Raw genomic sequence first — 124,606 nt, forward strand, 5'->3', positions numbered from 1 at the left:
GTAGTACAGTGGAATCTCGTTATAACAAAGTAATTGGTACCATGGAAATTACCTTGTTATATCAGGGTTTTAAAAAATATATATATAAGGAGTTTGGACCAGCAAAATTACCTTGTTATAACAGATACCTAGTTATATTGGATCTCTTTATAATAAGGTTCCACTGTGCACATACCTTGAATGTATTTTACCATGAAACAAACTTCAAAATGAATGGCTGCGGACGATCAGGATAACATTCTTTCAACACCTTGTCTTTGGAGTGAGAGGAAATACCTGTCAACATCGTTGGATGACCACAGAACTTGCAGAAGCCATCACACTATGGAGCAGCATGCCAACAAGAAGATGGAATACTTAGGCTCAACTTGGAAGACTTTATTATTTTAAGATGTAGGAATATCAGTCAATGGGAGGAGGTGTTTTAATAAGCCACACCCAAGTCACATTGCCAAACCATCTCCAAACTAATCAGAAATTCACAAAATCTTGGTCATTTGCGGCAATGTTATCTTTTGTTCAGTTTGAAGTCTGGATTGTCCGTGTGACTGGGGTATAAAATGAGGATTTTGTTTAATGATTTTTAGCATGGACGTTGGTGAATTAATTTTGATAAATACAATGTTTAGTTACCTTTTTTTTAGGTGAAGGATTTTTGCTCACTTTAAAAGCGTTCTTGCCCACCGCCCCCCCCCCCCCCCCTCTCTCTCTCTCTCTCTCTCTCTCTTTCTCCCTTTCTCCCTTTTTCCTCCCTCTCTCTCTCTTTCTCTCCCTCCCTCTCTCTTTCTCTCCCTCCCACCTTCCCTCTCTCTCTCTCTCTCTCCCTCTCTCTCTCTTTCTCTCTTTTTCTTTCTCTTTCTCTCTTTTTCTCTCTTTTTCTCTCTCTTTCTCTCTTTTTCTCTCTCTTTCTCCTTTCTCCATTATTTTTGTTTTTCTTTCTTTATTTGCCAATGACTTGCTAGCAGCAGTTGTTGATGTTTGGTTTTTGTCAATCCTTGCATTTCTATTGTTTCCCTTATTTAATTTCTCTCATTTTGTTTATGCAATTTCATATCTACCTTTCCTTACCGTCTGTCATTTTCTTCCCTACTTTTATTTCAGTAATATTTTGTTTTCATTATCGCTTATCAATTTGTGTGCCTTTTAAAACTGTGTATGGCTGTAGTTAGTTATGTAATGTAGCAAGTGACTTCGACAATATTGTGGGGTTTTCTTCTTTCCATTTTCTATGTGCAGTAGGAGAAAATAGAGCAAAACCATCAAATCAATGATATGGTCCTTGGTTTCGTATTGTGTACGTGTTGATTATGTTTATGTTGCCATCATTATGATATGGTTTTCATATAATGTGTGAAGGTTCCTTATTTACAAAAAGTGACCCTTTCCCTTTTTTAAAGAAGAATTTAAGAAGCACAGTTTTAGAGCTTGCCATGGATACACTGTACCATGCACTTGAAATTGTGAAAGTTGTGGTGGGTAGCGTTATGGGGGGAATACAAATGAAATGGATCCAGACAGTGATTTCCTATCCCATCAAGATTTTTTCAAATACTTCACTAAAACAAAATGTGTTGCATGTACACCTTCCAAAATTAATTGATTTTTTTTTCTTTTTACTTCTTTCTTTCTTTTTTTCATTCCCCCCCCCCCCCCCCCCCATGAGATCGGTTGGTTGGCTGATGGATTGAAAGTTGGTTGACTGCAACCCTAGATTGATCGATTGGTTGGTTGACCTGGTAGATTGGTTGAATGTGTTGATGACATGACAGGGTGAAAGAACGTTGTTCTGAATGATTGATTGGTTATTTGCTCGATTACTGTGATAGACTTTATGGGAGATTGAATTGTTCTGAGCAATTTTGTATTAAGAGATTATCTGAAGTGAGTATGAGTTTAGTAAACGGTAGATCAATGAACATAAATACTGTGGAACTGAAATGACCATTTATGATTGGAATTAAATTCATTGAAATTGATGAATCTCTGCTCCTTTCTTGCCTACACTTTTTTTTTTGTCACTCGGAGCCTTTTTTCTGGCACACTCCCTCTCTTTTTCTAAAATACTTTATCTTTATATATCTCTGTTTGAGATCCTTATTTTTGTATTGCTCCTTTACCTCTTGTTTTATTCATATTTTCAGAAATGTCTTCTTCTTCTTCTTTAACTTCTTCCTATCCTTTCCTCTCCTTCTTCTTCTTCTTCTTCTTCTCCTCCTTCTCCTCCCCCTCCTCCTCCTCCTCCTCCTCTTCCTTCTTCTTCTTCTTCTTCTTCTTCTTCTTCTTCTTCTTCTTTTTCTTCTTCTTCTTCTTCTTCTCCTCCTTCTCCTCCCCCTCCTCCTCCTCCTCCTCCTCCTCTTCCTTCTTCTTCTTCTTCTTCTTCTTCTTCTCTACCCACCTCTTCTTCACAGAAGCCCCTAAAACCACTTCATTTTTCCATCTTATCTCTCCATTATGTATCAAAGTCAGTCCTTAAATACCGGTAATTCTCTTTTTTTTGTACCTATGTTTGTTTCTGTTAAAATATCACGACCTTCTAATTTCCATCTTTATTCTTCTTCTTTCTCCTTGTCGAAGATTTGTTCGGAATTGTGCCCTCTCCCGACAAAAATTCATAATCCAACCTTATTGAACTCTTGCAAAGAAATCGGCGGCAGTCGATATAGTTGTTTACGCCCTCTTGTGTTCCTCGTTGCTGAAAAGATCCTGAACCCTTGTACATTTTCTCGCCTAGTTTGAGTTCGTTGGCCTATCCCCATTTGAAGACGCATAGTAGTGGGCAGTCATGTGGAATTTGATACCATTCTGGTATTTACCCAATAACAGGTGTCGTCAGTCACAAAGAGTGGACTTCACTTTTACGACAGACAGGTCTGTAGTTAATTAGTATACTGTGCCCTAAATTACCACTTTATGGAAATCTCAATCAAATTTCCCTCACCCCGGAGGTATAAAGGCAAGTTGGATTATTTTCTGGTGGGACCACGGGTTCGCTGCTTCAGAGACTTTTGCACACATGTACACATTAAATGGTAATCAAACCAAATCTAGTGTCAGCGAATCATGATTACACATAGACACTAACTATACTATGTGGCTTTAGGGGATTATTTTTAATTTACTACTGTTGATTTATGGGCCTACTTCTCAGTGGTTTCTTTATCCAATCCACCAAATGCTTTCTGTATTTCCCCGGTCTTTTGGGGTTTTTTTAAATTAAAATTCAATACTTTTCGTTTTTTCTTTATCCCCCCCCCCCTAATGAGTTGGAAGGTAAGATCATTTTTTTTTAAAGACTTTTAGTTGGATTCAAGTAAAGGATATAAATCAAACATTTGCCCAATACAGGAAAGTAGTGGTAGTGAAAAGTAGCGGAGGCGGAGCTAACCCATACTAATTCGAACACAGATCAATGGGGAATAAATATTGCATTTGACCAACTTTTCGTTAGGATTTAGAAGATGAAGTTTTTATTAGTAGTGGAAAAGTGGATCAGGGTCATGTAAGTGCATGCGATTTATTTCAGTTGAAAGCGATTGCACCGACTCTTCAATTTAGAAATAAGATTCTGTATCACCTTAAGCGAGAGAGCATAGCGGTCGAGCAAAAAGGGTGCTCTTTGTAATATTGAAACTTTGAATTGTGGAGTACTTCCAAAGATGTATTGTCATGGTCGAAGAAAACCCTGTTGTTTTGCACGGTATTGTTCATGTAGACCACATTGGGGAAGGACTGGAGACTTTCATATGCCATTTTCGTTAAAGTAAATAATACAGTGCTAAGATACCATGCATTAATTGGCGAATAATATTTGAACATTAACACTTTGCATTTTAGAAACTATCAATACAAAGTATACATCATTACACCGCACAATCACTATGCAATTAGCCCCCCCCCCCCCTCCAATAATTTCCCCTCTTACCTCCGGCTGGGTGCGTAGAGGTAATAATTCGTGTTCAGAACCATAATATAAGAGCGTAGCGACCGAGGGAACAAAAAAAATTGGAAGGTTAGAGCCAGGGGCGGCTGAGCGACTTCCAAGGGGGGGGGGGCACCAACGAAAAAGCGCACTTTCTGGAGGTAAAAAGGGCACCTTCAAAGAGAAATCTCAAAGCGAAAATATACAATTTTGTTTCGACATTGGTTTATACCCCTACATTGATTTCTATATTTGTTTCTCTTTATACATCATACAAAATATTGCTTGAACATCATACATTGCAAACTGGTGTGATGGTCTGAATATTCATTTGCGGGCGGAAAAAAAAAATTAAATCTTATTAAGAGGAAAAACCCAATCCTAAAGCACATTCTCATAACGGAAGACTGAAAAGACCTTTGATAAGTAACATTATTATATTATCATCTATAAATGCGAGCGAGCGTAGCGAGCGAACTTTGGGTAAAACTGCTCTAATCCCTTTTAATTAGGGGCAAGTTTAATGATGAGAGGAAAAGGGGACCCTTATCAATAGGGATCAGACACTTATTAGATGAAAACGGGGCACTCCTTACACTTGAAAAGAGGCACTCACCAGGGATGAAAAAAGGGCACTTATGAGAATGGAAAATGGGCATTTGTCGACGGGAAAGGGGCAACCATAAGATTTTGATAGGTCCATGTATAACAGGTAAAAGGGGGCATTTATGAAAAGGTCCCTTATTAGAAAGGAAAAGAGGCACGTATCCGTATTACATATCAATTCCTTCGCGCTCCTTTTGGGAGATCAACCGACCCGCGCGCATTTTATATTACATGACATATGGTAAAATTCTCGACATCTTTTTACACTTTTCTTTACCATTAAAAATCGAAATTGAGTATAATATCCTCAATCGAGATATGAGAAGAAGGAAACATTTCCTTTACATTCCATGTAAAACCATGCCCTTACTTGAAAAAAACCCTCCGTCATTTTGACGTTGAACTTTACAATCCATTTAAAAAAAATTACTCTCTCATACACAATGTCAATGGATCGGTCGCACTGTGCTCGATTGCTTTTCAATAAACCAATCTTTAACTTTGCAGCAACGCGTTTTGCGTCAAATTTGTAAATCCTCAATCCAAGACAATGACATATGATACGTAAGCTTTTCATACATATAAATCTCATTTTGATTGATTCATTTTTAGCCCCGTCAATTTTCATGTCAAATCATGCTTCATGTCCCATTTTAGAAGCCCGACCCAAGGTTTTGTGCCAGCTAGCCGTGATGTGTACGTAATATGCTATGCATTAACTGAACATGCATAAGTACAGTACAGTAGTACATGAACACACGCGCGTAGCGCTAGCGCAGCGCGTACGAGCGCACTGCACTCCATTTCATTGGGTCAGTACCATTATGAAAATAGGGGAACAATGAGTGGGATGGGTTTAGTGCCGTCACAATAAACTTGCGCATTACACGCGTACGTATAATTAGAGCAATTTATGCACCCCCAAGAAATAATGAATACAGCCCGACCTCTCTACACACAGAACTGCACAGATACCGCACAGTCCGGTCAAGGCGGTACGCGTAGCGTTAAACTGCCAAATTTACAGAAATTGTGAGGAGCGCTTTTGCTATGAAAGGAATTGATATGAAAGGGAAAATATCAGAGATGAAAAGGGGCACTTATCGCTTCTGGAAAGGGGCACTGACCAGATATGAGAAGGAGCACTTATGAGAAGGGAAATAATTTTTTCTTCTTCATGGCGGCACTTATCATGTGAAAATAAAATGTTCACTTATCCGAGTAAACTGAAAAGGGGTAGTTATGCAAAAAGCATACATAAAGCATACATATAAAAAAAACTCAAGGGGGTTGTTTAACCCCAAACTCCTCCTCCCCCCCCCCCCTGCGTACGCGCCTGCTCCCACCACACACCCCAGATACACCATTATAGAAGCCATTTTGAACTGTCACAATATCATTGGAGGTTAACAAAAAAAAATATCCCTTTTTATAACAAAAGAAATGTTTAACCAGGGATATGTGAGTTTAAACTCACATATCCCTGGTTTAACTAATGCACAGCAACACTACTTTCTTTTGACAAAGTTTGGTGCATATAGGCTAGATGGTAAAATCGGCAGAGCTTTGGGGTCTCATTTCAGGGCTTTGAATGGGGGGATAAACCCGATTGTTAAGTATGTTATAATGAGTCAAATCTTATGGGCTTGATTAGCGATTATTTCGAGACAGGGTCATTGCATAATTTATAATTATTTTGGTATTAATATTGAAAATAAGTAACAATGATAAATTACATCACTTTTTGTGTTTTAAGATCGGAAATGTTAAATTCAATTCAATTCAAATTAGGTTTTATTCAATTTCGTCAAAAAGTCCAAAGACTAAAATTGCGAGTTAACATCAAACATACAATCATATTTTTAAAAAAGCAAATTGAAAAAATATATCAAAATAAGTCTTTCTAACAGAGGAATAAAAGCCGCAAAATCAGTATAAAAATGCAAATTTGCAATCACAAAAAGTACTGCAGCAGCTCAATACAGTGACGCTATCATCATGTTGAATTATTGAATGGTTGAACAAAATAAATACTGAACCTGGCAGCCCGTAGGCTGAATTACATTTAGTTACAAGAAAGAAAAAAAAACTTCACTTAGCCTACACATCAATTTTGTAACGATTATTAATCATACAATGTGAAAACATTCAAAATTAAAACAATACGGCAATTAAAGTAATTAAGTATTACACGTCACAACAAAAGGAAACAATGAGAAATGGTTGAACATGAGTTTAAAAGCGATGACAGATAGGACGAAACGCAGCTATTTCATAATCAACTCTAATGCCTGAACTGGCAATTTAGAAAGATAACAAATATTATTTCTGTATTTTGAAATGGATGAATCATTAAAGGTAAAGACCAGTTATGGTCATGCGATTGCATTGTGAAAGAAACGTTGTGGAATCGATCAGAAAAGGTTGATCATCTAGCATCTAGCATCTGCAAGGTTCTGGAATCATCAAAATGATAAGAAATTTGGCCCATTTTTCGTAAAGTTACAAGCACTATACACAGAAAGATGTATATGGGACTACCCTATATCTCTCACAGACCATGAGAGAAACAAATTTACCAAATATATGAATTAGTAGGCGGTTTCCCGGCAAATTTTTTTATCATCATGTATTAGTCAAAACATATTCTTTCACATGATTGGTAATGAGAGCTTCCATTTCATTTTTTTGAAATTGGGGCTTTTCCAATACTGGTCTTTACCTTTAATGATGAAATATGTAAATCCAAGACGTGTTTGGTAGCAAAAGTATAATTTTCAGCTACAATAATTATAATAGCCTAATTTTTTAAAAAGATATCAGCGGCTCTTTATTCATATTTTGTTGGTTATGTAATTTTCCTCTTCATGTTCTTCTCATCCTCTCTTCATTTCTCTCCCTTCTCTTTTCTCTCCCCACTCTTTCTCTCTATCTCTCTCTCACTCTCTCTTTCTGCCTCTGTCTCTCTTCTTTTTTGTCTTTTCTGTCATGTTCTCTCTTTATCTTTCTTCTCCATTTCAACTAATCTCTCTTTTCTCTCTCCCCCTTCTCTCTCTCTCTCTCTCTCTCTGGCTGTCTGTCTGTCTCTCTCTCTCTCACAAAGGCACGTACTCTCTCTATCCTTCTTACTCTCTCTCTCTCCCTCTCCTTCTTACTCTCTCTTTCTTTCTCTCTCTTTCTCTCTCTCTCTCTCATTCTCTCACCCCTCTCTCCCTCTCAGTCTATCAGGGAAAAAATTAATATTTATTTTTCGGGGGCTACTTTTCAAGCTTGACTTCATAAAAATAACACTCTAAAATTTGTTTTGCATTGAACTCTATGCAAATTTACTGGGGCTCTTTTCTGATTTTCGGGGGCTGTTTTAGGCATTTCGGGGGCAAATTCGCCCTGAGCCCCCGTGTATTTTTTTCACTGCAGTCTATAGCGTGTGTCATATTCTTTAACCTATCGCAATTCGTGAATATACCAATATTATATATTTCCATTGAATTGCAATGAATGTGCATCATGATTTACATCGCCAGAAGTCATTTTTTCCCCCTTACATTTATTTTTAACATCACCGTTATTACATCGACGGTCATGATTTACAAGCATGTGTTCTGTACGGGTGGTCTTGAACTTAAAGAAAACATCGAGTCAAGAGGAATTGTAAACAATCTGATAAATAAATCGTTTGTTTGCGTTCGTTCCGTATAGCTTGTGAGTGAGAGTCAATGTACATAATTATAGCTTATAGTTATAGGCCTATATACCGTCAACTCTGTCATGTTCAGGGGCGCAATTATTACACCAGAGGACTGATTCCTCTTGGTTATTCAGATAAATTCAGAAAAATTCATATCATGCTGCAAAGTTTATCAATTGAAGTTTATGAATTGAACATTGAAGTGACTAAATCCAAAGCATGTGATGAATGGGCGCGACGGGTGGGGGGGGGGGGGGGAGCCTGGGCAGCGGGTATAAGAGAAAAGCTGCTGGGAGACAGCTCAGAAAGTTGACTGAAGACGAGGACCAACCGACAAAATGAACGATGAAAGAAGATCAATAAAGAAAAGATAAGACGATTTCAAGGACAGTTACTGTCCATCACCGCTCACCACGACAATAGCTCCAATACAAAGGAGGTGACGGGCGAACGGAAAGGGTCTTGCAATTAGTACCACGGTACTTTAAATCGGGTAGGAGGGGCTAAAGGGCTTATGCCGAATAATGATGAGCAAAACAGATAGCCGGAGGATTGACCGTTAGCTGACCGGCTTTAGTTGTTCCCTTTCTTTCGTCAAGCTATGGCGATCAAAATTGAATAGCGGATCGAGGATGTACTCAGTCGATCGCCATTGTTAGGTGCCTCTGTCCAAGCTGTAGTTATGTACACATCATCATCATCATTGATGTCCTATGAAAGAAAAGAAAAATAAAGAACAGACAAGAAAAGAAAAAGACGACTCGAAAAATCCGCCAATGCAGCTCCCTTCTAAGCGCGCGCATAGAGTCGCATGTCCCTTTTTCTCGTTGAGTGCGAGCCATTTATTACAAATAAATTGGTAATAAAAACACTATAAAATACGGGCGTAAAGTCTGGGGATAATTGATGATAAACTAGATACCGATGCGGGGGAAAAACTGACAGTATTAATCACACGAAAGCTAAGAAAAATAACTGTCAATATATCTGCACGTGCGTCGTTCAGCAGGCTATTTGAGTTGCCCATGTAAAAGAGTGCTCATGAGGTCACTAAAAGCTTTTTTTTCCGTCAATCAATTTGAATCAATTTCATCTGGGGGTTTGGAAAGAGAGAATAGTTATCTGTCAATCATACATTCGTATACTCGGAAACACGCACAGCAAAGAGGGCATAAAAAAGGTGTTATTGGCAAATGTTGAAATTTTTATGGTTTCACAAAGAGATTTAATCGGCGTATTAATTGGCTAGCGATAACAGAGGAACCGGGTGTACACCACCAATTGCATTTCGAGGGCGGAGTTTACCTTTCGCACGCTCGGGTCGGCCAGCGGACTCCAGTGGCAGCGAGAGATTGCCCTCCTTCTTCACGGCACACCGCAAAACGGTAGCTTATGCCATGAGCGATACTGTGTATGCTGCATGAACGCACATTATCAAAATTTCAATTGAGCATTCATACATGTGTATTATAACAGTGCGGAGACTTATGTGATCATTCCGTAGCAGACGTCGTTTGATATATAGAAACTTGACTTTCCTTTTTCGGATATCTAACAATGTGAGGCTTCTTCTGATTGACTGATTATCAAGAGGACCAGTTGAAATGATTGTCTGGATAACTTTACTGTTGCTTCCCTTGGCTATATCGCAAGGTAAGTTGTATTTTTAACGAGAAGTGGAGAGAAGTTGGAAAGTTTGTTGTGAGCGAGAGGGAGAGGGATGTCGTGGTACTTTTGTAGCGGGCTGGTCTGGGCGCTCAGCGCTCAATGAACCGCTGTGGCGGGAAAGTATTTTGACATTGATTGAACATGTTTCTCTTTCTTGCGTTAAATCTAGGCGATCCATTGCCTTCTACCTTTTCTACCAACCATTGTTACTGCTCCGGTTGCACTTTTCTTTATCAAACACAATTGTCTTCTTACAGATAGCTGTTGCTTGATTGACTTGCTTAATTTTGAAACAGACACCGATCTAATTCTGTATGATGTTCATACTACTACTACTACTATACTAGCTAGTATTCTTCCTTAACAGAATGAAATAATACTGCATAAATATTATATGTGTTTTTGCAAGTGATTTCATGCTAGATGTCATTGTCATAAGATTATCTTTTATTGAGATTCTAGAATACATGTATGCAGATATAGATCTATAACTATACATTCACCTCTGTTTTAGCATTTGCATCAGAATTGTAAATTGAAATGTTAGTCAGTGTTAGTACTTTTTTAGTAGCCTGTGTTTCAAAGGACTAGAAACGACATCAAAACTATGTTGATCTAGTAATCCTGAACTGAAAGAACATTTTTATCTCAATTTCAAACCCCATTCCTCAAACTTATTTTTAAACCTGACAAATGAAGCAAATCACACTCAAGTTCAACCAGTTCTTCAAAAAAAATGTCGGAGCTATATAATCTGGAAAAGGGGAGGCATGGATATCTTCACCGGGCCAGTGCTCGCTGCTTAGTAGTCCGCCCATTCTGTAAAACGAGCTCTTTATGTTTGGTATCATGGAATCCAGCTGTGACAAAATGGCCCGCAGTCTTTAGGGTGAATTGGAAAGAAATTACAGAACTGGTAGGGGGTCCTGACAAGTCTGTCTGCCAGGTCGACTCAACTTTCAAAATAAATGCTTTGCTCAGAAAAAAAAAATAACAGGGAAAATGATGATAACATGGGGAGCTGTGAACTTGTAGGGTGTGAAAGTTTGTTTTAGCGCATTCTCGGTGTTATCCTTGAAACAGAGACATGAGATTGAGAAGGAAGAGAGAGAGAAAGAGAAGTAGAGAGACGAGGACTAGAATGTTGGTGAGATATCACAGAGCAAAGAATACAGAGGAGGGATGTTGTCAACTACATGCTTACTCTAAGAAGAAAACAGAGCATGAATGCTTCTATTGTGTAGGTTAAATCTTTTTTAAATATGGTGATATATATATTTTGTTGCTTGGGTACTTTACTTATGATGAACAGTACTTTGAAGTATCAGTATTCTCATTTGTTTGTTTTTGATGATGAAGTTGAATGAAATACAGTTTGGTTACAAGTAGCAATGACTGAAACTATAACATGTGTGCATCTCATGCATAAGTACTGAATGATTTTAATCACATGTTACATGCATTTTTTGCCAATGATGTGAATGAATTTTAGAGAATTAATGACAGAAAAAAAAAAGATTTGTAAAAGCAAATCCAATGCTAGGAGGAATTTATTCCACAATAACACTTCAATTGAATTAATCATTTTAATCTATATATTCCGAAAATATATTTTTCTCTGGGATAATCTAGTTTGTAATGTATATTTAGAATCAAGGATATACATGTATATATCTTTCTTCTGTACAATGGTTGGAGAGCAGGGAAGAAAATGATAAAGGAATATCAATTAACGAAATGATATGGACAAGAATAAAATGCAAGAAAATGTACTAAATTGCAGGTCTTTGATATTTTACGTACAAGAAGAAGATATGTACAGTTTGAACAAATCTCTTTGTGAAGCATTTTGCAGCTGAAAGAAAAGAGGAGCTGTAGACCTGATAAAATTTGAATTCAGTAGCCCCATGTAAATACAAATATATCCAATTCTCATTCAAACTGAGACAAAATATCTGATTATGTTTTATGACAATTCAAATTTAAACATATGGAGTTGGAAAATTAAAGAAACATACAAAGTATGAAGAACAAAATAATTGCATAATTAATTCTTTGGGTTTGCAGAAACAGATTTATGATGATGAACAATGCTTTCAAGTGGTGTAATTCTTTAAACAGTAAGTGTACAGTTAGTTCATCCTAGACTCTAGCTGAGGGCTCTCACTTATTTTTAATTCAGTTGAACGCCAATTTCTTGGGCTACCAAGTTCCAGTGGTCATTTCAACTGAACTACACATAATTCATATGCAAGGTTTGAAATAATCAAAATCAAATACAGAGAAAACTTTTGTGTTGCAATTTGAAATTTGGGCAACAAAGGCTGGACTTTTAGTCTTTTAGATTGCCATAATGACTTTAGGTGGTCAATGGCAACCCAGGCAACTGGTAAATTCAACCCTTGGTTCATGTAGAAAGAATATACCACAGGCTTTATCATATACTGCATGCATACACATGTACCCCACGACTCGACACCATGCTCGTGGCGGGCATTGCACTAGCAGCTAGAGCTTGAGCTGTTACCTGGCCGAAGTTTGCACAGGCGAAAGTGCACAGGGTTGCCGAGGGAAGCCAGGCTACACAAGCTTACCGTAGCTCCAGGCTGGGGGCTGCTGCAGCCATCCAAAGCTAACAATGGCGCTGAAGTGAAGGCAGTTGGTTCTACTCATGAATGTTTATCCTAAAGATTAGTGCTCCAGCACATGAGGTTAATGCATGCATAATTAGATTGATTAACACTGGCGTCCAGTTTGACAATACACTACTCACTTAGCTTCGGTCATACCTAACTTTCCCTCTACAAAAGGTAGCCCTTGTTGTTATATTTGATGTTTGTGTTTAGATCAAATCTGCAGTGTACAATGACTGAATTGCTAATTGATGCGGTGCTACTAGCCTGTAATACTGTATGTACCTTGATCAGAATAGATATAATACACTGTAATGTGGAGGGAGTGACATTAAGGATTCTAAATTTTATGAAATGAACATTGTTTAATGTTCTGTTGCCTCTATGCAAAAAAATAGAATAACAAAAACTTGAACATGATTCATGTACAAGATTGTAGCTCAAAAATATACTGCAAAAAAAAAAAAAGTTAATAAGTTTGTGTAAACAGTTAAATACCTTTGCTATCTTATTGTATAGTGTCTCATCTTTAGCATATGATTTTGTTGCAAACCATTTCTTTGAATAATTGTTCAAATGTACACAATTCATTCAAATACGCTTGTATTTTCATTAACGGCCGTACAATTTAAAAGCAACAAAAACATGCTGTACTGAATTGATGATGTACAGGGAAATGAAAAGACAACACCACCAGCTTCTCCCAGTTATGAATATTTATTGGATTTCCATAGGGCCATTCTCCGGGTTTAATGAGGCCCGGTCCGTGCGGTTGGTTGGTGGAACCACAGACTACAGAGGTTACTGTAAAGCGTTTGACCAAAAGTTTGATAGCTTTGAGTTTGAACTTCATTATGAGATGGAAACAACTCAAACAAGAGAATTGTATCAAGGTCCTCTGTAACCTCTACAGTCTAGGCTCTACTCTCAGAATGGGCTTCATAACGGAGAGATATGGAAGGGGGTAAGGGGTGAGGGAAAGGGAGAGGAGAGAGGGGGAGGGGAGGGAGAAGAGGGGAAAGAGGGAGAAGAGAGAGAGGGAGAGGGGAGTGGAGAATGGGAAGGGAGAGGAGAGAGGGGGAGGGAGGAGGGAGAGAAGGGGGAGAGGGGAAGGGAGAATGGGCTTTATAACGGAGAGATATGGAAGGGGGTAAGAGGAGAGGGAAAGGGAGAGGAGAGGGGGGGGGGGAGGGGGGAGGGGGGGGGAGGGGAAAGAGGGAGGAGGGGAAAGAGGGAGAGGGGAAGGAGAGAAGGAATGGATAGAGAAGAGGAATGGAGAAAGGAGAAGGGGAAGGTAGAGTGACAGGGTTGAGGGAGAGGGGAAGGGAAAGGGGAAAAGGAGACAGAAGGGGGAGGGGAAGGGGATAGATGAAGAGAGGCAAGAGAGAGGGGCGAGGGAGAGGGAGGGAATGGGATTGGGGAGGGGTATAGGGGTCAATAGAGGGTCCTTGAACTTGGATCTTATTGTAAGAATGGAAGCTGGACCTCTAATCGTCCTTGGCACAAAACATATCATGGGAGGGGAGGATTGGGTGCTGTGGAAAATTGGAGGGGGGGGGGGGGTAGTAGTAAGTCAATGAACTTGAACTTCATGAGGAAGCTGGTAGCCTTGTCAGCCCTTAGCTCAAAGTAGGTAAATCATTAGGGGAATAGGGGAGGGGATGTATATACAGGGTATTAGCTGAGGTCAATGAACTTGGACCTGCTGCAAAAGGAAGTGGGTAATTATTTTCTTTTTAGACTCTGTCATCTCTTACCTCAAAAATGATAAATTGATATATTGGGGAGGGGGGGGGGGGGAGAATAGAGTAATGGGTTATTAAACCTGGACTTTGGTGCAAAAAAGGAAGTGGGTAGTTATGTCCTTATTGTTCTCTTGTCAGCTACATGAATATGAGCGTGCACAATATAAATGATTGCATTATGTGTTGACATTTTGATTTACATGTACCTGTATATAGGCTTATTTATTTCATATTCTTGATTTGAGTGGGGATGGTGCTGATGTACATGCAAATGATGCTACATCTAAGTACATGTATGCATCAGGAGAAATGTGTGAATGAATGTTTTGGGTTAAAAATTCAAAAGACTTATTTTTTTCAAGTCAGGCTGAGTTAAGTTTACCAGGTATTGAGATTTGACTAAACTACATTTCTGAAAGTGCATTTAATCTTTATATGCAAGTAATATTTGCCTTTATTTGGAGCTTAATTATTGCAGGTCTATAAATATGTATGTAGTTTCCATATTCTGGCTTGTCAAACAGTCCTGCCTAACATTATTCCTACATGACCTACTATACCATGAGTTGTAATATTAATTTCCACATCAATCTCAAATGTGAAGATTACCTCACTGTAAATGTGTCAGAATGATACTACAACAACATCTCACACGTTTTACAATGATTCGGAAACTAGCCCCATTCAATTCACTTGTGAAGTTTCCATGTTTGATTGACAGGTCATTGTGATATAGGCCTAGATTTTTCATGATGTCATGAAACATACACAATTAATAATTTCCTTCTCCAAATCAAGGTTTATTGTTTCAAATTGTACATTTGTCAAGAGAGTTGACTGCACATACTACACGTTTCTTCTACACGTAGATGACTGTCATTCTTTGCCCCATCAGTCCATCTCTACTCACTACCCATTTTTTTTGTTTAGTAAACACAACAACTTTGTAATACCATTATATTGTAATCATTCATCTTACTATCTTACATTATAATCCAGTTCCAAACATCCAATAGACACAATCACTAAACTCTGAATGGTTTTTGAAGGAATTCCTTTTTTATAAACTATAATCATTTTTAATTTTCTACATTTTTTTGTTTTTTTTTTTTTTTTTGGGGGGGGGGGTTGAAAGGGAATTTCTATCAATCATTCCTAGTTTCTGTAGCTACATGTTGCTCATAACACGACACAACCACAAAGAGCTATTGACGGGAGCTTTGAATCAAACTTGAGAAAAACAGGTTGGGGCTTGGCAAATGGGATGTCGTCTCTATAACAGGTCTATTTTTTTCATCCCCGGTAACAATCCACTAGTTGACAAAGTAAATAATCAGAGTTCAGTCCAACTTGCACAGGTGTGATAGGACGCCAAATATGGACCGAGTATGATATTGATATTAAAATATGGCCCAAACTTCCTGTCTTCACAGCTTGAGCGCTAGTGTGCCAGCGCTTCTATTTCCCCCGCTCCATTACTCCCTTTCAAGTCAAGAACCTTGAAGGACAATAGACACCGGGAGAGCTATCTTGGAAAATACAGCATTTGAAACGGAGCCCAGAAAAACAGAAACATGTGTAATTTGTCATATATACCACTCCCACTCACTATGTAGTCTGTATGGTATACTTGCTTCGTACATTCACAGAACAATGAATCTTGTCTTTTGGTCAAAAAAATTGCCAATATCAATGAATAAACTTGACCCTTTATGATACATTTTAGAGACAATACTCATAAATTGCATTAAAATAGAGACAGGAAATCAATGTTTGTGTAGGCCTATATCACAATGACCTGTCAAAATCAACAGGAAATCAACCATCATCAATTATGGGAGAGTTAGAGGATGTAATCAGTGATTACTGGAGAGATAAGGAACATTATGAAATGGTTATATTTTTGTTGATGACAATTATGTATGGTTGTCGTCTCAACTGTACTCAGAAACAGAGAGTTCATTTTGCATCACCAAATAGGTGATCTTGACAAATGTTCCAGGCTTTATCTCATTAAAAAAAAAAAGGATTATGGTTAGGATTATGATTGTATTGTATGTTATGTTTATGTTTAGGGTTAGGTATAGTGTTAGATCGAGAGTTGAAGTTAACATTTGGCTAGTGTTAGAAATCAGTTAGCCATGTCGCAGTCATTGCAAGAGCATGTCGTAGGACCTGCAAGTGAGATGAATAAATCAGCAAAATAAATCAGCAATTGATAGTAGGCTTTCTGTGAATCAGGAGTTCTTGTTTGCCATGAGGCGAGAGCTACTCTCGCACTCACTTGGTAAACGGAGACAATGTTTGAGCAACTGGTGCTTGGGAGACTGGGTTAACGTGACAAGATGCTGTTTCCAAGGTGATCTCTGTGGATGAGGGGGAAGATGGGATGATCTTAGGGGGTCCGATGTGGAGTAGGGGAATTGAAGTTGGGAGGGGGGGGGGGGGAGGGGGAGGGGATGAGAGAAATGGAGGAAAGGGTATGGAGTAGGAAAATGGGAGGGGTGAGGGGAGAAAGGGTTTACGTGACAAGATGCTGTTTCCAAGGGGATCTCTGTGGATGAGAGGAAGATGGGATGATCTTAGGGGGTCCGATGTGGAGTAGGGGGTTGAAGGGAGGGGGGCGACGAGAGAAATGGAGGGAAAGGGTATGGAGTAGGAAAGTAGGGTAATGGGGGGAGGAGGGGGGGGGGGGGTAGATGAAGGGAAACGAAGTAAAAGGATTCCTTCTGTCATGGTGTATGGTAGGGGATGGTTAGGATGCAGATACTGGGCTAACCTACGGTAATGTGTAGGGTAATTAGTGTAGGGCTGTAACACCTTAATTATTCTACGTTTGATTTAATAAAAAAAAAAAGCTTTTAAACATTATGAATGTTTTCAATTCCATCGAGATACTCATGTCAGTTATATTCACCCTCTTTGTCACTAATTTTATCTTGTAGGAAAGTAGTCAAATTGTATCGTATTATACCAGCAATAATTAAATTAACATTTACACTTAATTCGAATCAAGCATGAACTGGTTTATGTCTTTATTGTGTAATTGATTAAATGAAATGCCGGCACACAATAAATTTTATTCTTGTTTTAAAAAAAGAGCAGTGAAATTGCATTGTGTACCAGCAATAATCAATGAAAGACATTTAAATAATCAATCCATGCATGAACTGCGTTTTATGTTTTAATTTTGAAGATAAATTCCTGGCACGCAAGTGATGCAATGCCCAAACACTTAAAGTTTATAATGTAATTGTTCATATATTTGCTGGTAATTATCAGATTGTAAAACAAGACAAGTTCTTAGTTAAACATGCAAGTTGTTTGTACTGCAAGTTCTAAGGCTTGAAGATGTCGATAGAATTGCATGACATAACAGCACATGGTAAATGCAAGAAGATTTGTTATTCTTCAAAATGTCCAACCATCATATTAATAATGATAATAATAATAATAATGCTAGTTACATTATATTGCACACCATCTCAGGAGATGTTAAAGGGGCCTACAAATTACTGTTATTACCTTGGCTTTAGCCCAGCTGCTCTCAAAGCATTCAAGGAATAAATCCTTACCCAACGCCCACTTATTACACCTGGGTGGAGAGTGGCAAATGTATTCATTCATTCTTTAGAATGTTCCCATGTTTCTTTAAGGGACAAAAGAAATTGAAAGAAATACACATTCATTATCAAACTGTTCCATTCAGAAAATGTAGAGATGGTAGCACCTCTCTTCCTCACCCAGCTCCCACACTCACACACCTCCCACACAGCCCACACCCAACACCTCCCACACCCACACCCACCCCAAAACACACACACACCCTAACATGTAGGCAAGCAGGCACAAATGTCTTGTTAATACCTAACCAAATGGACTTCCTGCCTGCATATTACTGGTACATTGTATCTGACTTTAAAAAAATGTCATATTACATGTATATTAGCATGTACACTTATGAATATGAATACCAATGCCATGCTCATTGACTAACATGTCTACTCAGCAAGCAAACATTGGAATGGATGGTACTGTCAACCATATGCAGTATTAACTAAATACATGTACAATGTCATATCACATTAGCATGTGCACTTATGAATATGAATACCAATGTCGTGCTCATTGTGTAACGTGTCTACTCGGCAAGCAAATATTAGCATGGTCGGTACTGTCAACCATTGTACCTACATATGCAGTATTAACTAAATACATGTACAATGTCATATCACATTAGCATGTGCACTTATGAATATGAATACCAGTGCCTTGCTCATTCACTAACACGTCTACTCAGCTATAGCAAACATCGGAATGGCCGGTACCGTTATCTGGTCGAGGCGAACGTAGCTGGCATTCCGTTGGGGGTATTAAGAGATAGTGTGACATTTGTTCTGTATGAACTTGAGTCCCATCTCAGTCTGACGTGCTGCTGATAACATGGGACTATTAGATTACCCCCTTTGTGAGAATCAGACAGACATACAGACAGACAGACAAGACAGATGGACGGACACATTTCACTGCTCTGGTTACATCTTCAAGTAAATGCCAAGTGTAAATCAATTGCAAAACGGTACGGTAACAACATTCAGATATCAGTAACTACAGTTTATTTACAACTAAATTATTCATACCCATTGTAAATTTGACGTTCTCTGTGTAATTCGTATCCCAAGAATAAAAAGATGGACTGGTTGAATTAGGCCTTTTTGTGAAATTAAGAAACGTAAATGGGGAAGAAAAAAAAATCAATTATTCACATAGGCCTACTTAGAGAATGGGAAAACTTGGTAAGGGTATGAATAATTTAGATGTTAACAGTATTACTATAGAATAGGTCTACCTATATTTTAAAAACGCTCAGCAAATCAGTGTTGCTCTCTGATGTATGCTAATGAGAATTCAGCACTGATTTTAAAAAGCAATACCTTCCTACTACAATTTGGAAGATGCCCCTAACACAAGCAATCTATTGCTAATACAAACATTATCACTTCATTAAAGTGACAAAGAGGATTTGAGTTAATGGCAAGCTGTTTTAAACTCTTTGAATGTGCAGTAAGAATGAATTGTAATTACGTTCAAAGAGTGCAGTTTACTGTCTTGATTGACTTAGCTGTAACCTCTTATTTTGTAAGACATACAGTTAAAAACTACATTATTTATACCTGTTACCAAGTTTTGTAATGTTTTAATTAGTGATAAATTGATTTGTACCTACTTATGTTTTTGAGAATGTCACATATATTGAAGCTTACATCTGTTATTCAAGTATTTGATAAAGGGCCTAATTCAACGTGACCACCTTTCATTCTTGAAAAAAGCAACATGAAAAACATAAAAACATCAATTTTACAGGGGTGTGAATAATTAAGTTGTTAGCTGTAGGTATTGACATTAAACTTGATATATCTGCCACTTAAGATTCAAAGCACTGTATATTATCATCTGTCATTGTTTAGAGCATGAAATGTGGCTCTCAGCATGGAAGATCTTTCGGGTATTGTCATCAAACTTACTAACATCTTCATCTTAGATTCCAAGCATTGGATATCAACTTTTCAGAGCCAGAACAGCGTTAATTCAATGTGAAACTAAAATGAGTTAACACCCTTCTCGCTCTCGGCACACATCCCAAGCAGGAGCTCTGGAAGGTGCCTATTGAAACTTGGCAAGTGTCGGCATTGATTTGGGAGTTTTTAATCAACAGACACCTTCTCCCCACCCCCCATCATGCCGTCTTCTCGACACGCTCCGATTGCCCACGTCCCACCCGATCAATTTCATATCCTAATAGCTGTCCAACCTCATATCTGGCCGCCGTAGCCGCCACGGTTGCCGACGTTGCCGCTGCAGCGCGAGATTCCTTGGAGAGGGAATGATGCACCCTAAAGTGCAGTTGAATCAATAGCTTCAAGTTCAAGGCCTCTTGCCGTGCGCAATCTATCGTGAGCTAAAGGGGGTGTCTTGGGAGGAGTCAGGGGTAATCATTCCCCCCTTCTTATTTATTTCATCAGGTATAGGGATGGGGAGTGGTATATGTTGATATCATCAAGAGAACATCAACTTTATCAATAGAATAAATATCACTAAGAATGAGAAGAGTGAACAAAAAAATTTAATGACAAAGGGACTAGAACATCGATTTTTTTATTGGGCATTTCTGTGCGGTGAGTTCCCATCAGAGATGGATACCATCGCTGTACAAGAAGCCATTATCATCATCATCACCATTACACCATCATCATCATTACCATGATCATCATCATATCATTCTCCATTGACATACCCTCCTTCCCCGTCGCTTGTTGATTGATGTGGCATGTAGTATGTACATGTAGGAATGATGTATGGACGCATACTCATATTTCAATTATCTGTTTGTGAGGGGGGAGGGGTAGAGGGCTTGGTGAGGGGTGGGGCTGGGAAAGGAGTTGGGCTAGAAGAGGAGTAGAGGACTGAGAAGGGTAGAGGTTGGGGGGGGGGTAGGACTACATATTGATCATATGTTTATCTTCATGCTCTTGCAGGATGGTACAGCATTCATATTATTTTTTACATATGTGCATTGCTAGACAGACTGAGAAAGAGAGAGAGAGAGAGAGAGAGAGAGAGATAGAACGAAAAAGATGTGTATTTTTTATACGATATATTGAACTTACACTAATAAAAAATAAATAAGTATTACATGTACATAAAGTTATGAAAATGAACCTCCATCATGCTATATGAATTATTATATTTACTTATTTTGTTATATCTTTAATTATTTTGTTATATCCTTATCATTAAATTGATCATTTTCTCCATTTTCCTGTTGTTCTTCTAACCAGATCCTCAGTGCTGTCATCGGGTTAGGAGTCATCCGTCATGCCAGCAGACATGTGATCAGGTGAGAATCATGAAATGATGATGAAGACGATGATGATGATGATAATGATGAAGACGATGATGAAGATGATGATGATGATGATGATGATACATGATGATGATGAAAATGAAGACAATGATGATGATGACGATGATGATGAAAATGAAGACAATGATGATGATGATGATGATGATGAAAATGAAGACAATGATGATGATGACGATGATGATGATGTTGATGTTGATGATGATGATAATAAAGATGATAATGATGTTGATGGTGATGATGCAGAATAATGATGATGAAGATGATTATGATGACAATGATGATGATGTATTGATGATGATGATGTATCGATGACGATGATGGCCATGAATTATGAATACCAAGTAGCAATAGTGACATTATTTTGTAAAGCCTATAAAGGGCCTGTTTCTGTGTTTTATATCTGTCTAATATGTTAAGTGAAACTACTGCCAACAATATTTACATATATATATATATATTAATGCAAACTTATTTCTCAGCGAACCAAATTCCACATTCCTGATCTGCTTGCTTGGTTCACTCCATTCTTTCAAACTTTTTCCGCCAGTGTTTCAGTCACTCAGCCAGACAAAACAGCAAATGAAACTTGCATGTCTGACATGCTGATAGCCCCATAAAAGCAATAGTTTTATGGACACTCAAAAGGCAGTTCATGACCGATGGGGACATTATGGACAAGTTTTATGGTCGAAAATGAATCAACTGAGGTAGTTTGGCAATAGTTTATAGACCATAAGTCAAGTGTGCAAAGTTGTGCAAGCTGTACTACCGGTATACCTTTTGCTCCAGGGCTTACAGAGTAGTACATGTACTTCTGTCTGTGCTAGACATTGAAATAAAAGATAGATACATAAAATGCTCTATTTATAGGCATGTATGTTGGTGAAGAGGTACTGATTATTGCAACTTATTTTGAATTGTTTAATCATCATCATCATCAATAGTGATCTGTCAGTTTATGACAGGTTTAGTAACCCAATCAAAATTTTATATCAAGTGTCTCTCCAAGTTCCTCGGTCTTGAGCCATCCGTTTCAACGTTTCATACCCTGTTGCTCCACATTCTGTGATTACATCATCTAAAAAGCCTTTGTGAGGTCTTCCCCTCTTCTTTTTTCAATCAATTTGTTTAATCAATTTGTATGAATTATGAAATATAAAACACCTAAAGGCTTGATGGGTTGGGATGTTTCTTCTGCTCCTGCTTCAAAAGTTTAAGGTTGATGTATGGTTGATATGAGTTGGCTTATGCTCTGTAGCTTGAGCTCATTCTTTGAGTGAGTGGGAATTGCTTGAGTTGAGCTTCTATAGAGATAAGAAACTTCTAACTCACTCATTATTTCTCAAGAAGAGCTGATGAGTCTAATATTTCAAGCTTTAGCTTATTTGGGCTAATAGTAATGCACCTACCAAAGTCTGTATTCCTGAAGTTGCCTTTTCGGCCCAATCTGATGTACGGACATGACTGATATCGAGCTCAACATCACATGACAACTAACATTCTTGAATGATCCCTCCGAGAGACGAACTCTGCCATGGGACCCTGGGATTGGGGTTTGGATGGGAGAGAATAGGCACGCCAGGTTTTTTTTTCTTCTTTTTGTCCGTGAGTGAAATCTTCGTTGAATGCCTCCATCTGACAATTGCTTATTGATTGGACACAGAGCAGAGAATGTGCTAGTCATAAATCATGATCAAGTGGTGCGTCCCAAGTCTGCCTGGGTGCATGTGAACTTTGTGGCGTAGGTAGGTTGGAACTTGGAAGCTAGAGAAATGAATGGACTTTTGTTTGGTTCTAGTAGAACAACAAAACAGGAATTCCTTCATCGTGGCGTGAGGATTATGGTACGAAAGGAGTGTAAATATTCTTAGATGTTGAGAGCAGTTTGCTCTGGATAGCTGCAAAAGACCTCTGGTAAATAACAAACAAACAAACAAACAAACATACAATATGTACATTGAAAATGATACTGGCTTTGAGAAAGTCCTACTTTCAAAATAGCAATTTGATTTTTACACTTAAAAATAACAAGTCTTCCAATGTATTCATCTCTTTGTAGAATATAGAGTAGGTCTTTAAAAAAAAGAAGCTTATGAATAGGGTTTTGCACCTCTTAGTGGGAGAACATTAGGGACTTTTAGATTTGCACAACGACAACGTGGATTGCTACGATCGACGTCCTTTTAATGCACTGCCTTGAATGGACGTCACACGTATCAGTCCACGCAAATCTAAAAGTCCCTAATAATGGGCCTTGCCCTTCACTATCAGAAAACGTGAAGAAATAAATAAATCTGTTCAAAGTACAGTGCGTACATTCCAGCATCAATGATTTATGTAAGAGACATCATAGGATTGTTTGAACATGAATGTATCCTAGATGATAAATAATGTCCAGTTCGGCTTAAAGGTAAATTTTTATAGTCCATGTAAACACAAATTTACAAGGCATCTGCAAAGAACACAATCACCAAGTTTGTGTACATGTCTCATAATTTCTATACCAAATATTTGACATTATCTAGCGTGAATGAACAACCAACCTCGGCAGAGTCAACGCACAATAACCGCACAGGCAGAATGTGCTGTTGTGAGGTTCGGAAAGTGCATGTGACCTTAATCGTTGGGAGGCTTTCGAACTTCCTTCTGTATTTATGCCGCAACGCGATGAATTCTTTACCCATGCATCCATAGTGATGAGCAAGTCATTCATGATGGAACATTCCTTTTTTCTGAAGTGCGAAGAAAAGAAAGGAAAGGAAAGACATAATTTGTCGGGTTGGAATCCCATTAATCATCCGTAAATGTATTAATTTATCAAAGCTCACTGCTGTGAATAATCGATCATCAGATTCCTTGCACTGGTTTGTTTGTTTAAGAATCGTTGATTAAATTTCTTGTATGAGATTTTATTTCCCCTTCTCTTTTCCTATCTTTCTTCTCTCATGCTCTGTCCACTATCCATCTCACTATACCACTTGGTTAAGATGTGAGTGAGATAGATAGAAGATATAGATTGTCTTCTTTTTAAATTTTTTTTTTTACTCCATACCAACTATAAATCAGGTGCATAATTTGAATGTAAAAGAGATTTTTTCACCAACATTCTTTTTAATTAATGATGCTTGTTTAAAGTGATACTCTCTCTTTCTGACCAAAGTTTCTTTACAAGTTTTGTATACATTTCAACAAGTTCGAACAAAGTTTTTTCATTGTACAACAATTTTTTTTATACAATGTTTCTTTACGAGTTTTGTATAAATTTCAACAAGTCTGAACACAGTCCTTTCATTGTATGATGATTCTTTACCAGACGTTTCTTTATGAGTTTTGCATAAAATAGATTTGCCAATAGGCCAACTGGTACCTCCATCCTACTACCAGTAGGAGCAGGTTCTACCAATGAGCTAGCACTCTAAATTAGCTCCATCAAGAAGATGTGAAGGTGAGAGCGGGCGGTGGGTTGTCATGACGATCAAGCTGTGATGTCTGCTAAGATGACAAAGACCATTTGCATCATGTTCTGATGGATGCAGGGCCTAGACTGGGAGCCATTTAATGCGAATTCATGTTCTCCGAGAGCACGGGTGTCAAGAAAAAATGATGCACGTCTTCATCCGTTCATTGTACGATCTATCTGCTCTTAACAAGCCTTTGTGCAACCTCCATGTACTCTTAGATGCACAGAGGCTTCTCTTGCTTAGATTAATATACATGACATTACATTTTACAAACTTGTGAAACAAACTGTTTTGTTTGCATCATCTGTATATAATTTCTACAACTCTCTGCCAAAGTAATTACTTTTATGAAATTGACAGTGAATTGGAAATGGATGAATCTCATTCATCAATGATGGCCAGAGAGAGAGAGAGAGAGAGAGAGGGGGAGGAGGGAGAGGAGGAAAGAGAGAGAGGGAGGGAGGGAGAGAGGAAGAGGGATAGGGAGAGAGGAGAAAGAGAGAAAGAGAGAAAGAGAGAGGGGGGGAGCGAGGAGGGAGGATGAGGATGTGGGTATTAATCAACATACTGTATCTTCTCTTTGGAACGAGAAGGGCAATAACTCCTATATAACACAGGGTTAACGCCTTTCTTGGAGGGCATTAAGAGAACTTGTCAGGTATGATATCATACTGGCATTATTTAGAAAGTGTTTGTATTACAATCCTCAGGAACTCCTCACAACAACCAACTCATAAAATGAATTTTCAAACTCTGAATGCAAAGTCCCTCCATGACAGGAACCATCACTTTGCCTGACATGTTTCAGGCTTTTACCCCATAACAAAAAATAAAAAAATTGAGCAAAAAATGAGGGGAAAACGCTCAAAACCTTTGCTTCTTCTTTACAGAGGCAAGAATTTGAAGAATGCTTTTTGCTCCAAACGACGGTCGGTTGTTGGTACCCTGCGATGGGGCAAAGACGGGGTCATTGCTCCGACCGGTAAAGTACACAAAACGGAGGCATTCAATGCTCAACCGGGTCAAGTTTAAATTTGAGGCGGGGGATTTCAAAGGAGGGCCTGACAAATCATCGCTGCAAGGGGGCAGAGGGGTCCTGCCGTAATTGGAAGCGGCGTATGTTAACGGGATGTTTGTGGGGTCCATTCGTAATGTTCCAAGCCTTTTCTGCGCTGGTTGATGATGGTTATGTATTGGAAGAAGTTGACATGTTTGTCTTTGAGGGTTTTGATCTTTAGTATGTCATCATAACTTGTGAGATTCTCATCCAAGATGTTAACAGGATGTTTGTGGTTTCCAATCATATGTTCCAAGCCTTTTCTGGGCTGGTAGTGTGTCGGAAGAAGTTGACATGTTTGTCTTTGAGGGGTTTGATTTTTAGTATGTCATCATAACTTGTTAGATTCTCATCCATAATGTTAATGGGATGTTTGTGGGGTCTATTCGTATGTTCCAAGTTTTTTTTTTCTGGGCTGGTTATGCATGTGTTGGAAGAAGTTGACATGTTTGTCTTTGAGGGTTTTGATGTTTAGTATGTCATCATAACTTGTGAGATTCTCATCCAAGATCAAGAGCTGTAGAGTTGGAAGTTAATTCCTATGAATAATTGGAGACTGGAAAATTAAGTCACCTGAACTGCAGTTGTTCTTGACTCTACCTGTTGATTGTTATTGATAAGAAATATGAAGCTTTAATATTGTGTTTCACAAATTAGGTTTGATCATTCATTATAAGAGATAAATCCCAACATTTAGTATAAAGTTTTTCTATTACAAGAACCTGTAATATATACAAGAACCCTGTTTCCTTAACTTGTTCTTCTTAACAAACTTACAAGTTACAATGATCGATAAAGGCTGCTGAAATAATTGGGTGTGATTGGCTGTATAATTGTCATTCAATTTTGGCTTCCATTATTGATAAAAAGTTTAACAAACAAATGTCGGGACATATTGCAAAAACGCTCAGAGAAACATACAATTTTATATTTTACCAAGGTCAAATTGTTTTGTTGCTGAAAATATGTCAGTCACATTTTTGTATTTCCTTCAAACTATTTGGGTTCCTCATTTTGTTGCCAAAGTATACCCTTTTCCTGATTATGTTATTTCTTGATATGAACAAAAATTGTTGTCATGAATAATACTTTTACTTTTTAGTTTGATCAAGTTCTTTATCGAGGTAGTTCTTCGGTTGGAATGTAGCTGGAAAAGCAAACTCTTGGGAAACTATAGAATTATCGAAACCAGACCAAACCATTTTAGATTCTCCAGGCTTAGAATGGCTGAGAAATTTGCCACAGTAGTGATTTCTTGGGACATTTATAACAACCAAAACAGTCCGTACTCGATTCACCGTAATGAAAGACCAGTTGCCGCTAATTTAACAACCATTACGGCTAAGTTTGTCTAGTTTCCCAGGAGGGGGCGAGCGCGCAAGCTCCACTGGCCGTGGACCATGGGGAGCAGTTAGCAGCAGTCATGTCAAAACTTGGTACTATGAGAGCATGGTGAGAGCAAGGCTAAAGGAAAGGGAATACCGTGTCTCAGGACTTTCTAATATCCAATTTCCAAAGGCAGTTCGAGTTATGAATTAATTTTCCGCTATTGTTGATACCAGAGAGAGAGAGAGAGAGAGAGAGAGACCGAGAGAGACTGAAATGAAAGGAGAGAAAGAATCAAAGCACAAGCGGTTTTTCAAAAAAGGTCTAAAAATGTTGCACTATCCATGAACTTAAACACAGTGAGTGGATTGTTTATTCTACTTTTCACGATATAAAGCAAGAGCGAAGGGGAGAAGAAATCAAAAGGAACGGGGGAGAGGAAAATAGCCAAGAACCTAGAAGAAAAGGACCGGTTTGTGGCGTTTGGGGGCACAAAAGCGGAGAGAAAATAGAAACTTGGTGCGTTGAGTACTCTAAGGAGTATGGTTAGGTCTTGGGCCCTTAGGCTACAAAATACTTTGAGGATTTTAATTGACACCTATGCATTTTTTTTTACTTTGATGTTAACTAGCTTTTTTTACCCGTTTCTCAGTCATGTCTGACATCGCGATGCAGTCATGCAGAGCATGTTTTTTCGTCTTAATATGGACTTGATTGTGATTAAATTTAGTTCTAGTCATATCAGAGTTATATATATATATATATATATAAGCTGGTATTATAAAGGAAAGATACCATATATTGGGATATGATTTGGTAATATTAATAATCATTGTATATTAGATATTTAAAGAAAGTAAAACAAAAAGTAAAACAAAAGTATCAAAGCAGTTACAAATTAAAGATTTGGCAAGAAACAATATACATGTAACAAAATCTGAATTTAGATTTGGGGTAAGAAGTATGATGTAGGGGATCTAGTGAAGGTTTCAAGGTAATGTATTTATCATATGTTTATTTGTCAGATATTTATCAGATGTATTCATTAGATGTTGGAAGGTTGTTCCATGTTTTCTATGGAGCTACATTTACTGAACAATATTTTTCAGTTCAGGAGAGTCTGGAATTTGAAATGATAGTTTAGATTTGTCAATCATTGAGCGGAGATTGTGACATGGTACAATAAATGGGAATGTACTGCGATGGTACACAGAGTATTAGAACCAAATTGGTATATAAGTGTATTGAATAGTGTTGTTGTAAAGCTGATAATTCATATCAGCTGTTTAAGGGCCAAAAGGGCACTAACATGTACTCATTTAAAGGAATAGTTGAGTGTTGGTCAATACTCACATTAGCGAACGAAACTATGATCTAAACATAAAAAACATACAATAAATGTCTAAGAATGCATCATTGAAGATATAAATCCGAAATATTACATTAGAGTGAATTTATATGCAAAAAACCTGTTCGACTGCAAATGATTTTATTTATCAAAAATTTTACTTTCGAGGCGTGTTCAGTGTAATTGTATAGCGCCACCTCTCGGTCAAGCGGCAGCACACCGTGAATTTTCGCCAAGACGACGATCGGATATGGGCGTGCAAGTAATATCCGAACCATGTCTATAGCGCGCCGACTGATTTATATTGTACACATTATGGTATGCGAGGCCTGCACATAATTGCATGGTCTGTGGTACTGGTAGCGCTATTGTTTTTGAGCGCGATATGCGAATACTGTATGTGTATGTAGTGCGAGTACGAGTACGCTCGACCTAGTAGTAGTGTATGTGTATGTATTGTACGTCGTATGACCAAGGAGTTACTACACACTCCTTGGTATGACCCAGTTGATTACTTCTACAGTGTAAAGAAAGTGGCTTACTCTATCTATCAACCAATATGTGAGACAACGCAAGGGCAATTTTGTATTTCGTTTGTAGGAACAAAGCTGTGGAATGATCAGATGAAATTAGATTAAAAACATCGAGGTTATCTGTCCACCTACCTTCTATGTAAATGACGTGGGCCTTCGTTTTTCCTTTTATATTACTTGTCTTCCTTTTATAATATGTGAAGAGTTTCATTCCAAAAGGAGCCAAATCCACTTTGGGTACTTCTGAGTAAATTGCCTTTTTTATTTCTCCACTTTCCCTTTAGCCATGTATACCTTCATGTTGTTATATATGTTAAAGGTGTCACCCTGCATGGACCTGATTATCTGCCAATAATGATAAGAAAAAATCTTCCCTTCGGCTTTTCTGATGTTTACTAAATTTTTTGATTTTTTATTTTCGTGGATTTAGCTCCTTTTGGAATGAAACATGTTATTGTACCTAAAAAATAAAAAATAAATCATATTTTCTCAATAAAGTCACTGAAATTTTATTCAAATTTAGCAGCAAACCTTTCCTTTTAAATAATAATAGTGAAATCACACATAAATATAACCTTTCGAAAAGAAAGTAAACAACATTATTACAGTTTCATTCCAAAAGGAGCTAAATCCATTCAATTCCAAAAGAAGCTAAATCCATGTTTCATTCAAAAAGGAATTACTAAATCCACATTTTTTTTTGGCACATATCGCACGACAACCAAATGCCCTAAGATGTTGATACCCACTTTGATAGAAAAATAAGGTTTTACAAAATGGAAAAATACTAGAAGAGAAAAGGTAAGAAAGAGTAAAGACGGATTGAGGACGGTAAACCCCAAACAAGAGACTCAAAAGATCTACCCCAGAATCCTCTCACCGGCACCAGAGTTGCCTAGGCCAATGATGGCCGAGAAGATTGCGCAATGTACCGCGCCGGTCTGGCAGGAAGGTGCCAATTGCGGTGAGGGGTTTTCATGGACCAGTAGATCTGAGATTATATTATCCAAAAAAAAGAGATGAATATGAATTGACAAATAGTACCAAAAATAGAAGAAAAAAAAGAAATAAAGTGAAAGGCGTAAATATTCTAAAAAAGAATGAAACGCCGATAATACCAAACAACAACAACAACACAAAATCTAAAAATTTGATAGAAATCAGAAATAACTGGTGGATTTTTTGTCTTATCATATGTTATAGGTCCAGAGCGACACCTTTAACATATATAACAACATGAAGGTACATGGCTAAAGGGAAAGTGGAGAAATAAAAAGAAATAAATTAAAAAAAATATTAAAAATTGTTGTATCAGTAAACTATAATGAATAACAGTAGTGAATTAATTTAACATCTTACTTGATTCATACTTGTCCATAATGCAGTGTTTTTCAGTATTCTTATTTTGGTACTGCATGCAATTGTAAAGTTTTAAAAAAAAAGTGATTGTAACTTCTTGTAAATAAGTTGTGTTCTACAGTGCCTGTGTATTGCATGACCTACGTCAGTACGTGATAACTTGTAAATGTGTAAAGACATAAGATTTTAATATAATTATAGTAATGCTAAAATGAAGATACATAACATATTTTTATGGTGTACATTGAAAGCTTTATTCGGCCATAACTAACAGTTAAATTTACACAACATTATTGAGATGAATACAAATTATACTTGCTGTACTGAAGGCAATATTTAAACGTGATGTTGATTCCAACCATTGCATACAAACAGATCATGTGTATTAAAAAAGGCACATTTTTATTTAGCATCTATCGCTATGACAACTTTAACCGTCGTCATTAAGAAGGAGCAATATACTTTATTTGTATACCACCATGTCTTGTTACTTATTAGTTACTGCTTATTTATATACATCTTATCTTGTGTCTTTCATAAAAACTTGACATACTCTATAGGCAATGTGTAGATAAGTTTACCAAAGAAAAGTATCTATAACAGTAATGTTTCTACGCGCTTGACAAATATACCATTACCCCGGTCATTTGATTCAGTGCTTGCCCGCACACAATGTTTTGACTAGTACGTGATCATACAAATTTTGCCGAGAAACTGCCTACTAATTGATATATTTGGTAAATTATTATATCTATTTGGACTTGATAGATATAACGCATGTGTCGCGCACTTGTGCGTAGTCCCATATACATCTTTCTGTGTACAGTGCTTGTAACTTTACCAAGACTGGGCCAATTTTTTTATCATTTCGATGATTCTAGAACCTTGCAGTACACACCAAGACTTATATGCTAGATGATCAACCTTTTCTGATCGATTCCACAACAATCCTTTCACAATGCAGTCGCATGACCATAACTGGTTTTATCTTTTAAGTTTCACATCTTACTTTATATATAAATGCTTTAAAAATTGTCTGAGTGATTCTTTTCCTTAATGTGTACGAGTATACATGTATACATACTCCATATCGATCTCAAATCCTGAATCATATCAGTTTCAGCACAAAATTAAGTATAGTTAGGTACATATATGTCTTTCATCTTCCCTAATGCTCGACTATGAATATCACCTCAAGTGATTAACATCCAACATAAGGTTTTTCAAAAAAATAGCACAGACATTTCAAAACTGGTCATGTCCTATACGCACACAAAAGACAATTCTGCGTTGTGTGTACTGAGTTTCATATGAATCGATCAAACTACTTCCAATAGTTTGCTCACATACTTATTTTACACACTGCACATGCATTGAGTTTTATACTGTTATTATAATGCCTCATCAAAGATACCAAAACTATAAAATTGCTAAAACTTGGAAAGAATATGCTCCACAAGATTATTAAAACAAAATTGTATTCTTTGTGCAAAGCTTGGTTACCATGGAGGTACCTTAACAGACAGACACAACAAATGTGTCTTGCACACCCTCGGGTCAATCGGTATACCAAGTTTTATTACAATTTGCAAAAAAATTTGACCCAGTTTTTTACAATAGACCAACAGAAAGACTCGCCTGCCCAACTGTATCCTTATTCCTTTATACACCCTTTCAAACTACAAAGTAGTTACAGGCAGCATATCTCTTGATGGTATAACCTTGAACCGCAATACTTTGGCGTTGAGCTGATTCACGTTCATTGATTCAAATGATGCATGAAACCAACTGTTTTGCTGTCTTGTGATCATTTCTCTTTTTCGCTTGCATTATTTTAGTCACATTGATTGCATTAAATAAAAAATGAAGACTATTTACAATAAGATATTCTACAAATCTTTCTTCTGTCCATGTTGATTTTCAACAGGTTCCGAAGTATAGTCTTTTTCATGATCGACTGTCACCTCAGTTACATGCACAGTCACTAAAACCAAACACATTGTTGACTCATGGTTTGACCTCTTGGCTGTAAATTTTATAATTACTACCGTAACTTCTTCAAGGAATATAGGTTGCCAAATAGATACAAATTGAAATATCCACCATTTCCACATGAGCAAGCACTGATTTTATCACAAATTATGAATTGTATAAATCACATAGAGCTTTTATACACTGATGTCACAATTTGTCTTTTATATTCCTACATTTCTTCCATTTGTAAACTTGCCAACCTCTTATTGTAATACAATATACAAGTGCCAAGCATGGTGGCTAATCTAGCAACAATAACAATTTATTTCTGGTACATGTATATCATGTGTTATGTGATTTTTTTTCTCCAGATAACCACATCCCCATGATCCCCAGGGACACTCTAGTATCAAGTTTGGTGGTATTTTGTCAAAGGGTCTCTGACATATCAAGAATACATGCTCGTAATGCTAAGCCATGCAATCTTTCACCTCCGGACCACAAAATCATTAGCAACCAAATGAGTCCAAAATGTTAAGTTCCAACCAATCCTCAAGATAGCCTAAAAACATGCCACATGGACAAATTAAATCGAGGCGATTAAGAGTCTTGCATGCAATCATGCAACAATGAACCTCATTTGACCTTTGACCTACTTATGTGACCTTCAACTCCAGAATATCATGGAGGCCAATAAAGGGCATCTACCAATCAAGTATGGTTACAAACAGATGTAGGGTTGGAAAGTTAGCAACCCTAACTGATTTTTGCAGGTAAGATTTCACATTAGACTTCATTCAAATTTGTGTACAGTCACGGAGGATGGACGGAAGGACGCCATTTGGATCCCTTAGTCTCTGCTCGAAAAAAAGCAGTTCTCAAGTCAGACAATCCCAAATGTTCACTACAGAGGATTACATGGATTTCTCTAATCGGCCTAGTCTCCTGGCTAGGATCACATCAACTTGTGGTGGAGGAAATGGTGCAAGCCGGGGCCTTGTGTGTCTAGGGTCATCAGGGAGCAGAACAGCCTTCGAGAACAGTGGTCCTTGGTCCTGTTCTCTGCGTTCCAGTATCGCACCGATGAGTCCTTGTACATACATGTAGGGGTAGGTCTTGGGGACCTTCTCCTTCCGGGCCACGTAGTTGTTGGCACGCTTTGACCATACTGCAACATATCTGTATCATAAAATAAAAGAACATGCAAAATGTAACAAGTTGCATTATATGCACACTCATTCTTGTCAATTGGAAATGATTCATATCTCTTAAAGATAAACTTGAGTTCTGGTAAAAAAAGAAAATGAATTCTCACAGAATCTAACGAAACTTACACTGAATGTTCAAGATTACAAATAAATGTCATGTGCCAAACAATTTTGGAAGAAAATGTATACTGGCTGAGTAATGAGCATAGAAAGATAAGGAAATCAGGGTAGTACTAGCCCCGACAGGCCGACACCATGTGTGTTGTCCCATATACATCTTTCTGTGTAAGTGATTGTTACTTTACCAAAACTCTGCCAAATTTATGATGATTTTGATGACTCCAGAACCTTGCATTACACACCAAGTATATTATTACACTGAATCCAAGTCCGCATTTAGGGTCCAAAATCAGCAGCATGATTGACAAACCATCAGCTTACAGTCCGTCATCTACATAATTTAGATGTGCGTCGTGTACAGGGACAACTTCTTTAGATGACGTCATATTTTGGCGATTTAAAAGGGGCGTTCCCAGGAAGGACAATTAGATATTTAATAATTTCCCCAAAATTGATAAATTTCATGGGAAAGAACTGCCAATTCGGATTGCCCTGTCCAACTACACAGGGAAAACAAAAAATCATGTTTTTTTTTTTTACTCCACCCACTTTGGATTGCCTTGTCCATCTAAAAAAAAATGTACAAATAAAAATAGGAAAAACAAGAAAGAAAAGAAAACCTTTTTTTCTTTCTTTCTAATTTCCACTCACTTTGTATTGCCTTGTTCATCAATCTGGTCGGGCCTGTCCTTGTGTGCCATGTAGTCGATGACCGCAAGCAAATTCCTTGCCCGGTTTGCTGGGTAGCTGGATGGATAAGACAAACAATTGGTATTACCACTACCATGATGAATGAATAGTAAATGCTTTAGACAAATCTCAGACTCATTGGCCCGTAGTCACAAAGGAGGTTTGTAGGAGGTTTGTACAAACCATGGTTTGACGATGGTTTACATCTATGGAATGCTGCTCGCATACCGTAAATTGTAAATTAACATTGTTAACAAGTATGGAGTTTACATTCCTTCTCCATCAGTTTACAAATGGCATTCCATAGATGTAAACCTTGGCCAAACCATGGTTTGTACAAACCTCCTTTGTGAATACGAGCCATTCACTTCAGTTCTGGATTTGTGTTGTAAATTATTGACTCTTAATTAAAGGTAGTTACATTTCCCTGCTACAACCACTCCAACTTGACTTAACATCAGGTACCGACACAAGTACGATACAAAGTCTGCTGTTTCAAGACTCTGCATGCATCCAAAAGTGATTTCAGCATTTATATAGATGTCATTCATAATTTCTCATTAACTTTGCTATTTGCTTCAAAATATGATATTGTAACTGTAACCGTACTGTAATGATATGTTTCAACTTTTCCACAGACAATCTTACTTCAAACATACAAAATGATACTAAAAATACTTACTCAAAGGAATACCGCTTGGAAGCATACATCAGTATATGGTTGTGGAAACACTCGAGCATGCTGGTGTGCCTAAGGAATTATGAAAACAAAATAAAAACTGATATAAATGATAGGGCATTTCATTATTTTCATACCACAAAATCAATATTGAAAATCCCATGTCATACACATGAGCAAATAAGATGCATTATCTTGACCTGCTGATATGTCCCAATTTTATAGGTCATAACCAAAAAAGAGCTCAATCTTGCAAACATGTACGTAATGAACGCATTCTCATTAAATTCCTCTCAATTTACAGAGCCTTTCGTACATGTATACAGAATCCTACCTGAAGCGAGCAAATCAGCAGAGTAGGCCAAGTTCTCCATGAATTTGCGGTCAAAGGTGACTTGTACTATTCACCTGCTAATTCCCCTACTGCTGCTTGGAATTTCTTCGCTGGGGATGGATTGTGTTGTCTGTTCTTCATATCTGTAAAAAGTGAAGAAACGAAAGTCATTCACAAAGTAAAAAACATTCAGATTTTAAATCACCAAAAGAAATTATTTTGAAGATGGCATTCTCTAATAATTATCACAGCTAGCCAGATTTGGAATTTGCATGACTAATAACTGATGCATTGGTTCTCTGTCATGTATGTGAAGTTGAGACACTCTTTGGTAGAGATAAATATAGATGAGACAGTCACATCTCAAGCAAGCTATAGTATAACCTTGTCGACTTTTAAAAAGAGCAGGATGTTTACCCGGTTGACTAGCCCTGCACGTCATAATTACAAAGAAAACTGCAGTTGTAACGAGGGACATTAAAGGTAGGGTCTATTACAAAGTTTTGGGAAATTTTGAAAATTGGGTGGATAGTGATTCTTTACAATTTTGATATATTTGGATGCCCCTGTGGAAGTATTATAAGCACTAGAAAATTTAGCTCCTAAAACACTTCTGCTTTCGAAAAAAATTGAATATAAAAATTTACCGGTGCTCCCGGTAAATTTTGATAAATTTAAAATAGCGCCTACGGTCGTACAACGGTAGCTGCTAGTGCTACCATAAAAATCCCGGAATATGTAGTTGTGATATATAATTTCAAAAAGGTAATAGCCAATCGGTCAATTGTAGCTTGTTGTATAGCTGAATTAATATATTGACCTTGAGAGAGAGTTATAGTATACCCCATAAAGAGATTATTATTTACAATTTCATCACTTTAGACTCGATTTCAACGCGACAACGTTCACTGAATATTGTAGGATCGCATAGACCTATGCTTCCAATATTTTCATTTGAACCAAATTTATCCGGAGGTCTAGTGGAGCCAGACGTAGTCTCAGTGGAACAACCGACGATATAGAGACTGAAGCTTTCGGTCTACTGTAGACCTAGACCGAATTTTCCGTCTCTTTCGTTCGTTAGCCTCTTATTGGGGTAGGGTCGGCTCTCTCTTTAGAGACGGAAGCCGTTTATACACATGTCCTTGCTAACGCCACGGCCAGTTCTGGTCGTAGCGTTTTGCCCCCAAAATCCCCCAAAATGTCATTTTACCTCGAGCATGTTATATTGTAAATTAGGCCTAGACTCTAGGCTATAATAAATCAGTTCCACTTACCAACTTGACTGAAATAATCAGTTTAATAGTCCCTTTTTAGGAAATTATGGGTCAAAATCGAAATCCATTTTGAAAATCTTTTTCAACATGGATTCCGATTTTGACCCATAATTTCCTAAAAAGGGACTATTAAACTGATTATTTCAGTCAAGTTGGTAAGTGGAACTGATTTATTATAGCCTAGGCCTAATTTACAATATAACATGCTCGAGGTAAAATGACATTTTGGGGGATTTTGGGGGCAAAACGCTACGACCAGAACTGGCCGTGGCGTTAGCAAGGACATGTGTATAAACGGCTTCCGTCTCTAAAGAGTGAGCCGACCCTACCCCCAATAAGAGGCTAACGAACGAAAGAGACGGAAAATTCGGTCTACTCCCGCGCCTCCTCTGGGCCGGATGGTCGAGCTGCCATTGCTTGTTTCTCTCCTTCCTCTTACCGTCTTACTTAGTCTTATTCCGATTTAGCGTAGCCTTAGCCTTGTCCTTAGGCTTAGCACTAGCTGAGTCCGAGTCGGCCATCGTCCGTGACCTCGAGCTCCTTTTCCAATCTCGATCTCGTTATCGTATTTCAATCAAAGCTTGTCTGTAGCTGTCTAGCGTTCGATCGGCGCCGGTGATAATCTGATATGAGCTGTGTGTGTTATACTTTACGTGAAAGCAGCGTATTGGAATTGATCAGCTGTACTGTATTACTAGCGCGCGGTCGGATACCCGCCTGCTAGCTACCTGTAGTACTGTACGTACCAACGAACTCAAACACTCGTTGTAAATACGCTGGTTGTTAAATGACATAGAGGGAGCTAAACACGTAAATTCAAAAAATAAACCGTCGAAAGTCAAAAGTGATGTCCGGACGTCAAACACTTTTATATAATGTTTTGAAAGCAAATTGCACAACAATTAGAGCATTTAATTTGGAATTATTATCATCTCCCATGTTTTTTTCGATGATCTTTCATATGGTACTGAAATAAACCAAATCTGTTTTGGAGGGGCACTTTGGAAATTACCAATACTCAACTATACCTTTAAGTCAGAGTTAATACCCTTTTGGCCGTAAACAGATGATTTTGTTAGAAAATAGGAAGTTGAGATCAAAGGGATTGGCAAATCTCTTTTCTAAACTCTAAACACAACATGTGTCAGACAGGTATAAAATCATATCCCATTGCAATACTGTTTGGATTATTGGAAAAAAATGTCACATGGGATGAATTTTATCAAACCCTTGAGCTTTATAGATAGCCACAGTACAAATGTTATTGATTACTGTATGGAATTCTTATTTGTCAACCGAACTAGCTGGATTGGGTCAGCGTTTTCCTGAATGCTAATTCAACTCATCTACGTGTAACACTTTTTGGGAAGACTATATACAGGAATATTTTTCTTATAAACCTGACACGTGTAAATTTGAAGAACTTTATTTTTTACTGTTTTGGATGCCAGTGCTGCATCTTGTATTAAAGTCTGTCTATTAACAATTACAGATATAAGATGCTATAAGGATTAGAATTGTATCATTACGTAGAACGTTGACTGCCATGCCCATGATGTCGAAATCAATCTCTGCTCGCTGAAATTTAAATCCTTCTCACCACTATTTCCCTTTTTTCTGATTTTAAAAATCAAATGTCAAATTGAAGTCGAGAGTATTGAATAAGAGGAGTAGGAGGAGGAGGAGTAGGAGGAGGCAGCTAGAAGCCATGTGTTTAAAGAGGAAGAAATTTCAACCAACGCAACCAACGTTTGGCGGAATATTAAAGAGCAATTTTGGGAGGGTGTGTTTTGCTGATTATGAGCGGCCAGGCATTGTGTGATAAATCAATAAAAGTTTGAGGTAAAGTACAAGCGAACTGTCCAGATAGTCTGTGCCTGGGTGTCTTGTATATCACGACTTCTATTCCTGCCTTGTCGAATTAAAGACAGGGAGGAAAAACGAAAGTGGTGAAAATGAGACGACCGCGTCAAGGACGTTGTCATTGCAAGAGATAGGATGATTTTTCGGAGCTCCGGCGATGACGATCGGCCGGCGAAAACTTGTGGCATGTTAGAGGCACGATGCCCGTGGGCTATGTACCGTAGGATATTTCTGACGTTGGACAGAATGTGTGCACGGCTTGTTAGTTCGTCGTTAGGATCTCTCCCAAATGGCCCGAGGCGGAGTGAGATGAGGACATCTGATAGGAAATGGTCGCAGCGTTAAAAAATGGACTGCCTGCCTTGTTCTTTGGGGTTTGATACAAAGAATTTGAATGCATGCAGATACAAATAATTATTATTTTTTAGTCGATTTCCCCAAAACAACTGCGGAGTAAATCTTGAAAATCCATTTAGGATTTGACTAAATTTGGTTTGAAATCACAAGTTGTGTTGCATGAATCTCTTTAAACTTCATATCTTTTGTTTGTTTGTTTTTATTTCTGCGTTTTCAAAATAGAACATAATCATATACATTAAGTAACAATCTTGCCTTCATTTTACATAATTATACATTTTTAAGTACATTAAATAAGATGCATACAAACACAAATATTTTTCAATGAAAATAGATAAATTACAGAAAACGCAGGAGACCGCCATCATGAGCGGTAAGCTTGAAATCGATGGCGACCTGAGATAGCCACTCTTACAGAGTTAGAAACCTTATTCATTTTGCTAGCAAATCTAAATTGTTCTGAGTGTTTTTCTTCCACTTTGATATCAAGTTACATCATTATGCAACTTTATAGAGTGAACAAATTCTGAAATTAAAGTGCTCTTGTCTGTGCAATTGTGTATCGATCCATTACTTCTTGTTAAAGGTCATAAACGATGAATGTGACGCATACGAATGAATGTATGCCCAAACTGTTATCTCACAACATGATTGTCTCATCAGCACGTATGGGCTGAAGTAGTTTGCATGCACAAACCCATGTAAGTTATTGTGCCTAACAGGTCTGAGCAAGAAGACTATACAGAGAATGAAATCAATAGGTCCTGTGTATACTGTAGCTGCTCATGATAACAAGAGATAGACAGATACAGATATAGGCTCTGCTGAAGACCATATGGAATTGAGTTTATTTTAAGTGTCAAAGGAGAATCTGTGCTTGCAGACTAGGCTTAAAGTCCTCTCGTCAACCTGCGCCCTACATTACATTAGGGAGTTCTGCTCAATTAAGCAGAATCTGCAGTAAACAATAACACTGATGGTTTCTCTTAATTAATATCCTGTATGTAATTACTGTATGTATGATGGGAGAGTACTATTCCGCTGGACAAGGGGACTGATTTTGTGCCATCTGGTTTACGTCAAATGGACAGAATTTCATTGATTTGTTTTGGGTGATGGAAGAAATGGGATGGCAGGGGGGGGGGGGGGTAGGCGTAGGGTTGTCCGACACATGCTCCTGCATTAACCGCTCCACGTCCATTACTCCAGGGAGTCTCCCTGATTACTCAATATCAATTGCTTCTCATCAGTTTTAAACCACTCGAGGGGGGGGGGGGGTTAATATGTTAACTGTCTGGGTTTTTTGGGGACATGCACTCTGATTTGATTATTCTAGAAATGTTTTAAAGTAAATATTCATGAACATTCTTAAACATTCATGAACTGACCTACATGTATATGCTACCAGGTAATTGTGTTTTTGATGGGCCTACTGTTTCAGAGCACTTAACTTCAGACTTCAGTTTTTCCTAGTTCCACATGTAGACTGGCCTTATCCCACTACTACTATTATTCCTAATGTTTGATAGCATACCACGCTGGGCCTTCATACTTCCTGCAGTTCAGAGTAAACCCATAATGTCAATCACTATAAATGCAGGCAATTTAGCATACCCAGTCAGAACATTATTTTCCCTCCCATGTTCTGTAAGCAAAGGGGAAAAAAGGGAATGAAAGAAAGAATTAGGAGTGGTATGGAAACTGCTATAATGGGGCTTGCTTTTGTGGAGAATGGGTTGTAACGCCTGGTGCAAGATCAAAATTATGACATGAATAGTTTTCCACGTGACTGAGCCCCTTACACAGTAGAGGAGGTACACGGGAGACAATGGCTGTGAAAAGACGAACAATTGGGAGGCACGGAGGCGTTAACATCGCAGAGTTTTGTTGGAACGCAGCCCCGAGGAGAGACTTGGTCGGGAAGCCGTCGCGGGTCCCTTTGTGCCACTCAGCCGCGATTGATCAGCGCTCGGCTTGGAATAACATCGGCCTGTGCGAAGGCTTGTTTTCTGTTGGTTTCACCGTTTTGTTAGGAGGCGTGAAGAGAGTTTACTGGCACTGTGCTGAGGTATTGCTATACCTCCGACTGACGATGTGGTGTTTCCCAAGCTACTCAGCTCATAGACCAACGTCCAAGGACCTCCGCAAGAAACTTAAAGAAAAGAACCTGTGGTTTGGATTTCTTTCTCTTCAGAATGAATGGCATTCTGAAGAGAAAGAGAGAAAACAAGGTTGCACACAGGATGTGATGGGGATGAAATAACAATAATATTCCAATGAAAGTTATAACAATTCAAATTTGTGTTGACATAAGTTGTTCCTGGTTTGTCTTGGCTTTACAGGAAATGAAATTGTGTATGCAGTTTGTTATTGATGGAATTTCAAAAGAACATCCAGGCCTATATGCGTGGCTGCTCTAACGAGGGTTAGAAGAGACTGCACTGAATCTTCATGATATTTCTATAATTATAAGCTGATACTTTCTCCTGAAATTACATTGTGAATTTCAGCTTTATTGTGAGAGTATATATGTATGACATTAAAACAAAATTATAGAACCGTTATTAGATATCAACTAGCAGTATACAATTCTTCTGTTTTTTTTAACTGCAGCCAATTGTTCACTACAAATGTCTTTTTTCCCCCCTCCATCTTTCTCTCTATCTATCCATCTATCTTCACTCAGTTGGATGACATATTAACGGACACTTCTTTAGCTCAATATATTCTGAAATTGAGAGATAATATTGACATTTCATATCTTTGTTGTATACTCTACATCAAAGAAATAAGTCACACAATTGAGATAGGATGAAGATACACGTACCTAACATTTTGAGACGTAACATCACATAATCATGAACAAAATAACAGGATTTAAAATCTTCATGTGTGCAATTTGAGGTATATTTTCTTTATTTTCTTTGAGATATATTTTAGGTCTTAAAGCTTGATTAATTGCAAGATTATCGTTCAGTTCTTAGTAAAGTCAAAAGAAAACCAAGGGCATATATCTAGAAAAGTAATGTCAGCATTCATATAGAAGTTTGACCTCGTACAGATTACCTAATCAATTTATCAGAGACATCGACATGGAGACGTAACTAACATGGCTTCAGGCATTGAATTATAACCTCATCAAAGTATGAGTTAATCTCTTTATAATGTATTTGGATTAATGTCTGTATATCATCAGCATCATCATCAGCCATGTTGGGTTTACTTGTACTTTTAATCCTCTTTATTCCACGGGATAATGTGTATCTTGACTGAATGTTCCAGCTGACCTTCAATTTTCTGTAGAGAACATTCCTGTATGTCTGTCTGTATTAAAGCTAGGTATTCTTTTATGCAGAGAAGATAATAGGAATTCTGCATTGTTAGATGGAGAAATGAATTTAGGTTGCCAAATGAAGTAAGGGAAAGAATAGTGATCGTGCCAAAATGGACGGGAGTTCAATAAGAAGAAGAAAGAAAAAAAGGGGGAAAAGGATTTGTTACAATGTCATGAGTTATTTGGCATCTTTCATCTATCAGAATCATAAAATCTGTGTATATATGGTTACATGCTTCATACATTTATCTGTAGTTCAAATAGATTAAGAATATGCATCATGAAGTGGGGATGAATAGGAAAAAAATCTGTATAAGCATTTTGGCATTTAATTTCTCTCAAGAATAATATAGACCCTTTCATCTCTTTTATTTATCATACAATGAGACAAAATGTGGATGTTGTATCATTTGTGGGGAAGAAAATTGGCAAAGCACTTTCCTAATTTTTGTTCCTCTACACGGGATGTCCCTATCACCTTGTTTATGGTACGTAGGCTTTTGAAAAGATGACACATTCGCAGAGTGCACTTTAGCTGTAGAATGCTTTAAAAAACTGAAAATGTAAAAACATTTTAGGCCAATTATGAAATAGCCTCTGTAGAAGAAATTTTAAAAGTTTGTTTCTATAGTCTATAGAAAATAGAAAAAAGCTAAATGTGAAAAGAAATGTATTTTCATGTGGGGAAAGGGGCATGTGGAGTTATACATTGCATGGTATACTTTAAGGGCCATGTGGAACATGAAGAACATTACCTTATAGTTACAGCTACCCTGGTACACATTAATGTATTCATCTTATTTTACCTTCAACAACAGACATAATCAATACAGCAGTTGATTCAATACCTTGTACCCTCTCCCCTGCTATTGTGCAGGTTAGAGTCCCAAGCCCCGGCTTACTACCAATAAATCAAATTTATTGCTTACCACCAATTTGTCAGTAGAGGGTTCTACTTTTCAATAGGGGAAGTGGGGAGAGGATTGGCGATTGCTAGGAAAAAAGAAGCTCGGAAAGAAAGAAAGTCTTGGTCCATTAAGGCATCCCTATTGTTCACCTTCCCCCCTGGTTCAATTTATTACCCCCTTATGAAAGGACGAGGGGTGCTTTTGTGTACCCCTCTGACCAGACTCCCTATTGTCCGAGGGGGGCTTGTCAATATTCAATAATGAGGAGGCACTCTATGCAGTGTTGAAGGTCCCTAGACCAATCTACTCAATTCTTTTCTTTTTTTTCTTCCATTTCGTCCGCTACTTCAAATGTCCACTCCATCTTTTTCTTTGAAAGCCTGCAAGCAAGGAAGCCCACTTCAGCTTTTCATAGAGGGATTGACTCCTATCCCAGTGAGTGCATGGCATCACCAAGGTTTGCCTGCATTCACAGTCCGGGGTTAGGGTATGGACAGTGGACATGATTGCGTAACACACCTTCAACAATAAAGCCCCATGTTGTTTTAGCGTGCAACTTTCCATTAAGCATCCATTAGTACCCAAACTCCAATGTGTACTTATCTCTCAGAGATGACCAAGCTGTTATGTTTTCTCCTCATCCTTCTCCTTCGCTCTCTCTCTCTCCCTCTCTCCTGCTTCTTTAATCTTGTATAGTCCTTTCAGGAAGGCCATTCCATTCTTCTAAGAATGCTTTGTGCTATCTGGTCAGTTCGATGATTGTCTCTCCGCCCCAACTTCTTTCATTTGTTGCGGGATTCGTCATGCCAGCTTGTTTTCTCCCTCTTGCCTTTTTAAGCTGGTCTGAGTTGGGACTCATTATTGTCTGCACGCCTGGCTGCACACATCAAACGTCCTCTCCTGTCATTCGACTCATCAATGGAGAGATAGGATGAGACAGAGAGAGAAGGAGAGAGAGAGAGAGAGAGAATTGGTGTGTGAAGATGACTTCATTAGATAGAGAGAGAGAGAGAGAGAGAGAGACAGACAGACGGAGAGAGAAAGAGAGAGAGAAATTGTTTTGCTAAAATGACTTGATAAGACAGAGAGACAGAACGAGAAAGAGAGAGAGAATTGTTTTTTTTAAAGATGACTTCATTAGACCATGTAGGGAGAGAGAGGGGGACAATTTTTTTTTACAAAAGTCATGAAGATGATGTTATTGCTTTATATTAGACAGAGAGATAGTAAGAGAGATAGAGGATAGAGGAAGAGGCATGAGGAGAGGGAGAAAGAGGGTGAGAGAGAATTTTGTCATGTGAAGATGACTTCATTAGATAGAGGGACAGACAGACAGAGAGAAAGAGAGAGAAATTGTTTTGCTAAAATGTCTTGATAAGACAGAGAGACAGAACGAGAAAGGGAGAAAGATTTTTTTTTTTAAAGATGACTTCAATTGACCTTATAGGGAGAGAGAGGGGAATAAATGATATGAAGTTGATGTTATTGCTTTATTTTAAACAGAGATAGCAAGAGAGATAGAGTAAGAGGCATGGGGAGAGGGAGATAGAGAGGATGAGAGAGAAAGAGAGAGAGAGAGAGAGAGAGAGAGAGATTGTTGTTTGAAGATGACTTCATTAGACAGCTTCCTCTAAATGGAGCCCTCCTATTTGTCAAAATGGTTAGATAAGTGTATCTTTCATTATGCAGACGGCAAATAATTAGTCCCCCATTTGGACTTCACTGATACAGTGGTCCTCTCTCAGCATGAAATATATTAGCTTCTGTCAGAGAAATGGCATAGGTTGGACTATTTGAATTACAATCATCATGGATATTACCAATTTTGACATTTATATTGCCCAGTTTTACCTTTCTGACAAAGCATATTTGCTACTTTGGGTGATCTATGCTACTTTTTAGGTTCCCATGAAATGTGATATATGAGTTAGTAGACTACAATAATATTTTAAGCAGAAATATAAGTTTGTGATTGTTTTTCTTCTTCTCATTTGGATAGATCATAGACCTAAAGTATACTTGCTGAAATATAATTTAAAAGATCTGCAAGATTGAATCAAATTTTAAAAAGAGTAAGGGGCCCAAGATAGATCCTTATGGTACACCAGCTGTTCCTTTTTATAGGATGCTGATAGAGATGTTTTGTTCATAAACCATAATAAAACAAGTTAATCTAATCCAAACACATCATATTTTTGAATTATGATGCATGATGTGCAATGCCTCATAGAGCATCATAACAACTCCTATGATGTTTACAGACCAATTATAGCAAGCAGTTTTCCATTGCAAAATGTGTTTTCTCCAGATTAAATGGAGATGATCACCTTCTTAGTTAATGACGAAGTAACAACCAATTGCTACATAGAATGTATCAAAAAGGATTGTTCTTCAATACAGGGTAAGCATTCTAGCATTCGGTATCAACATTATCTAATATGATTGTTTGGATTCTTGGGGATTTTAACTTTTAAGAACCTTTTGACCTCCAATTTAACAAAAATGTTTTGATCTCTGATCTCTATTGCAATTTTTTTTTCTAACCTAAAGATTACCTAAAACGTAATTGGCAATTACATTTGGCAAACAAATCATTGAATGTATCAATTTGGCATGATGACAAGATCTGACAATTTGTTTACTTATCAGTTGCACAATAATTTAGTGCTTGCCAAATTTCTTTTGTAATTTGCCTGCTGTTATGAAAATGTTTTTTGGGTACCGGTAACTCTTTTAAAGACACTGCAACCCCACATCACATATACCAGATGTAGCTAGCTCCCTTGCACCCCTTTCCTTTCCCTTTATACTGTGTTGAACTTGGAAGGATGAAAATAAGAACCCACCTTGTCCAAAAGTTAAAGTCTTTAATGGAAAGGACCGAATGAAGAAGAAAAAAAACGAAAAGAAAAAACCCATACCAAAACCCACCTGATAACAGTAAACCCCTTTGGAGGTGAGTTTCAAACATTATTTTGATCATAGTTTTTCCATTCATGTATTTTGATAAATCTGCATCTGTCATTTTCTTTGAAAGATGAAGGGGGTAGAGGGGTGGGGCTGTGGCTTCCTCCATCTGGCAGCCATGCCAAGGGAAAGAAGCAAACCTTTTCCTACAATAGTACAAGATGAAGAGTTGCTTTGATCAGAGAGATCTCCTTGCTTTGATGGACCAGTGACATGTGGAGAAGCCCTCAACCTCCCTTTCAGACTATCATGATAAATCGTATTGCTATACGATAATCTGAATGTTTGGTATAAACTTTGTATAAGTATAACGAACTCAAGTCGGAACATTGTTTCGAACAAAGGCTCAATAAAGCATCACGGTGCCGTTCTAGTCAGAACATCGTATCAGACGAAAATCGTATATAACTTTGCGGGGCTTATCGTGAGCATGCACTAATGATTGGCTAGCTGTCATGTCACCTGACCTCTTCAAAAATAGTTTCTTTACCGGTTATATGATATTTCTTAGTATGATTTTGTCTATGCCATATGCACTTTTCTCTATATTATTCTTTATACATGTACAACGTTTCTTGAAACGCGCTTCGTATAAATGTCCTCTATTCAGAACATTGTATCAGACGAAAATCATATAACTGGGCGGGGCTTATCCTGAGCGTTCACTGATGATTTGCTAGCTGTCATGTCAACTGACACTCGAAAAATAGTTTCTGTATATGACTTTTCGAAGTAAAATGTTGTCTATTCTGTATGCGCTTTTCACTCTATATTATTTTTAACACAACGTTTCTTGAAATGTGTTTCATAAGCAATTTGCTCCAGTCTGAACAGGCTATCTTCCATCTCTCTCTCTCTATGTTGGTGTTCTGGTCCTGCCTAATCCCCATAATGGGATCCAGACCTAATCCCAGGGATTGCCAGACTTCAGGTAGCTAGAACCCGTGACCTCACTGTCAAGGTCGCACTGAGTTCATTACTTCTCTATTTCCTCTCTCTCTCTCTCTCTCTCTCTCTCTCTCTCTCTCTCCTGCCTGGCCTGGGTTAGTCTACCTGTAAGACTAGGAAGCCCTGATGCATGGAAAACTTCATTTCATACCTTGGAAGTAGGCATAAAGTTATACAAGACTTACTTGCCCTTCGGTGTCCGCTAGTGGGTTACTCTTGAATTCGGCGCTGTGCAGGTATGGATGAACATGGACAGTTGAATAATCCATCAGGATTAAACTTGTCCTTCTTAAGTGACCAGTACAAATCAAGATTTGATTTGAAAGAATCGAGGGATGGACTTTCTGCTACTTTCTTCTACTCAAGTACTTGATAAATGAGTTTGTAGTGACTGCCGTAAGTTGTAAGGCTGGATAGTAAGTAAGACTATGGTCTTTGAATGCTGTGGCTCAGTACAAAGTCACATTGACCATCACATTAAACAACTAATTGCTTTAGAAATATGAAATGTCTTCCTTGTTTATGCAACTTTCCTTCAAGTGACCTCTTCTTAAAATACATTTAAAGTGTTGACCCCAATGGCGACCTGATGTCATTTGCTCTGGTGAAATTTTCTCCAGGCTTTACTTCATCACAGATGTAGGGTTAGGGTTAGGATTGCATCTGGGTTATACATGTAGCTTGACTTTGGGGCTAGGGTTAGGGTTAGGTATATTGTTACAGAGTTGAAGCTGGAAAGAAATTTGGTTGATGTAGAAAATTGACCATAAACTGCCCCTCAAGCATATGTTTTAGAACCAAAAATATTCTTCAAACGACCCTCTTATCGGGGAGATGAGAGAGTGAGACTCCTTGCTTTTATCAAACCCAAGGTTAGTGTCACCTTTGTCATGTTGCAGGGTCTGGCAAGGTGGCCTTTTGTCAAGCTTACTTTTCAAACTTGATTTTATAAGAGGGGCACAAGAGGCACTGTTCCAGAAAATCTCTCTGGTACCTTTGGTTAACAAATTTACAGCCCCACATCCTCTGAGCTTCCCCTGTGAAAGGCTCATCATGTAGAAAAACCATCTCTTTTAGATTCTTGCCATAGCACTTCAGTAGCCAGCATGTCGAAAAAGAAAACCGCAACTGTATTTGGGGAAGAAATCCTCCAAGACCGGTGCATTATTCCGTCAAGAGGTTTTTTTTGTGTGTGTGCGAGTTCAATGTCTCGCTGCTTGCTCCGGCAATCAAACAACATTTCAAGTCTCGAGAGACAAGACCTGGGCTTAACCATGCCCCAGATACGGTCCTGATTGACAAATATTTGTTGCATCCTAAATCTGGCCCAACTTGGCCTATATATACCACAGCATCTCGTACTGTAATCTGTATGTGTACCTCCTCTCCCATCGTATATAGGCTACATGTAGTCTTGACTTTCAGACAAAATTAGTTTTTATCTTTACCAATAGAAAGTGTATCAGGCCATTTATGAGAATGGACACTAAATCCTGACCGAAATTGTTTGATTTGCAAACGTTCAATACTGTAAAAGTTTATACAGTTTTACTAAACCCTGAAACTTCTTGCAATATGAAACACATAACGTTATTAATTTGTAAATGACAATGAATTAGGCCAATGAATTGCTTTAAAAAAAAATGCAGTGCTGTGTCAGTTTTGATGCAATTATTACTTGGCATGGAAATTTCATGACTCTGAAGTCTGAAATTCATTCATGACTATTTCACACCTCCCAAACGTTTCGGTTCTACAATATTCTTCATAAATGCAGACTTTACAAAACATGCAGTCATTGAGAGAGAGTGGATGAATACTCCAAGTCTGGGAGCCAGGCTACTGGTTTCTTCCATCTGTCCCTCAAAACTGGGTCGAGCTTTGGTACACGACATCTCAAACTTGAAAGGTAGATCCAGGGATGATTCTTTTCTTCTCCTTGAAGTAGGGATGTGACACACCCCCTGTTTGAAGTGGATTTATAATTTTGTACAAATGTTGAATATGATTTTGAAATGAGGATTATGGCGGGGAATGGGAATGGGGTTAGTAGGCTTAATATTGGGTCGGAATTAGAATAGATCTGTGCGAAGAGATGTTTTGGATAATGACAGAGGGATAGAAGTTTGTAGAGAATTAAGAGATGACAACAAGGAACGATGCAATGTAGTGGGAGAAAGTAAGATAGTAAGAAAGCAAGACTAAAATTCATAATTTATAGCAGAAAGGAGTATTTGTCCATCTTTCTTTTAAAACTAGGTCGAGCATGCATGGTGTACACTTTTTCAACATGTCAAACTTGAGAAGTAGATCTGTGATGATTCTTTTCTTCTCCTTGAAGTAGGCACAAAGCACGCCTCCTTGTTTGAAGTATATTTTGATTTTTATACAAATGTTGTGTATGATTTGGAAATGAGAATTATGAAGAGGTATAAGTGAGTGCGGTTACTAGGCGTTAACTTGGGCCGGAATTAGAATGGATCTGTGCAAGAAGATGTTGGGATAATGATGGAAAGAGAAACCATGTGGATTTTGCGGAGAATTTAGAAAGGAATGAAACATAGCACGAGGAAAGAGTGAGAGTTAAAGAGTTAAAAGCACGATGGTGGGTCATTAATCAAAAGCAAAGAAATATTCATGATTACAAGGGAGGATGGTGTAAAAACTGAAGAGAAATAGAAAAAGAGTGTAATTGAAAACATTTCCCACCATCACATATCCAATTAATGAGGTATGCGAGCAAAATATAGATGATATATATTGTTTGATTAATATTTTGAAATGCTTATCAAATGAAATAAAATTGTTTGTACCGAAAAAGTAGGGCCCTGTTTCATAAAACTTCAAATCAAAAGCAAACGCTAAATTTCTTTGACAAATTGTTCTCAGCCAATCAGATGCAAGGATTTCAGTAGCCTATAACAGTTATTGTAACTTGTTATTGACAACAAGTTTGGTGAAACAGGGTCATGATGGATGGAGGGATGGTGTGTAAGATAGAATTAGATCAATGATAATGACAGAACGACCCTGAATCTCGATCTGTTTCTCATTGATGGACTTGCATCCCCGAATCAGTCTGGCGTGTCTTCACTATCTCGAGATTGCCAAAATATCCAGCTATTTGAACTATCCCGATCGCAAACTATCCAGCTGATTTGCGTCTTCATCAGACCGAAGTAGCAATTAGCAGGATATTTGGTCGGGATTATCATCCCAAGATATCTTGGGATAGTTTGCAAAATTTCCCACTATTTGGCAAAATATCCAGCTATTTGTCCTGTACGTCTTCACCAGACCGAAGACTCGCACTATGCGCTAACGCTGAGCAAAATATCTCGAGCTAATATCTCAAGGTCGAATCACGAGCTGATAAAGACGTGATTTGTAACTTTGGGATTATTTCCCAAATCAGAAATAGCGGGCTATTTGGCAATCTCGAGCTGATGAGGACAGGCTCATTGATGGACTGCACCCCCGAATCAGTCTGGCGTGTAACTCGGGTTATCGTAGGCCTTGATTGGCTGCGACAGATGGAGGTGGGTCGTCAGCGGGCATGTCAGCATCATTCACAGAAACCATCCTGAATTTTACTTGAATTGTCCGGTTGATGATGCAAGGAACTAGCTCAATCCATCTCGTTTTGGCCTCGGGAATGCAGGCGTGACTAATAAATGAGCGATGATTATGAAATAGAACATGAAGTTTAGTAGCAGAAGGTTCTTAATAAGTGATACTAAAAAAGAATAATGATGGCAAAGAGGCAGGTAGTGACGTTTGGACGCTAAAAGGATTGTGACTTTCTGATAGTTACTCAATATCTTTAATAGTTTGGTTATGGGAATGGTTGTGTGACTAATAAGTGATGATTATGAGATGAAACATGAACTTGAGTAGCAGAAGGGTTTTAAGACCTGTAACTACTGTTCAGTACCAATAGTTTTATAGTAATATGAAATGGGATAGGAACTTGGTAACAGAATGTTCTTGTTATGAATAGAGACCTTTTGACACTGAAATAAGGGGCATTCTGAGGGCAAAAATTCACTGTCAGGCATCATCAGATACTTACACATTTCTCTCTCATTTCGCTTTGGCCTTTGGGAATGGTTGAGTGATAAATGGGAGATGAATATAAAATGAGACTTAGTGGCAGAAGGTGTTTAAGACATATAATGACTTTTGTACTAAAAGGGCATTCTGAAGGTGAATGATGATGTTCTGATACTTACTATATCCTGCTCGTTTGACCTCAGGAATGTTTGAGTGATGAATGAGCTACACATATAGAATGGATTAATGTGCGTTACTATTACTATTAGTTTTGTCATTACTATTATTGGTTTGAAAGGTCTTATATCAGGCTGTGAAGGGTAGTCGAATGCTCGAGTACCTGCACGGTTAACAACTACTCGGGTAAGTTTTCTCGTACCCGAATATTCGGCCGCAAAAAAAAAAAAAAATATGTCCAGGCCGACGCTTACCCGTGCCTGGGTGAGCAGCGGCCGCTGGCATGGTGCCGTCGGTAAAAATGTTTCCCAACTCAAGCACTTTCAAACTCACCACTCAGAAACTGGGACCAAATGTCTGGATTTCTGCTTGGACTTGGAGGAAAATGGATTATTCTGCCATCTTTGGTTTTTAAAACAGCATTGTTCACTGTTATTATTATTATTAAATCGGCGCCTTCAACTGCAACTCAAAGTAAAATTGCATGCGTTTTCGGCGACAGAACTGGGATACTGCTCCAGTGGTATGTATGGTGGTGGCAAAAAAAAAAATTCAAAAAAAAACATGGCGTCCGAATACTCGAGTATTCGCTTGTAAGCATGGGAGTGTACTCGGGTACCTCATTACACTGTTGTGCACAGCCTTAGTCTTATATCACATCCAACACTAAAAGTTACCTGTAACAGTTTCAATGTCTAGAGTTCAGACATCTCCCTCAGACACAAATTGGCAGACTGAAGTTAGCTGCCAATTTTCTGATCACCCGTACTTGTTGTTTTGGCGATTTACTGTGTCGTATATGTCAGACAGCTGATGTTCATTAGGTACTATAATTGTTTCATTATCGTTATCATTATTCAATCATTAAATGTTTGTTTCTGTTTGTGTTATAGATGGTGCTTGAATCTACTACAGCAGGCAGGAGAAAGCATATGGGTACCCTGCTGAATGCGTGTCCTTCAACACTGGTAAGAAAACAAACTTATATTGATAATTTGATATTAAGTCATCTGAACTTTGGAGCCAGAAGAGTGTTAACTCATATTGAAGTTTGAAGCTTGAAGTTTATTTATTCCACATTTTACATTAAAAAACAGTTTAAATTCTTTTTTTATTTTTTTTTATACAGGCGTTTATTATATAAGAGTAGATTTCACACAAGAATTTTTTTTTAAAAATTAAGGATTTTAAATCAAGTATAATGTATAGAAAATAAGTACGAAATTTTGAAATATGTAGATATAACAGGCAAGGTAAAAACAATGAAAAATGTGGGGAGCAATTATATACTAAGTCCCTGCTACTCTAACATGGAGTTGATGCTCTTCTTGCTCCTAACAGATGACAATAGACCAGTTTACTAGCAGATTCAAATTTATACATGTTTTTTTCCTGGGGACCTAGTGATGAGTTATTCCATTAACCTGTTATTAATGAATTAACTAAAATACTTGGTATCCAGTCTGCATACATTATTGTTGATATGTCAGGCAAACCTCATGTGCTGTATTCCAGCACTGCCTTTTCAGAGATTGAGTAATTGAGTATAGGGAAATATAAGAGAATAGATATTTGAGAAGCTCAAGAGAGGATAGTGGAAACAGAGACCCGATGCACTGCTTTCTAGCACCTCCTCGTGTTACAGAAGATGATGATGATCGGCTAGAATGAAATGTGCCCAAATTAGAGTATTATCGCTTGAACACCTGGGATAACCCCCTTCACTCAATTCATGATCAGGTGTATGAGGTCCGTCCCAAGTCTGGCTGTATTCTACCGTCGCTAACTTCACTTCTGTCTCCTGTCTGTCCCCACTAGGCTGCTGTCATTTCTTTCCCCTTCTCTCACTTTCTTTCCCCTTCTCTCACTTTCTTTCTCTATCTTCTCCATCTCTCTCTCTCTCTCTCTCTCTCTCTCTCTCTCTCTCTCTCTTTCCCTTTCTCCCTCTCATCATATACCTACTATATTTATACTCTCCCACTCTCATCTCTTCTCCTTGCCCATCTTTCTCTCTTTCATTTTCTCTGTCTGGTTTTGTTTATCTGTTTCTCTCAAAATCTTTCTTTGACCTCTATATCTCTTTTCTTCTCCATCTTTGTCCATACTCCTCCCTCTCTCCTTTTCTTCTCTCGCCTTCTCCCTCGTCCCCCCTTCTCCCCCTTCTCCCCCTTCTTCCCCCTTCTTCCCCCTTCTCCCCCTCTCCCCCTCTCTCTCCCTCTCTCTCCCTCTCTCTTTCTATCTCTCCACATGTTGTTCTGCTCTATCCTTCCATAGACATCTGTATCCCTCTCTTTGTCCCTCTATTCTTCTTTACAATTCTGTGTCATTTGTCAATTTCTTTTTTCGATTAATGTTACCCCTCTCATGGCTCTCTTTATTGACTTTACTTCGAATGTCTATTCATGATTCAATGTCACTAAAGAATAGGCTTTGTTATCCTCGGTTATGTTTGGTTCTTTCAGAGTGATGTCCCTCTTCTCTTCTCCCCTTCATCTCGCTAGTCTTAATATTGTAATGTAAACTATGTTCTTGAGGTCATCACCATCTTCCCCCTCTCCGTCCCTCCTCTCTCTCTCTCTCTCTCTCTTTCTCTCTTCCCTTCTCTTTCTCATTATTTATCTTTTGCTCTCCTTCTCTCCCTGTACTGTCCATGTACTCTCACTATCTCTACTTTACTCTCTCTCTCCTTCTCTCCCTCCTCTCCATCTCTCTTTCCCCACTCTCTTGTCCCTTTTATCTCTATGTTCCCCCTCCTCCAAGTCTTTCCCCTTCTTTCTCTTTCTCCTTCTCTTTCTCTTTCTCCTCTTTCTCCTTCTCTTTCTCCTCTTTCTCCTTCTCTTTCTCCTTCTCTTTCTCCTTTTTTTTTTCTCTTTCTCCTTCTCTTTCACCCACTCTCCACCTCTCCCTCCTCTTTCCCTCCTCATCTTCCTCCACTTTTCCCTTCTCTTCTACCTCTTCTCCCTTCTCCTCCCCTTCCCTCTCTTCTCCTAATCACATCAGTCTACAGCAATCATCTCATCCCAGGTATTGTCTTTCAGCCCAATCCAGTCTGATCCCAAGCTTAGTCCATTCATGGTTTCCTGACATAAGACCCACCAGCACAAAGACCCAAGACCATGCCTTAGCACAGTGGTAGTAGAGCAGAACAGAAACGGGAGGCTCTGAGAAGGATTATGTTGGTGGGGAATGTGACTGTCTGGGGATTAAAACAAAATGACAGTTAGATTAAATAAGAATATAACTGTCCCACTCCCAGGCCCTTGGTGGAGCCCCTGTTCGAGTAACTACAGAAGTTGGAGCCCATGTTTCAAGCCACTGCTGAAGTAGAGCAAAACCAGCTTATATTATAAGATATATCTGGGGATTAAAAATGACGATTAGATTTTAGGAATATAACAGTCCCACTTCGAAGCCATTTTTAGAGAGGGGAAGGAGGGGGGGGGGGGGGGTTGTTGTGTCAGTCAACTGCAGAAGTAGACGGAGCAAAACCCAGTTCAGACTTTGAATGATTATGTACTAGAAGGTAATGTTTGAGAGAGAGAGGGAAAGAGAGAGAGAGAGAGAGAGAGAGAGAGAGAGAGAGAGTGAGTGAGTGAGAGAGAGGAGGTGGTGGGTTCATGTTTTCAAATTTTCCAATAATCATGACAGTCATCCTCTATGTGCACGGTGAGGAAGAATAATGACTTTATAAGGATTATGTGGGATATGATTGGGGATTATTCCATATGTTGTCAGGGCTAGATATGAATTCAGTGGGCACTGCAATGGCAGCAGAATGCCTACAACTACAAACCAAAATCAGACGCCAATGGATTATGTGGTACTGGTAGAAAGTATCTGGGGGTTCTAAAAAAATGTCTGCAACTAACTGTTCCAACAATTTGCCCCTAGCTTGGGGTAGAGAGCAAACTGGGGGAGGGGGCACTATGTGCATGATGGAAGGAGGATAAGATGTTGATTTGGAATTCTTTCAATAGATAGTGCAAGCTTTGAATATGAGGTATGGAATTTATGGGGAATAAAGAAGATATGGAATATATCATTAAAAGTAATCTAGGCTGTTCATAAAAAGGGATTTAGGGAGGGGCAGGGGAAAGAGAGGAAGTGGATCCAATGGGCATGACAGTAAGCCCCTGTGTTCATGAAAAAGAAGAATAACAGGTAAATTTATAAGGATTATGTTGATCTGATCTGATTAGATTAATACATAGTCAGGGTTACAACCCAATGTAGGTGCAGATAGAACCTATAATCGCATTATAATGTGAAAAGGTAGGAAATACCAACGGATATGTTAAACATATTGTTTAGGACCTACTTCAGAATTTGATGAATTTGTTTTTGTTTATTATAAATAAGTGTATTTTTAAAGCAATTTTAGATAAATTTGAACAATCCCCAAATATTCTTAATCAGCCTCTGCAGTGTGCTATATGCTTATAGTGTGTAATTTGCAATGTTTTTCTTCGAATTTCATAGACCTCATATACACCTTAGAAACTTTCTAAGTAGAACATTGAATCTTAAGACAATACTCCAAGGAACTTACTAGAGTCTTTGTTAAGATTTGAACGTTTTTGGGTCCAGATGTAGATTTTGGGTGCCCATGTGTCCAAGCGCCTGTTAGGGCTGAGTCCTGCCCAAATGCTAGAAGGGCATAAATTGTGTAAAAGTGTTTTAGCAATTATGGAGTCTTTGCAGACAATATACAATTACATATATTTCAGAGGTAGAATAATACTTTTAAATGTGTCAGGATATTAGTCCCAATAGGTAGACTATTGGCAAGGCAAATTAAGTTTAAACTATCAACTCAAAATGTTTGAATCGTTAGCTTAGAGACCAAAAAGTGATTTGAACTGTTTCCATCATACAATGAAGTAAGTAAATCCCTTTCTGGCTCTCAACAGAAGATATATAGAGTGTTGCATTAGTAAGTAAACTTCTCTTTCTTTATATCCAATCACTCAAACAGGTACCGGTACATGAGTTGAGGTGCTAAGAATTTCATTGACGTCTGTACCCATTAACAGACCCTCACCTAACCTTTAAAATACCCCTTATTTGCTCTGTAAACCAACGCCAATTAGCACTCTTGTGTGTGTACACACCAGGAGTTTACAAACATATTTGCCATGCTGGAATATTTTTTCTTCTTCTGGAATTCAGTTTTTAAAGTTATAGGGAGTAATTTCAAGGGGTGCATATTTAGTGTTATGTGAAACATTAGGCTGTGTCAATGAGGGAAGTTGTTTCTGTCAAAATTGTCTGATTTTGATATGAATTCCTCTGAGGGATCAAATGAAATGCACGAACAAGACCCTAAAGCATTTTTGAATGCTTGGTACAATGTTTTCATCAACCTGTGAGTTATTGATTATAAAACAGAAAAAAAGGAATACTCAAAAACAGGAGAGTAAATCAAACCATTTAATTATGTATATAATATAAAAACAAATGCTTTCAGGAAATATGCTTATATATGTTATATTACTGTACATAATGACATAGATTACTGTACATAATGACATAGAAATGTTGAATTATCATTTGATATTCAAGCAATTGCTAAAGTACACAGAATCGCGTGAGCACTAGCACTAGGGAAGGAATACCTAGCACAAGATTATTGTACCTGGATGTAACTGTTCTCTTCATTTCTTGGTCAATTTAGAAAGATTTGTAGTCGAGTTGTGTCCGACGGAAGCAGAAATATGTCTCTGCTCCTCAGCGAAGGGCTACCAAATATTTGAGAACAGCTCCACATGAATTCCGTTGGTATTTACAGACAGAAATGCCATATTTGCAGACCCAGATGAATTTCTGTAATGTGAGTGGGTGGACAGGTAGAAAATACAGCATTGGGGCATATTTTGAAGATGTTTATAACCATGCTTTACATTATTAGGCATGTAGAGGTAAAAATGTCTATAAATGCCAATTTTTGCCAAATGAAAATAGGCTATTATCATTCGTTTATAGATATAGAAAAGGGTAGAGTGATAGAAAATAGAGCATTTGGGCATCTTTTCAGGACGTTTGTATGCTTGCACTGCATTATAGGCTACATCGGGATTGTAATGTTTCTGCTAAGTTTGCCATATTAAAACTTGATATTATTTTGTGTTGTGAATATAGAAAAAGATGGCAATTTTTTTTTAAAGATGGGAAACAATGGCAGGGGCAGATTCACTTATGAAATGGTGACAAACTGACAATAGCCCTTGTAAACGAAACAAGAAGTTCCAGTTGACATGGTTGTCTATGTATTTTGAAGTTTTGATGCACAAAATTTATATACACTACAATCTACATGAATCTTGTGAAATGGCATTTCATTTAATTTACTTGCCCATTAAAAAGCAAAACTCAAATTTAGGTTGAAATATTAGAGGGGGGAGGATATAAAGGAAACCTTCATTGTTTCATTCATTAAAACAAATAGGATTACACTTTGGTTTTTGGCACTCTTTAAACAAAGACCGGTCAATCGGGCGATCGTTAGTCCCCTGTATGATCAGGCGAGGTCATTTGGAATCTAGTCCGCTAATGAAAGCTGAGAAGCCCTCTGGAGGTGTAATGACATTTGTAGGCTAATTATCACGGTGGACGGTGTGTTGATTTTAACAGCTAGTGTTTGTTTGTTGTGAGTAGTAGCAACAGCTCGACTACCCACATGCAGCTGGGTCTCTCTCTGTAAGGATTGATCAACATTTTCTCTGGCTAGATTTTGTCGGCTGGCTGCCAACAAGAAGGTCCTTAATGCCGTTGACAATGCATAGCTGATACGGCCTTCTTGCAGGTAGCTGATGATTTTCTCTAGGCCATGTTTTGTCAAATCTTTAGCAGGGCTCAGCATTAACGGGCACCATGGGCATATGGACCCCCGATTCACCAATGAAATGGTAACAAAAGCACTACTAAAGAAAAGTAGAAGCTCCAATTGATATGGTTATCATTGCATTTGATGCAGCTCCAATTGATATGGTTATCATTGCATTTGATGCACAAAATTAATATACACTACTGTCAAATCTATAGCAGGGCTCATCACCAACAGGCACCAGTGACATATGGGCCCCTGATTTCTATCTCTGGGCCCCCCAAATTTAGAAAAAAATACCATAGGTTTCATGAACACAAATTTTAGTCTGGATCTCCCCAAAACACCGTACATTACCTTACCCTAAACCTTACCTAATATCTATTACAGAAAGGTGACCCATTGCCAGCCTGTATATCTTTGACAAAGTATTAGCCTGGAGCAAGAAAGTCGGGAGAGTTACTTTGGGATCACCCTTCCATTTTCCTCATCCTGTTGGAAATTTGTACAGTGTGAAGAGTGTGACTGTGAGTGTGACCAGTGGCATAGAGATGGCCAGCCCCTGGCATTATTGCGAGAGGGGACTATCGGGAGGGGGCTACCAAAAGGGGGCTATCGAGAGAGGGGGCTACTGGTCTTTCTGGGTGAATGAAATACATGTTTCAATCTGCAAAGCCACTAATCAGGGTATGAAAGGGTGTCCTTTAATCTTTCCCCACCCCCTCCTTTCCTATCCCTTCTCATCCTTTCTCTTTCCCTTTCTCTTTTGTGTTCATTTACGTTTGTTTAGCGGGACATTTACCCCTGTGTGCCCTCCTGTAGCTACGCCACTAACTGTGACATTGAGCTGAGTGTGTTTAGAGTTGTTGTCTTGGCCTTGGAACAGTCATGTTGAACAGGCAGTAAATTAAGGCCTTACCACTTCACATTAAGGTCATCATGTGAAATAACAGTTTCCTTGTTTGAAGTACCTGAAGCTGAGAGGGTCACTCTTATCCCCTCTCTGTCCCCCTCTCTCTCTCTTTTGCTCTTTCTCTCTGTTCTTTCTCCCACCTCTCTCTTGCTCCCTTTCACAGGTCCCATTCTCTTTATCTCTCTCTCTCTCTCTCTCTCTCTCTCTCTTTCCCTCCCTCCGTCTCTACCTATCTCCCCCTCTCTTCCATTCTTCCTGCTATCTCTCCCTCTCTGCCCCCTCTCTCTCCCTCTCTGCCCCCTCTCTCTACCATTCCTCTTCCTGCTATCTCTACTTTTAGCCCTCTCCCTCGACCTTTTCTGTCTCTTACCCTTCTACATCTCTTTCTCTCTCTCTCTCCATTGAGGTCAAGTGGGTTTTAGCCTAGTATTATTTTGCTACACTGAAGTACAAAATATTTTCGCGTTTTACAAGATTTACGAAATTATAAAGTGATCTGTTTGTGGGGAGGGGGGTAAATGTACTTCAGCTTTTGTGATTTCCATAGGAAAAGTATTCTGAGGCACACACTCCTATCATGCACTCATTAATCATCTGTCATTGTCACAGAGAGCCAGAAGGGCATCAAGTCATACAATTTTAAAGCAGAATTTACGATATGATAGATAATAGTCATTAACAGCCATATATCTTATTTATGCCTTTTTTTAAGTCCCTTCATGTAAGTTGCTGCAAGTTCTAGGGAGGAAGAGAGAAAGAGAGAGAGAGAGAGAGAGAGAGAGGGAGAGAGGGAGAGGTAACCTTAGGTTAAAGAGAGAGAGAGCGACAGAAGAGAAGATAGAAGAGAGTGAAATAGTGTGGGAGAGAAAAAGAAAGAGGGAGAGAGAGATAAAAATAGAAAGAGAGGGGGAGGTAAGCTGACAGAGGGAGCAGAGAAGAGAAGACTAAAAGCAAGAAACAGATAGAAAGAGGGGGTGAGGGAGAATGGATCAAAAGAGAGAGAGAGAGAGAGAGAGAGAAAGAGATTGGGAGAACTGGTAAAGAAAACGAGTGGGAGAGAGAGAGAGAGAGAGAGAGGGGGAGAACAGATAAAGAGAACGAGTGGGAGAGAGGGAGAGAGGGAGAGGGAGAGAGAGCCATCAACTTAGCCGAATGATTAATGTCCATACAGAGCAATCACTAATGTAAAGTAGAGTGCCATAACAACAAGGCCAGTTGACAAATAGCTCACTCATTATTGATTTATGTGTACATGTAGTGGGTATTTTATCCCCATCCACTTACACAGCCTTCTACATCACACTGGAGGCTATGGGGTAACACATAATACCCCCTCCTCCTGTAATGTCTAGACCCAGGAAAATTGAATCTTGTCTGGGTATACATAAAATGAGAAGGGGAGAGGGGGGGGGGGGGGCTCCAATGATATTTGGTATTTTGTATTCTGTATCACCACCCCCCCCCCCCATAAAAATCCTAAAGGGCCTTTTTCAACATAATTTATTTGAATGCTATTTCACCTGTCCATGCGTTGTGTATAAAGGTTCATGGCAAGTTGAAATAAATGTTGTTACTTTTTGCTGAGGGTTTGTCAGATCCATGAATTTTTCATTTCTCCTAAAAATATCATATACCACCCCCTCCAACTTCACAAAACAAAGGAAAGAAGAAGAAGGTAGGCTCGGAAAAAAGGGAGTGTGATGGCTGCAAAAAACAAGGAATCAATTTTACTTGGATTTACATTTGTATGCTCTTTCATCATTTCATTTATTTCAATTCTTGTATTGACTCCGATCAGTCTTTGCCGCTCTGTTTGAACAAAAAGTCTTTTCTCTATCACCATAAATGGATACTGAAATTTGCATCCTATTTGACTCCTACAAACAGATTTATTGTCAAACACTCTTTGTTTTTGAAGAAATCAGGTTGCAGTCGCTTACTGAGTCAATACATGCATGAGATTATCTATCATCCCCATATCTACATCTGTTTCTAGGCCCATCTGCCTCATTTATAGTTTTGCTGTCAACTCTTTTTCTCTCTTCGTTCCTAGATCTAGAGAACATCTTTGTCCCAACATCCTGTTCAGTTACCACCCCACCAACCCAGCTCTCTCTCCATGTTTGTATAAGAGTCCCTCATGGATACATTGTCACTATCATTTGCACATTTTCATGTTCTTCCCTGTATTTCCTTCATTCTCTGTCTCCTATTTTGATTCTGTCTGTGTCCCTCTTTCATTCTATCTCTCTCCTTGCTTTAAAAAAAAAATACTATTATGAAATTGAAGAGGGCACAGGGTTTTGAATGGGTCCCAGATATATTTCTTGCCTCCCCTCATCACATTTATCATCTCATCTAGTCATGTTCTACACACACACACACACACACACTCTCTCTCTCTCTCTCTCTCTCTCTTATTTATTTATTTCTCTCTATCCAGCCTACACTTTTTCTTTGTACATTACTCTCCTCCTCCCTCATCATATTTATCATCTGGTCACGCTCTACTTTCTTTCTCTCTCACTCTCTCTCTCTCTCTGTCATCTTTTTCGTCTTCTTTTTTCTTCTTTATTCATTTGTTTCTCCTTCTGTATGTCCCATCTCTCTCTCTATCTTTCTCTCTCTCTTTCTCTCTCTCTCTCCCTCTCTCTCCCTCTCTCTCTCTCTCTCTCTCTCTCTCTCTCTATCCAGCCTACATACACTTTCCTTTTGTACATTACTCTTCTCCTCCCTCATCACATTTATCATAGAGTCATGCTCTACTTTCTTGCTCTCTCTCTCTCTCTCTTTCTATCTTTCTTCTTCTTCTTCTCCTGCGTCTTCTGTATGTCCCATCTCTCTCTCTCTCTCTCTCTCTCTCTCTCTCTCTCTCTCTATCCAGCCTTCACTACCACGCTCTCCTCTCCCTCATTTATCATCTGGTCATGCTCTACTTTCATTCATTCTCTCTCTCTCTCTCTCTCTCTCTCTCTCTCTATCTATCTCACGCTCTCTCTCTCTTTCTCTAGCTCTCTTCTTCTTATTCTGCTTCTCCTGCTTCTCTTTCTGTATGTCCCATTTCTCTCTATCCAGCCTACATGCTCTCCTCTCTCTCTCTCTCATCACATTTATCATCTGGTCATGCTCTACTTACTAGCCCGCTCTGCCCGCTCTGCCTGCCCTGCCCTGCCCCCACCTCATCATGATTGCTGACAACCTTTCATAAATCTTCAACCAACTAATGATTATGATCCACTTTAAAGGCTGCGCTATGGTTGTATCATGTATTCTCATTGACATGAAATTTCGTCCATGAATCAAAGACATATATGAGATGCTAGATATTAGAAGATAAAGCTCTGTCCAGATGTTTATGTTCCTGGACCGCTGTGAAATTGAATGTAGGCCTACAGTTTCCTTCTGACAATTTAGAAAGTCCCCTTTCATGAAAGTAACAATGTTTTTTTTAATGAAACAGAACCAATTCGGAATGAATAAAACAAAGACCAAGGAAATGTTTCAGAAAAGACAAAGAAAATGTGTATACTAATGTGGCACATTCTTACCGTGTTTTTTTGTTTGCCTTTACAAAAAATGACACACTCCAGACGTGGGTTTTTTGTTGTGTTTACGGATAGTTGCCTAGCGAATTCAGACAAAACTTTGGAATGTGAAGAAAAAAACATGATGGTTTGTGCTTGCAGTGTAAACGCGCCTTATATATCGTCCTTTTTTCTATTTGAACTCTGTGTTTACTCTTTTCATGCCAGGAGACATATGAAAAGTGAAGTAATTGCTTTATTAAATTGTGAATAATTTACAAACAAAGGCAGCGCACCAATATTAGCCAAAGCGATGGCACTCGAAAATATACAAATTTGATTTCTCATGGGAGGCGGAGGAAGGTGAATGACTGGTCCGGTCCAGTCAAGCGTTGTCTGTAAATTGCTTTGCTAATGAATAATTGAATTCACTGAAAAGTGATTATATTTTATTGAAATGATATCGGAGATACCTGCTCCTGGTAGTTATGGTGCTTAAGAGCCAGAAGGTTGTTAACTCTGTGTTTAAGGAGATGAGTTTAATGCCTTTCTGCCTCTAAGGGGGATGATGGCTTTGTTTTAATAGGAAAGATGAGGGTGAGGTTATCTGCTTGAGGTATAATTTGATTGACTTTGCTTCGAGTCGAGTGACATATTTTATTTATTTGGGTGGGACTGGGAGGGGAGAGGTGGGCTGAAGTGAGTAAAGAAAAATACAATCAGGGATAAGTAAGTTTAAGATTGATTCGATTATGACTATGACTAGAAAGAACTCCTTTAAGGGTTAATGAAATTCAATACAAAAAAGGGAGAAGATATCATAAGGTGAAAGGTTTATTCAAAGCACTTTGATAAAGAGCGCACACTATCTTGAAGATGCGCTTTTTTTCTATTAAAAAACTGAACAAATAAAAAAAGTTATGATCAAAAGGTTAAAATGCTGAGAATGAGTATTAATTATTAATATTGAAATAGTTTTGCCAGTTCTCTATAAAAAAAGATATTGGTACAAGTGTATGTAATTCAAAATTGAAGGCCATTTTTCTTCAAAACACCTCGTTTTGAATGAAATTAAATCTTTAAAAGGCGGGAAGGGGGGGGGGAGAGGACAAGTGGAAATAGGTTACATACTAGAGATGTAGGCATACTGCTAGTGAAATTGGAGATATGAAGTGTCCATCGTGTGTCAACCTCATTTTCAAAAAATTAAAGTTTTTAATTAAATCCAATTTTAAAAAGGCAGGGGAGGGGGGAGAGGACAAATGGAAAAAGTATACTAAAAATGTAAGCGTACTTCTAATGAAATTGTAGCTATGAAGTGTCAATTCATTGTGTGTTGACCTCTTTTTGTAATGTTTCAGTTTTTCTTTCTAACAGATTGTTTTTATAGTGTGTGCTAAATACAAGTATGGCAGATATATATATTCCACTTGCTTTTCCAGATACTTGAGTCCTTTGTGAAGTAAATCCTATTAGGTGTTGATAGTCAGGAATAATTTGATTTAATTTCTCTATGAATTAGATATAATGGATTGGTGGTTGAGGGTGAGAGCCAGCACAGTATGATATCTAGGGACTCTTTGAAGAATGCCCAGCAGACGACAAAAGATTATCAGAAGCAGAAAGATGTGTAAAATCTTTTCGCTCTTGGTTGACCTATATTGAATACACGTGCATTGTGTGCATGAACATGTTCCCATTAGGAGCCTATTGTGCTCGTTTGGAAAGCCCATTTATCACGCGAGGGGAAGTCGAGTGGAGCAATGAAATAGATTGATGTTCATTTCGTGCCAATTGTTGGTTGATGGTAGGCAGATAGTTTGTCTAATTCCAGGCTGCGGTTTGAATGATCGTCTCCCAATCCAATTAGCCTGATCGCCGTAGCAACCCGTCTGAGCTTGGGGAAATTAGCGCTGCCCCGTGGCGTGAGGCGGGCATCGTTTCAGGCTGATTTATCCTCCCCCACCTTCGAGGTGGATGCTCTCTCTTCCTTGCGCTTTCTCAGACAATGATCCTCTCGAGCGTGAGGGCGGCAGAGTGAGAGCGGCGCATCCCAAATCAAATCTCCCACCCCTCCTCCTCCTCCTCCTCCTCTTTCTATTCCAAGATGGAGGCAGTATAATTGGCTTAACACACTTGTTTAAATTGCCTCGACACTTCTCCTTCCCTCCGCACCAGCGTGAGCCCCGGAATCCTTTTGATGGCGTAATCTAAGCGTCTCCCCGAACACCTTTGTCTCGCGATCCCGGGCTCTGCGGCTGGTCCTCCCGTTAACACCCGGCAACCCCTTTCTCGCGGCATCCCAAGCGATGCAGGCCCGCATCCCTGGCGTGTTCCCTATTGATCTTGAATCAATCCATCAATAATGCGTGGCCTGGTGTGCGACTCACTCACGCAAACATGCCGGTGAAAAACAGTGGAAAGGAGTGGGGCTTCGGTGGAAATGAAAGGGAAATTTGGGGATGGGAATGTGTTGATAATTGATCGAGGTATGTTTTCACACTCCCTAGATCTTAGCTGCTGATTGGGTTATTGTCATATAATCTTCCCCAATCATGGATTCGTGGTTTGACTTGATTTTCCTGGTGAAGGAGCGAGAGAGAGAGAGAGAGGGGGGGGGGGGGGGGAAGGGGGATGTCTCTGTCCAAAAGTGCATTCACTGTGCATATGATACGGAATTAGAAAGATAAGATTTCCTTTATGCTGTATGAATCATATTCTACCTCTTATGTTTACTATGTACGCTTTTGATTGTGTAACTTCCCCCCAAATAGTTGGGTTTTTTTCTATTTAATATCTCCAAGTTATTATTTTGATTCTAATGTATAATGAGACTTTTTACTCTACCTGATATCTCTTTGTTAATGAATTTATATATTTGTTTAATTTCTAGGCATTTTACTTTGATATCACAATGTTATTATTTATAATTTGGAAAGGTAACATAGAATTGAAATACAAGATAAAAATCTTAAAAATTAAATAATAATAACACTCGGGGGATATAAGATAATGATAACTTACAACTCATATGCACCCTAACATTCTATTACTAAATTCAGAGTATTCAAGTTTTTTCATGTATATAAAATACAGCTAGTACGACCTTATGATGTTGATAAGTTTCAAATAAGAGCAATAAGAAGTAAACTACTAACTTCTTCATATTTTTCATTTTCCTTTTGTCATTTCAGAATTCCTTCTGGAGATGTCTCAATAATTCAGCCTCTGGTGAGTATTTTTCTCAAATTTGCATTTGATTTTTATTTGGGAAAATAAAGGTATTTGTGATTATCATTTAAGAGAAAACAAAAATATTTGTGGGGTAGTGTGGTGAATTGAACATATTGTCTCTTTGCACAATCTCTGGAAATACCTTCCATCTTCTCAAACATGTAGATAAAATATGTAATGTCATTCTCATCTTTTCTTCCCCTTTGCCAATTTATTGTCTTACTTTCTGCTAAAGCTGAGTAGCTAACGTAGGGGGGGGGGGGGGGGAGGAGGTCAAAGCACTCGCCTAAATTGAAAATGGGCACAAATTTCTGACAGAACTTTTTCCAGTGTGTTCCTAGAAAATTCCCCTTCATCTATCCTTCATAAAACAATTCAATGAGTGATGGATCCTTTTCACAGCGATATATCTCTCTATATGTTTAAAGTCCAAACTAACTCCAAACCAATCAAAAGCTTTGCCACTTTGGGTAAAATTATTTTAGTAAAGTCTGTACAGCTGTCAGTTCTGGCAGAAATGTTATCGGTATGACTGTGGTAACTTTGCTGTAAAACCAGAACGTTTGCAACATGAAATATCTGGAAATATCTGGAAATTTTGTAGGACAGCCAAAAAAATCATGAATTTCCAAAAATTAGTGTTGACTCGCCATAGATTTAATTATTTTGTGGCATTAAACATTGACTAAACTGAAACACTCCTGAAATTTGTGAATATGTCATGCATACAACCCCCCTTCTCCAATCTCCTTCGCAAGTCCTCTAGTTGCCTCCCCCCCCCCCCCCACCCCAATTCTAAGTGATGACAGGCATTCAAGTTGGCACTAGCCAGTAGCATTCGGCTATTAGCCTGCCCCCGAAAAATGGAGCCAAGTTTATTTTCCCAGAGCCTCGATTGGATTTGACCACCCCAAGTTCAGGCAAGGCTTTCCAATATTTACTTGATTTACAAATCCATGTGGTTGTTTTTTTCCAATGTGTGTTTATTGTTGAAACACAAATCTCAATCCTCCCCCGTCATTCCGAGACTGCTGAGGTGGAGGAAGAAATTGGGACGTCAAGAATTTTGTGACGTTTTTGAGGAAATACATGTTTAGTAAGGTAGATAGGTGAAGTTGGTGAAATATGTCGCGAATCCCCGGGATTTAGGGATAGTCTGTGAGCCTCAGAGTCCTGTCAAGTCCAAATATACAAATACAACATGCATGGGAGTGATGAAGGTTCATATCATCTTCTTAAAGGCAAGAAGGGCTTTAACTCTATGTAAAATGAAACAAATTATTGCCCTTCTGGCTCACAACTTATGCGATCTTCAGCTAGATCTGGGGAAAACATTGATGCCTAGAATAATCTCCAAGTTTGATCTCTGGATAAATTGATAATCGGTAATTATCCAATAACTGTAAGTCCAGCCATAGGTACAGATAAATCACCACAAATACCATGCATTTCTAGAATTAAACAGTTGGAAAACTTTCAATTGTTTGTTTTTTAATGATCAAGCCTTGACTACCTATAATAATTTGTTTTAAAGAACAGAAAAGACAAGAAAGAGAGCAAGGGAGCGAGAAAGAGAGAGAGAGAGAGAGAGAGAGAGAGAGAGAGAGAGAGAGAGAGAGAGAGAGAGAGGGGGAGAGAGATAAATACACTTTCTCTAGGTCAGTAGGCGTGAGTTTGAGTGACAGGAAAGGTGATTTTAATGACTGGTGTAAATGTCAGATTTGAAGATCCCACAAGGCTACATAAACTTCCTAAGGTTGTTAACATGAGGCTAGTTCACACTTCACACTATTTCAGAATTACACATTTTTGAAAACTCTCCAAGGGGTTATTCAATGGGTAAAATCCCTTCTTCTGGTCTCTGTCTCCATGATATTTCTCTTCCTTTATTCTCACAATCCCCTCTGTTGCATTTCTTAACTTTTTATCATCTCATCTTATGAATCTTTTTATGCCTCCGCCACCGAAGGTGGTGCCGGAGGCATCATGTTTTCGGGTTGTCCGTCCGTACGTCCGTCCGTCCGTCCGTCCGTCCGTCCGTCCGTCCGTACGTCCGTCCGTCCGTCCGTACGTCCGTCCGTACGTCCGTCCCGTTTGACCGTTATCACAATATCTCAAGAATCATTTAAGATTTAAACTTAAGACTCGGGAATAGTATTTATCACCATAGGAAGACGATCTGATTAGATTTTGGAGTACGTAGGTCAAAGGTCACAGGTCACAGAGGTCAACTTATGAAATTCCTTGTATTGAGTTTGTTAGCGCGATATCTCAAGAACCATTTGAGATTTAAACTTCAAACTTAAGGATAGTATGTATCACCATAGGAAGACGATCTGATTAGATTTTGGAGCACGTATGTCAAAGGTCAAGGGTCACAGAGGTCAACTTATGAAATTCCATACATTGAGATTGTTATCATGATATCTCAAGAACCACTGGAGATTTAAACTTCAAACTTAGTGATAGTGTGTATCACTATAGGAAAACAATCTGATTAGATTTTGGAGCACGTATGTCAAAGGTCAAGGGTCACAGAGGTCAACTTATGAAATTCCATACATTGAGATTGTTATCATGATATCTCAAGAACCACTGGAGATTTAAACTTCAAACTTAGTGATAGTGTGTATCACTATAGGAAAACAATCTGATTAGATTTTGGAGCACGTAGGTCAAAGGTCAAGGGTCACAGAGGTCAACTTATGAAATTCCATACATTGAGATTGTTATCATGATATCTCAAGAACCACTGGAGATGTAAAAACTTCAAACTTAATGATAGTGTGTATCACCATAGGAAGACAATCTGATTAGATTTTGGAGCACGTAGGTCAAAGGTCAAAGGCCACAGCGCACATTATGAATGCAAAAACAGCTTGTGATCGCGTTATCTCAAGAACCGATTGATGGATTCATGCCAAAATTAGGTCATGTTTGTTACTTGCAGAGCCAATGAACTGAGTAGATTCTTGGTTCATAAGGTCAAAGGTCAAAGGTCATGGGCCCATTATGTATGCAAAAATAGCTTGTGAACGCATTCTCATTAGAACTGACAGATGGATTACTATTTAACTCAGAACATCTTGCAGAGCCAATGAACTGAGTAGATTTTATGGTCATGAGGTCAAAGATCAAAGGGTCATATATGTATATGAGAAATTGCTTGTAATCACAATATTCTGAGAACCTGTCAATGGATTACCATTGAACGTGAATTCAATTTTTTTTTTCTGTTTTGGTTTGTAAAATTGCTCTATAACGGAGGCATCATTTTCGACTGCGCGCAGTCGAATTCCATCTAGTTTCACCCTGCCCCTCCCCCCCCCAAAAAAAAAAAGAGAAAAAAAAATAGATGAGAGAAGCAGAGACTTAAAGGCATTGTTTAGCAATGTTTCCATTTGTACAAATCTGCGATACATGGCCCTACTTGTTATCAGTGTCTGTGATATGGTGTAATATTGAAGCTGTTAGAAAATTGTGCTTCAAAATGATCATGAAGTGCTTCAAAAAAGTAAAGATCTTTTGAGTCACTGGTTTTACCATACTTATTTCCCCAATACAATAGACTGTAGTGTTATAAAAACTGTTCAAATTTTTTTTTTACATTTCTAATTCCAATCATAAATATCTTGATAATCAGACAGGCGATCGGCTTGTAAAAGGTCATGGGATCCTGACTGACCTAAAGGTTTGTAAATGTGATTGCAGCATGAGCTGAATCCAGGATTTTGTTTAGAATCTAAAGCAAAGATACCCATCCCCTTAACTACATTAGTCTGGCACACTTGACATTAGAATGTGACAGACGGAAGGCAGGTCCCCTCTGTCTCCCCTTCCATCTCAAGAGTTACACAAACATTTATTCAGGAAGGAAGATTTCCTTCGGTCATATAAGAAAGAAAACAGAAAAGAAAAAAAGTAGGTAGGCTAGATCCAACATTTGCACTGGCAATAACCTGCCAGAGGATTCAATAGACGCGCAAGATATAGGGCAGGTAGAGACATCAAGATCCGGACAGAAAGGGGGTACGTTTCGGCACAAAAGACGTTCAGAGTTTGCTTTTGAGTTTTTAGGGGTCATTGTCATTGTCACTCTCCCTTGTTTGTAGACTTGGTTCAATATTTAAACTAACTTTGTCAAGAGAATGTGAGGTTTGAATGTTTGGTGAGGCTATATAATACCTCCCAAAGGGACACACAAAAACACAAATGTATGTGCACCTGAAATCAATACTGATTGGGACATTAGCTTACGTGGATGATCCTGTGGTGGTATGATGTCATCGCTATAATAATCACAGAGCAAAATCATGTTTTTGTCAGTGGCATTAGTGGATCCTGCAACTCACATGAATAATCTTTTCATCCTTATATAGTGTACAGTTTTTTTTGTTATTCTTTATGGTACTTTGCAATTGAGAAAACAATCAGTGAATCATGATTACAGAAAAATTTACTATATAATGCAAGGAACATGAAAAACAGGTTCATAATCACGATTGCATTTGGAAAATTAATTTTGTGAAGTTAAATTTTTGTGGCATGGCATCAGCATCCGACCTGTAAGTCAGTGGAAAAAAATGTATTTCTACTCTGTATACGGAGTCTTTCGAAACTGAATCGTTTGTTTTACCTGAGTGCTACGAAAGCATGTGCTTGTAAGTAAGCAACCAGGGGACTGATGGCTCTAAGTCCTCTCCAAGGGACTCGATAATGAGGCTTTTAATGCCTTACCAAAGGGAACTAACGCATCAAATTGGTTTCAAACCTGGGACTATAGCTCCCTGTTACAAAACTCTGCTCTTCCACTGAGCCATTGCATCTCGAGATGAAACGGAAGAATGAACATAAACAGATAGCAGGCAGTTGGTCTAGTGGTCACTTGTTGAGTCTGCCTGTACAGGGTTCAATGTAGTAGGTCCATGGTTCAATTCTGAATCAATTCCTCTGGATGGTGACATTGAACATCGATCTGCAGATAGAACTTGATAGATCTGATAGGGACGCTTAATCCGGTTACACTACCTTGCACAGAAGGACAGGTGGGCTTTTAGAATGAGACATATGGTTGGAAAGGGGGGACAGACAGACAGACAGCCAGAGAGCAAAAAAAGTAGAAGGCAGGAGTGAGTATGAAGGAGGAGACTGTGGGAGAGATGGAGAGAGGGGAGGATGGGGGAGGAAGGGGAGAGATGGAGGGAGAAAGAGGGAGAGGGAGGGATGGGGGAAGGAGGAGAGAGGAAAGGAGGGAGACTGAAAGAGACAGAGACAGACGGAAGGAGGGAAGCAGGCAGACAGATACAGGGACAGAAACAGAGAGAGAGAGAGAGAGAGAGAGGCAGATACAGAGAGACATGCTCTGTAATACAGAGAAATAATGAAAAGAAGGGGAAAAAGGAATAGCAAGAGATTTAGAAAAAAGAAAGAGTTTGAGAGGAGAGATAAATAGAGGGAGAAACAGGCAGACATAAAGACAGATACAGGGACGAAAAACAGAGAGAGAGAGAGGGAGACAGATCAAGTAATAAAGAGAAATAAGAAGGGGGAAAAAAGAAAGACTTTGAGAGGAGAGAGAAGTAGAGGGGAGAAAGGTAAGGGCTAGGGAGAAGAAACCAACAGAAGGGGGGAAACTTCAAGGGTCATGGTCTAGGAATGTCAACAGTAAGCGAATTCAAAAATACAACAAAAGGAATAATAGTTTGCACTCTTTGTCAGCCCCCGTGATTGTAACACTGTTTTTCGGGGAGTCGCAGCATACCAAATTTCTCTGTTGTTATTATGAGGGGGCCCGGTGTGTATGTATATACTCCGACAAACAACATATACGGAAAGAGAGGGACTTTTTTCTTCTGCTGCTTGGCTCTCCGACAATGTTTGAACTTTGAGAAATCACGTACCTGTAGGGAAAACACACGGACCGCACTGCTCTTGCTCTTTTTGTTTTCATTGACATGCACATCAGTCATCTATCATTTTTCATTTCTTTCAGCCGAAAATGCAAATTTGCTTTGATAAAACTGGATTACTCTGTAGACTTTGCAGTAAGTTTGCCCTCTTCTTGCCTCCCTGTATTTGTTGCTGTTTTACTTTGAAGTCTTTAAAATTAAAGTCTTTAAAGTCCTCTGATGCTCAAACTTTGCCTTCCTGTTTTTCGGAGCAAACATCGTTGCCAGACAATGATCGATGCTTGCTGCAAGAGCCCCAATTCAAGTTTTTTTTTCTCCCTAGTTTGTTAAAGACTGAATATATGAACTTTCATATTTGTAGTACCGGTAGTTGGCATAGACTTTTGGCAAGTGACTTGATAAAGAATTCCATTCCATTGCATATCTCTGAATAATTAAAATACAAAACAGGATGTTTTTCAAACTTTAATAGGGCTATGGAGAAATCAGTAAGATGTATAAATATCAAAAGCTAATTTCTGTATATGACTTTGTTCTCAAAACATTATGAGTGTTAAAGATCCATGTCATTATGATATCCAATATTTCACAACATAGTGCTAAATTTTTACACATATTTCATTTTATTTTTGTCTAATAATCTATTAAAGTATAATTAAGTGAGAAGCTTGATGTGGATAATTCACTGATTTCGTAAATCAACTATGATAGGAGATAAATGATTAATTATGATTAATATTTCACCAAACAGGTTAAATTGGTTGAAGAATACCATTCAATTTATAAATAGATGTATACAATAATCCACTTTGAGCTGTATAGGTTGTCAAGTGCTAGAGATCTGCAATAGAATACAAATATTTTTGAGAACACAGATACAAACTTTAAGTGTTAGATACCAAGTGACTAGGCTATAGGTTCCTGAAGAAAAATACTCGTCAGTAATTTGTCAAATAAGAGGTAACTACACTTGATGATAATCGACGTTGATGTAACATTAATTGAAATATTTGCTACACTTAACCATGAATCAGATCTAGAAATTGGAGCCATTTATCACCGAAAAATAAGTAATCATCTCCCCTCTCTCTCATCCCTGATTTATTGTACTCATAGTTTCTTTTTCTTTTCAATTGATGAGAGTTTGGTACAGGCATAAAAGATGGGATGGGAAAATTTATTGTTGAAGGAAAAAAACACCCTTATACGATTGATATACTTGTTCTATTGATGTCAGAGTATTGGGAGCAAAGTGATTAATTTCAGCCAATTCAGTCAGTCATTGAACTATGTTTTTAAGCCCGTAAATCTTTTCTTGAAATTAACTTAATGGTAAGGCGGAGGGCAGAATGATTGAGGTAGTATGCAGGCTCGGAAATGGCAATGACAATTGCCAGTATTTTTCAACAATATTTCTCTTCACGGAGCGGGTTCGTGGCATGAATAGTGCAATCAGGATCGAAGGCACTGAAGCGCTAAGCCTATTTTACGCTCCCCAATCTCCCATTATGCGACGTATTCATATCGTAATGAAGTTTACCAGGGCTATTTGTCATGATCAAATTGACGTGACAACAACAAAAAAGAGAGAAAAATATGAGGGATTGTGGATTGACGTTGTGAATCGGTCTGCGTAATTTATCTTCCCTGCATCGTTTCATCCACACAGAAAGAGGAGAATGCCAATGACATGTGTTGCACAGAATGTTCTTTACCGTGAACAATACCACGTTCATCATAGCATTTTTACAATGCTATAAATCGATCAATGACAGGGGCGGCTGGACAAGCCCATACCCGGATTAAAAGGCAGACACGTAGATTTACGTTCCATCATTACAGATTTACGAGGATCACGAAAGAAATGGTATCGCGTAACGAGCATTTAACTATAATGCTCGATTGTCATTAAGCCATACAACGCATCATCTCTCCCTTCCTCTTTCATGGCATATAGGGAATTTCAACATCCACCATCTGTAGAACCCGAAGCACTCTAAGGGTTAACAAGACTTAGTCATGCCTGAATTTCATTTCAAATCAACAGTTGGTCGAAGGACAAATCTGAATCTTTAGGCGAATAAATCCCTGTTGATTAGAAGCACATCCCATTGTAATTGATCGTATTTTAGGTCCAAATACCTCTCTATTCTGCCCGAATACAATCCTAATGAAGCCTATTCAGACACTGATCTGCTGTTAGACGGGTATTATATACTCATGTCATTTCATTTCCGAAATACAAATTAGACGGCTTGGTGCAACAGATGTCATTGGAGGTTGTTGTGCAGTGATTGCTGTTGATGTCATATTGATTTCAAGAATTATGTGACATGATGGGATTTTTGTTATTGGTTGTTGCGGTCACAGAATCGTCAAATTTATGTAGCGCATGAAGTAATAGTATTACTAATACCAAGAACTTTATGAGAATATCAAAATAAATCTTGACAAAGTTAAATGTAGGATCAAAAAGAAGAAGGGGGTCCTTGTAACTTTCTTCCTTTCGTGGTTCATGAAATGTCACATATCATTTACTATTCTAAATTTTTCTCTTGATATCCTAATGTTTCATTATGGGTTATATTTCCTCTCTCTCTCTCTTTCTATCTATCTCTCTCTCTGTGACAAAACTGAACTTTGCAAGTCTCTAACTAGCCCAAACCTAAAACCATTCCTGGTTTGGAAGAGTTTTTAGAATTTCTACTTTTCTACTTATGGGCTATGAAGAAATACTTTAAACTATATTTATTGGCAAAAGCTAAATAAAATGGCTTTAATACGATTTGACTTAATGCGTGGAAGAAACTAGGTGTGATGGTATCACATAGAGGTTGAGTTTATGGACTCATTGGTAGATCCGGGAGGGACACAGCCAACCCATTCTCCCCCTTTTAAAACCAATGTGGTATACCTGAGGTAGGCCTACATGAAAAGGAAAAATGTGCCCTTTTTCAAATTGCCGCCATAAAAGGCACCTTGAAAATATGATAACCCTTTTCTCTATTTTGTTTTGCTTTCTTTTCAAGTTTTTCCTTCAGAACAGCCCCCCCCCCCCCTCCTCCTTTAATACAAAAAAAAAAAAAAATGTCCATCCACCCTTGTGTGGACTTACCTCATTGACCCATGCATTCTTTACACTCAAACAACCCCAGTTAGATAGATCCCAGGGTCTCTTTTTTTTTCTTCTTTCATTGGAGGTCCTCAAGTGCTCCTCCTTCCTTCTGTGTAACCGTGAATAGAGGCCAAATTGACCCAAATACCCTCCTTTCTCTTCCTCTTGTTTGTATTCAAACTCCACAAACTCCTGGCCGCTTACAGCTTACAAATGAAGGCATTGTTTACTAATGGCCGCCGATCTCTTGCCCCGACACTCCATGACAATGGGCCGGTCTTCTGCACATGAAAGGAGAAGCCGCCGCGCTGTCCATTAGAGCTCCTCTCCTACCAAAGCCCTCGGAGCTTGGCCCAAGCTCGCTTGGTCCTCTTCTTGCACCCCTCTTCGCGCCCTGGTTTATCCCCCAGACCCCCCTTTTCAATCCAAATTTGTTAAATCAACTGAAAAACGACAGACAACTCTTGATTACTGATCAAGAATTGAGTACCTCTCCTTGCACCCCTCTTCTCTCCCCTGTTGATCCCCAGACCCCCCTTTTCGATCCAAATTTGTTAAATCAACTGGAAAACAACAGACGACTCTTGATTACTGATCAAGAATTGAGTACCTCTCCTTGCACCCCTCTTCTCTCCCCTGTTTATCCCCATACCCCCCCTTTTCGATCCAAATTTGTTAAATCAACTGAAAAACGACAGACAACTCTTGATTACTGATCAAGAATTGGGTACCTCTCCTTGCACCCCTCTTCTCTCCCCTGTTGATCCCCAGACCCCCCTTTTCGATCCAAATTTGTTAAATCAACTGGAAAACAACAGACGACTCTTGATTACTGATCAAGAATTGAGTACCTCTCCTTGCACCCCTCTTCTCTCCCCTGTTGATCCCCAGACCCCCCTTTTCGATCCAAATTTGCTAAATCAATTGGAAAACAACAGACAACTCTTGATTACTGGTCAAGAAATGAATAGATTCCCCTGTTGATCCCTAGATCCCCTTTTCAATCCAAATGTGTTAAATCAACTAAAAAGTGACAGACAACTCTGATTATTGATCAAGAAATTAGAAGATTTCAGTGCCTTAACTTCTCTTTTTTTTTCTTCTAAGAGTTGATTTAAAATTTAAATAAAATAAAATATTTTCAAATGCAAGGCGGAAATCTTTCTCATCAGTTGTCATTATTGTCTTCTTTATGACTGCGGGAACTCAATAGCTGAAATAAAAAATGCAGAATTGTAAAGTCACTTGAACTAACGTTTGATGATGCAGTAAACTGCCTAAAAAATGAGGTAAAATTAAATGATATTAGAGTATAAGTGCTTAAAGTTTAAAGTGAGTGACACATCTCAAGAAAATCAATGACATCTTGTGGGTCATCTTCCAGCTGACTTGGCATTCCTCTAAAGACATCCCCCTGTCGAACCTTGGACAAAAGAACAAATTGCTGGGGCTTGTCTGCCTCCATTTCCTCATCGGACAATCATGGCGGCCATTGTTCTTTGCCACCTTTTCTTGGATTCACCCCAGCCTCTGTGAAAGTGTTTGTAAATCCTCCTTTTCAGATCAATTCTATCAAGGAATGTGGATGGTATTCTGTCCGTGGCTGAGATGAAGTGATGCTAACTAGCTCGTCAAACCGATGTCAGGTTTCTGTCTTTCCGTCCAGTTAGGTGATTGATGAAAATAAAGAACCTAATCAGATATACGGTTGACTTGAGATCAAAATTAAAAGAAGAAGAAAATCAGCATTTTCTTGTCCGATTTGGTCTTCATCTCATTGTCAGTTTACTGGAAAAGATTTGATTGATGAAAATAAAGATCCTCATCAGATATAAATGGTTGAGATCAAAATTAAAAGAAGAAGGAAATCAGCATCTCCTTGTCTGACTTGGTCTTTATCTTATTGTCAGTTCTGAGTCATTGAAAAGGAATCAGTTAATCCTGTATCATTAAGAAGGTTCCCTCTTCCCATTTATGATGACATGAAATGGATGAAGGGAATATTGCCAGTCATTTTCTTTTTCTCATAGGATTTAGATACCACTATAAATTATTAAATTCTACTTTGCATTTACCTGACATCCTTCGGCATCCTATAATATAGGCAAACAGATGCCAATGGACATTCAAATCATAAACTCCTGTCTTGTTGGTCGAGCAAAAGAGATAAATACATATGCTTATTAGAGGAAAATGTTTTCAGTGATGCCCTATAGGACATCCCAGCATTGTGCTTTGAAGGCTGTAGTCTTGATGTATCTCTTACAAAATGATACAACTTAACTCCCTTCTGGCTCTCAACAGAGGCCGTATTGTACATATACAACTATTGGTTTGACCTTTGCTCTTACCAGCCCAGTTAGGTGACACTAATGGCTGTAATGTCCTTTTAGTGGTGAGCAGACAAAATGCTCATTTCGGTGGCTGCATCCAAGATTCAAGAACATCCAAACATCCTACTTTGAAGGCCACCGTCCATTCCTTGGACCAAAGGTCGGCTAAGGTCACCCATTGACCCCATTTTCTCAGGACAGGACCTTAGGGACACAGTAGATGGAAGATTTATGGCTTTTTTCTTGAGAAGGGGCATGTGCAGCTTTGAGTATGAGATGTACATCTAAGGGGAGAGGAGTATTAAAGACTGTACAGACCATATACACATAAAAAGGAGTTCTTATGCTGAAGCTCATTGCATTCTGGCATACATGAACCCTTAAAAATAAGTGTTTCGTATATATACTGCTATAAATCTACAATTTTATCATGAAAAAGTATTACAACTACCGATATAAATGTTCATACTCAGAACACATTCTTTGGATGTTATATTCCCCTCGACCCCAGCCCACCCAATACTCTTCCCGACCCAGTAAAAGTTGCATGCCAGTCTCTTGCCATAGTTTGTTTATTCTTGGAGGAAATTCCTGCCCATAAAAGTGTGGGTAGTATGCACTATACATGCCCCATTATCTGACCATAAACAATTTGTAAATGGCTGTATATGACGCTGTGAATCATTTAGCATAGGCTCATTTACACAGCAGAAAAACTGTTTTGAAAAAAAACATAATTTTATTGTAACCCTCATTTACACAACTTGAAAAACTTATTTATCAAACAACCAAAAATAGTATACAAATATACACTGCCTTGAGAGGTTCTGGTTAAAACTATGCGCAAGAGGTTACTCCAATAGTACTATTTGCTGAGGGGCGCAGCCCCGAAGCAAATGGTACTTTTGGAGTCACCGAGGCCCATAGTTTAACCAGTACCTTGAATAGAAGGCATGGTATATTTGTTTTATATCCTGCATCAAAAATTGATTTAAAAAAAAAAAAAAAAAAAAAAAATTTGGAAAAAAAAATTAGAACAAAAAAATGTCAATTTTTATCTAAAAAGATTTAAAATATTTTGTTTTCATTAAATTAAGATTTGAAAAAAAATTGATTCAATTAAAAAAAAAAATCACATTTTTTTTCAACCAAATAGTAAACCAAAAATAGCTCAAATATTTTTTGTCATGTGATGAGCTCTCAACCAATCAAAAGCCAACAAATTTTTGATGCAGGATATAATGTTTGCTAATTCTGGTTTTGGAGAGTTGTAATGCATGTGTGACTTGTTGATGCTCTGCATGCGATTGCATGGAATTGAAGAGAGTCACATGAGCAAAAAAAAAAATCAAAATATAACACTTATGTTTTGAAAGCGGGCATTTTTGCTACAAAAACCATTGGAGTTTCAGCTGGAGCTTTAAAAGACTTACTTTTTTTTAAAAATTATGTTTTATAGTCATTGTTATTGCTCGTTGCCTAGCAAAATCCTATGAAACTCAGAAATGTAAGAAAAATCTATGGTTTTAACTTGTAGTGTGAATGCTTCTACGTATACATTTGTGATTTAGTGTAATTGCTCCAGTTAAACCAATGCATGGTGTTTATGTTTCATGGAGTGATATGATACATCTGCTGCAATGAATTTGTTATTTGAAAGGTAGTTAAAACTCTGTAAATACTCATTTTCATACATAAAGTTCCTATTACTGTGTTTACATTTGAATGAATGCAAACAGTTTGGGTAATTTATAATGCTCGCAATGGAAATGGAGTCTTTATGATTTTGCTTTAGATGCATCAACTGGGGAGAAAGGAAATAATTTCAAAATGAAATGAAACAGAACAGTAATGTTTAATAACATTGCCCCAAAATGTTCATGGATTAGAACAATTTTAATCAACTTTAAATTCTCTAAGTTGGCAACAAGGCATGGGATTTATAATCATTATTTGCCTTTATTTGGACATTTTTCATTGCATATTGTATTTATCATTCACATCGTCTCTTTTAAAATCTTGAACATTAAAAGATAAGAATAATTGATGCAGATTTGTGGAGGCGTAGTTGATTCACTTAAACCTTCTGAACTTGGAAGAAGGAGAAGAAGAAGAAAGAGATTGGGAGCTGGAGAAGAGGAGTTTGTCAAGGTTGGTGGGCCCCGTACGGTACTGATGAAATACATCCCATCGTGGCGGTGACAGGCCAAGTTCAGCTGATGGAGACGAACCGACTGCTCTAGATTGTCAGTTTGTTGATGTCAAGTCGTGTACCAACCCTTCTTTGTGCTTTATCCAAGAGTTTTTTTATATTCGTAGATGGACATTTTTTCCTCATTTTGTGTTTCCAACAACATATTCTTCTCTTTTTTTTTATCAAACAATGCTTGTATCTCTGTTGTCTCTGTCCATTTCTGTCTGTCTTTCTGTCTGACTGTCTGTCTCTCCTCTTTCCCTCAGCCGTATTTTGTTAATCCCTCTGTTCTCCCAATTTCTTTTTTTTTATCAAACAGTGCTTCTATCTATTTCTGTTGTCTCTGTCCATTTCTGTCTGTCTGTCTGTCTGTCTGACTGTCTGTCTCTCTTTCACTCTCCCTCAGCGGTATTTTGTTAATCCCTCTGTTTTCCCGATTTCCCATCTCCTGCAATATACCATCTGCTTCTATTGTCTTTTTGATCCCTCCTTCTACTTTTTATCATCCTTCTTTGTCTGTCTCTGTCCGTCTCTCTGTGTTTTCCCTCTCTTCTCTGTCGACTTGAACTATGTATTCTCTATATCACCACGCTGTATGGTATCTATTTATTTAATAAAAACTATTACAAGTAACCATCTATGTAATTATTGTACATGTACATGTACAAGATAGCTGAGACCTGTATTATCAACATAAATGATGAAGGCTATATACCTCTACACAGGATTATTATAAGCTGTACAGGTTACATGTAGGTAAATATGGCAGTGGACAGATTTGACAGGGGAGGGGGCTGTCGGCTTCATAAGCCCCCTTTCCTAATATATTTTCAATTTAACAATTGCTCCATGTCTAAGGAGAGAAGACTATCATCATTTCAGCGATGTCAAGGTCTTTAGGTCTGTGGGATAGACACAATATCAATGTCACTGCCAGTTACCCATGAACCTTAAAGGTCCACCGAGAAATTAAAGGCCCACTGAGAAATTAAAGGCCCACTGTATCCATGCAGCTACTGGAATTGAAGATAAGATTGACCTATGAACTTTAAAGACCAACTATGCTTATACTGTAATTAATTGTGTACTTCTTTACTGGTGAAATACCACCCTGGATAAAGAATATTGGATGCCCATGTCATTTGTTGCTATGTTGTACAAGACTTGTTCAAGCCTTGTTCAAGCCTCTGCCATTATGTTCAATAGAGGTTGGCCATGTACGCTGCTAGAGTACTTTTTCATTTATGAAAATAATAATGGATAGATTGAATGAATTTCTTTGTTGTCGACGGCACAGATGAATTATCATCAGTCTTGTGAAAGTTTTGTCGCATTTTTGTATTTCTATTTCATATTTGTGTGTGTCAACTCAAGAATTCATGTTTCAAATTCCCATTACTGTAAAAACAGGTATGTTGTAATTGATATACTGCTGCGAACACGGTGTGCCTAAACGGACAGAACATTTAAGTACGTCTGAGCATGGTGTATGATTTCTAGACGTGCTGTCATTGAAGGAATGATTCAATTACTGCTGGTTCAAAGTTCCGTTAAACGATAGAATGAGCTGTTTGGTAAAACAGGTTTCATGTCACTTTGCTGAAAAAGGATCCGGCAAGAAAATTGAATTTCTGCATAAATTCATTCACGTAATGTGTTTACAAGGCTGCGCCCGGGACATGGATCTCGATATCCTTGGTTTTCTGGGGTGCAGGCTAGCGGGGTAAATGCATCGTCTTTCAACCAATGAAATTAGCTACCGAGAAAGCCCCGCCAGGTTTGGAGGCGCGTTGACTGACATACTCCTCTCCGGGTGTGCCGGCGAGGCGGCTCGCATAGTAGTCATCACTCCTCCTCTCCCCGTCCCCATCCCCAATCGCTGCAGCAGATATCGCTCCTACTCTCCTCTCTTTCATCCAGCCAATCCTTGCTTCCACCGCTGCTATAATCCAATTGAATTTGGCCTCCGATTTTTTTTCGACGACGACGATGGAGGGAGGTCGGGAAGGGTTCCTTCTCGGGAGGTGGGGGAAGGCTCTGCGGTATCCAACTTTGACACTAATTCGCGAGGATGAAAATCCCGAAAGTGGCAACAGTTATTGTGAAACTTGAGATGGCGATAAAAGGTGGAGACCGGAGGAGGTGGAGAATGGTAGCAGAGAGGAAGGTTTGCGTCGGTTGTTGTCGATGGAGATGTTTGGGAAGGGAAAGGGAACTAGGGATGTTTTTTAAATGGATTTTGCAATGTTTAAAATTTATGACTGACTAGCTCCGGGTGGCATTATTATAAGAACATATTTAAGAATTAAATTTAGGTTTCCTCTGCAGGCACTCATAATTGTAGTTTAAAAGGGGAGTCTTGTTGCTGGTTACTTCTTGTTCTGAGATAGTGTAAGGAGTGCATAATTATTCTCTTTTCCAAAAAGTTAAATCAGAGTTTTGATGATGGAAAGGTTTTTGTAGTTGTTTTTATAAACAGTAGAGAAAGGGAAATAGAGCCAGGCAGAAACATGATGCATGATGACTGAAGAAAAAAGACTGAATGGATTGATGAAGTATACATTAAAAAGCTAATACATAGGAAAAGAGAGAGAGAGTGAGGAGAGATGGAAAAATGGGCATGATGATTGCATATATTAATATGTCGAATCATGACTGATATACGGACAGATGAAGATGAAAATTATGAAATGTAGAATATAAGTAAATTCAGACTGCAAAGATGGCCATATCTCATATTACAACTAATTGGGAGTGACCTAGTTGTCCCAATTTTATCCTTCCAGATCTGTCTCTCTCTCTTTCTCTTTCTTCTTTCTTGCTCCCTTCCCCCCACCCCAACTCTCCCCCTCCCCTCCCCTCTCTCCCTATCCCTCCCTTTGTCACTCAATCTACCTCTCTCTCAATCTTCCCTCTCTCTCTTTCTCTGTATGTCTGTCCGTCTGTCTTTCTTGCTCCCCTCTCCCCCCCCTCTCTCTCTCTCTCCCTCCTCTCTCTCCATCTCCCCTTCTCTCTCTATCTCCCATTCTCTCTCTCTCTCCGTCTCTTCTCTCTCTCTCCCTCTCTCTCTCTCTTTCTCTCTCTTTCAATCTCCTTCTCTCTCCATCTCCCTCTCTCTCCATCTCCCTCTCCCTCTCACTCTATCTCCCTCTATCTCCCTCTCTCCCCTCTCTCACTCTCTCTGTCTCTCTCTCTCCTGCTATGACAGAGGATTGCCAGAGTGTAAACAAAGGTCATCGGATTCATCCCGTTCTTTAGGATAACCATGGTAGACATATCTTGACAGCTCAGAGGATCAAGCTGTCACCTTGTTTAGAATTCCTTCCGCCCTTTTTCCCTCTCTTCTTCGGAACGGTTTCTGTCTCTGCTTTCCTTTTGTCTACAATGTAAGAATGTTTACTGACACCCAACTTGATCACTCTTCAAATCTCCTAGGGTCTTTTCTGTTCTTCTTTTCCCCTTAAAAAAAAAGGGGGGGGGGGGCTCACTCGTGTGATAATGATTGACAAAAATGGCAGTAACATTCTGAGTCATGAAACTATGGTATCCAGCAAAACCTGGTGGTGTGAAAATGGGCTGTTTCTGGAACACATTTAGGTTAAAATTGTTTGTGAGACCATCTAGATTTGTATGATTCGACTTATTTGATGGACAAACCTCATATGTTCTTGAATCAACCTAATAGACATGCTATTTTTGACTTTACTCACACTTTTTGAGCTTTCTAGAGCTCGCTGCTCCTGTGTACGTTGTCACCGGACGTACGTCTACCATTCCCCCCCCCCCCCATGCTCCCCCACCCCTGAACTTGCTACCATGTCACCGTCATATTAGGGAAATGGGGTAGCACTAATAAACAGTATTAAAGGATAATAAACCTTGTCATCGAGGGGACCAAAGTCATGGCCATCTTCCTAGAGCTAAATCTCACCAGCCGATTCCTCCTCCTCCTCATCAACTCAGGAAGATCTTTTTTCTCAACTCATCCCTTTACCAGCATTATGGTTTATTGCCCCTTTCACATTCAAGGGTAGAAATGTGATTGACATTTATTCATATCTTTCACAGTGCTTAGAAGAAATAACGAAAACATACAGAGGTTAACACTATTTACTTGATTCTATCTGAGATAGATTAATTCATTTTATTCCTCTATTAAAAAGAAAATGTAATCAATATTTGTGTTTTTTCTCTGTATTGCCCAATTGACATATACATATATTTGTTTTTTCTCATCTTCATCACCATCATCATCATATCATTATCATCATATACAGTTGTATGTATATATATATATATATTATATTTTATTATATTATATATATTATATATATATAAATTTTATCATCATCATCATCATCATCTCCATAATCCTCCTCATCATCATCATTATCATCATTGACGTCATTAACATCATCATCATCATCATCATCATCGTCATTGTCATCATCATCATCATCGACGTCATCAACATCATCATCATCATCGTTATCGTCGTCATCATCATCATCATCATCATCATCATCATCATCATCATTATCATCATCATCATCATCATCATCATCATCATCATCATCATCATCATCATCGTCATCATCAACAACAACATCACGAGCCTACAGTATGCCATCATGCACCACCGAAGTTCACTAGAACAAGCTGCGATTCTTAATAGTGAGATCTCTGTCATCTTACAATGAAGATGAGAAGATTTTTCATTCAAGAGATAAGGCATAGAAGACCTCCCAGTTTTGCTTTGTCAAACAGATGTAAATCTTTTTAATGAGCTGAGTGTTCAGTTGTCATTTTGTCTATTTTGTTTAGGGGAAAGAAATAGCTTTCAGGATCTGAGATATGTTATCAATCTCATTTTATTGTCCCAACACTTGATTGACAGTATATTTTATCTATTTTCAAGTGGGACGATTTAAAAATTAAATAAAACGAGGACATCACGTCCGAACGATCTGTTGAGAGCCAGAAGGATGTTAACTCATATACTTTACCACAGAGTGAATGTCCTTTTGGTTCTGAACAAACAATTATCATGTACTGCCCTCATGGCTCTTCGAAGAGAAAACCATTGACAACCGAACATTATCTCTTTCTCTCCTATCTCACTGATCTGAGGGCATTTGCACTTCCACTAGTGTCATTTTCTTATATTTTTCTTAACCAATGTAAAAATCTCAAATTGCATAGATCTGAAAGACAAATATAGATCGATGCAAATGTATGATCTTAAAGACTCATGGGTGCCATATATGCAAACCATTCTCACTCAAATGATATTAAAGAAGAAAAATGATAAAGCCTTTGTTTATTAATGTTGTAAATGCAGGGTAATGCGAGTAGTCCGACATTAAGTTGCCCCTATGTTAGATCTAACAAAGCTTTAAAGTGTATAATTAGTGTGATTATTAGAATGTTTAGACACCATGATGGCCATTACTCTACATTTATGCCGTCAAATTACAACTTTCACCGGAAATGTGGATGATGATCTGGGTTAATATTTCCTAGTGGATTTTAAAATATCGCCAGCCTTTTCCTTGGACAAAACAAAACAAGGTTCATTAATATGATAATTGCATTTTTACAGTGAGTGTATTACACTCTGTAGTGTAATTGACATATAAATATGTGATTTATGATTTTTTGGGGGGCTGTTAACATTTGCATCAGGCTTTATTTCATTGAAGGTATAGGATAGGATTACAACATGGGTTTTAGTTGAGATTTGGACTTAGGGTTAGGTAGATAGTGTTCGGCTCAGGGATGTAGATACAAATTCTGCTAATGTAGGAAATAGATTAAAAAGCTGTAGTTACTTTAGAAGGAATGTGTTGTACAACGATGTTCTTACATTAGTTTCTGCTTACAGTGAGTATGAATAATAAACCAAATTTTGATTCAAAGCTCTACTGTATTACTTGGTTGTACAAGAAGCCTTGAAAGGTTAGGCGGATATCTCTGTTGTTGTGCTAAACTTCCAACTCCCACTATTTTTGTCCGCCATACTTTCATGCTTTCATTTTCATTTTAAAGCCTGCCCATCAATCTTCCTGGTATTTTTGTAGATAAGATTTGTTCCCTTTCATTTCTCTCATCTTTTCTTTTCTATTCTAAGTCTATAAAGAAGAAATCTCATGTCATAGCCCCACCGAGACGCCAATGTAAACATCATAAAACAAACTTCTTGAACTTGTCATGTTGGTAGCAAAGACTTGGGTTTAATAGCCTGTTTAGACGAAAGAAAATCGTATTAAACTTGTATAAAGAACGTCTTATAAACAATCATTGCATAGCAAAAGGAGTGTACAGACAAGAAAACAGCGTCGATAAAGAAACGTCATATAAAGAAATGGTTGACATGACAGCTGGCCAATCATTAGTGTGCTCTCAGGACAAGCCCCGCCCAGTTACCCTGATCGTTTTAAATATCAAGTTTTTGTTCTAAATGATGCTCAAGCACAATGTTTCTTTAACTGACGTTTCATTATATGTTTTTTATGCAATGTTCACACTAAAAGAAAGCTAATTATTCGTCATAGAGCTATACAATACTGGTATAGCTATACAATGATTTCTGGTAATCTGAATGGGGTGGTGGGGGGGAGGGGCTATATAAGCCAAACAGCCCTATGAAAGAAGGAATGGGGTTATCCATTTTTGACATGATTTATACGCAGGCCATTAGGTCTTTGATTCTGGAAGGTTATGATTTATTTATCAGCATTACTTTGTCAAGATGGTTGATATATCTGTTGGTTTTTGTGCCAATCATAGATCCTGTGGTGATGGTTTCCATTAGCTAGTCACTTTTCTCCCCACAAATTTTCAAATTGTTGATTTTTGTTTTTACCTCAGTCCATTCCAATGAACCCTGATTCATAGGTTTCTCTTTGTTTCTTTTTTGTGGCGGGGATTGTTTATTTTAACAGGAAAAATTATCTCATAGATAAAAATGAATTCAAGTAGGCAGCGGTTTTCACTATTTGTTTATTTCTTTTGCTGTAGACCTCTTATTCCAATATAAGGTCAGCTTTATGGTGTATTTCAAAGTTGTTTAGATGTAAAATACTTAAACAAATCAATTGAAAGGGCTAAATGGAAATTCAATAGTACTGGTATTTTATTATCATGTTTAACCCGTTGACTACTGAATTTTATAGTTCCCATAGGATTAACACAGGGACCACCAGGTTCCCGTAAGCAAAGGGTTAATAGAGTATAGAGCAATACTATTTGCATCTCATGTAGATATAAAGAAATGTTTTCGTCCTAAAGCATCGCAGGGAGCAAGGATTACTTCTCTCTCTCTCTCTCTCTCTCTCTCTCTCTCTCTCTCTCGCCCTCCCTCTCATTATTTTTCTTTAAAACACAAAAAACGGGTAACTGACAAGGGCTTCAACTAGTGCTTGCAAATATGTCATCAGTTTCTTTCTCCCAATCCTGATTGATTTCATAATATATCTTCAAAGCTGTTGAAAAACAGCAAACCAAGACTTGTCTGAATCATACATACTTGGAAGAAATTGTTTGTGCTGTCACGCCAGAATTAAGACGGGTTTACGTGAGGTCGTAGAATCTTCAGGCATCCTTGGATGTGAACTTGTGGCTGACTCCTCCGCCGTCATCGTCTCCTTCTCCGTGAACATGGCAGTCAACAGTTTCTCGTCCCCCGAGTTCCAATTATCCTCATTAAACGGAGAAATGTTTCTGGGAGCTTTGCCTGTGATTGACACTCCGTATACAAAGGTCGTATCTGGTGATCGAGATGCCCGGATAAGATTTCATCTTTCTTAAACTTATCAAAATATGACCGAATGTCCCCGGTTTCTATAAGGCTTGGCATTTTAACCCAGCACAAGGAAAAATTCCATTGTATTGTCACATAGAGCCAGTGGTGATGTGTGAAATCAGTCTAACTCCCCCTCATGACAGATAATTCATCTTCATCTTCGTCACTCCAGATTTGTCTGACCTTGAGTCATAAATAAAGATGATTTATTTTGTTTTTCGATAAATCTGCCAATTTAACGTTTCAAAATTGTACTATTTCCATCAATAACCCTCATCCATCTGTCTGTTTTCTCTTTTACATCGTCTTGAAAATTGAATATTTTTCTCTCACGTTGTCTGGAAAAACCAAGCGTTTGTCTTTCATTTTGTCTTGATAGTCAGATTGCACTATTAGAAGCTCTAGCCAATTTAATCTATGCTTGTTCTGACACTAATTGGAAAATGTGAAGTAACGATAAAAGTAGAAAAAAAAGTATGATATACACAGTACCCTGTCTCTGTACGTTTGTTTTATATTCCCCCAAATGGTATAGTAGTGAGTTAGATTATTGGAAATTTGGAATCTGTATTTTTGCACAGCAGCCAGGCTGAAAAGTATAGCATCTGTGAAAAGAAACGATTAGGAGTGCAAAACTATTGTAAACACTTCCAAACAGGAAATGATCATTCTAAAACATTTGGTAATACCATTAATTTTCATACCTTATGAATATATATGAAATGATATGGAGAATTTCACACATTGAGCATTTCTGAAGGTTGATTGCATTAACATTCCTTTCCTTACTGCAATTTTGCAAAAATCTAGCTTAACTTATTGGAGTTTGCTCTCAAAGTTCCAGAGGGACCCTTTTCCCCTCTATTCTACTTTATCTTAGGATTCTTTCATTGAAAGAAAACAAAACAAAACTTATGATTTTTCAAAAGAGAAATATTCTAGTTTCAATCCGGTTTTCTTCTGTATTACTGTCAATAGAAAATAAGAACAATTCTGTTTTCTTACATTTCCTTTTTTAAACCATCTCAGATCTAACCTTCTCTCTCAGTGTATTATTAATAAACTCAGATACATTTAGGTTGATTTCTAACTCCTTTGTGGGTTTAGCGGTTGATTAAATCATCTTGAACTTGCTCTTTTCCTGCTGTGTTATTGATGTCTACATCTGTTATACACATTTCCTTTTTTTTCTTTCTTGGACCACAAATAGCCACATGTGACTGCTAATGGCCATGTGGTTCACTGTACGAGAGCATGGAGTCAGGGTCCAAGACCCCAGGGAGGCTTGACCACGGTTTCCTCCCAGATGGGCAGAAAATAATTACTAGACGCAATCACAGAGACTTTAAAAAAAATAAACTTTTCTCTTTAATATTTGGGTATACTCCTGCCTGTTTAGGACTCAATTAAGGAGTACCGAGTTCTTATACATGTATATCAAACTCTCGTTCTACATATGTTATATTCAACAGTCTTATCCTTCATTAAACTATTGTTTTATATCTATTAATCACAACTGGACGTACGAGAACTATCAAAGGTCATTTTTCTAAGAGTGTAACATTGTCTTAAAAATCATAATTAATCACTTATGTCCTTCCTTTTCTCTTTTTTAAAAATCCAGATATCTGGCAGCAAGACACAGAATGGCCAGGCCATTGGTGCTGCCCTAATGCTATCTCAGGACATTGCCGTGTTGCTTGTTCACAGGTAAGCTTATGATAATAATAACAATAATCATATACATTTACTATTAGCGCAGACACCGTGCAAATATATCCTACTGCACTGCAAGAGCTCCTGATGTGCTTATATCTACAACATTAAAGTTACATGAAAAGATGTGCTTTTAGCTTTTATTGAAAAGTACTTTTGATAAATCAACTTGAGCAATTTCAATAGCCAATTATAGTATTTTATAACCGACACCCCATTTTTCTCCTGGTTATGGAGTGGCAAATGCAGAGGAAACTGTCCCACCATACATGAGTACCATTGAAAAGGGTTTAAACCTGGAGCAATAAATGATCCATTATTTGGGTGCCATATTTATATCTACAGCTTTATGGTACGATAAGGTAAGGGATTATGCACAAGAGAGCTGGCTAATGACTGATGATTGTTTAATTTCCCTGTAACTTCTTTCCTATGCCAACCTAACCAAAATCTACAACCATAGTCTACACCACTGTAATGGTCATACTCTCTTCTTTTTTTTTGGGGGGGGGGGGGAGAGGAATGAGGAATGAGGGTGGCATATTTGGAAGTAACTTTAAGGTCTAATACAAGTCAAATATCTTCCACGTTTTAAGTAAGATATCTGTCCTCATCTAACACTTGTTTTTCGAAACAAGTCTGTACCATGAAATGTTTTTTAATCGATTCAACTCTGCTGTATAGTTCAAACTTAGTATCCCAAGACTTGCATGGATGTAAATCATTGGTCATAAATACATCAAGAATACTATTTACTGTATCCCGCATCATCTATTCCTTTTACTTCCCAAGTTTCCAGTTCTTCTCCCTGTATGTAAATCACGAATTTATCACCCAGGCTAGAAATAGGTACATTTTCTTTTTCTCCTGGAAAAACCAAAGCTGTGTTTACATGGCACTGTCCTAGTTTTTAACTTTAAGCTTGTGAAACCTCAAAGTTATAATCAACGATTCACTAACAGAGAGAAGGGTTCACACTGGACCAAAACTTTATGTATTGAAAGTTTTAACCAACAAAAGCCGGGGTAAGCATTCATTTTAACGACAAGCTGGCGTTACTTTTAGAGTTAACTGCGGCTGCACTATACACTTAACCTCGAGTGAGGACCCGCCTTTGCATTACTCGTACTTATCACGCTAAATATAAAAAATATAACACTTGTAGTTTGTAACTTAAAGTAAACTTAAAATGCTATCACCGCAAGTGAGTACCCATGGTCCCTAACTACAAGATTACTAAACCAAAACCTAAACTTCAAGTTAACGGAACGTTGGTGGTCGTGTGGACCTAACTTGCGAGATGTTTTTCATGAAAGATTTACCGGTATGTAGATGGTCAGAAAATATAAGATCACTTGTAGTTTGTAACTTCAAGTGAACTTAAAATGTTATCACCGCAAGTGCGTCCCCATGGTCCCTAACTACAAGATTACTAAACCACAACCTAAACTTCAAGTTAACGGAACGTCGGTCGGTCGTGTGAACCTAACTCGCGAGATGTTTTTCATCAAAGATTTATGTAGATGGTCAGAAATCCGATCGCTCTCTATTGTGTTCTTGAACCCAGCCATCGGGTTCAAACTTGGGAGATTTGAAGAAAATGACATTCCCCGAACGGCACTTGATTAGAAACATCTGTGTTGAGGTTTGTGTGCTGTCATAAATTTGTTGACAATTTTCAGGTTTTTTTATATGTATACATTTTGGAAGTAATCTGTGTTTGAACAGTGTTGTTTCCTCTCATTTACACTCAACGAGAAGAAGTGGAACCAGAGAAAAATGAAGTCAGTTCGTTTTCCTACGACTGGAGCTGAATCTGTTCATAACGTTTATTGTGAAAGCGGAAACTTCTAAACTTCTGCCAAAAAATAACTTAATCACAATCGACATGACACCAATAATTTGCCATTTGTGATGTATCTTGCTGTGAAAACTGCCATTCTTAAATCACCAAACTTTGTGGTCTGACAGCATGTCTTTGTAAGGTTCTGGCAACGATATGGAAAACAGAAATGTATAGATTACTGGGTAAGCTAAATATAGATGAATGTTAAATACTACAAATAGGTGAATTCTCCACAACAACTTTGGTAGAAGATTAATCATAACTTTATAATTAGCATAGAAAAATAAGAAAATAAAGCTTAAATCGTCTCGACCATGTGCCCACTATAGAGTCTGTTGGTTTGTTTTCATCTTGCTGATCCAGAACACCAAACACTGCATGATTAACAATCAATTCAAGCTAGTTTTTCTCCTGAATTGAGATAAGTTTTAACATATTGTTCTTCATCAAGACAAATCAGTGCCTGCAGAGGGTTGAAAAATGATCAATGAGTGTTTGAAAAAAGGACTGATCACCCCGGTGGAAGTTTTCTCACCGTCTACCTAGAGAGAGCTAGCTAATCTCCCACAATCGTTCGATTGCGCTGTGGTTTGGCGCGCCTGTGGCGCGAGCAAAAGACATCGCCCTATTTCCTCTCCTCCGTCTTTGTCATCGGTAAATCCTCGGCAGCTTCTTCCCGTCATCGTCAGGCTCAAGGAGGGGGTGGAGGCTTCCTTCAATCCCCGTCTCTTTCCTGTAATCTCCGTCTCTTTCCTCCAATCTCTGTCTCTTTCCTTCAGTCTCCGTCTCTTTCCTCCAATCTCCATCTCTTTCCTCCAATCTCCATCTCTTTCCTCCAATCTCCATCTCTTTCCTCCAATCTCTGTCTCTTTCCTCCAATCTCTGTCTCTTTCCTCCAATCTCCGTCTCTCTCTCCTCCAATGTCCATCTCTCTCCTCCAATCTCCATCTCTTTCCTCCAATCTCCGTCTCTTTCCTCCAATCTCTGTTTCTTTCCTCCAATCTCCATCTCTTTCCTCCAATCTTCGTCTCTTTCCTCCAATCTCTGTCTCTTTCATCCAATCTCCGTGTCTTTTCTCCAATCTCCCTCTCTTTCCTCCAATCTCCCTCTCTTTCCTCCAATCTCTGTCTCTTTCCTTCAATCTCTGTCTCTTTCCTTCAATCCCTGGCATCTCTTTCCTCCAATCTCTGTCTCTCTCTCCTCCAATCTCCGCCTCTGTCCTCCAATCTCCGTCTCTCCTCCAATCTCCATCTCTTTCCTCCAATCTCAGTCTCTCTCCTCCAATCTCCGTCTCTCTTTCCTCCATTCTCCCTCTCTCTCTCCTCCAAGCTGCTGCCTTCTCTTTCCTGCGTTCCATTCTCTCTCCCATCGGGAGCCTAATTGAATGTGACGCGTTGCTCAAGATAGTCGGCTCAATTAGTCAATTAAAGTCGCAGGTGTTTCGGCGGAGATGCCCATGTTCTGCCCCTAATGTGAATTGAGCATGAGTGGAAGAGACGAAGAACTTAAAAGGTAGAAGTTTAGAGCTCTCCTGGAGCATTATCTGAACAAGCACGAAAACACTGTCTGTTGTGGCAAGGTAATCCTTTGCTTTATAGTTTCATTACAATTTATAAGGACAAAAGAAAACTAAGAAGTTTGGAGTGCCAACAGCTAGCATCTGTGTGCCATGAAAGATATCCAACTTTTACCCTTCCATTTTCTTGATATTGCATGTATTGAATTTTCCTCTATCATCCAGTTCTTTATTTCAATGTCATTTAACAGAAAGGTTGAGGAGTTAAGTTACACCTGTAGTGCAAAGGACAAATTGGGTTTTTCCAATGCTTGGATTAAAATTGGAATGTCTGTTTCTGAACTCTGTCTTTTCTTTTGCATAGATTAAAGACAGAGAAAGTTAGAGTGCATTTAATAAGAGATCTTATATAATCATTTCCTTCACAATGTTGCTTCGAATCGTATTTAAAACTGATCTTCAAACATGTATGTTCTAAAGTTATATCCAGAGGTGAAAAAGACAAATAGCTAGAGATAGTAGAGCCAGACAGATAAAAATGTCATATGTATACGATAGAGATAAATATGTAGAGTATACAGACGGACAGACAAACAGAAAGACAGGTAGACAGACAGACAGACAGATACAGAGATTAATGTCTTGACATTGATGGAATAGGTAATGTTTGAACTGATCTCTGTGTGTACTTTTCCATCTCTGATTACATTGGTTTTCTGCCAGACAAATGGATCATCATTATCTTCATCATGGTAAATCTCAGCTCAGCTCTCTGTCTCTTTCTTTCTTTCTCTCTCTTTCTTTCTCTCTCTCTTTCTTTCTCTCTCTCTTTCTCCTCTCTCTCTCTCTCTCTTTCTCTCTCCTCTTCCCCTCTCTTTCTCTCTTTCTCTGTCTTCCTTCTCTCCCCTCTCTCTCTTTCTCTTTCTCTCTCTCTCTCTCAGCTCTCTCCTCTACCCCCTCTCTCTATCTTTCTCTATTTCTCCTCGCCCACTTTCCTCCCACTCTATTTCATTGTCCATCTATCTATCTATCTATCTGCCTATCTCTGTCTATATCTCTCTCTTTTTCTTTCTTTTTCTTTCTATGAGATTATACCTTTATTTTTCTACCTGTTTCTCTTCCTCTTTTTCTCTTTCTCTTTTTCTCTTTCTGTTTTGTTTTTTTATAAGTTATTTCAGAAAGAAATGGCAACTGTTTTATATTTGGTAATGTTGAAGTGAGATACCTCTCAGTAAGTAAGTTTCATGTATTTTATTACTATTTTACCAGAGCACCTTAACAAAAGCATTTTAGAGCTCTTTCTTAGCTGTAAATGTTAATGGTTTTGAAGACGTAGCATATAGAAATGCATTGTTCCGTTCTTGAATTTTGATATGACATGAAGTTCTGTTCATGCCTAAGTAACATGTGCTAAGTATATAGTTCAAGTCTTTAAAAAAAATCATTCACCCGTCAACCTCCATCCCAACGTGTTTGTGGAAACAACGTCTTATTAAATGAACAGGTTAACGAAGCAATGGGAATGTGCCCATCAAACTTTGGTTAACACAATCAAGCCGATTCAAATTTCGAAGGTAATGTCTGTAGAATTGTGCATATGAATTATGAAAGTTGTCTGTCCTCTCATTCGCTTAGCACCAGTAGGGCATAAACTCATATCATTTTGTATTGGGTTAAAAACCTTTCTGGCTGTCAGCAGATGCTCTCTCTCTCTCTCTCTCTCTCTCTCTCTCTCTCTGCCTGTCTGTTTCTTACTCCCCCACTCTCCTCCGGCACAATCCATTATCTCTTTCTCAAAGCAAGGTAGGAGCAAAATGGAAGAAAGATTGAAGAGCGGGACATGGGGGTGAAGAAAGAAAAAAAATCATCACAAAAACATCAAATCACGACACAAACGGACCGCGGCGCCCGCATCCCTCTACCTCTCATCCATCCTAACCATTGCACTTTTTTTCCTCCGTCACGAATAACATCTCGGAGGGGAAGACCGCGATGCCTCGGGATCCAAAAATAAGACCCGTTCTACCACTCTTCCCACCTTTTGATTGTTCCTTCGAAGAAGAAAAAAAGAGGAAAAATATGTCATGATTTTTATTCTTCATACATGTTCATGTTTTCATGTTGTTCTTTGAGCTCCCTCCCTCCCCCCCCCCCCCCCCCTCTCTTCCTCCCTCTCTGTTAATTCGCTTTACTTAAACCTCTCTTCGCTCCCTATCAAAATATTTCTTGAACAAGCCGAGGAAAAATTAGGTGGGTTTTCTTTTGCCACAGGGCGACATGTACTTTGGACTGCCATGTTTTCGATGTTGTTGTGTTTTCATTTTTCCGTGCTTAAGAGAAAGTAGAGGAACTGATCTTTTCGCTGGTCGATGTGGGTGGAGTAAAGTTGTGAGAACTGGAGGCGTTTGTTCCTCCGTGATGCCAGTATCACGGTTTAAAATGTTCTGTGAAGGGTTTGATATTTTCTTTTCAAGTCTCGCCCCATGTTTTGTTATGGAAGAGCAAGATCGAGCTTCAGAGCGTATCTGTAATTGCTCATTCACTTTTTTGTTTTCAAGACTGGTAAATCAGGCTTTGTAATTTCTTCATTAAAATGAGTATATATTTGTTAAATTGAAAAGTGTTTTCAACATGCTATTAGAACTCTTGTAATCTTTAGGTTTGATTGATATACTCGTACTCAAAGCTCCCAACTATAAAAATCTAGCAATTTATTGTATTCAATTAATTCTATTGATAATTCAACGTACCTGTAGGAAAATTATTGCAAATATCCCACATTTAAAGATTCATTCATTTTGCATATTTGAAAGAATTTGAAAGAGTAATTAGATTTGATGAATTTTCAATGAAAAAACAAATTGCTATATAATATTACCAATGGTATATATCAAGCATGTGCATGAATTTTTTTAAAGAATTAATAATAAAACTGTAAAATGATTATAAAGTCTCTTAGAAAGATCTTTACACCTATTTTTCTGAATATTCTCAGAACAGCAGAAAAAACAAAACAAAACTGCAAATTAATGGCAATACCTTTTAAAATGAAGATCTTTATACATTCGGGGAAACAGCCTCCCCATGACAGTTACATGCTAGAGAAGCGTTAGAGAAGCGCTAGATTCATCTCCCCAATGTGCCTCACCGCAATATTATGACAAGGCATGTACACCTGTGCAAGCACAGACAGACTGACATGCTCTTATCCAAACTATACACTGCTAATAAAACATCATCATCACCTTTCATGCTTTCTTATTGTCTGCGAGCTAGGAACCATAATTTCATATCTCTCAGTTTGTACCTGCTCATCATCTTCTTCTTCTTGTTCTTCTGTTCCTTCTTTTTCTTCTTCTGCTTTTTCTTCTTCTTCTCCATCTCCATCTCCTTCTCCTTCTCCTTCTCCTTCTTCTTCTTCTCCTTCTTCTTCTTCTTCTTCTTCTCCTCCTTCTCCTTCTTCTTCTTCTTCTCCTTCTCCTTCTTCTTCTTCTTCCTCTTCTCCTTCTTCCTCTTCTTCGTTTTTCTTTTTCTTCTTCTTCTTCTTCTTCTTCTTCTTCTTCTTCTCCTTCTCCTTCTCCTTCTTCTCCTTCTCCTTCTCCTTCTTCTCCTCCTTCTTCTTCTTCTTCTTCCTCCTCTTCTCTTCTTCTTCTTCTTCTTCTTCTTCTTCTTCTTCTTCTTCTTCTTCCTCTTCTCCTTCTTCCTCTTCTCCGTTTTCTTTTTATTCTTCTTCTTCTTCTTCTTCCTCTAATTCATCTTTTTCATGTTTATTTTCTTGTCCTTTCTCTCAGTCTATACCTTCTTACTTTCTCTCTATCTCCTCAGTCTTCTTCTTCTTCCTTTTCTTATTTATTCTTTTTCTGTTTTCCTCCTACTTTTTTCTTCTTATTTATCCTGTTCTACTTTCTCTCTTTTCTCTCTCCTCTCTCTCTCTCTATCTCTCTCTCTTTCTATCTTACTTCTCCTCTTTAACTTGACAGAGATAGCAGTGTATCGATAAACACAATCTTTATGAGAAACAAAAATGTAATGCACAATCAATGAAGGGAAAGTAATCTCTAAACAGCAAGATTTCAAATTGTGATTATCACACAATTTGCATAAAATCCTCCAAAGAACATATAATGGTATTCTCAACAGCCAGCAAGCCATTAGATTCAAACATCAGATAATATTTCAAGTATTGCGTTTTCTGGCATTAAGTACAATTAGGCCCATGGTGCCGGGCTAGTTCACATTATGATATTAACAAGTCGTCATTTGTGTGATGCAGCTGGCCCTTCTCTCTCTCTCTCCCTCCCTCCCTCCCTCCCTCCATCCCTCCCTCCCTCTCTCCCTCCCTCCATCCCTCCCTCCCTCTCTCTTTCTCATTTGTACCCCCTGATTCGTCTTTCTTCTTTAGTGCAATTTGATTTGAGTTTATCACTATCATTCTTCAATTTCAATTTCTGTCGGTACGTACCAAACGATGAGTATGATGAAAGTAAGTTGTTCGACTAATTATTGACGATTGATTATGGATTTATGCACAGTTACAACAGACAAGGAAATTCCATGTCAATACAGTAGAAGTGTGAACGCCCCCATGGTCATATTTGCTTAAAAGTCATCCAATCCTCCTCCTCCTCCTGTCATTGAATACCCCCCTTCTACCATCTTCTTTTAGATCAGTTTTACACCAAAAAGGCCTCCAGAATATTGAATATTGAATGATAAATTCTCTTAGGGGTGTACGTTGACCTTGATTCTCCTTTGATCTTGGAAAGCGATACCCCTTTCCTGTGTTCATCTATCTCGGCGGGCGTTGGATGGTAGATGGATCCAAGGGGGGGGGGGAAGGACATGTAACGCCATCCTCTTTGGTCTTGTTCACACTACACAATAAAAGTGTTCTTGTATTGCAGAGGAAGGCTTGGGTAGGACCCTCGTCTCTGTTTGTGTTCACAATCACCATAATATTTTAGTTGATTTTGCCTTTCTGAAGTATTTTTTCTTCTCATTGCTTAAAAGTGATATATGACTATGTATACAGAAAACATCATTTGACTTCCAGTTTATTAAGCTACGATCACAAAGGTTCGTACGAACGATGCGTTTGTACGAATCTCCCCGTTTTTCTATGGTCTTCCCGAATTTCAATGGTATGAAAATCGTTCGTACGGCGTTCGTAGCCGTTCGTAGCCGTTCGTAATGGTATTTGTGGCCGAGACTTTAAACCAGCTTTGACTGTTTTCATATTAATGCTCAGATCACAATGATGTTAGAGAAGTTGGATCCATTTTGTCTTGGGAGAAAAGGAGATTAGATATTAAATAGATAGGTGTTAATTAATTATGCTGATAATGATCAATAATATTCTGGGAAGGGCAGGGGGGGGGGGGGTTACCATCCTCTTGATATCTTTTCATATACACTTCCTTGTGAAAGGTGCATTATCCCATTAGTTTTGGTGAATGTGAAATGGGCTTCAAGGTCACATGAACGTGAGATCTAGGGAGAAAAGTGGGAGTCGGCCGGTCGGTCGGTCGTGCCATCTTCATCTTCCTCTCTTGTGCTTGGCGATCATACAAGAGATACACGGAGGTGTAAAAATGATCAGTAGAAAGATAGAGAACAAAGACATGGAAAGGAACAAAGGGGAAGGAACAAAGGGAAAGAGAGAAGGAAGAACTGAAGATAGAAGAGGGGAAGACAGAGTGGTAGAGAGGTGGATAAAGATGTAGGCAAAAATTGAAACAAAATACTGAGATGGGGAGGGGGGGGGGGAGAAACTGGTAGGTTAGGTTTGGGGACAAATTGAAAAGAAGGGAAGGAGGAAATATAAATTTTCAAAAGATTTATGTCATGAAATCTAGTATTGCAAGCACAAAAGTGCATTGAACACTGGCTTTGCCATTTAAAAGAACTCAAAAAGTATTTTTATTCCATTGTTGCTGCTAAAAGCATTAAAAGTTGTAGTAAATTCAACCAATAATCTCTCTATAAAACTGTCCCAATTTCTCTTAATCTCATGCGTCATTAGGCCGCATACAGTGTGTGAAAGTTGGGTATGTGGTCAAGGCAAGAAACTGCTTTTTTCAGAGCTCAAGATGACTGACTGGTTTGAAAAAGGCAAAAAGTTTTTTAGAACGTGCCGCAGAAACTCCAACTTCAACCCCGAACCTAAAAATAATTCTGCCAAATGTGGTAGATCATCAGCGGGTCTGAATTATCCCAGTTGGTAAAACCACTGGATGCCAATTACCTGCAAATGCGGTTTGACAAATTGGTGTGAGGCAACGTGTGTCCCCATTGAGTCCCTCCCCCATTCACATGCTATAGGCTTGGTGGGGCAGTGTGGTTGCCTTTGTCGTGTGAAATCCTGTCCGTGTATTTAAAAGGTGTCCCCATGTGATATGATTTCAATGTTGTTACTTTGTCGCTGTTATGATGTAATCCATACCCCATTTGATACCAAGCGAGAAGTCCTCCTTGTTTCATTGGTGTTTTGTGAGATTTGAAGTTCATCAGGGGGGGGGGGGGGTTGATCCAGGATGGCTCAGTGGTTGGGGTAGTGGACTCCAAGCTATTAGGTTCCGGGTTCAATACCAAGCCAGAATGCAATAATGTCATGCGTAAAGTTATAGATTCTCCATAACCTCCTCCCTTGAGTAAAATTGAATGCCATAGGTCCGTTGTAACCATAGAAAGTTAGAAAAGTGAAACTGACTGTTCTTGCTCCTGTTTATAGGCAATGTGACAAAAAGAGGAAATAGGAAAGAATAGAATAAGCATTATTTGCATTATATTATATTTGGGTGAAATACCTGTAGGTCCTAATTGTTTCACACGACCGGATACAGAAGGCATTAGCAACACGTGCTACGTCCTAGACGAGTCTAGGAGCGGGCAAACCCAACAAGTATAACCCCGTCAAGAAAACGCATGGGGCCGATGTCTTGGGCTCCCTGATTGCATTTCATTGTGTCCAGACCAGAATGTAAGATCAAATACGCCGTGACATGTGACAAGCGGCCATTTATACGACCGTCTCTCCATATTATAACGCCAGACGACGGGTAGACCTCTCTAAACGAAGCGGAAGGGCAATTCATTATTCCGTCCCTCTCCCCTCCTTCCCGCAAAATTCCAGACGCGATCAAGATAGAGTGTTCCTTTGCGACGAAGCAGTGTTAAATACATCATTCTATCCCGTCCCTTTACTCTCACCGATTGTGAAGAGCATCTACAAACCAGATGCGTTAAAGTGAAAGTATAGTGAAGGCATACCATGAAGCCCATGCTATTCCACAGTGTTGAAGTTGTACTACAGTAGGAATATATCATCTTTTAACCGTATATACTTTTACGTAGAGTTTAACACACCCCTGACTCTCAAGAGACGATATATAGCCTTGTGAAATATATGCATTGCAAGTTGGGACTGTATGGACTCCACGAGGCAAGTTAGTGTACCTTTGTAGTTTTGGTATGTGTATCTTAGTATATGCATTTGCATTTTTTCAAGAAGATGATGTAATGTACAAAATTAAGAAAACTTTTTCATTGGAATATACCGGTATATGTAAAGTAATCATCAATGAATTTAGATTTTGATGATAGCTTCCCCCCCCCCCCCCCAAAAAAAAGCCCAAATTTTTCTTACCTTTCCTTTTTTTTTGGGGGGGGGGGGTGTGAGGAAGGGGGGGGGGGTATGTTGGTTTAATATGAATAGGAACAAGTAGCCATGGTATCTATAAGAAAAAATTGTTAAAGGTTAGTGATCATTACTTGTTTTAAGCCCTGTCTATTGTATTGTCTAATACCAAGACAAAAAAAAGAAGTTAATCCTGCCTTTAAAATGAGCTATTATCGAGCATGTTGGTGGATAGCCATGGATGAGACAGAAACCATCATTGGTGGCGTATCATTCAGCACTTTGGGTGTTTGGCTCGTAATCATAATATCTTTGATTGAATAAAGTGATTTACTCCAGTCTGTTTTAACCATTGCAATGTGCACTGATGAGAATAAAGAAGAAATTAATGGACCAGTGTGATGGTATTCACACTTGCGGATATGTCAATGGGAAAAAATGGTGTTCAACAAACGAGCTTCAGAAATATAAAAATTGTTCTAAATTTCTCTCAATTGTGATGTGTTCTCCTTTACTTTTTCTTTATTTGTTTCCATCCTGTTTGATATTTCTACAACTTCAGATTTTATCCTGTTCTACTTCCATTTCTATCATCTCTCTCTCTCTCTCTCTCTCTCTCTCTCTCTCTCTCTCTCTCTCTCTCCCTCTCTCTCTCTCTCTCTCTCTGAGTATTCTACAATGTGTCTGGACAGAGAATAGCTCATTGTGAAATTTATTGCTTGCAATTTTTTCTGCCAAATCTTTTAGTGAAAGAATTTTGTACTGTAAGTTTGAATTTTTACTCTTGAGATTTGATTAATGATTCAAATTCATGGATGCATATCCATGAATATGTAAATTTATGTGGAGGCTGAATATATTTTTAATGAAGGGAACATTGTGCACCACCTCTATCCAAGTCTCTGATGTTCTGTAAGAGATCGTTCTGTATATCTTTTGATTTTGTACCAATATCTCTTACTTGTTATCCCTTTTTTGTGTTTTGTTGACCTCATCTACAGTTTTAAACATTTGTTTTTTTCTTCTTTTATTTCTACAGGCGCACTCTTTCTCTGAAGTAGCAGCGGCATGTACCCATTCTGAAGAGGTAAATCCATTTTTTGTTCATCCTAAAACTGAGGATAAAATCAAACATCAAACATTTGTATCATTTATGGTATTGTAGTAATACTATTGGCTTTTCTTCAGTTTGGATATTGTATACCATTTACAATCAGAGTAGAAACATTTGCAAAGTAAACTAAATTGGTAACGACTGTTTTCTTGACAAGAGACACGTGCTTGCACCAAGTTTGCACACACACAAAAGTAAATCAGTGTTGTGTTTCATTATTTCATAGCATGAAATTTCTGCAGATTTGGACCACTCACAAAATTATCCAATATTTTGTGCATGCAAAGTGTTGTTCTTTTAAGAGTAGAGTGGATATGTTATCCTTGACACAGAATGGAAGAAGTTTTTTTTTTTTTTTTTTTGTGGTTTTCTTAGGAGGATATGAGGTTTGGAGCTTAATGAGTTAATATCTAATGTAGATCACATATCATAACCTCCTAATCTTTCCTCTTCCATTTTGCAACATCAAAGCAGTTAAATTATGTTACAGGGAAACATTTACTGCCCCTATCTTAACCATTTGCAATGTTATAGGTGATAGTTAGTACGGTAATGAATTGTTTACAAACCAAGAACCATTTTCAGTTAAACAGAAATCAAGAAAAGCATATTGTACTTGATATATTTTTATAATAAGCAGTACATATAGAGGCCATTATTGCAGGTAGCTTTTTTTTTTTTTTTTACTGTTCCGGTAGTTTTATTGCCTCATTCATACCCCAGTCATATACTAAACAGACCAACACCAGACCGGCAATATACAGAACCAAAAAATTACCTTACCTCGAATGGTTGCCGTGTGAAGTCAGTTTGGCAGTGTGACTGAGGTATTACATGCAAAGTTTTGACATTTATTTTTTATAGACTGTAAAATTGCTTAGGCAGAAAAAGTGTTTGAATTTATAATAAAGTTGTTTTTTCTGTCTCTTTTGATCCACAGGGAGATCTGTTTGGCTGTTTGGACAGATATGAAAGTAAGTTATCCACTCAATTTTTGTAGCCATTTCCTCCCCAGAGTTTAGGGGTTTCGCAGTAATGTTTAGAGGGAGGGAAGGATAGGGGGAACGGAGAACAGCAAGATAGAGGGAAGAAACTAAAAAATCAAGTAGAATAGGTTGTCGGTTGAGAGAGGGATAGAAGAAGATGGATATAGATTGAAATAGAGATACACTGTAGTTATAGACAGATCAGGGAAGAAGAGTAAATGGTAGAAGGGGTTTTTAAAAAAAGGAGGGAAAGAGTGAGAGAGAGATATAGAGATAGAGATAGAGGGGTGAGAGAGAAGGAGAGAGAGAGCTATAAAGAGAGGTGAGGAAAGATTGATGGAAAACAGAGATTGATAGATATATAGAGAAAAGCGGGAAGGGTGAGGGAAAAAATGATTTTATTTAAAAAAACAAGAAAGAGTGAGGGGAAGTTGGAAGAATAAAAGATAGAGAGATGGGTCGGGCAAGAGAGGTTTAAGGTTATGAGAAAATCAAAAAGTAAGGAGAAAGAGAGAGAGAAAAAAAAAGAGATGAAGAGAAGTACATAAATGATGAAAGAGGGGAGAGGGATAGAGAGCCCCCGTCAAAACATTGCAAGCGAAACTGTGAACTAATCAGAAAAAATGATGAAAAAAAGAAACTCCTCTTCCTCTGCGCTTGAAGAGAGACGTTAGGATATGTGCCACCTCTCTCACCGTTTGCAGTAATCCGTGAATTTCTTGCCTGCCAGACTCATTGGTATGGTGATGGACAGAACGTAAAGAAAAAACACCAACCAAGTGTGGCAGTCATTGTTTTTTCTTTGTCTTTTTATAATCGAATGTGCCGAATGAGGAATTCAAATAACTTGTGTCTGTGGGATGGGGTTGGGTGTGATTGCATGTTACGTGCTGGATAACGGCAAATTCAGTATTGTGTAAAATGGATAGGTGCAGTTTTGAAAAACAAGCAATAAAAAAGGGTGGAATATACTTGTATACTGAAAGAATTGAAGGAACATTGTATTGTTTTTAAGGGGCACAGGCCGGTTGTGACCCCCCTTAAATCTGCCCCTGATTTCAATGATAATATAAGGTAATATTTTTGTTAAAATTGTGAGGGGTTGAAGTAGTGCAGCACAGGAGAATCTCATGTTGCAGAGAAAGTTGGTTTTATCTGTGAAAAATACGGGAAAACTCTTACATCTACTCTCTCCTCTCCCAGTTCAAAAAATGAAGACACTAAACATTACAAATATTAAGACATTAATGCCCCTTTATAAACAGGAACAATGTTATTATTTGCTTGTATCAGATGATCTCTGCAGGAAAAATAACTTGAGCAAGACCCTACAGCTTTGAATAATATTTTGTATCTAGTTTGTTTGAATTGATGTAGAAAAATGCAATTCTATATCAATTTGATAAATTTATGAGGCAATAGGAAACTGTATAAGACGAATGTAAAATACAAAGTAGGGATACAACTGGACAGAAATGATACAGAACAAAGAAAAGATAAAATTGAAAGGACGGTGTGAGGTAAAAGCAAGAGAAATAATGGCAAAAAGAGAATAGGAAGGATCGTGTGAGGGGAAAAAGTGAGGGAAAGACCGGGTATAAATACATTTAGCTCAAGCTGGCTTGGAAAACAATCTCAATCCATGATTAGGTGTGAACGACATCGCATTGAGTGACGCGGCATAAATTTTGGAAGCGGGACGATCATCATCGTGGGATGTGGGTGGTTTGTTCGATCCCGGGCTCTCATTTTGGGTTTGGGTGTTTGGCAGTGCGTGTATGGGAATGGTGATGAATTCAATTTAGGGTCGAAAGGTGACAATGTCCTCAGAAAGTAAGAATTTCTTGTAATAATATATTTCAATAATTTATTTATGAGTACAGTGTATTTGTATACTAAAAATGAATATGTACATATATTTTGTCATGATTTCTGTAATAATATCTGTAATACCTTTGTTTATCCTTCTGTTGGAAATGAAATAAAATACAAATTGAAATTGAAATGTAAAGTTTTTTATTTCAATGTATTTAATTTACATGAACGGGTAAGATATGATGTGATAAGATAGATAAATTACGCTGATCTGTGGTATTTTTTCTATACATATTCATTTTTCTTGAGTGTCTAAAATTCATAACATTCTTCATATTTGTTGGTTAATTAAACCTTCATGTTAAGCCTCTCACTACCACAGACACAAAGATGTGTAGAAGTACATGTATAAAGTCAATGGGGTTAAAGCTTGGGAATGTGAGGGTTAATATCTGTTTCTCTAATAATTTCTGCCCTTAATCAAATCAGCAGGGGTAATTGAGTTTGAGTTTTGAAGTAGCCCTATACAATTCAGAGTGATATAAAAGTTGGCCTATATAATCTTCTCACTCAACACCGTATACCTTTATTCATCAGTCTTTTATTCAAGCCTTAAATATAATTCAAGGCGAATTGAGATACATGTATATCAGGAAAACCCATTATGAATAACTTGCTTTTCCATTCGCAATACTTCTTTTTTAATTCTTTTTTTTTCTTCTTCAAAGTTGGCCTCATGGAATTAATAAATGGCTTTAGTTTATGAACATGGTATATTATCAAACATCTGGACAAGTGCTCTCGACTCATTCCCACCTATTGCTTTTTATGTTTGTTTTATGGTGAGCTACGATGTACTTGAACTTTGGAGTTTGTTATTTCTCGCCAATCAGCTTAATTGCGACTGAAATGAAATGTTGAATGATTTTTCACGGCCGTAGAATAATTGACTTCACAGGCTTACTTAGAATATGCAGGTTGTGTGGGAATGGACATTGCCTTCATGTAATTTGATTGCACATACACTATACCTGAAACAATACAATTAATTACAATATGATCCTGCTATACTGTTACTTGTATTATACCTGGTTGTTGCTTAAAATATTATACTTGCGGGATAGATCAATGTGTTTGAGATTATCTGCTGAGAACCAGAAGAGTGTTAACAATGTACATGTAGCACAAGATTTTAGATCATATTGTTTTAGAGAAATAAAAGGCTGTTAACTATAATTAAGAGTTTATGGGTCATGCTTCTCTGCAACACAATATGATCTATCTGTCTATCTATCTGTCTGTCTATCTATCTATATATATCTTTGTCTGTCTATCTTTCTATCTATCTATCTGTCTGTCTGTCTATCTATCAATCTATTGACCAATCTATCTATCTACCTAGCACATATATACCTATCTATATATCTATACATTTATCTATATATCTGTCTGTCTGTCTATCTATCTGTCTATCTATCTATATTTCTCCATCTATCTTTCTCTATCTATCTCTCTGTCTATCTATCTAATGGGTGTTAGCAGAGAAACTCTTAATAGTTTGCATAAGGCCTTTCTGCAGGGCACTTGGCAATAGAACACATCATCTGTTTGGAGCAAGAAAAGCACTAACCCTGTGTAACATGATATGCTTTAATGCCCTTCTGTCTCCAAACAGACAGTATACCCAGATAGCAACCTCTTTTGTCTTATTTTTTTTTATTGCTTTCTGAAATACTCTAAAAATATAGTAAGAGTTTCAAATCTAAGAATTTTATCTAAAGTATATGATGTTTAACCAACATTTAAACTTTTAATCTTTCTTTTTATTTTCATTTAGGGCGTGAATCTTGCTGCAGCCTGGCTCACGAAGGTACCCAGTGTCGGAATAAATGCGAGGACGTCTTTGACTCGCCCCTCCCGACGGATAACATGGGGCTGGACATAGAGATCTACTGTTCCGATGAGCGCATCAAGCAATGTGTTTATAATTACACCAACATCATGGCTCCAAGACATAACCCCAGAGATAGTAAGTGAAGGATCTTTACGTGGGTGGTTTTTAAGAGGTTAAAAAGAAGGAAGAGGAGAGGAGGATGGCAATGATGATGATGATGATAATGATGATGTCCGATGATAGACCCCTGATCTAGATGTTGGGAGGTCACAATGATGATGATGATGGTGATGGTGATGGTGATGGTGGTCGTCATATCAATGATGGTGGTGATATTGATGATGATGATGATATTTAGTGACAATGATAATGATGATGATAGTGATGATGATGATGATGATGATGATGAGGATGATGATGATATCATATTACTAATACTATTTAGATAACAGTATGACTATTTATGTGTTGTATACTTATAAATGGTTTTTTCAGTTAAGAGTGTTACATTCTCCGGCCATTTGATTCAATCATGATTCCAAAGCCCACCGCTGCCACCATGTTGAATGATCAATGGACAGATAAATAAAAGATCATTGTAGACAATGTTCATGTATAAGTGACCATCTTGAAAGTGCTTTACTTCTAGTATTCCTCCGCCAATAGCGGCCTCATTACGCAAATCAATGAATTATTGGTGTTGTTCATATAGTACCACAACGGTACTTACATTGTATAGTCATAGTGCACACAATTCATGTTCTCGTCCTACTTTATACAAGTGAGTTTCATCCAAACTCTCTTCCTCCCTCTCAGGTTTACACTGCTGTGAGCGTTCCACGAGACCTAGATGTCGGGAGGTCTGTCGTCGGACATTAACAAACCTGACATCAGAGGGCGCTATTATGAATGCCTTGGAAGAGGGATGCGATCAACCTGTGCCCAACGATGCAATGTGGAGGTGTTTTCTTCTCGTATCAGGTACAGTTTATCATTAGTAATTCAAGTAGTGGAAGGCGTCATAGTTGAGTGGTTCAATCACTAGACTTGGAATGCCAAGGTCGTTGGTTCAACCCCCCCCCCCCAGCACAGCACTTAAGTCCTTGAGCAAGGCATTTTATTTGCATTGCTCCTCTCCACCTATGTTTCTAAGGGCTTTAAATTTTGGATGATCAGTTGGCCTATTTATCCTCCCATTTTCATATCTTTAGTTTTGACAGTTTTTATCTTCCTTTTTCTGTTGTAAATATAGTTAACTTGGATTAAAGATCTGCAATAAAAGCTGAAATTGATTTTATATTAATGACGTAGTGTTTACAATCTTTGATTCAAATATACTGAAGCTTTTCATGTTAAACTCATGAGAGTACAGAGCAAGAAGGAACAGAAATCCCAATTAAAAAAATGCAAGCGGGATAGATGTACATTGGAAGGAAACCTGTTAAAATTTGTAAAGTTGATCATCTCTTTAGATCATGGTTTCTCCATTGTTTTTTTTGTCTCTTTTCTTCACTGTCCATCAGCTGGCAACGAGATCAGTCATCCTGAAATAGGCCCCACCAACCCTGGTGCTCTAGATGGGGCCAACCTTCAGTGCTGTCTGAGGGCTATCAGCTCACGATGCAGGGATATCTGTGTCAAGGTAAGCAAGACAGGAGGAGGAGGAGGAGGAGGGGCAGTGGAGGGGCAGGGGGAGGGACAGGGGCAGTAGTGTTGTTAGACACAACGTTGATGGCAATCAGCAAGAGGATTATATTGTGATTATGATTATGACAGTGCTGATAAAGAGGATGATGGGTATGATGTTGTTGATAATGATGTATTCTGAAGAAATGCAGAAAGAAGTTTTATTACCTTCATCAAGCAAAAATTCTTGTTTCTCCATTCAGCTCTACACCCCATCATTGTCCAACAGGGACACATGGAATGAGTTTGATGAACATTGTCGCTATCAGCCAGCTGAGGAAGCACTTCTTACCTGCTTAGCAGATGGTATGTTCTACATTTCTATCAATCACTGTGCATGGACGAAGGTTCCATTATGACTTAGAGGGGGTTAGATTGAACAAATAATCAATCAGGGTATTGAATTATATGTAAAGCATATGTACATGGATATCACTCCCTTTCCTCACTTCATTTATTAGATAACAAAAATATTCTTCATAGAAGCAAGCTTTTCCTCCCACGTTTATTAGCATCATCCATGACATACGGTAATTGCAACAATGACAACAACCTATCCTTTGGCACACTTCTGTTCGAATGTAATTATGTTTGTTTGTTTGTTTCATTCCTACCTACTTCATTCTACAGTTGAAGAACCATGCAAGGCCGGGTGCAGTGGACTGGATTATTGTGCACACTTCAATAACAGGTCAGTATAACAATGCTATTAAAGAGACACATATTTTGAAACATTCCTAAGATAAAAAGTAAATCTGTTCTCTCTCTCTATATATAAAGATGACATATGCTCCCTTGCCCAACCTTTGACATTTTCCTTTGTATTATCTCTCCAACAGACCTACAGATCTTTTCAGAAGCTGTTCAATCCGCTCCGATGAGGGCGCCGCCTACGACATGCAGCTGTGGAGCGAGGGCCTGATCCGGATGCCTTTCATGAACATTCCCGTGCTCAACATTGCAGAGTGTGAGTCCGACATGTGGAAGACCATAGCATGCACACTGCAGGTCAAGCCATGTCATCGTAAAACCCATACCAATATGATCTGCAAGTAAGTTCAAGCCTCTTTTATCAAGTTTTCTATAAGGAAGGGATTGGGTAACTTTGTCTCAGATTCTGAAACAAAATCCTGGATTTAGCTCATGCTGCAATCATAATGATAAACCTTTAGGTCAGTCAGGAATCTCATGACTTTTACAAGCCGATCGCCTGTCTGATTATCAAGATATTTATAATTGGAAATCGAAATCAAATTTTGCGTTTTCCTAACCGTTTTTATAACACTACAGTCTATTGGGGGAAAAGAGTATGGTAAAACCGGTCACTCAAAGATTTTTAATTTTTGGAGGCACTTCCTGATCATTTTGAAGCACAATTTTTTAGGGCTTCAATATTACACCATATCACAGACACTGATACCATGTAGGGCCATGCATCTCAGATTTAACATTGTTAAACGATGCCTTTAATATCAAATGCAAATTATCAGATGCTTTATATTTGATCAAAATTACTGTAGTGCAGTGGTTTGATCATATTCCATAATCAATCATCAACCATTTTTTAAAAATCCTGCACAGATCTGACTGCATCCACATACTCAGCAAGTGCATTGACCACACCCGCTTGGCAAAGGGCGTCGACCCCGTGGGATTATGCAACATCTTGTCCCCATTTGATGACAATGCCCCCTGTGTGTCCCTGAACCCCTTCCTGGACCCCAGCCAGCACCACGCCTCTTACCTGGACATCACCACGCCCTGCCAGTCGGACCCCTGTAACAACGATACGGAGGTGGCGAATGGGGTGTGCTCGGTGAATAGGAAGATGTGTGGCCATCGGGAGGTTTGCCAACATCATACATGCAACAGAGGTGGGTAACAAGGAAAAGACTGGGGGAGGGGGGCAGGAGGGGGCGGGGCAGACCCTTGGTAACAATGATACAGAGGTGGCAAACAGGGTCTGCCACTATTATTATACAAATAATGAATGGTTATGAGTTCAATAGTGCGAATATGTTCATGAGTTGAAAGATTAACATTCTATTCAATGAGGCGTCAGCCGAGTTGAATAGAATTAACGTTAATCTTTCAACGAATGAAAATATTTGCACTATTAAACGAATGAAAAACATTCATTATTTGTTTTATACAACATCGAAGAAGACCTAATAGAACGTTAATCAACAAATTATGCTTTACTCCTTATAAAGAAAAATTACAGTTCGAGTCAAGCCTTCTCAATTACATGCAGATTGCCTTCGCGTCAGATACACGCAGGGATACGCGCGCGCACATGCAGCAGAGAGATACGCAGTCTGCATATAACCAAAAATGCACGGCGCATATAACCAAAAATAGACGGCGCATATAACCAAAAATGCACGACCGTGCAATATACCATCTATTGAATATCATGTGACCAACAATCGTCCAATCAAATGACAAGGATCCACGTAGGTGTTGTATAAAATATTATACATGCAACACAGATGGGTATATAGTTTTGTTAGGATAGCTGGGAAATAAATTTGGGTATGGGCAGGATAATGTTGCAATGGAGGAGAGGTTGGGGATGGGGACAGACCCCTGTAACAATGACAATGAGGTGGCGAAAGGGACGTGTGAAACAGGAGGGTAGTTGGGAAATAGAAGGAGGGGTGAGGCTGGGCAAGGTGAGAAGGTGGCTCGAGGGCCAGGTTGGGGGTATAACCTCTAAAATTGGGTGGCCAAGAGATAAGTGAGGAGTACATGCTTGTTCCAACATGCTGCCAAGAAAACCTCTTTAGCAATACTCTCTACGATGTGATTACACCATCAGTTTACGACCATCTGTAGGGTGTCTGTAAATTCTGTTTCCCTTGGATTTAATTACTCTCTTTACACAGCTTTGACTGATCATGCACATATCTTTGATCATGACTCTATTAACTATTTCCCTTCTTGACTGTCCTGCAGGTTGTCGTCTTGGAGAGGCATCCTCCTTCCTCGTTCCCATCGGTAGTTACGTGCGTCTGCCAGACTCAGGGGAGAATCTGGACTGCTACCAGTCGTGCGTGTGTGGACCCACCGGACAGCTTGAACACTGCCAACCTCTGCAGTGCGAACGCAGCGAGATGTGCCTCATCAGCGGCCAGATGAAAGGTACGGTGTGAGACAAGTTTCTCAGCAGCAATTTATTAATCCTTGGTCTAAATTGAGTGAAATAACCTCTCTATCAAAAAGAATAGTTTCTCGACAGGAATTCATCAACCCTTGGTTTGAATCGAGTGAAATAACTTCTCCATCAAAAATACTAGTAAAAAAATATGTGTTTCTCAACTGGAATTTATTTACCCTTAGTTTAAATCAAATGAAATAACCTCTCTATACAAAAACTATAGTCAACGTCAAAAAAAATGTATTTCACATCAGGAATGTATTTACCCTTGGTTTAAATTATTAAGATAACTTCTTCATAAAAAAACTGGTCAACAAAAAATGTGTATCTTGACAGGAATTCATTCACCAGTAGTTCAAATTCACTAAAAGGTGATCTATCATAAACACTTGTAAAATCACTTCTCACAGTCAACAACATTTTAAGGTGCCAAAATGTGACTTGGTGATAGCTAAGTCCGGTGCAGAAATATTTCATTTCCAGTCTTTTTACAAAAGAAAATAATGTAGAGTGGGTTTAATGATACACTTGTTTGTGTAAACAATAACAAAAGTGTGTGGACTTCCTTCCCCTTCTCTTTACAGGAAACCAACCGTACTTCTAACCTTATTTCTAACCCTTGTCGTCCATTTCCTCTTTTCTGCAGAACACGCCAGTCACTTCCACATTGACTGCAATCTGTGTGTGTGTTTTGGCGGCAATGAGATCTGCTCCAAACGACAGTGCTTGACCTCCGAGATGACCTCTGAAGAGAGGAGACGTTACACCGGCCTGCCCTGCGACTGCACCGATCAGTTTGTTCCAGTCTGCGCCAAAAATGGCAAGACGTACCCCAGCGCTTGCATTGCCAAGTGAGTTTCACTGAAATAATTCATTAATTGGTCCTTTGAAATCTTTTATAATGCAGAATGATGGAACAAGATGATCAAGGCATAGGAAAATAATACTAAAATTTCAACCATCAGAATTGTCTGTATTTAAAGTACTTGTACATGTTTATGAATATATGACTAATTATTCAGTGATAATTTTAAAAAAAACTTCTTATAAAGAGGTGCGATTGATCTAAATAAATCCCAAATTCTCTAATGAATCGCAACTTTGCAGCCTCCTATCTCATATTTACATAGTTGTGATTGATTTTGATCGTAAATAAGTTGCGATTTATTTCAACTCTTTATAAGATTGGGCCCTGGTATAGAAATAATTTTAATTTGCTTTTATACTTGTATGATTTTCTGTCTATATTCTGATAAGTTTCTGATTTTTTTTGTCTCTCCAAAGTTGAGATCCCTTACTGGCTAGGAGACATTAAAATTAACTTGGCCTTTTTAGGGTCAATAATAGATACTTAGACTTATCATGTTGTATCTCTTTCTTCTTTCAGATGCGTTGGTAACTTTAATGACGAGCAGCTTGAAATAGGAACGTGTGCGTTGAATTCACCCTGTCAATCAAACCCGTGTAATCTGGGTTACAGGTAAGAATTGTACTCATAATGACCTCCAGAGCCTCACACAATTCTTAACCTGTCGACCACTAAATTCTGCCAATCCTATAGGTTTAGTACTGCAGCCATCCGATTCCGGGAAGCGAAGGGTTAATACTTTAGTCACAGCAAAAAAACTAACAACAGACCAAACAAACTTTTATATTATCCGCAATGAGGAGTCAAATGAGGAGTTAAAGTGATGATGTTACTAAGGGTAAAATTAGGGCAGTCAAACTTATATTTTTCCAACAATTTGATGGTCTAATCTGATATTATTTAATAAAAAGAAACTTCAGAGATACAAATCGAACAAACAAAAAAATTATTCATATCAAGTCACTGGAAATTATGCACCATAAACATATGGAGTTGCCCTCAACCTTTTGTGTTTGATTAAGTTCAAACAACATGTGCATCCGGTGCAATAACTGTGCTCTGTAACCTTTTTATACATGTCTCCATCCAATCTTTACATGTTTATATTATTGACTCCACTCATTCCTCTAGGCTTAGTATAGGAACCACATATTTCTTGTTCATGAACTTCAAAAATTAAAATTGTACGGTTACATCAGTCATTATATTTATGATAATTTTTGTGATCTCTTTCCCCTTGTTCTTGTCGTAGATGTGTTCCTAAGCGCAGAGTATGCCTCAGCGTGAATTTTGCCGACTGTCCTCAATACGACTGCAGTAAGTTCTTGTTTTAAGCAATATTTTAAAATTATATGTAAGATTGCTATCCGAGTACACTCTCAGACAAGAATGTGATTATCAAAAAAGTAAAAGATATCAGTGTGATATTTCCAGATGTGAGTTTAAAAGAATCAAGCATTGGTCTGAGTTTGCAAATTTGTTCACTCGGCCCTTTTATACTACCAGGTTTTCGGGCAGTGGTTTATAAATTTATCAAACATATTCCATTTCATGTCATTTAAATTCATTTCATAAGATCCATAGATTTGTCACATATATTTATAATGAATGTACCTGTGTCTGGAAGAAAATCATGGACCCAATTAGTCCTTTAACATTGTTCAACACCACTTCTGTCTCAGTATTTTTTCAGGCACAGAAGAGCCTAAAAGGAGTTCATATAACTATTTGAATTGATATCTTGTGGTTAGATTTTCTGACATGATTATCCTCATTTTTTCTTCTCCAAATAGTTATTACGACAGACGATTGTGACCTGGATACCTATGCTCCAGTATGTGACACCAACCATAGAACGCATCCTAACATGTGTACGCTGCATAGCCTCGGAGGAGAGCTGGCCTACAGAGGGCGCTGTCAGGTAAGGATTAAATCCATCTGTTAATCCACAGTTAATCCACATTTAAATTTAATCCACATTTAAAACAAAAATCTGTTAGATATGACCCAATAATGAGTAGCATTCCAGTATTAGCTTTGTTTATTTTTTTTTACTTATTACATTTTCTCAGGATTACCATTTTTAATGTCATTGGTATAACTAGTGTTTGTGTTTAACCTTTCGGTTGCATTCTATGCCTCTCTGCACAGTCGCTCCTTTGCTACACATGCAATTTTGCACACAATAGGCACCAAATGACGGAAGGGTTTTTTCCATGAATGTTACGGGCTGAACAGGGGTCGACAAATCAATTTAGCTAGCTCCAAAATAGTCTTTGCTTTCGTGTAAAACCATTAATTCTAATTTCTCGTATAACCTATTTAGAAAAATGACTTCATATCTTCTGAAGATAAACAAGTTATTGTTTGATATGATTTGATTTGATTTAATTTGATTTATTGGTTTCTGCATCTTTTTTTTCTTTTTCATCATACATTTTCATGAACATAATATGGTTTGATACAATAGTTTAAGTGTATATAATTTTATACAGATAATAAACAAAATTAAACAAATATATTGAATGCATAATTAACATACATTAGATGCAGGAGGGCTACAGAAATAAGCAAAGTAGCTTGACATGCCCGCAGCCCTCAACTTAGATACAACAATAAAAATATAAATAAAAAAGAGTGTGACTTGCAGAGAAGAAAAGGAAAGGGGAGAGAAGGAGCTTTGGTAATAATACATACATCTGCTGATTGAATGCAGGTTCATTCATGAATGGATGAACGATCTTAGTGTTGCTTGGGAGAGGGGGGGGGGGGGGTTGAGTCTGTATAGGGTATTTAATGTTTATATTTGATTTGTATCCCCTTTGTTATCATTTAATATGATACGTTCAGGTTCTTTCTGTTCCACAAGTCTCATACATGTATGCTTTTTTTACAGGTATCCTTTCATCTATTGTTATTCAATGTATGTACAGTCAAACCTGTCTATAGTGACCGCCCATGGGAAACACAAAAAGTGGTCTTTGTAGACAGGTGGTCACTAAAGCAGGTTTGACTGTATTCACGGCTGTTATATGTGTTTTTACGTTGTTGGATGATGAATAAATAAAATCGAAATTGAAATTGAATTGTTATTTTCAGATGGACTGTCATAGCTCGATAAGTCAGCAGGTCTGTGGTCACAACGGAGAGACCTACTCCAGTGAATGCGAGGCATGGAGTGACAGGACTACAGTAGACTACTACGGTCCCTGTCAGGCTGTGGGTACGCTCACAGGTAAGTCATTGTCAATGTTTTAAAGCCCCGCTGCTCTAGTTTGGCCAGGAGGGATAAGACCACCCTGCATGTTCACTGACAGGTGGTCATCTCAGCGAATCAGCTCTCAATTAACATAAGCAAAAGGGGATCATGGGGGACTAATGGTCACGATTAGGCATTGTTTCTATATAGAGGGCGCAAGTAGCTATAACTAGTGCAATGGGGCTTAAAAATAAGCGAAAGAAGATTATCCAACATTTATTACTTTGATATTTGCTCGCGGATGTATTTTGTCATAGATGAAGGGTTATGGTTAAGATTGTGACAGGGTTCAGGTTAGTTAGGTTCAGTGTTGAAGTTAGCAGTTCATTTAGTGTAGGAAATTGACCGCTAAGAAACGGTTGCCAGATAATGTAATTAATTATTACTTAATTATTGCTGAAACTAACCCCTTTTATGAAAAATAAGCCCTTCCACTAAAAAAGAGAGAATTAAAAAAAATATATACCGTATCTATTTCACCTAAGTGAATGATTGAAGTATAATTGTAAAGCGCTTAGAAACATTGTATTAAGCGCTATAGAAATACAATGTATTATTATTATTATTATAACTATTCAGCCCTTTAAATGTCACCTTTACAGTCACAGTGCTAGACCTAAAATTGGTAGATGGACGAATTCTTTATTGACAAACAAGTTTCAGTATTGGGGTTCATCTAGAAATTTTGACTCTTGGGATGGTAAAAGCTATAAGATTTTGAAAGCAAGTTTTTTTGTTAACTGTCACAAAGGGTATAATTTGAGACATTATTTTCTGTCTTTCAGGGGAGGAAGATATAGAGATACAATGCACGACGGTAGACTGCCCAGAAGTTACTGCACCTGATATATGTGTAGCAGTGACACCCCCAGGCAGCTGCTGCCCAATTTGTGGTATGTATTAAAAAATGGTGGAAGACTGTATTATAATATTTTGTTTATTTAATGGTGATTGTAGTGATGTTGACGATGATGATGATGATGATGATGATGATGATGATGATGATGATGATGATGATGATGATGATGATGATGATGATGATGATGATGATGATGATGATGATGATGATGATGATGATGATGATGATGATGATGATGATGATGATGATGATGATGATGATTGTAATGGTGATTATAGAGATGATAATGATTATGTTGATTATGAAAGTGATTGCAATGAGGATTATAATGATTGATAATTATAAAAATTGTTGTACTGATGATGGCATTAGCAGTACTATTTTTTAAATGAATTGTTAGTAACTGACTAAATTGAGTCAAAACTTATTTCAGTGGACTGTTTTATTTGTCAACCAGGCATTCCAAACAGAAGTTATTATAATCATCGCTACAAGTGTCATTGCAATAATCATAACTTCCTTTTATAATGCCTGGTTGACACACAAACAACACAATCCAAACATTTTTGTTTTCACTTAGTCATAGCTAATTACTCTAAGTCATATGGGGTTTACTATCAACTGTATTCATGATCAAAGTAAGTAAGTTAGATTATAATTTTCTGCTCCTCTTTTCTTTTCAGCCGGTCAAGTTCGTATCTTATTCAGCGAGGGTGAGGTAGACAGGGTCGTCACAGCTTCAGGGAGTCGAGGTTTGTCGTTGGACTCGATACTAGACGGGTTACGCAGAGAGGTGGCAGTGGTAAGTGACCTTAGCTGACCCTCGAGTGACCTAAGTTGACCCTTGAGTGACCTAAGTTGACCCTTGGGTGACCAAGATGCAAATAAAAAGTCTAAGCTGTTCACTTTGTGTGGAAGGTTTAACATGAGTTCCAAGTTTTCAAAATTCCCTTCAATGTAGTAGAAAACAAGTAGATTTTTGCCCATTTAAACATTCTAAATTAACTTCAAAACAAGGAAAATTAAAACTATTTATGCAAGGAGGCCCTCCGGTAAACTACCCTTATTTGAAGGATGATTCCATATCATAAATGAACCTTATCGTCTGAATCTTTATATTTTTCTACTCCCATAACGCTTTTCAATTTTTGTTTTTTGGGATATTTTGCCCAAAAGATCTATGTCTTCAATGGTGGACAAACCATTTCCTTTCCTACAATCCAGATAAAAATGAGAAAAAAACAGGGGAAAAAAAAAACAATTAAAGGAAGAGATTACTCCTTTTTTTAAATACAAAGCCCAAGAACCAGGTTAATAATCGAGGCAGCGCCAGGAGCGTGACAACGTAACGGACATTGTGCTATATCAGAAACCACCATTATTATTATTATTATTACTATTATTATTATTATTATTACTCAAAATTATGTATTGAGTGTTTGACTCTCCTGCATAAAATCAAGACCAGGATCTTTTAACTTCCTTAATTCCAAGCAAGTCCTGGTCCATAGCCATAGACGTAGACCTTTACACCAAATCTGAAATGATAATCCCTCATGCTTGTTTTCTCTCTCTCATACTTCTTCACCTTTTCTAGGCCGAGTGTGACCTCTTCGGATATCTGAGTATAGAGGGCGATATTATAGTCTTGATCAAACCTATTGTGATGAATCCTACAATTATTCAGGTATGTCAAGAACTTTCGGTTTTTCTAGGTACTGTCTTTGTTTCTGTTTGAGTAGTTTTGTAACTTCTCACAGTTAAGTATTAGGAAGATTAATGAAATTCAGAAATGAGAAATTAGCATGAGTATGATTTACCATATGGCAGACAAATTAATAAACTGTTATTCTTCAAATTGGCAAGATATAGTTTTTTTCTTTGAATGTATATTCCAACACATGTTATGTAAATGAAATGATATAATTTATATAATAATATACATGACTGCAGCAAAGCAGGGCCAATATATAAATTGATCTTTTTGTAATTTAATTTTCTGAAGCTTGTGTTCCTGAATCAACACTAAAACATAATTTTCATATCAATTTTTTTTTGCATGAATTATAAAACCTGTATGAATATCATAATACATGTATTACATAAATCTTAGATGTAGAATCTGATACATTCAAGTTATAGTGAGTGTGAGAATAGTGAAATTCACTTCATTCTTTCATATTTTATCCTTTATTGCAGATAAAAGCTTGCAATACAGAAGCAGAAAAGATAGAAGCCCTCATAAACAACAGAAGTCCCGTTATATCAGCATACCTCCACCTTAGTCCATTATTAGCAGCAGCTTCAAGAAACCCCCAAGTACTAGAGCCCAACTCGGCGCGCTCAGTACATCAACTTTCAACATTTTGTAGCTTAATTATAGTCTTAAGAACAATCCACGAGCTCTTATACAGAGTCCTAAGGTAGCAGTAAGAAGAATACTAAACATAGAACTTTTATCTTTCCAAAGAAACATGCTATTTAAAAGAGATTTTAACTTCATATTTTATATATGCAAATCTTCAGAAGTGTACATATGAGTTTATATGAATACTGTAAATTAAGAATATTGTATTTATCTTTTTATGTCTATCTCAGCATTTTTCCTAATGCTTGAATCAATGTATTTGTACTGTCGGCTGAAGAAATGTACTGAATGTTTGTTGTCTGTCCTGTCAGAGTGTCTTTAAAATGTTTTTTCTTTTTTCTGAGCTGCTCAATTTTATTTTAACTTTTTAATTTTAACTCTGTATCTGGTGTAGTCAAGTAATGGCACAAACTCTCAACTGCCAAAGTTGACTTTGTGACAAGTACAGAGTGCAGTTCCGGGTTTGATCCCTTGCAAATAGCGTGTTAAGGAAAAGGGGGAGGGGGGTTGTTTGAAGTAATCAGTTTTCTGTTATTTTTAAAAGCTATACGTCTTTTTCTTCTTAACTTACAGTTCTTAAAGGCGTTTACTGTAGATCCATTGTCTTGTTTTGTTAGGATAATTCATACTATCTTTTTCATACAAAATATTACAGTTCATAATAATTATTGTAAATCAGACAACAGTATCACTAGAGGACATATATCCTTCATATTCTTTTTTTTCCCCTTTTATTTTGCTTTTCACTTTGCTTTGTGAAAAGATATGGTGCAAGTATGAGTAAATGGATAGCTTGTTTAGGCCTGAATCTCAAATTGGGTCATTTTTCAAATGAAAGTTAAAAAAAAACACAAACAACTTTTTTTTCACTTGATTTATAATACTTTAAGTAAAATCAAATGTTTGAGCCTTTGAGGGCCATACTTTGTTTGTAGCATCATTTCCGGCGTGAAATATAATTCTTTTCCTATTGATGTGTTTTTCATTCTCAGTGGTTTAAAAATGATAATTCTGCTATTTTAATAATATGATGTTATGTATTGTGTTTGAAATAGTGAGTTCATTCTAGTAGAGCAGTCTACAACTCATCATGTTTATTGTTAACTATTTAATTGTTTTATCTTCCTTCTTATATTTGTTATGTTGTCAAAGTTTGCATTTGTAATTTATTCTTGTTTTGAAAATAGATAGACGCAGTAGGAGTGTTATACTGAAATCTTGTATCATTGCAATCATAGGAGTTATATTCATTTATGATGCTAGAAATAAAAGTTGCTTTAATTCATATTAATTATTACTTTAATTTGTTTATCTTCCATCTATTTATGGAAGAAAGTGAGTATTGCTTCTCAGAATCTTTCAAATTTTGAATTTGCCTTTCATTTTGTTCTTCTTTGTTTCAGTTTTCATTACAGATGTTTTTATATATTTACTCTGTTGCTATTTTTATATTGCTTTTACTTATTTGAAATCTGACTTTTTTCTGAATGTTTTTCAAAGTTATGGTGCGAGAGGCTTTGAATCATAGCTGCCTACCAAAGAATTGACGTAAAGACTTGGAATGATTATAATAATATTAATTTGTAGAATTTGTGTACTCTTATTTGAAAATTACCAATAATAATTTCATTTGTCTCCCTGAGTTCAGATCATGCATAAATCTATTCCAAAATATTAGGGAACAAATATTTGAATGTTTAAAGCAAAAGACATGACCAGTCGATTGGGTTGCTTAAATTTGTTCCATCATCGGTTCTCAGGATATTAGAATACCGGTATTGATATTCCTGGAAAAATTTGATTTTCAAAGGTATTGGAGAGGGGAAAATCTGTTAAAGATTTTTTTTTTTTCTTAAGAAAATTTGGTTAGTGATGCTTTGTTTCTTTAAAAGGGGGAGGGGTGTGTTTGGGTGTGTGTGTGCGTGAGTGTGTATGGTATTTATGTTTTTAGCTTTGCATGATTATATGCAAATTAGAGCTTCTAACATAATCCCAAGTATTGACAAATAAAGGCTGAACTTTTTTTAAACAAATGTAGCAGGCTGAAAGCTTACAATTTCAGGTGGAAATCTTTTTAAAAGTAAAAATATTTTCTTGCCATAGCTAAAAGGTGTAACTCATAAACTGCTGAGGTTGACACAATTATTTGTTAAGACCATTCATTTCATGTACAATCTAATTTGAAGTTTCATATCATTTTTTTTTTGGGGGGGGGGGTGGGGAGAAAGGTGCAAATTATTTCAATTCCTTAGTCACTCCACCATACCGACTCCAAACTAACTGACGGAGGTGTCGCGGTCTATGGGTATGTCATTGGACTGTGGATCACATGGTTCGCGGTTCGAGTCCTGCCTCGGCACTAATGTCCTTTGGCAAGATATTAATCTACATTTGCCACTCTCCACCCAGGTGAGGTAAATAGGTGCCTAGCATGAATGAACTCCGCGAAATGCTAGAGTGCTGAAAGCCAGTGTAATGATTGTGGAGTGCCAGGAGTGTCAAGTCTGACAGACACAAGTGTGATAGAAGAAACACACTATAATTATTATTATTCTTTACCATGCCAGGTAATGTTTGTTGTGGTTGGTTTGTTGGTGTGAGTGGAGAATCAGACTTAACAATTCTGCAAGAAATTACTTCATAGAAATATAACTTTACAAGAAAAGGGTATAAATACTTCGACTGTTATGCATGCATCATGTTGAAGTTGTTTTTTTGCTGAATTGATGCCAGTTTGCTTTCACTTTTATACATGTAGTTGCGCATGTAATCTTTTTAACATTCAAAATGGAGATACAAGTTAAATGGATAACCAACAAATTTAAGACTTGACAAAAATATTCATTTTTTAAAATATGTATCTCTATATTTCCAAGTTATGAGCTGTGTAAGAGTTTCTTTGCTGAATTTTCTGAGTTGTAAAGATAAAATTGAAAAGAAAAGATATGCACTGTTTTTGTGAAATAATATGTCATACATTTTCGCCTATCTTTACACATGATGATAATTTTTGATGCTCTTCAGTTTTATATATTTACACTTTCAGTAATTTATCTCTATTTATTTTTCTGTTTGCTTTGAATTTATTTTACTTGTACATAAATAGGAAAAACAAATTCATTATTAGAGAATGATTAGTGAATTTGATGTACCATATTTTTGTACACTGTGCAGGAGAGGCTTTGTACTATATTGTAAATTTTGTCATCCTATCTTGGACATTGAAAAATGCATTGACCAATGCTTCCATTGTGTTGCAATAATTCTCATTAAAAAAGAAAAAAGAGAACAAAGAATGAGAGAAAAATCATGATTAAATTATACAAAATGTCACTCTTCGGAGTTATGAAAAGAATCAGAAGAAGTAGAGGTATTTTATTTGCAGTCTTGGAGATATGAAGATGTTTGGTATGTTGTTGCAAGAGGTAGGGATCGAGACAGAGGAGATTGGCAAGAGGGAGGGATAGAGACAGAGGAGATTGGCAAGAGGGAGGGATAGAGACAGAGGAGATTGGCAAGAGGGAGGGATAGAGACAGAGGAGATTGGCAAGAGGGAGGGATAGAGACAGAGAGGAGATTGGGAGAGAGAGAGAGTAAAAAGAAATGAATCAATGACAATATGGATTTATATTAAAGTTTTGATTTTTCAGAGAGTGGGAGGGGGGGGGGATGGGTATGACTGTGTGCAAACAATTGAAAATCTTTATGAACAAGATAAAGAGTTAACGAATTTAAAAAAGTACAGTACATGTAGTTTGTACATGGATACATGTACAGTTTACTAACTAAATTATTCACATCCCTTGTAAAAAAAAAAAAATGGTTTGTTGTTGTTGTTGTTGTTGTTGTTTTTTTTTTTTTGGGGGGGGGGAGGGGGGTTGTTTGTACGTAAATCCAGAATGAAAGGTGGACTGATTGAATATTAGGGGCCTTTGTTGAATACCTTTAGCTGCAAGCCTTGATATATCACATTCTCAAGAAACACTATTCGGGACAAATCAATTCCCACATACTTAAAAAGGTACAAAACTTGATAAGGGTATGACAAATTTAGTTGTTAATTGCACATGTAGGCTACTGCAATATCTTACCAATAATGGGCAAGTGACCATTAAAGAGAGCATTGTAAACAATGAGCTAAGTGAAACAAAGACATTGTCAACAGTGAGCAAATGACAACAACAAATCGTAAACAAATGCGAAATAATTTCATTCCAAATCAGCTTTATTATTGAAAAATATCCATCACCTCTCAACAATAAAGAGTTTAAAGGTTAAATATCACAGCAATAAAATAGTATCTTTTCTTATTGCAACTCCTGATACAAAACACGAATAAACAGACAACACTTAATCTACTGGATATCATCTGGCACTTGGTATAGCATGAATAATTACACATAATTGAACATGAGTAAAATCAAACAAATGGTAATATTAAAACAACAAATAAAATTGATTTCTTTTAAAAGTGTTTGAAATAAATCCACGAGGCTTGCCCGTACACATTGTATGCACACTCTCCACTCCCTAGGGAGCATTCTAGGCAGGTGCACACCACTGACCAAACCACAATGATGTTCCCATCCTACCAGCGACCCATTTTACACCTGGGTGTAGAGAGGCAATGTAGATAAAAATGCCTTGCCTTACATGTAAGTGCCATGCCATAGATCAGAACACATGACCTCTCCATTTCTGGTCAAATGTTTTAACCCCTCAGTTACGACACTTTGCTGTTAAATTGATTTTGTTAACTTTTCATTTCTTTTTTATTTCATTTAACTTTTTTACTTTACCCTGGTAAAAACTACAATGGCAATCTCTCAATGCCATACATGATTTATACTATACAAGTAATATCAAACATATTTGAACAAGGAAAACTTGTCTTTCTCAAGTTCTCGTAATCTAAAACAAGTAATCAATTACAAATTTCGACACCATGGAACTCCCTTTTTATTAAGGAAATTTAATGAGAAATTATAAACTTGTCATATGAAATCTCATTTTTTAAATAATTTGCACAAATTTTGACAGTGAGAGAATTATGATTTAAAGATCAAGCCCCTACTTGGAATTCAATAACATCATGTATACAATAACCACATATCTCATAAACTCTGTAGACCTATACATCAACATATTAGGATCATGCACATTTGAATACTCAATCTCTTTTTGACAGTTTTTGATAGAATTCCCTATAGTTGAGCATTTGGCACTACTTTTGCATGCATACCATGTCCAATTTAAAGAATTTACTCTTTTTCTTAAAGTCATCTCCTGAAATAACCAGACAAATACATAACAAGGCTGTATTATGCTCTTAGATACTGATATCACCTGTGAAAGTCAAATATAAAGTATCAACAATGAAATCACGTGCAGCATATCTCTTCATGTTAATCCAAATGAAAACACAAAATACCCATGTAAATTGTGATACATATTATGCAAATGAAATTTACCACCTCAGATTCGTACAAACGCAGTGAACAGAATACTATAAAACTAATGATGATATAAATCATACAACATACAAATCATGATCAATACTGAGAATTAAAATATTGATATATCATACTTCATAATACAGTCCAACATGCTTTAGTTAGTGACCACCCGTATAGAAAGACCACTTTTTTCATTTTCATTGAATACCTAGTGTTTTTTACTCGAAAAATAATAAAAAAGCAATTAAAAATCATACAATTTTGGATGTTCATGTCAATACTAAAGGAGTATTAAGATCATGACAATTTTAAAAGGATTGCAATGTTAGTTCCTTGCCACTTTATGACAATTTTTTTTAATAAAGACAGTAAAATTAAATGAAATGCACTTTTTCACAAAGCGACTCCAAACTTTCCATGTCCATTGGTATTGCCAGGTATCCTTAATTCATCAAATTTAACACAATCTTCCCAGAAATTTAAGAAGTACAGCTGCTTTTGCGTAGATTTTAGACTACTTGATCAGTTGCTTATACCAGAACCTAAACAGATTCCACTCTAAAAATATATAATTTAAGACACTAAATCAAACTAGTCTATAATTCCCAGCTCTCTGCATTATGAGAGGAATTAAGAGTCACTCTTTACTGTATTCAAATAAAAGTTCAATTTAGTAGAACAGATATCATACAACCACCTGAGGTATCTTTTGACCTATGTACACCTAATAATTTCCATTTGATTTCAACAACCAATAATTTGTACACTATCAAAACAAAACCTCCCAGTAAATGTAAAAGTTTCATCTCTTTGGTCTGTCACAAAAAAGTAATCATAATAACAATTAAATCTTCAAGCTGCAATGCATTTTGTGTTACACAAATTGACAATGATAATAATGATGATAATGATGATTAAGTCTATACGAATTAGCAATTTTTTCAGAGGATTATAAGGTGCTGAATTATCAAACACGTGAGAAGAGAAAGTATGGAAGAGATAAAAGGGAAATTATGAGAGTTATTATAGAATCGCTCACTATCCATGTTTATCGTACATTTAAAGAGGTATGTTTGAATACGCAAGCATTAAAGTCACATATGTGCATTTGAACCCGTATCATTTGAGGCACTTTAATACTAATCAAACCTAAGGACCTGCAAATGTTTTTCACAGCCCATATAACATGTGAAATCTTCTCTTTGATAATACAGCAGTTGTACTGCAAACGCATCAATAATCAAAACTGAGGTTCACTTTGTCCTTTTTAACAGTTCAAAGTCATGTTTTCAAGTAACAATTAAATTCACTCTCATCCTAAAGTGTAGATTTCACTTTGCATTCATATTAACAAGAAAACAAAGAGATTTGTCGAAATGTTAGTTTTTTTTTTTTGTGTGACTCTTTTCTTTCCTTGATTT

The 124,606-nt window shown here is 37.8% G+C and overlaps 3 protein-coding genes across 3 annotated transcripts in view; 2 read left to right on the forward strand and 1 right to left on the reverse strand.

Annotated features, from left to right (window-relative positions):
- The window catches only part of LOC592201 (transformer-2 protein homolog alpha), a 10,783-nt gene extending 10,352 nt beyond the window's left edge, over positions 1-431 (forward strand). Inside the window, exon 8 of the mRNA XM_030990381.1 lies at positions 1-431. This exon is cut by the window's left edge and continues 3,334 nt beyond it. The gene's annotated coding sequence lies outside the window, so the exon portion shown is untranslated.
- Positions 432-31,325: 30,894 nt separating this feature from the next.
- Positions 31,326-35,837, reverse strand: LOC115926054. The gene is made up of 4 exons (XM_030990382.1): positions 35,274-35,837; positions 34,943-35,011; positions 34,222-34,317; positions 31,326-33,421 (listed from the first exon to the last, which is right to left on the reverse strand). Exons 2-4 carry the CDS (start codon positions 34,999-35,001, stop codon positions 33,157-33,159), a joined length of 420 nt encoding a protein of 139 aa, XP_030846242.1. The 5' UTR covers positions 35,002-35,011; positions 35,274-35,837; the 3' UTR covers positions 31,326-33,156.
- Positions 35,838-52,042: 16,205 nt separating this feature from the next.
- Positions 52,043-121,084, forward strand: LOC115926055 (reversion-inducing cysteine-rich protein with Kazal motifs-like). Its single transcript, XM_030990383.1, has 22 exons — positions 52,043-52,125; positions 65,612-65,648; positions 88,631-88,716; positions 100,760-100,807; positions 101,775-101,808; positions 105,473-105,664; positions 106,346-106,510; positions 107,053-107,171; positions 107,419-107,521; positions 107,846-107,906; positions 108,055-108,267; positions 108,797-109,089; positions 110,174-110,359; positions 111,022-111,226; positions 111,763-111,855; positions 112,496-112,560; positions 113,037-113,164; positions 114,343-114,478; positions 115,288-115,395; positions 116,045-116,163; positions 116,959-117,048; positions 117,561-121,084. The coding sequence occupies exons 1-22, from the start codon at positions 52,051-52,053 to the stop codon at positions 117,786-117,788; spliced, it is 2,784 nt and encodes a 927-aa protein (XP_030846243.1). The 5' UTR covers positions 52,043-52,050; the 3' UTR covers positions 117,789-121,084.
- The last annotated feature ends 3,522 nt before the right edge of the window (positions 121,085-124,606 follow it).

The sequence above is a fragment of the Strongylocentrotus purpuratus genome, unplaced genomic scaffold, assembly GCF_000002235.5.
Source record: "Strongylocentrotus purpuratus isolate Spur 01 unplaced genomic scaffold, Spur_5.0 spur5_scaffold_19, whole genome shotgun sequence".
NCBI classification, from domain to species: Eukaryota; Metazoa; Echinodermata; class Echinoidea; order Camarodonta; family Strongylocentrotidae; genus Strongylocentrotus; species Strongylocentrotus purpuratus.

Bases quoted from the DNA above. Each gene is read 5' to 3' on its own strand.
- LOC115926054 (XM_030990382.1), bottom strand. From the start codon at position 35,001: ATGCTCGAGTGTTTCCACAACCATATACTGATGTATGCTTCCAAGCGG. The intron at 34,318-34,942 runs GTAAGTATTTTT...TTATCCATCCAG, and splicing joins TCCAAGCGGTATTCCTTTGA to CTACCCAGCAAACCGGGCAA. The intron at 33,422-34,221 runs GTGAGTGGAAAT...TTTATGATACAG, and splicing joins GATGAACAAGGCAATACAAA to ATATGTTGCAGTATGGTCAA.
- LOC115926055 (XM_030990383.1), top strand. From the start codon at position 52,051: ATGGTGCTTGAATCTACTACAGCAGGCAGGAGAAAGCATATGGGTACC. The intron at 100,808-101,774 runs GTAAATCCATTT...TTTGATCCACAG, and splicing joins CATGTACCCATTCTGAAGAG to GGAGATCTGTTTGGCTGTTT. The intron at 111,227-111,762 runs GTGAGTTTCACT...TTCTTCTTTCAG, and splicing joins CCCAGCGCTTGCATTGCCAA to ATGCGTTGGTAACTTTAATG.